The following is a 144,179-nucleotide window of genomic DNA, read 5'->3' as shown; positions in this document are numbered from 1 at the left end:
CTCTAATTTTTAGTATTTGATTTCTTCTGGTGCCCGTGGGTTTCTTTTGTTGCTCTCTTTCTATCTGTTCAAGTTGTAGGGATAATTCTTTGATTTTAGCCCTTTCTTCTTTTTGGATGTGTGCATTTATTGATATAAATTGGCCTCTGAGCACTGCTTTTCCTGTGTCCCAAAGGTTCTGATAGGAAGTGTTTTCATTCTCATTGGATTCTATGAATTTCTTTATCCCATCCTTAATGTCTTCTATAATCCAGTCTTTTTTGAGCAGGGTATTGTTCAGTTTCCAAGTGTTTGATTTCTTTCCCCTGCTTTTTTCTGTTATTAATTTCCACTTTTGTGGCCTTAGGGTCAGAGAAGATGCTTTGTAATATTTCAATGTTTTGGATTCTGCTAAGGCTTGCTTTATGACCTAATATGTGGTCTATTCTAAAGAATGTTCAATGTGCACTAGAAAAGAAAGTATACTTGGTTGCTGTTGAGTCGAGTGTTCTGTGTAAGTGTATGAGGTCACGTTGGTTATTGGGGCATTTAGATCCTCCATGTCTTTAGTGAGCTTCTTTCTGGATGTCCTGTCCTTCACTGAAAGTGGTGTGCTGAAGTCTCCTACTGTTATTGTGGAGCTGTCTATCTCACGTTTCAATGCTGTTGAAGTTTGTTTTATGTGTCTTGCAGCCCTGTCACTGGGTGCATAAATATCTAATATGGTTATATCTTCTTAGTGTATTGTCCCTTTAATCATTATATAGTGTCCTTCCTTATCCTTTATGATGGATTTAACTTTAAAGTCTATTTTGTCAGAAATTAATATTGCCACTCCTGCTCTTTTTTGATTGTTGTTTGCTTGATATATTTTTTTCCATCCTTTAAGTTTTAGTTTGTTTGTGTTTCTAAGTCTAAGGTGTGTCTCTTGTAGGTAGCACATAGACGGATCTCGTTTTTTAATCCATTCTGCCACTTTCTGTCTCTTTATTGGTGCATTTAGTCCATTTACATTCAGGGTAATTATGGATAGGTATGAATTTAGTGCTATCACTTTGATGTCTTTTTTTGTGTGTTGTTGACAGTTTCTTTTTCCCACTTGATTTTATGTGCTGAGTAGGTTTTCTTTTTATATTGTCCTTTCCTCATATTTGTTGTTGTTGATTTTGTTTCTGCTGAGTCTGTATTTTTCCCTTGTATTTTATTTTGATGAGTAGGATAGTTTGTCTCCTTTGTGATTACCTTATTATTTACCCCTATTTTTCTAAATTTAAAACTAACTTTTATTTCTTCTTATCACCGTTATCTTCCTCTCCATATGGAAGGTGTATGATTACATTTCTTAGTCCCTCTTTTTTTTTTTTCTTTATTATTTTAATGTTGTCTTCTTTTATGTAATAACATCACTGTTACCCTGTTTTGGCCTTTTTTTTTTAATAATCTTGCTTTGTTTTTTTGGATTTCCCTGTCTGGGTTGGCTTCTGGTTGCTCTGCCCAGTGTTCTAGTCTTGGGTTGATACCTGATATTATTGGTTTTCTAACCAAAGAACTCCTTTTAGTATTTCTTGTAGTTTTGATTTGGTTTTTACAAATTCGCTAAACTTGTGTTTATCTGGAAATGTCTTAATTTCACCTTCATATTTAAGAGACAGTTTTGCTGGATATATGATTCTTGGCAGGCAATTTTTTTCCTTCAGTTTTTTAAATATGTCATCCCATTGCCTTCTTGCCTACATGGTTTCTGCCGAGTAGTCTGAGCTTATTCTTATTGGCTCTCCTTTGTAGGTGACTTTTTGTTTATCCCTTGCTGCTATTATAATTCTCTATCTTTAGTTTTGGCAAGTTTGATTATAATATGTCTTGGTGACTTTCTTCTAAGATCTACCTTATGTGGAGTTTGATGAGCATCTTGGATAGATATCTTCTCATCTTTCACAGTATCAGGGAAGTTTTCTGCTAACAAATCTTCAACAATTTTCTCTGTATTTTCTGTTATCCCTCCCTGTTCTGGTACTCCAATCACTCGTAGGTTATTTCTCTTGATAGAGTCCCACATGATTCTTAAGGTCTCTTTATTTTTTAGATTCTTTTATCTGATTTTTCTTCAAATATATTAGTGCCAAGAGATTTATCTTCAAGTTCAGAAATTCTAGCTTCTACTTGCTCAATTCTGCTCCTCTGACTTTCTATTGAGTTGTCTAATTCTGTACTTTTATTGTTAATCTTCTGAATTGCTGATTGCAGTCTGTCTATGGATTTTTCCAACTTATTACACTTTTCACTATGTTCCTGAATAATCTTTCTAATTTCTTCAGTTGCTTTATCTGTGTGTTCCTTGGCTTGTTCTGTGTATTGCCTCATTTCCTTCCTGATGTCTTGAAGGGTTCTGTATATTGAACTTTTGTGTTCTGCATCTGTTAATTCCAGGAATGCACTTTCATCTAGAAGATCCCTGGATTCTTTGTTTTGAGAGCCTGTTGAGGTGATAATGGTCTGTTTCTTTATGTGACTTGATATTGACTGTTGTCTCCGAGCCATCTATAAATTATTGTATTACTTTATGCTTGCTTACTGTGTTGTAGCTGCTTGCTTTGTTTTGTTTTGGTATACCCCTATGGGTTGCTTGAGTGAGCTAGCTTGATTATTTTCACCTCTGGAGCTCTGGTGTCCTGTCCCCAGCTGGATGGAGCTGTTATCACATATATCAGTTTAGGAGTCCATTCAGTTTTCTTATATAAATTCAGCTCAGGTTTCCAGGTAGCTGATCATCAAATGTGTGGTACAGGCTCTCTCCTACAGTCTTAGAGGGGCAGAGGTGATTGGCATATATACCGGTACATGATTGCAGCAGCGGTCACCCTCTGAACAAGGCAGGTGGCTGAAAGCCGACCCCCAAGTATCTCTGAGGAAAATGCATCTCTGTTCCCTAGAGTGTGCTGGTGGGTGGGTTCTGCAGAGGGACCATGGGCACCCAAGGTTTTTGGTTGTAAGGGACTGGGAAGTACCAGTTATCTTTGGACCCCTGTCACAGGTGGCTGGGTGACTTGAGTGGACCTACCAGTCCTTAGGTCCCAGATGTGGGTAGGTGAGGACCTTGTTTAATAGGGAAAGCAATGTCAAACGTCAAACACCCATCTCTCCACTGCACAGCTGAAATGGTTGGAGTTTGCCAACAAGGGTCTATTCTCTTGAAATAGGCCCGCACAGGTCCATGCAGAAGGGAAAGGTGCTCAAGGTCCACAAATGGTTTATGCCTGGACAGGAGCCGCTTCTGCCCTGAGCTCCCCTGGTTAATGGAGCTAGCAAATTATCTTTTCCCTCCATTTGCAAATTTTTTCCTTCCCCAAGGCTGGGAGAATGGCTCTAGGTGCTCACCAGGGTCTAACGCAGGCCCAGGGATTCAGCCGCCTAAGCCAGCTTGGGGTGGGTGGGGCACGGTAAAATATACGCAAGTACTTAGCTTTTGCCCTGAGCGCTGTTCTCCTAAGGTTCTGGAGGTGTGAGGAGGCTGTGTGGCTGGCTGCTTCTCCCTGAGGAAACTGCAGCTGAACGCTAGTACCAGCCCGCCGCCACCGCCGCAGCCGCCACCGCTCCAGGAATGGTGCCTGAGGGCTTCCAGCGATTCAGGTCCAGTAACTCCTCTCCACTTCTGAACAGTCTCTTCCTTCCCCTGCCCCTCAGTTCGTTGTCTAAGCTTGCTTTTGATGCTCAGAGCTCCCAGCTTGTCACAAATATACTCGTTTCACTTGTTTTTTCAGGTCTTTGTTGTAAAGAGGGCTCGCTGGAAGCACCTGTCTATTCCTCCATCTTGGCTCCGCCTCCCATTTTTAGTTTTTTGAAGAACCAACACAATTTTCCACAACGGCTGTACCATTTTGCGTTCCAGCCAGCAATGGATAAGGGTTTCAGTTGCCTCACATCCTTGCCAACATTTGTTATTTTTTTGTTCTAGCCATCCTAGTGGGATTGAAATTATATCTCATTGTGATTTTGATGTGCATTTCTCTGATGGCAAATGACATTGAACATCTTTCTGTGTGTTTGTTGGCCATTTCAATATCCTCTCTGGTGAAGTGTCTGTTTATGTCCTATGCCCGTATTTTGATTGGGTTATTTGTCTATTTGTCATTATTGAAGTTTTATATGTATTTGTGGAGACCCTGGTGGTGTAGTAGTTAAGTGCTATGGTTGCTAACCAAGAGGTCTGCAGTTCGAATCCGCCAGGTGCTTCTTGGAAACTCTGTGGGGCAGTTCTACTCTGTCCTATAGGGTCGCTATGAGTCAGAATCGACTCAACGGCAATGGGTTTTTATATGTATTTTAGGTATCATACCATTATGGGTTATATTATTCCTGAAGATTTTTTCCCAGTCTATAAGTTAACCTTTTACTCTTTTGAAAAAGTCTTTTGATGAACATAAGTGTTTAATTTTTATGAGGTCCTAGTTATATATCTTGTTTTCTGGAGCTCATGCATTTGTTGTTGTGTTTGATAATCTACATGAAAAAAAATAAGTCTCATAGCTCTGTTCCTATATTTTATTCCAAGACATTTTTGGTTTTAAATTTAACATTTAAGTCCTTCCCTGATCCATTTTGAATAATTTTTCTGTATGGCATGAGGTGTAGATCTTGTTTCATTTTTCTTCATGCAGAAATCCAGTTTTGGCAGCATCATTTTTTAAAGACACTGTTCCTTTTCCATTGAATGGATTTAGCTCCCTTGTTGAAAATCAATTGACCAGGTATATTTGGATTTATTTCTGGGTTTTCAATTCTATTCCATTGGTCTATATGTCTATCATTAAACCAGCACCAGGCTATTTTGATTACTGTACCTATGTAATTTTTTTCTTTTTTTAAATTGTACTTTAGATGAAAGTTTACAGAACAAACTAGTTTCTCATTAAAAACTTAGTACGCATATTGTTTTATGAGGTTGGTTAACAACCCCACAACATGTCAACATTCTCCCTTCTTGACCTTGGGTTCCTTTTTATCAGCTTTCTTGTTCTCTCCTGTCTTCTAGTCCTTGCCCCTGGGCTGGTATGCTCTTTTAGTCTTTTTTTGTTTTATGGGCCTGTCTAATCTTCGGCTAAAGGCTGAACCTCAGGAGTGACTTCATTACTGAGCTAAAAGTGTGTCTGGGGGCCATACTCTTGGGGTTTCTCCATTCTCTGTCAGACCAGTAAGTCTGGTCTTTTTTTGTGACTTAGAATTTTGTTCTACTTTTTCCTCCAGTTCTGTCTGAAAACCTCTATTGTGATCCTGTCAGAGAAGTCAGTAGTGGTAGCCAGGCACCATCTACTTGTACTGGACTCAGTCTGGTGGAGACCGTGGTTGATGTAGTCTATTAGTCCTTTGGAAGAATCTTTCCCTTGTGTCTTTAGTTTTCTTCATTCTCCCTTGCTCCCAAAGGGTTGAGACCAGTGTTGTATCTTAGATAGCAGCTCACAGGCTTTTAAGACCCCAGGCACTATTCATCAGAATGGAATGTAGAACATTTTCTTTATAAACTATGTTACGTCAATTGAGCTACATGTTCCCTGAGACATGGTCCCCACAGCCGTCAGCCCAGCAATTCAGTCCCTCAGGGAGTTTGGTTGTGTCTATAAGCTACCATGACCTTGTCTTGTATTGTGTACTGTTTTACCCTTCACCAAAATTACCACTTGTCTATTGTCTATTTTGTGTTTTTCCATCTCCACCCATCCCCTCCCTCGTAAACATCCAAGACTGTTTCATTTTGTGTGTAAACCTTTTCGTGAGTTTGTGTAGTAGTGGTCTCATACAATATTTGTCTTTTTGTGATTGACTTATTTCACTCAGCATGATGCCCTCCAGGTTCATCCATGTTATGAGATGCTTCACAGATTCGTCATTGTTCTTTATTGTTGCATAATATGCCATTGTGTGTATGTACCACAGTTTGTTTATCCATTCATCTGTTTGTGGACATCTAGGTTGTTTTCATCTTTTTGCTATTGTGAACAATGCTGCAGTGAGCATGGGTGTACATATGTCTATTCATGTGACGACTCTTATTTCTCTGGGATATATTCCCTGGTGGTGTAGTGGCTAAGTTCTATGGCTGTTAACCAAGAGTTTGGCAGTTCAAATCCACCAGGCGCTCCTTGGAAACTCTATGGGGTAATTCTATTCTGTCCTGTAGGGGCACTATGAGTCAGGATTGACTCGACGGCAGTGGGTTTGGTTCAGTTTGGTTATATTCCTAGGAGGGAGACTGCTGGATCGTATGGTATTTCTATTTCTAGCTTTCTAGGGAAGTGCCGTATCGTTTTCCAAAAAGGTTGTACCATTTTGCATTCCCACCAGCAGTGCATAAAAGTTCCGATCTCCCTGCAGCCTCTCCAACATTTGTTATTTTCTGTTTTGTTGATTCGTGCCAGTAACGTCAGGGTGAGATGGTATCTCGTTGTGGTTTTGATTTGCATTTCCCTGATGACTAGAGATCATGAGCATTTCCTCATGTGTCTATTGGCGGCTTGAATGTGTTCTTTAGTGAAGTGGCTTTCATATTCTTTGCCCATCTTTTAACTGGATTATTTGTGTTTTTCTTGTAGAGGTGTTGGATTTTCTTATAGATTTTGGAGATTAGAACTTTATCTGATTTGTAATAGACAATTTTTCCCCCCAGTCCGTAGGTTCTCCTTTTACTGTTTTGGTGAATTCTTTTGACGAACATGTATTTAATTTTTAGAAGATCCCAGTTATCTACCTTACTTTCTGGAGTTTGTGTGTTGTTGGTTATGGTTTGTATCCTGTTAATGCCACGTATTAAGGCCTCTGGTGTTGATCCTATTTTTTCTTCTATGAACTTCATAGTTTTTGGTTTTATATTTAGTCTTTGATCCATTTTGAATTAGTTTTTTTTATATGATGTGAGATATGGGTCCTGTCTCATTTTTTTGCAGATGGACTTTCAGTTTTGCCAGCACCATTTTTTAAAAAGATTGTCTTTTCCCCCATTTGATGGACTTTGAGTCCTTGTCGAAGATCAGGTGACCGTAGGTGGATGGGTTTACATTTGGGTTCTCAATTCTGTTCCATTGGCCAATGCATCTGTCATTGTACCAGTACCATGCTGTTTTAACTACCGTAGCTCTATAGTACCTTCCGAGGTCAGGTAGTGTGAGCCCTCCTACTTTATTCTTTTTCTTTAATAGTGCTTTACTTATTCAGGGCTTCTCCCTTTCCATATAAATGATTAGTTTTCCTTATTAATGGTTAGTTTTTCCATCTCTTTAAAGAATGTTGTTGGTATTTCAATTGGGATTGCATTGCATTTGTAAGTTGCTTTGGATAGAATTGCATTTTTACAATGTTGGGTCTATCTTCCATGAGCATGGTATGTTTTTCCACTTATGTAGATCTCTTTTGGTTTCTTGCTGTAGTGTTTTGTAGTTTGTTTTGTTTAGGTCTTTTACATCCCTGGTTAGATTTATTCCTAAGTATTTTATTTTTTTAGGGGTTATTATAAATGGTATTGTTTTCGTGATTTCCTTTTCATTGCTCTCTTTACTGGTTAAAAAAACCGGTTATAGGAGTCCAGATGATTTTTGTATGTTTATCTTGTATCCTGCTGCTCTGCTGAATCTTTCTATTAGTTCCAGTAGTTTTCTCATGGAGTCTTTTGGGTTTTCTATGTATAGCATCATACAATCTGTAAATAGGGACAGTTTAACTTCTTCATTACCAATTGCATGCCCTTTATTTCTTTTTCTTGCCTTATTGCTCTAGCTAGGACTTCCAGCATACTGTTAAATAGGAGTAGTGATAAAGGACATCCTTGTCTTGTTCCTGTTCTCAAGAGGAATGTTTTCAGCCTCTCTCCATTAAGAATGATGTTGACCATTGTTTTTGCATAGATGCCCTTTCTTATGTTGAGAAATTTCCCTTCTATACCTATTTTATTGAGAGTTTTTAACAGGAATGGGTGTTGGACTTTGTCAAATGCCTTTTCTGCATCAATTGAGATGATCATGTGATTCTTTTGTCTCCCTTTATTTATGTAATAGATTACATTGATTGATTTTCTAACATTGAACCATCTTTGCATACCTGGTATGAATCCTACTTGGTTGTGGTGTTTTTTTTTTTTTTTTGATAGGATGCTGAATTCTATTAGCTACAATTTTGCTGAGAATTTTTGCATCTATATTCATGAGAGATATCGGTGTGTAATTTTCTTTTTTTGTGGTGTCTTTGCCTGGTTTTGGTATCAGTGTTCTGCTGGCTTCATAGAATGAATTCGGTTGTATTGCTTCCTCTTCTAGGTTCTGAAACAGTTTGAGTAGTACTGGTGTAAGCTTTCCTCTAAATGTTTGGTAGAACTCTCCAGTGAAGCATCTGGGCCAGGGCTTTTTTTTGTTGGGAGATTTTTTTTTTTTTTTTTAATTACCTTTTCAATCTTTTCTCTTATTATGGGTCTGTTCAGATTTTCAACATCATTTTGTGTTAGTTTCGGTAGGTAGTGTGTTTCTAGAAATTTGTCCATTTCCTTTAGGTTTTCAAATTTGTTGGAGTTTGGTTTTTCATAATACTCTGTTATGATCCTTTTTATTTCAGTTGGGTATGTTGTAATGTCCCCCATTTCATTTCTTATTTGGGTTATTTGCATCCTCTCCTGTTTTTCTTTTATCAGTTCGGCCAGTGGTTTTGTCTATTTTGTTGATCCATTCAAAGAACAAACTTTTGGTTTTGTTGATTCTTTCTACTGGTTTTCTAGTCTCCATTTCATTTCTTTCTGCTCTGATCTTTATTTTTTCCTTTCTTTTAGTGGCTGTGAGCTTTTTTTGCTGTTCTGTATTTGTTCAAGTTGTGTAGCTAATGTTTTGATTTTGTCCCTTTTTTCTTTTTTGATTTGTGCATCTAGTGCTATAAATTGACCTCTGAGGACTGCCTTTGCTGTGTTCCAAAGGTTTTGGTATGATGTGTTTTCATTACCATTTGATTCTAGGAATTTTTTGATTCTATCTCTGATTTCCTGTATTACTCAGTGGTTTTTTAGCATGATGTTATTCAGTTTCCATGTAATTGATCTTTTTCCCTTGTTCTTCCTGTAGCTGATTTCTACCTTGATGGTATTGTGGTCAGATAATGTACTTTATATTATCTCAAAGTTTTGGATTTTCTTGAGGGTTTCTCTGTGGTCTAAGATGTGGTCTATTCTAGAGAACATTCCATGTATGTTGGAAAAGAATGTTTACTTTGGCAGCTGTTGGGTGGAGTGTTTTATATATGTCTATGAGGTCCAGTTGGCTATTTTGCCTTACAGCTCTTCTGTATCTTTGTTGAGTTTCTTTCTAGATGTTCTGTCCTTTATTGAAAGTGGTGTGTTGAAGTCTCCTGCTATTACTGTGTAACCATCAATTTCTCTTTTCAGTGCTGTTAGAGCTTGTCTTATGTATTTTGGAGCCTTGTCATTGGATGCCTAGACGTTTATTATGGTTATGTCTTCATGATGGATTGCCCCTTTAATCATTATACAGTGTCCTTCTTTGTCTTTTTTGGTAGATTTTGTTTTAAAGTCTATTTTATCTGAAATTAGTATTGCCAATCCTCCTCTTTTTTGGTAGCTATTTGCTTGATATATTTTTTTCCATCCTTTGATTTTAATAAATTTACATCTTTGTTTCTAAGGTGTGTCTCTTGTAGACAGCATATTCATGGATCCGGTTTTTTTTTTTAATCCATTCTGTCACTCCATGTCTCTTTATGGGTGCGTTTAGGCCATTTACCTTCAGTGCAATTATTGACAGGTGTGAGTTTATTGCTGTCATTTTGTAATGCTTTTTTTTTTGTGGTACTGACGTGTTCTTTGTTCCTCTTACTCTCCTGTGCTAAATTCCTTTGGTTCGCGGATTTTTTTTCATTTCTTTTGTTTTTGTAGATTTTGTTTTTACTGAGACTTTATGTTTTTCTTCATTTTGATGAGTAGATTTGTGGTTACCTTGAAATTTACCCTTATCTTCCTAGGTTTGAACCAGACTGTTATTACTTGGTAATGCCTTGCCTTCCTCTCCATTAGAAAGTTCTAAACCTATAGCATTTATTACCTCTTTTATTGTTCTGATGTTGTTGTCATTTATAGATTAACCTCTCTGGTTGCCTGCTGTAATTCTTTTGGTTTTGGATAGTCCTTGATAGTTCATTTCCTATGTCAATATCTGGCTGCTGCAATCTTGCATCCTAGCTTCAGGCTGTGTTCTGATGTTGTGTTTGCTCAGACTGAAGGACTCCCTTTACTAATTCTTGTAAGTTTGGTTTTTACATATTCCCTTAATTTCTGTTTATCTGGAAATATTCTAATTTCACCATCATATTTGAATGAGAGTTTTGCAGGATATATTAGTCTTATTTGGCAATTTTTTTTCTTTCAAGGTTTTATATATGTCACCACATTGCCTTCTTGCCTGCATGGTTTCTGCTGAATAATCAGAGCTTAGTCTTATTGTTTCTTCTCTCTATGTGACTTTTTGTTTTTCTCAAGCTGCTCTCAGGATTCTTTCTTTGTCTTTGGTTTTAGTGAGTGTGATTATAATTTGCCTTGGTGATTTTTGGGGGGGGGGGGCTATCCTACATGGGGTTCATTGATCTTCTTGGATGGTCAGCTTTTCATCTTTCGTGATATTAGGCAAGTTTTCCGTCAGCAATTTTTCAATGATCCCCTCTGTGTTTTCCATTTTCTCCCCCTGTTCTGGAACTGTGATCACTCACAAATTTTGCTTTTGATTGTATCCCATATAATTCTCAGGGTTTCTTCATTTTCCTTCATTCTTTTTCTGAATTTTCCTCAAACAGAGTTGTATCCAAGTTTTGGTCTTCAACTTTGCTGATCCTCTCTTCCATTGTTTCAAATCTGCTCCTCAGTCCTTCTATGACACTGTCCATTTCTGAAATCTTGTTTATCTTTTGGATTTCTAGTTGTTGTTTTTGTGTGATTTCTAGTTGTGAATTTGTTTTGGTGTTTTGTTTGTGTATTATTTTCCTCAATTCTTCCATTTTCTCGTCTGTATTTTCCATGAATTTGTCTGCCTTTTCCATGAATTTGTCTATTTTTCCCTCACTTTTGTCTGCTTTTTGCTTCAACTCTTGGATAACTCTGAATATTAGAGATTTGAATTCCCTGTCAGGTAGGTCTAGTGCCTTTTCTTCTATTGTAAAATCATCTGGTATTTTATTTTGGACACCTACTAGAACCTTTCTGTCCTTTTTAATATGTTTTGATATTGTCTACTCTCTTTGGGACATTCAGTAGTTATTTTCTTCATTTATTGATTGTAGATTTGTTGTTTCATCCTGCTTTTCTGTTTTATTTGGTTATGTCAGAGCAGGCTGGCTGTACACTCTTTTTTTTTTGCTCATCTGTGGGCACAATAATTTTCACTTTGTCCAATGGGCAAGGCCTGTTACTCAGCTATGGTGCAGTAGGGCAGGTCCAGCTGAAGGGGAGGGGCTGAAATAGGTTGTTTGTGGCATGTACTAGGGCCAACAGGGTGGGCAAGGAATCAGTGGAGGGCAGGTTTCAGTAGGCTGTGCCTGTGCTGGTTGGTGGTGTGATTTTCAGTGCAAAGCGCAGAGAGGCAGGTAGGAGGGGAGACGTTGCAATGTGTGGAGCTAAGATGGGTATGGGAAAGAGGAGAGAGAAGAGAGAGAAACAAGAGCTAGAACCAAACAAATGAATTACTAAGGGAGCTTGCCATTGGAATGGGAAGATGAGAAAGTGAGCAATGGAGAAAAACAAAAGGGAGTAAAAGAAAAAGGGAAAAAGAAACATAAATAAACCAATTAAAAATGGAAAAAACAAACAAACAAACAGAGAAGCCTCTGGGGATCCTGCCAGTGTGGCTGAGAAGACCAGGGAAGTTGCTCCTAGGCCGCTCGGTACAGCCTGGCTAGAACAGGTAGAGATGTCACACAGAGCCAGGTATTCAGGAGACAGGAAACGAATGTAAGTATTGAGAGATGAGAAACAGAAATGAAGAAAGACCAGAAGGAAAAAGAAAAGAAATGCCCTCAGGGATGCCACTAGTGCAGCTGCACAGACCGGGGAAATTACTCGCAAGCCACACAGTGCAGCCCAGATACATGGGCTCCCAACCCTCAAAAAGAAGAAGAAAACAAACAAAGCAAAAAAAAAAAAAAAAGCCCTGGGGATCCCACCAGTGTGGTGATGGGCCAGGGAAGTTGTTCCCCAGTCGAGCAGTACTTCACAGCCTTTCAAGAAGCAAAGATGGCATACGGAATGAGGTGTTCAAGAGAACGAAGGAGGAGGTGGTGAGAGGCACGGAAGAAACCGAAAGAAGTGGGAAAAAGCAACATCAGCAACAAACAAAGAGTGCTCCAGAAGCTGGCCAGTATGGGTGGGTGAATCCAACTGGCAAGGGGCCAAAGCCAGTGCCTCTCAGCCAAGAGACTGTGGCTGGTGGGAATCAGAGGAGGCCGAGCAGCTGGGGGGCGAAATGGGGGGGGGTGGAAAAGCATATATCGCTGCTTACCAGGTGCTGTGTCTCCTGCTGGGAGCTCCTGTAAGCTGCTTTCCTGTACTTCCTGTCCACCAATCTTCAGTGCAGGCAGGGCAAATCCAAGAGGCATGGACCCTGTACTTCTCAGCCAGTCAAGTGACCACAGAAAGCTATGAAGTGGAGGAGGTTGAGCTGGGGATATAAAGATGGGAGGTGGGAGAGTGTATATCACTGGTTACCAGGTATTCTGTCTCCTGCTGGGCACTCCATGAAGCTGCTTTTCCATATTCCCTGTCTGCTGCCAGTCTCCTACAGGAGTCCAAGGTGGTGAATCCACGCTATGTTAGCTGATAGGGGACCGCTGCACTTATCTCTCCTCACTCGAATTTCTTATTCCATTCCATGCTTGGCTGTGTTCTTTATCTTTTCATTTGATGCTTAGGGTTCAAGGATTGATGTTTGTTTCTGTTTTACTTAGTTTTTGGGTCTTTGCTGTGGAGGGACAGCATGGTGCTTCCATGTTGGCCAGAAGTCTGTAATATGTTTTGAAGTTGGAAAGTGTAAGGCCTCCTACTTTGTTCTTCAAATTGCTTTGGCTATTCAGAATCTCTTCATATAAAACTGAAGATTAGGTTTTCCATTTCTGTAAATAATGCTATTGGAATTTTGGTTGGAATTGTGTTGTATCTCTAGATTGCTTTGGGTAGTACTGACATCTTGACTATATAAAGCACTTCAATCCATGTGCACAGAGCATCTTTCCATCTATTTATGTCTTCTTTAGTCTTTCAGCAGTGTTTTATAATTTTCATTGACTTAGTCTTTCACATTTGTGATTGTAAGGTTGTGTGTCAGTCTGGTTTGGCGATGGTTCTTAGTGGTTTTGCAATCATGATATGATTTGGGAGTCATATGATGATGTGATCACTTCCATGATGAGATTTGATATAATGTGATCACTTTCATGATGGTATCTGCTGTGAGTAGCCAATAAATTGAAAGAGAGTTTCCTTGAGGGTATGGCCTGCATTAAATATGAGTGGAATTTCTGGTAAGGCTCACGGGCTTTTGCTCACATTGGATCCTATAGCTGGCTCCTGTTTGTCTGACCTCTGGTTCTTGGGACTTGAGCTAGCAGCTTATCTACTGTCTAGCCTGCTGATCTTGGGATTTGTTGGTCTTCGCAGCCTTTGAGCTGGAGCCCTGCTGTCTGACTTGCCAATCTCGGGGTTCACCAACCCCTGAGGCTATGTGAACCAGAAGAAGCCTCCAGCCTGATCCATGTTCCAGCTTCTACAACTGTGTGAGCCATTTTCCTAATATAAATCTCTCTATATATTTATAAGCTTTACTGGTTTTGCTTCTCTAGAGAACCCAGCTTAAGACAACATCTTTGCGTAAATTTGTTCCTAGATAATTAACTTTCTTAGATGCTAAATGGAGTTGTTTTCTTAATCTCCTTTTCATTTTCTCATTGCTGGTGTATAGAAACCAAATTTATTTTTGTATATTGACCTAAAACTTTGCTAAATCCCTCTATTAGTTCTAAAAGCTTTTTGGTTGATTCTTTGGGATTTTCTGTATAAAGGATCATGTTATTTGCAAGTAGAGATAGTTTTACTTCTTCCTTTACAAATTGCATGCCTTTTATTTCTTTTTCTTGCCTTATTGCTTTGGCTTAGACTTCCAGGACAGTATTGAACAGGAGTGGTAAGAGCGAGCATTTTGTCTTGTTCATGTTTCAAGGGAAAACTCTCTGTCTTTCTCCATTAAGTATGATGTTGGCTGTTGATTTTTATAAATGTCCTTAATGATGGAAACTCCCTTTTATTCCTATTCTGTTGAAATTTTTTATCAAGAAAGGGTGCTGGATTTTATCAAATGCCTTTTCTTAGTCAATTGAAATGATCATGTTCTTTTCCTTTGTTCTATTAATGTAGTATATTATACTGATTTTCTAATGTCAAACCAACATTACATTCCAGGAATAAATTCCATTTGATCATAATGTATAATTCTTTTCATATACTGTTGGATTCTGTTTGCTAGTATTTTATAGAAAATTTTGGCATCTATGTTCATAAGGGATATTGGCCTGTAGTTTTCTTATGCTCTCTTTGCCTTTTATACCAGGATTTTTTTTTTTTAATATCAGCTTCACAGAAAGCCTTGGGGAGTTTCCTTCCTCTTCTACTTTTTGGAAGAGTTTGAACAGGATTAGTGTCAGTTCTTCTCTAAATGATTGGTAGAATTTCCCAGTGAAGCTATCTGATCCTAGACTTTTCTCTATTGCGAGGTTTTTTATTGTTGATTTAATATCTTATCTGTTGCAATTTTCTGCATCCTTTTAAGTCAGATTAGGTAGGTTATGTGCTTCTAGGAATTTGTCCATTTCATTGAAGTTACCAAGTTTGTTGGAGTACAGTTGTTCGTAGTATTTTGTTATACTCCTTTTTACTTTCATTGAGTCAATTGTAACGGCTCCACTTTTGTTTTTATTTTTGGTTATTTGCATCTTCTCTCTTTGTTTCTTTATCATCCTAGCTAATGGTTTGTCAGTGTTATTGATCTTTTCAAAGAACCAACTTCTGGGTTTGTTGATTCTCTCTATTGTTTTTCTATTCTCTATTTTATTTATTTCTGTTCTGATATTTATTATGTCTTTTGTTCTAGTAACTTTAGGTTTAATTTGCTCTTCTTTTTCTAGTTCCTCAAGTTGTAGTGTTTGACTATTTATTTAAGACCTTTCTTCTTTTTTAATGTAGGTGTTTATTGCTATAAATTTCTCTCTGAGGATTGTCTTCACTGCGCCCCATAGTTTTGTTATGATGTGTTTGCATTTTCATTTATCTCCAGGTATTTTTTTAATTTCACTTTTGATTTCTTCCTTGAAGAAGTTTAGTAGCGTGTTGTTTAGTTTTCATGCATTTGTGTTTTCTAGTTGTACTTCTGCTATTAATTTATAATATTATTCCTTTGTTGTTGGAGAAGATACTTGGTATAATTTCAATCTTTTAAAATTTGTTCAGACTTGTTTTGTGACCTAGCACATGGTTTATTCTGGAAAATGATCCATGTGCACAGGAGAAAAATGTATACTGTTCTGATGATGGTTGGAGTGTTCTATATATGTCCATTAGGCTTAATTGGTTTATGGTGCTTTTTAAGTCCTCTGTGTCCTTACTAGTCTTCTTTTTAATGTACTGTCCAGAATTGAAAGTGGCTCATTGAAGTTCCCAACTATTATTGTGGAGTTGTCCATTACTCCTTTCATAACAGTCAATATTTGTTTCCTATCTTTTAGAGCACTGGTGTTAGGTGCATGTATATTTATAGTTGTTATAGCTTCTTGATGAATTGACCCTTTTATTATATTACTATTATTTATCTCTTATAGTAGATTGTGATTTAAAGCCTATTTTATCTGATGTCACTATGCTATCCCTGCTCTTTTTTGATTACTAGTTGCATGGGATATTCTTTTTCACTCTTGTACTTTCAGCCTGTTTGTATCCTTGAGCCTAAGGTGTGTCTTCTGTAGACAGCATAAGGATAGATCATGTTTTTCATCCTTTCTGTCACCCTCTGCCATTTGAATGGAGAATTTAAACTATTTCCATTTACGATAATTACTGAAAATGAAATAACTACTTTATTCATTTTGCTAATTCTTTTTCCTGATTTTGTATCTTCTTTGCCCCACTATTCCCATACTTTTGTTATTTTTTTTTTGCATTTAGCTGCTTTTGTGTGTGTGTATGTGTGTGTTCAGCCTTTTTGATTTCTTCTTTATTCCCTTCTGGGTATATTTTCTTAGTGGTTACCACAAATATTATATTGAACAACTTAAAATTGCACCAATTTATTTTGGCTTGGTGCCAACATTTAATATATAAACATTATATAACATACATTGACATATTAAAACTATTCCTGTTTTGCTTCTCCCTCGCCCATTTCTGTTGTTGAGTCTCCAATTTGTTATACATCCTATATCTGTTGGGTTTCATTTGTATTTCTTATACATTTGATGTTATATTGCTTGTGGAACTTAACTACTAAGATTACTCCCTGGAAATATTGTATGCTTGGTCCCTACATTTGCTCATGCCATTACCTGTATTGGAGCTCTCTCCCTCTCTTAGGAAATGCTGGTGGTGTAGTGGTTAAGTGCTACAGCTGCTAACCAAAAGATGAGCAGTTCAAATCCAGCAGGTGCTCCTTGGAAACTCTATGGGACAGTCTACTCTGTCCTATAGTGTTGTTATGAGTCGGACTCGACTGGACAGCAAGGGGTAATGGGTATCCTTCTCTTTCCTATGTGCAGATTCAAGGATTTGTCTAGTTTTCTTTCCTTTCCATCTGAAAAACTCCCCTAAGTAATACTTGCAAATCAGGTCTGGTAGTAACAAATCCCCACAGCTTCTGTTTATTTGGGAGTGCCTTGATTCCTCTTTCATTTTTGAATGACAACTTCACTGGGTAAAGAATTCTTGGTTAACTATTGTTCTCCTTCAATAATTTATATATGTCACTCCATTGTCTTCTGGCCTTCAGAGTTTCTGAGGAGAAATTTGTGCTGATTTTTATGAAGGACGCTTGATATGCTATATTGTGCTTTTCCCTGGCTGCTTTCAGAACTTTCTTGTCTTTTGTTTTCAAGAATTTTATTACAGTGTGTCTTGGTGTAGACCTCTTTGTATTTATTTTACTTGGAGTTTGCCTAGCTTCCTGGATTTGCAGGCTCGGTTCCTTATTCAGGTCTCAGGAAATTCTCTATTTTTATCTACTGGAAAACCCTTTCTATATCTTTTTTCTATATTGTTGTTCTGGAGCTCCAAAAATCTTAATGTTGGATTTTTTAAATTGAGTCCCACGGTTCCATTTGGCTTTGTTTGCTTTTCTGTGATATTTTCTTCTATTTCTCTCGAGAGCTGATAAGTTCAGTAACCCTGTTTAGTTTGCTTATTCTGTCTTCAGTCTGTTCGAACCAATTGTTGAATCCTTCTCTTGCATTTTCTAATTCTGTTATTTTGCTCTTCAATTCCATATTTCTCTTTTTTCCCCAATGTTTCCAACCTCTTTATTGAGTTTCTTATTTTTTCCCTTGATCTCCATTAATTTGTTTTCTGTGTGTTCTTTGCTTTCTTTGAACGTATTTAATATTATTGCCTGGAGGTCCTCTATTTTTTCTTTAACCTGGTCTCCGTTGGACTAGTTTCCACTTCTTCGTGGTTCTCTTTTGATTGGGCCATCTTCTGTGATCTTGTATGTTTTACAATATTTTGTTGAACGTGGGGCGTTTGAGTATCTTAGTGTGATAATTTAGAATTCAAAATCTCTATTTCCAGGGATTTTTTCCCCCTTTATTTTCTCCTTTTTCTGCTAAGTTCCACTAGAGGGCACTCTGACCCTTTGGTTCTTCCAGCACCGGTTCAGTCCTGGGGATGTGTGTTCCTCTCTCCTCTTCTGTGGCAGGGCCTCAGGTATTTCCTTTGTTGATATAAGGTTCTACTCTGGTTCCACACAGCTTAGGCATTTTGGAAGATTTTAAGTCTCTACTGGCTTTCAGAATCAATCACCTGTGGTTTCCTCGTGGGCCTTCCCTATGGTGGTTGATGTCACTGAGGTATGAGCTTTCCTCTGGGGTCTGTGTGCTGGGGTGGGGCCTGTGCACTGGGGCGGGGTCTGTGGGCTGGGATGGGGTCTGTGTGCTGGAGTGGGGTCTGTACACTGGGGTGTGGATTTCCTGCAACACTGGAGCAGGATTTTCTTGTCCCTTTCTGTGAGGGTGAGCTATGGCTTTCTCTCTGTGGGTGACTGCCGGTGTGGGACTTGCCCACTGGCTGCAATGGGAGAGGAGGAAGGACTGGGGTGTGGCTTTCCTAAAGCAGCGGGTAGCGTTGTGTGTCTTTCCTCACAGGCAACACTTAGCAGGCTGTTACAGTGACTGGTTGTTGGGGGGCGGGGGAGGAGGGGCAGCTTGTTCCTGGTTGGCCGCTTGTGTGAAGTGTATTTCTCGCCCTGGCTGATGCATGGCTCCCACAGCTGTTCTGTGGACCCGGGTCCTAGTACACTCCTATCTCTGCTCACAGCGAGACACAGTAGCACTCACCCACACCATTGCCACTTCCCATAGCCTCCCCAGGAGCGCTTTCAGGCTTTCCTGCTCCCAGGTTATGAGTTCCCACAGTCCAGTCTGCACCGCTTTAATCTATGTTATGTTGACATGCCTCTGTCTCTCAGTTCTACCCTGACCAAGTATGTGCCTTACCCGCCTTATGGCTCCTCTCCAAGGCTATTTACCCAGTATCTCTGAGCTGGTCTATGCCTTCAGCGTAGCTACCATCCTGTGCTCTTTCTTCAGGGGTGCTGTCTGTTTCCGTCCCAGATTTTCCGTCCCAGAATGACCACAGTGAACCCAGCTGGCAGGAAAGGTGTAGATGACCAGCTAATCTCAGCCTCCCTGCCATCCTTGCTCTCTCTCTCTCCTGATTCAGCTCTCACCTCAGTTCTTTAACACTGTAGCTGCTGTCCAGAGTTCCAGCATCTCCGTCTGTATTTCTATGTGTCATTTACTGGCATGGTTGTAGGAGCACGTGAGGGTATCTTCTTTAAATTTTGTTTTATGTTGTTCTAAAATATATATAATAATTTTTGCCACTTTCACCTTTTTTAAGTGTACAATTCAGTGACGTTTACTTTCACCATGTTGTACAACCGTTACCACTTTCTATTCCAAAAGTTTTTCATCTCCCAAACAGAAACTCAGTATCCCTTAAGCAATAATTCCCCATTTTCACTTTTCCTCAGCCCCTAGTAACCACTAATGAACTTGATTTCTATGCATTTGCCTATTCTATGCATTTATTTGACTGTTTCACTCAGCATAATGTTTTAAAGGTTCATCCATGTCATAGCATATACCAGATGTTCATTTCTCTTTTTGAACTAATAATATTCTATTGTATGTGTATACCACATTTTGTTATCCATTCATCTGTGGATGGACACTTGGGTTATTGCCATCTTTTGGCTGTTGTGAATGATGCTTCAATGAACACTGGTATAGAACCATCTGTTGGAGTCGCTCTCGTCAAGTCTTTTGGGTATATACCTACCTATGCATAGGTAGGTCAGTTCAAAATATTTTCTAATTTTGTCAGACCCATAAGTTATTTAATTTCCAAATATTTGAAATTTCTCAAATTTCTTTTGTTGTTGTCAATTTCTATTTCACTGTGTTTGATTTCAATCCTTTTAAATTCACTGAGATTTGTTTTATGGCCTAGCATATGGTCGATCCTAGAGAAGGTCTGTGTATCCTTGAAATGTGTATTCTGCTATTGCTGTGTAGAGTGTTCTGTAAATGTCAGGTCAAGTTTGTAGATGTTTTTGTTCATGTTGCTTATGTCCTTACTGGCTTTCTCACTAGTTATTTTATCAGTTATTTAGAGTGGATATTGAAATCTCTGTCACTAATTGTTGAATCATTTCCTCTTTCAATTTTGTCAATTTTTGTTTCATATAATTAAATGCTTTGTTTTAGGTGCATATGTATTTACAATGTACATCTTCCAGAAGCATTGCCCATTTTGTCATTAGGAAATGTCCTTCTTTGTCTCCACTATTATTTCTTTTTTTTTTAATTAACTTTTATTGAGCTTCAAGTGAACGTTTACAAATCAAGTCAGACTGTCACATAAAAGTTTATATACACCTTACTCCATACTCCCACTTGCTCTCCCCCGAATGAGTCAGCCCTTCCAGTCTCTCCTTTCGTGACAATTTTGCCAGCTTCCATCCACTATTATTTCTTACAGTAAAGTCTAATTTGTCTAACTCTAATAAAGCCAGTCTATCTCCCTTATGGTTACTGTTTGTGTGATATGTGTTGTCCTATATTTTTTTAACCTTTAACTTTTTTGAATCTAAAGTATGTCGCTTGTACAGAGCATATAGTTGGATCTTCTAGAAGTTGTATAGTTTTTGATTTTACATTTGAAGCTACTATCCATTTGGAGTTAATTTTGTCTAAGGTGTAAGTTTAAGTTGTGGTTCATTTATTTTGGCCTGTGGATAGCCACTTATTTAGCACCATTTGTTGAAAAGACTATCCTTCCTCCAGAAAACTGCTTTTGCACCCATCAAAAATAAATTGGTCATACTTGTGTGGGTTTATTTCTGGGTTTTCTATGCCATTCCAATGATCTGTGTGTCTGTCCCTTTGCCAATACCACATAGTCTTGACTACTTGAAATCAGGTAGAGGGATTCTTCCCACTTCATTATTTTTTCAAAATTATTTTAGCTATGTATGAGTTCCTTTGCCTTTCCATGTAAATTTTAGAATAAGCTTGTGTATATCAACAAAAACTCTTGTTGGACTTTTAGTAGAAATTGTGTTGGACTTATATATCAGTTTGGGGAGAATTAACATCTTTGCTATGTTGAGTCCCCCAATCACCTATACAATATGTCTCCCCATTTATTTAGATTTCCTTTGATGTCTTTCATTTACATTTTGTAGTTTTTCAATATACAGTTCTGTACATTTTTTCTTATATTCAGACCTAAGTACTTTTTGTGTGTGTTGTTGTAAATGATATTGCAGTTTTTTAATATTAACTTTTATGTGTTCATTGCTTCTTTGTTTTTTACATAATATTTTATTATGTTTTTGGTGAAGGTTTACCCAGAAGTTTAGGTTCCCATTCAATAATTTCTACACAAATTGTTCAGTGACATTGGTTACATTCTTTATAATGCCTGAGTATTCTTGTTTCCCTTCTGGTTGTTATGTTTCCACTAATTTCATTTCCTTGCCCCCTTACATTCTCATCTTTTTTAAAAAAGTAATTGTTGACCATTTGGTCTCATATACCAAACCAAAAACCAAACCCAGTGCCATCGAGTCGATTCCGACTCATAGCGACCCCATAGGATAGAGTAGAACTGCCCCATAGAGTTTCCAAGGAGCGCCTGGTGGATTCGAACCGCCGACCCTTTGGTTAGCAGCCGTAGCACTTAACCACTATGCCACTAGGGTTGGAGCGCAGTACTTATGGGTGAAATGTTCATTGCTTTTTGTTGTTGTTACTTGTTGTAGAGTCTGTTCTGATTCATGGCGACCCCATATGTGCAGAGTAGAACTGCTCCATAGGGTTTTTGAGGCTGTGACCATTTGGAAACAGACCACTAGGCCTGTCCTCCAAGGTGCCTCTGGGTGAGTTCAAACCATCAACCTTTCAGCTAGTAGTTGAGCGCTTAACGATCTGCACCACCCAACAACTCCTAAATGCCTTATTCCACGGAGGTAAAGTTAAGTTACATAAAATGGTATTACACTAGATTGAAGTAATCAATTTTGAGAATTATCAGGACTAAACTAGGGTCTAGGACCAGCAAAGAGCCTTCCCTTTCACACCTAAAGAGTGTCGCTTAACCTGCTTGACTCGGAGAAGTATAGTAACTAGCGACACCACTGACACAGTGCTGAGGAGGAAAGTGGAGGAGAGGAGAGCTTGTTTGCAGCTGTAGATTACTTAAAGGTCTGAGGTGAAGACCCATTGAAGGGTATCTACTAAAGACCAAATGAGCTCGGCTATCTAGAGATAATGTGCTAAGGCGACTGGACAGTAATCACTGCTGACCCAGCACCTCTGTAAGGCCGGTCTTGGCCACCCCATAGAGGGAGACATGCCTTCACAGCATAGAGGCCATACTTTTTTTTCATCCGGTAGAGGGCAGTAATGACTACACTGCAACCCTGAGAAACTGCTATTGCCTTAGACTCCTTTCCTGATTCAAGGCACTGTCGAAAGCTAAACCTGCGTGGCTGTAAAGCTCAGTCAGACGCCCGGGCTTGGTTGCTAAGAGGGGGTAAACTTGCGAGAACTCAGAGCAATCCAGTTGACAGTCCACATTCGACATTATTATCGACTTAATTCCCTTACTCATGAAACTTCTGTTAACTTTTAACAAGTGATTGGGACTGTCTATATTTAGATTAGCCAGAAGCAAATCTCCTCGACACATGAGATGGAGAAGGTTTCTATCAGAGCTAGCTTTGACATTTCCTGACTTCAATGTGTTTTCCTGTCAGCCTTCTTAATGCTCAATTTATATCAATGCTATCAAATTTTAAATATATATTTAATAATTGGGAGGATAAGTGAGAAATGGAAGCTCTAAAAACTGAAATTCTTTAAAAACATGTATATATATACATATATATAAAACTGGGATCAGTGAAGAAACATTGTCCAGTAGAAGTTATGGTGAACATGGACTCAAAATATCTGGGTTTAAGACTGGGGTCTGTGTGCGAGAGAGACTTCAAGTACACCACTTGTCCTCAGTTTCCTCATCTATAATGTAGGACTCATTCAAAGGACTGTGAGGCTCACATGAGATAATGGATGTGCAAAAGTTTATAAATGGAAGTGTACGCAAATGTAAATTAGTATTGAAGTACGCTTTATATTTTCGAACTTAAATATTATAATATTTTCGTGGAAAAATGATAAATATTCATTGTAAAAAATTCAAACAATGATGAATATTACAGAGGGAAAAAATAAGTCCCTCAAAATTCCATAAGCAAGAAATAATCACCCTTTGTTTTTTTTGTATATGAAAGTGCTTTGATACTTCTCCGTATGCACATATTTATGTATGTATATAAACAATGCTGCAAAAAATACATTCTATTGTACATTCTATCCTTTAACTTTGTTTTTTTTTCACTCAGCATTGCAGTGATAACAGCTGACACATATCCATCTCTATGTGTCAGGCATTGTCTAAGCTATATATGAATCATTTTATTTAATCTCATAACAGCTAGATGAGATGTATACTTTTATTGTAAAGATGAGAAAATTGAGGTTCAGAGAGGCCAATTAACAGAATTTTCAATTTCTTGCCATTTTAAAGAATCTCACAACGAACATATTTGTTTCCGCTTTTGGAATCGACTCGCTGGCAACAGGTTTGGTTTTCTGTTTTTTTTTTAAAATAGCTCTACCCACTTTCATAATTATCTCTTTAGCACCCTGTTTGTTAAACAATAACAAAATCAAGTAGATACTTGTTTAAAAATGAATATTCTCACTCCTACAAACCTCTGAGGGGAGAGACCCAGGAATTGGCAGCTCTCCTAGGAAATAATGTATCCAACCATGTTTGAGAATTATAATTTTGGTGTTAATTCTTAGACTGGGATTGCTGGATTGATTTTGAGTTTGGGGCATAATGTCAAACCACCCTCCAGAATTCCATTCCAACTGACATTCCCACAAACGGCGTGTGACTAATTTAGGTTCTTTTGTATGGAACACTCTATGTTCCAAAATATTATTACGCTGTAAATCACTTCGTAGTTTGTCATCAAGACACTAACCTATCTGTAGGCTGCTTAGCCCGTGTGTGTGCACACATATTTGAAATCTTTAATTCAGAGTTGAGCACTTTTCTCGAGGCGTGTTAGTTGTTTTGAGGTTCTCAGGACTGTGTCTGCATTTTCTGTGCAGTGGCACTTTCTCTCTTCCTGATCTCCCTAGCACCCCCCTTTGTGCTCCACTGCCTTTCCCTTCTACAAGCCATTGCCTGCGGGGCTGTAAAATCTACTTTTCTAAGATTATATTGGGTAAACTAAGGTATAAACCCTGCGTAGTTAGTCCTTACAGTGAGAGAACAAATTGACCCTCCGTCCCGCAATCTGGCCTCCCCGTGTGATCACTTTAGCCGACTCCCAATTCCTGTCCAGTTGCCTAGTTCTTCGAGTAGTCTTGATCCTATCAGCCTCCACTCTGCCCATGTCAAAAACCAAAGCCTTCCCTCTTGGCTACAGGAACGTCATCCCTTTATTGGACCCCAGGTCTTACCCTGTAGCCTGGTTGAGCTATTCTAATTTTTGGCTTGTCATATAGCAAGATTGTCCTGATACTGAGATTCTTAAATCAAATACTTTTCTTTTTAAAAAATTCTTTTCCTCCTGCCTGGAAAACTAGGTTTCTTTTCATTCTTCTTCCTTGAAACAAAGAGCTATTTTCTCTCTTAAAAAAGACAGAAAGACTTCTCTTGACAATTCATCAGCAGTTAACCCTGACAATTAAGCTATAGACATTTAACAAGTTATACGCAGTCATCAGCCTAAGAGATCATGTTCTCTGGAACATTCAGTGGGAGGGTGAGTGAGTCACCTCAGCCCTTCATATAAAGTTTACATTATGCAGTTATGACAATAATTGTTTCTAATTATCTGCTTGTTTGTTTTTAACTTCAAATCTATGCACAGAGGACAAAGCCATATAAAATTAGACATGGATAGCTTGTCTGTACTTAGCATTGCCTCAAATTAATTTGAAAATATTTTCTTTTTCCAGTACCTTTATTCAAGTGAGAACTTACATTCTAACAATGGTTTCTGAAACAAATCATTTTATAGAACATTTCAGACCAGAAGATTTTTAGTCCATGGGTGAGCAGGTTAAAGTGAAAGGAAAAATATAGTAATAGGAGCGGAATGTTGGGCTAGAATCCCGAATCCTTGCCTCCACTTTTCTGAGCATTCATTTCTCCTTGGAGCTGTCACTATTCAGTCCATAAACCTAACGGCTTGAAATCCCAAATAGCCATCAAAGATACCATATAAGAGAGTGAGGAGATACAGAGAACTGTGTTATTGTGATTTTATAGAGCAGGGTTTTATGCAGCAGAGGCTCTGCTGGAAAGCTGTGTGTTCATGTGTATTTGGTCATTCAAACCATGTGTCAGATTTCCTTAAAGTGAAGGCACACCTGAACAGGAATGCCCATGGACTCCAGGAGAACGAGCATTCTTCCGTGATTTTTGGTACTGCTACTTTTATTTTTCAATATTTACTGAGCACCAATCTGGCTTAATGACAGCCTGACCTGGAGCTTACAAAAAAACCCAGTGCCATCGAGTCGATTCCAACTCATAGCGACCTGGAGCTTGAGAACATATAATTCAAATGAGTACAGACATCTCAGAGATGTGGGTAAGTCATCTTCAAACTCATTACATTTTGGGCTGAACTATGTGGTTCAGAACACCTCCCAAACTTTCGCTAATAAAATTCACGACCTCCTTCAGTAACTATGGACAGGATTCTAGTGTCAGAAGAGAAAACCTTTTGAACTATTCCACTCACTGTCTACCCTGAGAAAACAACCCATTGTTCTGCTTATAAAACCACTAATTTGACTAATATATTTTACTGACTTGGCAGAATCTTTTATTGAACTGATTGAAGCGACCAGATGTTTTGGCATCTTATGTGGACAATCTAAGAGACTCAATAATTGACTTAAGTAAATGTATCAGGATGTGGGCTGGCAATGGAACTGGGGATTCTGTGTTCTGTGATGACTTCAAAAACCATTTGAAAGGGCATCCTTCTTGTGTAATTGAAACACATAGAGATTGGCACCGACTATTCATTACATTGGTAATTTATAGCCTATTTAGATCTAAGCATGCCTGTAACATTTGAAAATAAGGAAGGGAAAGCCACAGCAAAAAAAAAAAAAAAAAAAAAACAGCATTAGAGATCTATAAAAGTTGTCCTTGAGGCTATCTGCTCAAAGCCTAGTAAAGTCTTTCTCCACATAAAAATCCCTGAATAAAAAAATTTAAACAAAATTCATTTGACTCACATTATCCAGAGAATGATACTTTTATATTTTCCTTAAATTTTTGAGTGTTTTATATGGGAAAGTTTGATAACAGAATTTTCCATATGAGTTTTTGAATCTCCATTTTGTTCGAGCATGTTTGCTGTGTTGTAATCTCTATTGATGGTAAAAATATTCATTATAAATATCTCACAGAGGTCAACTTTCTCTGAAAGACTATCACTGTAAAAAAATATTTCGAATTACGTTTTATTTCTGAGGAAACAGCCTGCATTTCTTCTCATGCATGAAAACCTGGTAGTGTGGGCTGAGCAGAGGAAAGAAAGCTACTAAAAGTGTGAAACCAGGCACTGGACAACTCACTCAGCTCTATTTTCTTTTCCCACTTGTAAGACTGAGGGCTTCTTTTGAATTTGTTTAATAAACAAGGTTTTCAAATTCCTCTCCTTTCCCTTTTTTATTTCCTTTTCCTGACCCTCTCTTCATCCCTCCAAAAAAAATTAATAATTTACAGAGTTTGGGCATAGACGGCACAGACACTCAGACACTCAGACACACACACACACACACACACACACACACACACCCTCTATACTTTATACCTAAGTAGGTAATTAGCACCTGTGTTCAAGAGTTTGTATAAGCTTCCTCTTTGTTAAAGGCCTGGAAAGGAGAGACTATTACATACTCTGACTGGCATATTGCATCCAGTGTTCTTGGTAAATATTGTTACGTGTTAGCATCATGACGATCATGCCAGCAAATTTCTTTAATCATCAAAAGCTCTCTGTGAGTTTTGCTTTTCTTCTTGCATTCAGAAGGTGGACTGGCTCCACAAGTCTTTCCCTTCCCTGTCTGACATAGGAGTCTGCTTGTCATTGATAACAGGTGATGCTAATGACCGGCCGGCAGCTTGTTCCCTTTGAAATCCTGCCTTACTGGGTTGCCGGCTTGTCTTCTCTTAGGGAAGACTGCACGGAACTTGGACTGCACTTAATAGAGGTCTGCTTGAGGCAAAGGACAGAATAAAAATGTTTTGTGAGGTGACTGGAATGAGATGTCACCCGTGGGTGCAGGATAATGGCAGGTTTTTTTTTTTTTTTTGCAAATAAAAAGAGAAAAAAACTATAAATGAACCTGTGAAGTACTGGTTAGGATGATTGATGCCTGCAGATGTGCTGAGTCTGTGGCTGTAGGTGCCAGATGTTAAGCAGCACTTAGGGACTCTTGGTGACCAGGGGCATTTCCTTCAGTTAATGATAGTCCCACATGCGTACTCCTGTTCCTCTCACTTTTTATTTCTGGGTTGATCTTGGGTTTTGAACATCATGCAAAAACCAACCCCAAATACATACGGAACAGCAGGGATGCTGCTGGTTTTGACAATACAGTTTTTAAAAATGATGGTTTTCGATAGTGAATTGCATATTTTATTGAACCTGAGAGTAAAGGTGGTCGGGAAGACTGGCATTCCATGAATGAGTGTCTTGTACTTAGTCTCCCACGGAACCCTCCAGCAAACCCTCGAGTTGAGTATCATTACCCACATGCTCTGGTTGAGGACCAGAGGTCGGGAGGATGAGTAAGTGACTGAGCTGGTAATAGAGCCCAGGTCTGCCTGACTCAGAATTCTTCCACAGACTCCAGACAGCAGGGCACTGCTACACCACAGGCTTAAAAGTGCTTCCTCTCTCTTGTTTCAGGTTTCTCATTAGTGAAAGGGTATCACGTGGGCAAAAAAAAAAAGTCAAAACCACTGATGCTCCAAACTTCCATGTCTATTTTCACATTATGACAAAGATAGGAGAGATTATCTTTTATTTCCCTGGCTTTATCAATTGGGAGAATTGAAGCACACGGATGACTGGTGGTAGGAAGTTGTTTGATGTCAGGTCAGCCCAATTAAAAAAAGGAAAATAATCAGCAAAACAAATGGGTTTAATCTGCATACTAAGCTTCTAAACTGTCTGGATGATCGACTCCATTTTTGCTGGTCATGTAAATGTTGGGTGTTCTGTAGATGCAGACATTGTCTTATTTTTTTCTCAGTTTAAACTTTTCCCCTAGAAAGATGTTTTGGGAAAGGATAGAAGGACTTATTCAGACCTTTCCAAGTCCATTTGTCAAGTGGATTGCATTTGTGCCCCCTCTTAAAGTGATGCTTTACAGTTTTTTTGTAAATTAATATCATCATTAAAAATAAGCCGGCCTCCTTATCCATCTCCCTTAGCTTCCTGTGATGCAGGACTGGCGTGCTGGGCTCCACACACTGCAGTTCTGGCAGGGCCCTGGGGCCCAGGGGGATATTAACTTACAAGGTTTTCCCTATTTTGCTTTCACATGTCTGAAACTATTTCAAAACTTACTGACTGAAATGTAAGTTATTAAATACACTTTACTAGAATGCAAGAAGGGCTTTTGTCCCCACTCCCCGCCCCCCACACACTTTGGAGAGAAGACGGTGGTTGGGAAAGTGTATTTATAAGTCTTACGTCCTGGCTGCTTCTTAATACCTATATCGACATGTAGCCCAAGATTATAAAAGGGTATTTAAACTGAAAATCAAGCTGAGTTCATCTAGGGTTAGATCCTAAATGCAATTTAACTGTCACTTTAGGATTTTTACAAACAATTTTGTTTAATTGATTTTCAGGAGTTCTAATTAAGTGGGAGCTGAAGTGGACAAGAAGGTTCTTTGGTTTCTAGTTTAGGTTTTAGTTTCTAGGTTAGAGCCTCTATCCCTTCTTCTGCAAGGTGCCCTTCTCCCCTACTCTCTGGCTGGGCTGTATCTCCAGGGAATCTGGAGCCCCCTGGAAGATGTGGATTTTTATCCCCTTCCCTGCCGTCCTAAGTGTGCCTCAGTGCAGATGGCTCAGTGCGGACAGGTCTGTCTTTCTATGTGTCTTTCTGCCCGGGTGCCTGGGGCAGACACTGCTTAGGTACAGTCACAGGCAGGGAAGTATCTGTGGGTCTCCGGCAGCTGGAAAAGGTTTGAGTCCCCTTGGCAGATGTTTGATGTTCCAGTCACTTCATTAATGCTGGAAACAAAACTCCTGATCATTCTTGACTGAAGCCCCACTTTGTGATTGACAGGTGGGGTGTGCTTCCTACCACAGAAGCCGTTTACAGTCTGACAGAGAGACAGAAATGAAAAAAAGGGAGATAAGAGGAAAAAGGGAATCAGGCTAGGTGTGATTTCTCCAAAAACATAAAAATAATAAGGAAGGAGATAGGGGGAGGCTCATTTAAAGAGGACAAACTCAGTACAACTATTTGAGGTCCCATTATGGGCTTAGATCTTTGACACACATTATGTAATGTAATTATCCCCACTTTTATGCCTTTATTTGTTGTTGTTGTTAGGTGCCATTGAGTCAGTTCCGACTCATAGCTACCCTATGAGCACAGAACGAAATGGCTTGATCCTGTGCCATGCTGACAATCGTTGCTATGTTTGAGCCCACTGTTGCAGCCACTGTCAATCCATCTCATCGAAGGTCGTCCTCTTTTTTGCTGACCCTTTGCTTTACCAGACATGATGTCTTTCTCCAGAGACTGGTCCCTCTTGAGACGAAGTCTTGCCATCCTTCCTTCTAAGGTGCATTCTGGCTGGACTTCTTCCTTTATTCATCACATGTTTTCTGCAAATCTACGTGCCTTGCTACTATTGGTGATACAAGGTGAATAATAACACATAGGGTTAGCCCACCAGGAGGCCATGGTCCAGTGGGCAAAATAAACATGCAAAAGACAAGAATACACTAAAGGAAAGACTAAGCTAGGGGCAGGAACCTCAACAGACTGCCTCCAGGAGTGGGGAAGGACTTCACTGAGTAGGTGACATTTGAGTTGGGTCTTGAACTAGTTTTTCAGGCAGAGAGACCAGAGGGTGTCGGGTGCGGAGGGCATTTCAATTAAAGGAAACAGCTTGTGTAAAGTTATGGGTTATGAAAGGTCAACTTTGTGAAGCAGGTTTTATGATTACCATTTTCAAATGAAAAAACAAAAACTGAGGCTCATCTTATGTTAAGAAGCTTTTCCAAATTTATAAGGGCGAAAAGCCCCAGACTCAGTCGCCAGGACTGCAATCTCTCTCTCAACTCCACGTGGGAACTTGTGCCCTCAGACCCCTCTTTTCTGTGATTTCTTGCCTTTGGAGTAGAAAAATAAAAGATGAAAAATCCGAGGCGCTAAATCGAAATGTTTTATTTTCTTTAGCGATTTAACACACTTCGGATTTCAAATTAGTAAAAGGTCTGGGGAGAGTCTGGGAGAATTCTGCGCCTGTTACTGAGCGGAAGAGGGCAGGAATCAGAGGGCTACGGGGGACTTGGCCCACAGAGGCGAGTCCGGTGGTGGGAGAGAGATGTCCTCACCGCCAAGCGGCGGCTGGAACTTCGGGTCCTTGGCGTTGTGAGCTGCCTGAGCTGCCAGTCGACTGCTGTTCCTGCCTCTAGCTTAGCCTTTCTTTTGCTGTATTCTAGTTCTTCGCATGTTTATTTCGTGCGGCAACGCCGCACCGCAGGGGCACAGGGACGCGTTCCAGACCCAGATTTGGACAGAGGGAAGAGAGTAAAAAGAGGAGAGAAAGAGAAAGAGTAAGAATGGAAGATGGAGACAGTAAGAGAAAGAGGGGTGAAGAGGGAAAAGAAAAGGGGTAAGTTCGACAGCGAGGAGGCCAGAAGTGCAGGGTACAATAGGGGAAAGCGAGAAACCGAAAGGAAAAAGGGAAGGAGTTGGTGGCGGTGGAAAAGACTGGGAAAAGCCAGATAAACGGAATAAGTCAAGAGGAGGAGAAAGAGGGTTGAGGAAAAGGGGCGCTGTGCAAAGGCAGGGCCCAGACGAACAACTCAGAATGCGCGGATTACAGGGAGCTCATTGAAGGGCCTGACAAAAATGTCCAAACGCGCAACACTCGGCCCTTGCCCGGCTCCTGGTGGCCCTGGTTTAATGGTAAGGGCGTGTGGCTCAGGTTCCAGGTCCGCAGCGCTTCAAGTCCGGCTCGCAGTCAGTTGGGGCTGCCCTTGGGGATGTTGCCTAATTGCGCGCTGTCGCTTCGGCCCCTCAGTTTCTTGGCGGCTCCCCATAGCTCTTCATTTTTCTGGGGGCAAATTCCCAGGATTGTTCTTCGGAGAGGACACCGCGTCCCTAGAACCCCTCGCCAGCTGCGGCTCGTTTTGCAGCAGTCCCCTTTCCCACCCGCACCAGGGTAAAGCCCTCGGTTGTGAGGCTTAGCGGCGGCAGACAGGGCTCAAACTGGGGAGCTGCTCTGGCCCGGCGCGCTGAGGCAGAGAGGCTGCGGGGACCTGCGCCAAGGCGAGGTGGGCGCCCCAGCCCCGAGCGGCCACCCAGCTAGGACACCTGGCCGCTTTGCTCGCTGGCCTGGGAGCTGCCTCTTCCTGAAGAAGGGAAATAAACGAAAACAATGATAAATGAAGCGGCGAGGATGGGAGCTAGGGCACAGAAACACTTCAGGAGTGAGGTTCCTAAAGGACGCAGTGTGGGTCAATGTCTAACGCTAGACTGTTATTTGGTCTGTTTAGATCTATTTTTTTTTTCTCTCTCTAACTATTAGCTCTCCAGGTGTACCCCTTTCCTATTAGTTTGACATTGGGCCCAGGCGCGCGCGTCGTCTTGCTCCGGGTGGCCGCCGGCGCGGGGCCGCAGCAGCTTGCGAGCCGCAAGGGAACGTAACTGGCCCTCACTCACCCCGGAGAGAAACTCGCGTCTATAACATAGGTTTTCCTACTGTGCGTTTTCCTTCTGGCCCCGCACACGCCTAATCCGGGCGGAGAAGGCACATGCGGGGACTCCGGGCGCAGCGGCGGGAGGCTTCCCGAGTGCTGGAGGCTGAAGTGGGGCACCCAGCCTCCAGTCACTCCTGCGCGTTCACCCGGACAATTCCTGCTGGGGGAAAAAAAAGTTTGTACCGAATCACTGGGACAGACACGGAGGAAAAGCGCCCAGAAGGACAAAAGCAAAAAACACGTGTGTTGCCGGCTCCCGAACCTCCGCCGCCAGGCGCGCGGCACCCGGGAAACGAAAGCTGCTTTGAACGCACTATCCGGCGCTCGGAGAAGCCACTTACGCTGGCTGACGGCCTCGAGCGCCCGCGCGGGACCCTGGAACAACGCTGCTCCGACACTTTCCCGTGAGGAAAAATGTTTTAAAAGAGCTAAAAAATAAAAAGAAGCTCAAGCTGTATTGTTTTTTTTTCTTACAGTTTATTATTGGGGTAACGGTCGGGGCAATGGTCACTTAAGTTTTGGGGGGTCTCTGCATGAGACAAATTTGCTTCTTCGGCGAAAATGCTCAACCTCGGAGCGGGCGGTGGCGTCGCGGCTCACGGCGTCTGCGGCGCGGGGTCCCGGAGAAACCGCCCACGCGGGGCGCGGGGTCCGAGTAAGTTGGGAGAAAGGCACGCTTGGGCTTCAGGAGGCGCCGGCTGGGCGGCCAGCAGCTTGGGGAGCCTTCGTGAGGCCTTGACTTCTTCCTAACCCAGGACCTGCCTGGCTTCAGGGGTCGAAGGCAGCGGAGCCGGGCCGACGCGGACAAGAAAAGGCGCGAAGGGTCGTGCCGAGAGCGCTGCTGGGGGGAGCGGCCCCGGGGACTCTCCGGCGGGCGGGGGCGGTGCGCGCTCCTCTCGGCCCGCGCGCACCCCCGCGCGCGCACACTCCGAACACACACCTGGAGCTGGTCCCAGGAGGGGGTGGGGAGGAGAGCCAAGGCGAGTGTCTTAAAATAGGGAGACAGTCAAAGACGCACTAGACGGAGAGAGGCGGGAGGAGGCGAGCGGCACCACGGGCCCGACGCGCGCAGGACCGGGTTACCGGCCGGCAGGCGAGCGGGCGGGCGGCGAGGACAGGGCGGGGGCGAACCCCGAGCGGCCGACCGGCCTGCCCTCCCCGCGCACTCCGCGCCCGGTCGCGCGGCCCCGCCAGGCCTTGCAGGAAGCGCGCGCTGATTGACAGCTGTGCTGGCCCAAAAAGGCTCGGCGAAGATGCTTATCTGCGGGTGGGTATAGACGGCGGAGGGCGCGCCCCGTACACGGTCCCCTCCGCGCGCCTCCCGAGCCCGCGCCGCTTCCCGCGGCCGCCCAGGATCGGCCGAACCCGGGCCGGTGCGCCAGCTTCCTGCGGGCCGCTCACCATGCACTGCCACGCGGAGCTGCGGCTGAGCTCGCCCGGCCAGCTCAAAGCAGCCAGGCGGCGCTACAAGACTTTTATGATCGATGAGATCCTCTCTAAGGAGACCTGCGACTACTTTGAGAAACTTTCCCTCTACTCGGTGTGCCCGTCGCTGGTCGTGCGACCCAAGCCCCTGCACTCCTGCACCGGTAAGACGGCCGCCGCGGGGTGAGTGGGAGGCGGGAGCTTTCCTGCCGGTGCCGGTCGCTTTACTGCCCTAGTCCTCCGATAGCTGGGCGAGAGGAACGGGCTTCGGGGATTCTTCCCCAGAGCCCCTGCAAGGGGGCGAGTCTCGCCGGCCGTCGGCACCGCGAAGCTGCCTGGCACCGGGGAAGGACCGGGGAAGTCACCGCACTTAGAAAGGAAGTGCACGCAGCACGTCCCTAGGCAGGAGCCGCTCGCGCGACGCCCGAGTGCCCTGCTCGGAGAGGAACATTTTCTCCTTTCCTTCACCGCTGTGGCTTTTCAGTCAGAAGGTTCAAGGCTTGAATTGGTTCAGCGCCTAAATCATTGTTTCAGGAAGTGGTATTGTTGGTTTCAACTTGAGATTGGTGGCCTGTTTCTCACCTTGTTTAACTTGCCCGAACAGCCTGCCATCTCCCTTGGGAACGTTACAAGTAAATCAGTGTCCGGAGGCTCTCAGCAAAATCCAGGATTCACTGAATTTGCCCGAAAATGATCCTACTTTGGGGAAGCAGTTTTAGGAGTATGCTGCCTTGTGGCCGCAAGCCCAGGAGGTCAACCTCCGTTTATTTGTTTTCAGCCATTAAAAACAGCAGTGCTGACCATAAAAAAAAAAAAAAAAGCATCCCTTAAATCTGCTTTCCTCTCTTCACAAGAGCTAAGACCAATGGGAAAAATAAAAAGAACTTTAATAAAAATATTGAAAAAGTGTAGAAAATAAACCCAAAGGTATTTAAGAAACTTTGAGCGTATCAAGAGAAACTCCACGTTTCTAAGTGCCTCGGCGTTACAAGGATTTAGCTTGTAGAAGCATTGGCATAGAGGATAAAAAGAAATCGAAGTTATTTTTATCAGGTAAAGTTATTTACTGTATTCCACTGAGGGTAAAAATGCAATACTATTCCAAACCAAAAGAGCCTTTGAGAATGTTTGTTGCGTGGGTGGCATGATATGAATTCTTAATTATGAAAAAATAAGGTGAAGAGCCAGCAGTGTTTTTAAAAGACATTTTTTGGAACATTCAGGCCAAATGCTGTGAGCACACTATGATTGGATTCCTATGTTTTCTGTTGGTTCCATTAATAGTCCCTATAGGGCAATTAGTAAGTAGGTAATAATTATATACAGTGAGGGTTTTTTTTTTTAAACAAGCTGTTCCTAAATGTATTTGGATAAGAAATGAATATTGTATTTAATTACATCTTTTCAAAATAAAATTTCCCCCTAAGTTTAAATTAGGCCTGATATCTTACAGCAAGACTTATAATATCGAATTAAAAAAAAAAAACAAGGAATATATAAAACCAGAAACAAAAAAAACATATGAAACAAGGTAGATATCCTTGATATTGATATTTTTACGTTTGTGTGTCTGTTATAAGGAGCCCTGGTGGTGCAGTGGTTAAGTGCTGAGCTGCTAACCGAAAGGTGGGCTGTTGGAACCCATCATCTGCTCTGTGAGAGAAAGATGTGGCAGTCTGCTTTGATAAAGATTACAGCCTTGGAAACCCTATGGGACAGTTCTGCTCTGTCCTGTATGGTCACTATGAGTTGGAGTCGACTCAAAGGCAACGGGTTGTCTGTGTCTGTTACATGTGGACACTTGAAAAATAGTCTGTGCTTATTGAATACGGGAGGTATGATGAGTCTTGTTTTGAGTACGAATATAGAATATGTTTATAATTCACTTAGTATATAACATGTTGGTCTTATTTTTAAGTCTGATAACAGTAACCCTCATTAGAATGAAAACAGCCATTTAGAAGTCAGTAACAATCTCTCATAAATGTTAGAAAGTTGGCAGTATTCAAAGCCAGTATTTCGTATAATTTGCTGCAATAGCTCAGATCCCTTTGGAAAAAAAGAGGGTCCCTTTCACTCCCAAATCTCAGTGCACTCTTGTAAGAGATTGCATTCGGTGAGATTCCTAGGACGAAACAGAAAACTTCTACTAAGCACCTAGGTGCAGCTTAGCCTTGGCAGAACTTTCAGCGACTTTGTGCCACGCATTGACTTGAAGGCAGCTTTTCCTGGCTTATAGCAGTCACAGAATTGGATCATAGACGAAAACATGCCAGAAAAAGAGTAATAAATAGCCTTAGAAAACAGTGATCCAGTCATCAGTTGAGGCTGAGTAAGTGCTGTGTTTTATTGGACCTTGTGTGGGAAGTAAATCCGAGGAAAATAAAGTGATTCATATGTAGTTTTGTGAATGTTTAAAATGAATCGCACATGGATCATGAGCTGTCGTTTTGCTCAGCCTTGTGCTTTCAGAAGCTCCTTGGCGGTTTGTGGAAGAGGTGGTTGTTGGCACTGGTTTTCTTGCCCTCCCATTCCAGTGCTTTGTTTTCTCTAGATTGCACTTTTGAAAATGTGCTGTGATTTTGCTCTAGTTGAGAGTTAAAATATAGAGACTGGGATTTGCCAGTGGAATTAAACCCATAAAAACTGGCTACAATAGTCCATACTTTCAGATCATAAGCCTTCAGTGGGTTTACAGTTACAGTTAAAGCCTTACATGTATTAGATCATGGGAATCCCATTAGTGACTTCTCAAGGGCTTTGCAAACACTACACTTTCAAAGCATTTTTGTTGTTTTTAAGAGTTAGGTTTAGAATAAAAAAATCTTAGATTGGATGACTTTGATCTTTTTAAAAATTCATTAAAAAAACAGCAATAAGTTGCTTGCAACTCTAATTTTATTTACTGGCTAGAGATCAATATTTTGGCGAAACACTTTTGGTGGAACCAGTGTACAGAAAGTTCAAATCCAGCAAAAGGCATAAATTGAAATTATGTTCCTGAACTTTCTCATCCTTTGGTTTGCTGATTTAAGATTTAAATAACTGTAACGGAAGTGAACTTTGTCAGGTAAAATAATGAAAACTAAGATTAAAAAGGGTTTCCTCAGAATGAAAAGAAGTTACCACTGTGCACAGTATGTACGTAAAGCTGGCACGGAAGAAAACTAAGCATTAACAGATCCTCAGCGTATCGAGTAGCCCATGTTGTTTAGATTTAGTAATCTAAATGTCAATTTATGATACGACTCTCCTCAGGCAGAAGAGTGTGCATTCAAGTCAACTGAAAAATGGAAACGTTTTTCATCAGGCAAATCTTGACAGTAATTTATTATTTAGTAGACACTCTAACCCTGATGGAATACTCACCTTAAAAAATTATTTTAACGGGCCCTTTCTTTTTATAAATGTGGTGTCTTTAGGCCTAGAAAGCTATTTGTAAGTTTCTGTAAGTTTTTCAGTAAATCTCCTAAATCACGTAATAGACCTTGAGAAAAGGAATCCTTTCCTTCTAAGCCAAACTAAAGGAAAAGTTATCATTAAATTCAATATAGAATTAAAAAAAAATCTAAGCTTGAGGAAAGCCATTTGGAAAAAGGTTTGTTCTTCAGACCATTGGTGAAGTGTGGAATATGTTTAAAATTAATTTAGTATTTAACATGCTGGTCTTTATTTTTAAATCTGATAACAGTTATCCTCGTTAGAATGGAAATAGATTTTGCCATTTGGAAGTCAGAAACTCTCTCTCATGGACATTAGAAAGTTAGTTATTGAAAGCCAAATATGAGGTGTAATTTATGAGATCATAAATATACTTAAGATGCATTGTTTGATTCTTTCTGGTTGTGATTAATGTTCTTGGTGGACAGTGGCTTGAAGAAACCTGGCTATGAGTTGGAATGGACTCGCCAGCTGTGGGTTTGGTTTTTTGGTTTTTCTCCGGCAGAGTGGTTCTGTTGAGTCTCAGTGACCTCCAGCAGTTCAGCCAGTCTTGTGGAGCAGATGTTGAGCTATAGAGCTGGAAGGGGTCACAGAGATTATAGAGCAATCTCCCCAAGTAGGGGATGTTTTTTTCACAAGGTGCCTGGGTCCCATCACTGCCTAAACAATAGTTTCAGCCCACTGTGTATGCGGCCGTCCTTCTTGTTAGGTGCTCAGAAATCAGGAAGACACTTCTGACTTAGTCACGTACCCACGACAAATGTCGGCAGTCACACCCAGGGGACAGCCAACTAGCCAATTAAATTCGCAGGGAAGAGAGGGCTTGGGGAAGGGTGTTTATCTTAGGAGGTGGCATTGAGAACCTTTTATCCTTTCATGGGCCCAAGAGAAGCAAGTTCTTAGGGGTGGTGGCCTTGGGTGCATTTTTATCACACAGATTGGGTGTCATCCCGGTAAAAAATGAAATGAGGTGCAGAAGGGTCTGACGACTTCTTTGGGAGTTGGGGGGCCGGCTACTGTCTCGTGGGGTTGGCTCCAGTGATTCCCCAAATTTCAATTCAGTCTTTCAGTTGGAGACCAAAACCTGTAGGATTTTGGGAACCAGAGATCTGGGCCCTGGAATGTTAATAGAGAAATGTAAACCGAGGTCTGGGGGGATGATCATTATCAACAAGCATTTGTGTTTCTGCCAGGGGCAAATAGGCTTTCATTAGGAACTACTGGTAACTGCTTCCCAGTTCCCCTTCTAAGGGTAAGTAAACCAAGGGATGTGGGACTCAGCCAATTCAGAATGTATTTTAATCTGAGCTCTTTCAGGATCCTCAGTTGATAAAACCTCATTATTCCCTAAATTTAATTACCCCTTTGATAAATAGACTTAGGAGTCAGTTTTAACTAGTGAATAGTTCATTAGCAGCTTTTTCTCTGGCCCTGATTCTTCTAATAGCAAATGGGAAAACGATTAGAAATTTAGCTCACAAATTGAAATGCCACTCCAAATGTCTGTCATCTTCACTCTCATGTAATTCAGCAATTGAATTAAGCAAATATTTATATTTACATATGTTTGGTGACAGCACAGTCACTGAGCCCATTATTTTTAAGTTTATTCTACATCTTGACTAACAACTGACGTGTTTTATTTGCAGTGCCACTGCCAAGCCCTTCTCTGTTGTTCGAGAGTGCATGATGGACGGTTTTGAATTGGGCTAGGGGAACATTTGTTGTCGTTAGCTGTCAACAAATTGATTTTTGATTCGTCATGACTCCATATGATAGAGTAGAACTGCCCCATAGGGTTTTCTAGGTTTTAATCTTTATGGGAGCAGATTGCCAGGTCTTTCTCCCTCAGAGTCCCTGGGTGGGTTTGGACCGCCTACCTTTTGGTTAGCAGCCAGGCACTTAACTGTTGTGCCACTAGGGCTCCTCAGAGCAACATTGCGATGATTTAATAGTCTTGGTTACCATGTGGAATTTTCTCTCTGGACTCCACCTAAAGGATGTTATCATCAGCAAAGCTGCCATATTAACCTAGTTAAATACATCTCATATGAAATTGAGGCTGAAATTCTACAGATAACGCTGGTGTTCTTGCTGGTGGTACGTCTGGATTGAAGACTGAATTTGTGATAAAAGTATGGACGGTATAAAAGTGTTAGTTTTAACATGCCTCAGGAATCTTAAGTGAAAAAGTTTTTAAGTGTAACATATCCCAGCAATCTATATGAAAAGCAGTAAAGATTGCAAAAGCTGTTTCAGTTGTAAAGGAAGATTCAAAGGAAAGAAAAGAAGAGAGCAGGGAAAAAGAGAAAGAATGGTTTTCTCTTTGAAACTCTAGAGGCCTCTGGGATTCAGCCTCACTATGTACCACAGTGTCTCAGCGTGGCTGAACAGGTGTAATTTTACAGAAGGTGCTTCGGAAATTCTTCGTCAGTCCATGGATAGTAAATGGCGAAGGTTGATTGCGCTTAGAACCATTGCAGGCCTGTAAAAGGAGAGACCCAGACCCTCAGGCCCTGCCCAGCAGTTACAGTTCTCTGTGGACTACTGATGAACGTTAAATTGGAAGCATTTTTAGGTCCTGTTTCCAATTGGTTTTGAGGCAGAGAGAAGAGGCACAGAGGTGTCAAGTAGCTAGTTCAGGTGGCCCGAGGCTCCGTCATTGGTGTTGAGTTTGTGAACTTTGTGGGTGCTGTGGAGCCCACCCTGGTGTCCTTGCCGTTCCTTCTGCTCTGGGGACGACCCCGGCTGCGTTGAGGTTAACGGCCATAAAGCTCTTTCAGTTCCTATGGCTAAGCCTGTTGATGAACTCTTACGTGACTACGGTGAGAGAGTTCCAAGAATTTGGATAATGTATAGAATCTGTTTGGGGAACAGTGTGGTGGAGTTGGTGTTTTTAGTGCAGCACTAGACGTGGCTTGTTTCCAAAGTTGGATCCCACACTGGCAGCTGGAGTAGCAGCCTTCCACCTAAAACCTGCTGCAGCCCACAGGTACGCACAGAACTGTCACGAACCACTCAGCTGCAGGTGACACACGTCTCTTGGAAGCAGCAAGACAGAGAAAAAGGATTGATTTTGGTTCACATAAAGCGTTTCCACGTGTGGGCAGGCCTCCAGTCCTGCCTCAGTTTTAGCTGCTTATGAGATTGGAGTGTTGCAGGAAACACGTTAGAGTTTATTCTTAACGTGGTTCAGGTCAGGACCTTTTACAGTTGTGGTGGTATCTATCACGTGCTGTTCTGTATTAACAAAATGAATACTTGGCTTCCAGGAAGGAATTTTTTTTTTTTTTTTAATTAATCAGAAAACCTTTGCAAACCCTCAGGACTTAATTTATTTTTATTGCGGCTTAATAACAGTTAGAAAAAGAAACGTCTTGTTAAAATGCTCTAAATAAAAACACAGTTAATTTCCCATTACAGTGTCTAATTACTCATCATCACCAGGGCGTTTTTATATGGCAATTTAACTTCTTGAAAGTGGAAACTTGGCACACAGTTGAGGAAGAAAGCTGTGCACTTAGATAGGTATCAGAAGATGGTCTAATTATATTTGGGCTAGAATTGAGTCTTACGTATGATGGCTCTGCAGAAGGTAGGAGAGAAGGCCTTTCTCTGGAGTCACTAAGGCAAGTCTCTGGTTTCTTTAGTGCCAATTGAAATTGGATATGAAGGAAGGTAATTCTGAACATCAGATGGTGTACCAGTACATCTGAAAGGGACTCTGCCAATCACCAACTGAAGCTGATGTCAGGACTACTTGATAGGTCTGGAGGACGGCTATATATGTGTTCTGACTCCACTGGCAGCGTTCGTAAGAATGAACCAGACTTCCTCCAAGGAAAGGTCAAGATGTGAAAGAATGGAAGCCAATCTGGGCGTATGTCAGCACCAAGTTAAATATCTTGAGAGTCCGAGCAGGAAGCGTAAGTGATTCTTCTTTTTTATTGCGTCCTTAGTTGCTGCATCACAGGATATATAAACATCTCAGACAAAGCAACGAGAAAAAAGCAAGTAGAAAAGTGATCCAAGGCTGTCTTTACACAGGCACCTCGTAGCAATGGAAATCCGAACGGCCAGTAAACATGAAAAGATGCATACAAATGCAATGAGATACATTCATACCCATCAGGTAGGCAGAAATGAAAGAATCTGACAGTATCAGTGGATAACATGGGTATGGAGCAGCAGACATGCTCAGACACTGACGGTGGGTATATTATTTGCTACAATTACTTTGGAGATCAGTTTGGCAATACCTGGAAAAGCTGCAGGTACACACATACCTTACAACTCAGTCTTTCGAGCTCTGTGTATATGCCTTGAGAAATCATGGTATGTGTGCCAAAGGACTCATGTCTGAGGATGCTGATTTCTATATTGTTTATGGTAGTGAAACAATGAAAGCAATCTAACTACCCTTCATTAGGAAAAAGGATAAAGTAATAGGAGGGATCAGTCCCTGGAGAAGGACATCATGCTTGGGAAAGTAGAGGGTCAACGAAGAGGAGGAAGACCCTCCATGAGATGGATTGACACAGTGGCTGCAGCAATGGGCTCAAACATAGCAGTGATTGTGAGGATGGCGCAGGACTGGGCAGTGTTACGTTCTGTTGTACATAGGGCCGCTGTGGGTTGGAACCGACTCGACAGCACCTAGAAACAACAACATATTCATGTAATGAAATCCTACGCAGTGATGAAAATGAAAGGACTAGATCTACTTGCATTAATATGGATACATATTAGGGACACAATGCTGAGAAAAAAATTTATGGATTGATGCGTACAGTCTGATACCATTCATATAATGGTCGAAAACATGCCAACTAATACTGTGTATTATTTATGGATTCATCAACATGTAAACATTTTTAAAATGCATGGAAATGATAAATACCAAATACAGGATAGTGGTTACCTCTGGGGGTGGGAGAGGCATGGGATTGGGGAAGGTCACTCACAGGATTTTATTTTCCTGTGTAATAATGTATTTTTTAAAGAAAAATAAGGTTTAAAGCAAATATGGCTCAATGTTAAGACATAACAAAGCTTAGACATGGGTACACAGATGTTCATTATATTATCTCCTGTACTTTTCTGTATGCCTGAAGTTTTTCATAACATAAATATTGAAAAATGTCGGTGCAAGAGATACCACATGTCTATGGAACTCCTAATCTTGTGGATCTTTTGTTGGCTTTCTTAATAGCTTTTCTTTCCTGACACAGAGGCTTTTAAATATAGAGCTTGTACACATTCTCATGGTGGAGCCATGAGAACACTTTATAATTAGACACGTGTACAGCTCACACTGACGTCCTCCATGGGTTCTGAAGGTGGCGCTTCACTCTCACTTACCTCTCCTAGCTGGTTGGTTATCTTTGTCACCAAGATAGCTACTCTTCCCCCAGTAATCCTTGGGCATATGACTAAAAATCCTATGCTGGGCACTAGGGCTATAAGGCATTAGTGATGAAGTGTTTTTCTTTCTTTTTTTAAAATCTACATTGTCATGCAATCAAGAGTTGTTAGCTTTCTCCCCTCCCACCCCTTCTTAATAATGTTTAAAATCACAATAAACTGCCTTTGATTGCATCTTGCTTTTTTAAAGTATTTGCTGCTATGGCAATATACTACCCTTATCTTTTGACCAGTGCTCTGTGGGTATTGACAATTTAATGTAAAACAGTTGTTTAGGGACAGCTGTGATTGAATTCCAAAAAATTGAAAAGTGTTAAAATTTCACTTCATAGTAGGGATGAGTAATGTTGATATTGGCATATAAGATGGCTGAGTTATTTTTATATTCTGTAACCATGATTTGATTTTAAACCTTTGTTTAATGTGTAGTATCAAGGATTGTTAGGAAGAAATGAGAACGTTACAGTGGTCATCTCACAGAGAGAGATGTCTGTTACCTGTAATACACGCTGGTCTTGTTGTTTGGAGAGGTTAAGAACATAGAGCGCATTATTCCTCAGTGACCGCTGTGGCAGCAGGTGCTTTATTCAGCCTGTCTTAACAGCCAAGACCGCTTTCTTTTCCCTGCAAAATGGTTGCAACCTAGAAATACAGCTTTAAAACATTTTGGCAAAAATGTGCCACTCTGGGGACTCTGTCCCACTGTGTTTCTTCAGAAGGAAGGTACTCCTTAGATGGAGTAAACATCTTAAACAATCAAGAGTTTGGAAAAGCAGTTCCTCTCCCTAGATCCTCATATCTGCTTAAATAAGTACATAAGAAAAGAAACAACTAAAAGCAGTCTAGAGCCCTCACATACTCTGTTAGGCTGGGTTCTCTAGAGAAGCAATATCAGGGAAGTGTATATGCATATATCTCTGTAGATAGATAAATGTAGACAGATATAGATAGATAGATGGAGAGAGATTTATGTCAAGGAAATGGCTCACAGTTGTAGAGGCTGGAAAGTCTCAAGTCCGTGGGTCAGGTTGGAGGCTTTTCCCGACTCATATAGCCGCAGGGCTGATGAACCCAAGATTGGCAGGTCAGACGGCTGGCCTCTGACTCACCGGCTACAGAGGCTGATGAATCCCAAGATTGGCAAGTAAGCTGCTAGCTCAAGTCCCAAGAACCAGAGGTTGGATGCAAGATCCAGAGCCAGCAAAAGCCAGCAAGCTATGCCAAAAGACCCACATATGTTGGGTTCAGGCCACACCACCAAGGGAACTCCGGTTCAACTTACTGGCTGGTCATAAAAGATCTTGTTATGGAGGTGATTACATTATATCGCACCTCATTATGGAGGCGAGTACATCATTACATAGCAGCCAAACTACATCATAATGCTGAGAATCATTGCCCAGCCAAGTTGACACACAACCTTAACCATCATAGTCCACCCCTTGTCAACTTGGCACCTGTACACATCTCCCTAAACCGTACACAGCCTCTAAATAAAGATAATTGTAACGTCATACTTGTGCCTAACATGATACAATGAACATGCATACAAGCAAAAATGCACTAAACCTGCTTACGTCTTATATTTTATAAGTGAAGAAAACAAAAGTATTTGTTGTGCACATACAAGGAAGAACTCTCATAACAATTACAATCCTCGTTTCTGCAATGGGTCACGTCGTTGTAGCTGGTATTCAGAACTACCTTCTTCTACCACCCATTCCTTATTCCCTTTGCCCTCAGCAAGAACCTCAGCTGGTCATGGTCCTTTGCCTGGTGGGGTGACCCAAACCTTCATTCCTGAAGGGTCTGGGCCATTAGTAGTCATGTCAGAGTTGGATTGCTGTAGTTTTCCATTGACTTTGATCACAGGGGATGGTAGTACTAAGAGACGTCCTAAGGGATCTCCTGTATTCCAGACATACTCTCCTTTACCTCCGTTATGTAATATAAGTCCGATTTCCTCTTGGTAGTCAGGGTCAATCACAGCAGCCAAATACAGTAATTCCCTTCTTTGCCTGTGGATCCAGAGGTGTGAGGAGTCTTGGTGGCTCGGTTGCATTCTTAAATTACAGTTCAGTGGAATCATTGTTGTGACTCATGGTGGGAGCATTCCTCCCTTTGGAACAAAGACCTTTAGATCTGCAGAGCATAGGGTACTGGAGACAGGAAACAAAAATTTTGTGAGTGGGTCACTGGGGTAATAGTGAGTTGTGCCACTCCATTTCTGCCCCTTGATTCCAGGACCCATGAATCCTGGCTATGGGAAAAACAGCACCAAAGTGTAGATACTAGTTTAGAGCACATACAATCTCCTGGAGAACATTGCCCCAACCGTGCAAGGTTATTTCCACCTAACTGGTGTGGTAATTATGTTTTTACAAGACCATTCCATTGTTCTGTCCAGCCATCTGCTTCAGGATGATGGGGAACATGGTAAGAACAATGAATTTCATAAGCATGATCCCATTGCTGCACGTCATTTCCTGTGAAGTGAGTCCCTCGATCTGAGGTGGTGCTGTGTGGGATACCATGACGGTGGATAAGGCATTCTGTAAGTCCAGGGGCTATAGTTTTGGCAGAAGCATTGCATGTAGGGAAGGCAAATCCATATCCACAGTAAGTGTCTATCCTAGTTAGAACAAAACACAGCCCTTTCTGTGATAAAAGTGGTCCAGTGTAATCAACCTGCCACCAGGTTGCTGGTTGATCACCTCAAGGAATGGTGCCATGTCAGGGACTCAGTGTTAGTCTTTGCTGCTGGCAGATTGGGCACTCAGCAGTGGCTGTAGCCAAGTCAGCCTTGGTGAGTGGAAGTCCGTTTGTTGAGCTCATGCATAACCTCCATCCGTGCCACCATGGCCACTTTGTTCGTGGGCCCATCGAGCAATGACAGGAGTAGCTGAGGAGAGAGGATGACTGATTTCCACAGAGTGCATCTTCCTGTCCATTAGATGGTTATAATCTTTCCCTGTCAAATACACCCTTTAGTGCGCATTCACATGAGACACAAATATCTTCTTCTTTGGCCCATTCAGAGAGGTCTATCCACATACTTCTTCCCCATACCTCTTTGGCACCAAATTTCCAATCATGTTCCTTCCAAGTCCCCGAACAAACAGCCAAACCATTGACCACAGTCTGTGAATCACCATACAGTCACACGTCTGGTGATTTCTCCTCCCAAGCAAAGTGAACAGCCAGGTATACTGCTTGAAGTTCTGCCCATTGAGAGGATTTCCCTTTACCACTGTGATTTCAAGAGGTCCCAGCAAGGGACTGTAGTGCTGCCACTGTCCACCGTTGAGTTGTGCCTGCGTATTGCACAGAACCAAATGTAAACTAGGCATGAGTTTCTCTTCCTCAATCAACTGATCATAAGGAACTCCCCATGACATAGATGCAGACTGGAAGAAGACAGATAATGTGACAGGGTGGAGACCATGGGCATTTGGGCTGCTTCTTCATGTAAGTTACTTGTGCTTTCAGATCTGGCTCAGGCCCAATCTTGTATATACCACTTCCATTTAACGACAGAGTGTTGCTGTGATTCTGTGGGTCAGACAACATCCGGTTCATGATGGGCAGCTCAGGCACATGGTGAATTGGTAGCCCATGGTTAAGCATTCAGTCTCTACTAAGGCCCAGTAACAAGCCAAAAGCTGTTTCCCAAAAGGAGAGTAGTTCTCTGCAGAGGGTGACTGGGCTTTGCTCCCAAATCCTAAGAGTCTTCACTGTAATTCACCAATAGGGGCCTGCCAAAGACTCCAAACAGCATCTCTATCTGTCACTGACACTTCAAGCACTATCGGATCAGCTGGATCATATGGCCCAATGGCAGACCTACTTGCGTGGCAGCTGAACCCATTGCAGAGCCTTCTCTTCTGGGCCCCACTCAAAACTAGCAGCTTTTCGAGTCACTTGATAAATTGGCTGGAGTACCAGATGAGGGATATGTTGCCTCCAAAATCCAACACCATGCGCTGTGTCTCCTTTTTAGTTGTGGGAGCAGCCAGACGCAATAACTTATCCTTCACATAAAAGGAATATCCCAACATGTTCCACACCACTGGACCCCCAGAAATTTTACTGAGATGGAAGGCACCTGAATTTCTGTCGGGTTAATTTCCCGCCTTCTAACATGCAAGTGGAGCCCTTGTGGTACAGCAGTTAACTGTCTACTAACTAAAAGGTCAGCGGTTTGAATCTACCAGCTGTTTCTTGGAAACCCTGTGGGAGCAGTTCTGCTCTGTACAGTAGGGTCACTGTGGGTGTGTTGATTTAGCGTGCAAATGTTTTACCAGTAAGTCCAGAGTCATTGATAGTTCTTCCATACTAAGTCCAATCAGCATAATGTCATCAGTGTAATGGACCAGTGTGATATCTTGTGGAAGGGAAAAGCGATCAAGATCCCTGTGGACTAAATTATAACATAGGGCTGGAGAGTTGATTTAACTCTTGAGGTAGAGCACTAGAGGTGTATCGTGGGCCTTGGCAGCTGAAGGCAAACCACTTCTGGTGGTCCTTTGAAACTGGTTTGGAGAAAAAGGCATTAGCCAGATCGATAGCTGTATATCAGGTACCAGGAGATGTATTAATTTGCTCAAGCAATGAAACCACATCTGGAATAGCAGTTGCAATTGGAGTCACCGCCTGGTTAAGTTTTCGATAATTCAGTGTCATTCTCAAAGATCCATCTGTTTTTTGCACAGGCCAGATAAGCGAGTTGAATGGGAATGTGGTGGGAATCACCACCTCTGCATCCTTCAAGTACTTGATGGTGGCAGTAATCTCGGCAATCCCTCCAGGAATGCAGTATTGCTTTTGGTTTACTACTTTCTTAGGTAGGAGCGGTTCTGATGGCTTCCACTTGGCTTTTCTTGCCCTAATAGCCCTTACTCCACTTGTCAGGAATCCAGTGTGGGGCTCTGCCAGTTGCTGAGTATATCTGTCCCAATTACACATTCTGGAACTGGGGAAATCACTACAGGATGTGTTCGGGGACCCACTGGACCTACTGTGAGACAGACACGAGCTAAGACTCCATTAATAACCTGACCTCCATATGTCCCCACTCTGACTGTAAGTCACAGTGATGTCTTGGGTCTCCTAGAATTATTGTCAGTTCAGAGCCAGTTTCTGGTAATCCCTGAAAAGTCTTGATTATTTCCTTTTCCCCAGTGAACACTCACTCTTGTAAAAGGCTGTAGATCCCTTTGGGGAAGGCTGGGAGAAAGATCAACAATATAAGTTTTTGGCAGTGTATTGGAGTCCTCCCTCAAGGGGACCCAGCTCTCCCTTCATTCAAGGGTTTGTGGGTCTGTAAACTTACTGAAGTCTGGGAGTGACTGAGGGGCTGTGACTTTCTATTCTGGTGATTCCTGTTAGACTGCCATTCACTTGATCTAGAATTATTCTGCTTGTACAGATCAAGTAAATATTCAGTAGATTTCCCATCTATTTCACTCCTAATGCCACCATAACTAAGTAGCAATGCCGTAAGTCCATGTGAGTCAGATTATTCTGATTACTGCTTTGACTGTGCCATCCATTTTGGTAACCATGCCAACCTTGTCTTTGTTGATTGAGTGCCACCACTTGATCCCTACTACTATGGGGTCCAATCAACCCCATTGTGGTTAGGTGTCTTAATTCAGTTAGGACAATTCACACTGTCACATCAGACTTACATAAAATAGCAATCACAGCAGTCTTCAAAGATGCTGGGGCTCCCTTCACAAATTTGTTCCCCACCCTTGTGTTAAAAGGTGTGCCCTCTAGGCACTCCATGTGTGAGTCTGTGAGTCTAACCTGATAAATCCACTCTAATATGCCAATTTCCCTAAGCCTTTGGATTCCTTCTTCTACAGTATACCAAGGTAGTTCAGCTTGATTTAGTGTAGGCTACCGTGTAATCCATGCTTCAGTGAACCAACCAAATAAACTATTAGATTGTTTCCTAATCTCTCGAGCTGAAACATTGAAAAATCTGTGCTTAGTGGGCCCGTATCAATGAACTCAGGCTGATCCAACTTTATGTTCCTTGCACCGTTATCCCACATACTTAATAGCCATTCCCACACATATTTCCCCGGTTTCTGTTCGTACGTTTTAGAAAACTAAAGCAGTTCTTTTGGAATGTAGCATACCTCCTCCTGGGTCATGCTTTGTACTTCACCTTTTGGGGCTTGTTGGAAGTTAAGTCTAGTTACAGATCTAGAAGCAGAAATGGCTGGTGGGGATGTGTCCTGAGAACACTCAGCAATGTCTTGTAAGGCATGTGCCTCGGCGATACCCCAGGCAATGATTCAGCCACCCCCCCAGAGGATGACTCACACAAAGGCTCTTCAGAAACAGCTGTGTTAATCTCATGAGATGTGAGTAAAGGGGCTAGTGGTTTTACTGCAGAGAGTGGCTGGTTCTGTTGGCAGGAGTGATTCAACAAAATTTAGGGGCTCGGTGTCTCCTGAGATTCCTGATTATCTGCCCATATGTCCCCACCCTAAGTTTCAGGATCCCATTTCTTCCCAATCAATGCCTTCACTTTAACTTCAGACACATTTGAAGTTGGGAATTCAGTTGGCAGTGTAATTCAGCCACTCTTAACGATAAAACTCCAGATTTGGTTTTCAACAATATCAGCTCTGTTACTACAAGAAATAAATCTTTCTTTCAAGGCACAAGTGACAACTTTGAGGTCATTTATGTGGTGCTTGAGCTGTGACTCTGAAGTCCTGAGCTCATCTCTTTTTTTTACCACTTTGTCTAGCAAAAGTGGGACAAACCAACCAGCCTCCTTATACTTCTTATTCTGACAAAATTGTAGAAATGTATCAAACATGTGAGCACCTAGAGCCTCGCATCTTACTAATGCCTGATGTATTGGTGGTGATATTTTGCGTATTTCTATTGCCACCTCACAGCAAGGATTAGCAGTGCCCTCTTTACTACTGGAAGCAGTCATCAACATCTTCAAGACCAACCAAACTTGAGAACCAATTTAGAAAACTCATCCTTACAATTTTGTTTCTCTAGAACCACTCTCAGTACCAAATGTCTCAGGCTGGGTTCTCTAGAGAAACCAGTGAAGTATATATATAATGGAGAAAGCGAGAGAGAAAGAGAGATCTCTATCAAGGAAATAGCTCGTGCTGTTGTAGAGGCTGATTAAGTCCCAAGTCTGTGATTCAGGTTGAAGGCTTCTCCTGACTTACGTAACTGCAGGGCTGATAAACCCAAATACAACAGGTTGGATAGCAGGGTGCTGGCTCACAAGCTGTGAGGCTGACGAATCCCAAGATTGGCAGGTAAGCTGCTACTCAGGCCCCAAGAACAGGAGGTGAGATGCAGGATTCAGAGTGAGCAAAATCCAGTGAGCTATGACAAAAAATCTACATATGTTGGATATAGGCCACACCCCCAAGGAAACACCCTTTCAGTTGATTGACTGCTTATAGCAGATCTCATCGTGGAGGTGATTACATTATATCAGACCTCATTATGGAGATGATTACATCATTACATAGCTGCCAAAGTGCATCATAACTGCCAAACCACTGAGAATCATGGCCCAGCCAAGTTGACACACAACCTTAACCATCACACCCACCAGATGGTATATGGCCAGTGTTACCATACTTTCCTGGGTGCTTGGCTGTGCAGCTACAGTCAGCAGGAACTCATGACTACGTCTATAGGACTGTGCCAAATTGGATGTGACTGGATAGATGGTGGACTCGCAGATTTGTTGCTGGTGAATAGACTTCATGGGTTGCAGGAGCCAGCCCTTCTGTGTTTTATGTTATCTACAGAGTTATCACATGATGGGGTAAATCAGATGGACTGAAAGTTTCACTTGTGCCTTGCTCTGTCAACCTCTTGGATCCTGTTTATAAAATGGCGGTGAACGGAGGAAACATCATCAAGAAGGATGTTGTGGCTCTGTTTGGAGCTACTTGGGAAAAGACAAGTGAGGATTTAGTGTATTTAGGAAAACTTGTAGCAGATTTCAACAAGAGGGAGAGAGAAAAAGATATTCTGATAAGGCTCCAATCTAAGCCCTTTTAAAAGGATTAAAAACTTTATTGAAATACTTGGTAATCACCACAGAGGAGATTTTTTTGGAGGGTGTCATTAATTTTGTTATCCTTGCATGTCATGGTAACTCATTCTTGCTTTTAGCACATTAGACAGTTGTGTGTCTTGGAAGCGTGCTTTCAATTCTCAGCTTAGAGCACAGCATAAAGGATGTCCTGTTAGAGTGCTACGCTTTTGTTTTTCTAACCTTTGGCAGTAGAACAACTAGCTGTGTAAACAGATTGTATTTCATTTTTTAGGCAGTTACAAAATAGAAATCATAATAAATGGTGAGACTGTGTCAGATACTGCACTAGATGCTTGTGTACATAAACAGATGTAAAGTAGATAGAGACCCTATGTGAAATAGTTGTTATTACCACTGTTTTTTTTTTGGGTGAGAAAAATGACACCCAGGGAGGTTAGATAATGGCAATAAGGTCACAGTAAGTGGCAGAGTTCAGTGGAACTCAAGTCTGTTTCCTTAAATATGAAGTTCCTTGCTTATAGAATTACATGAAATTATATAAATTAGAACTCAAGTCGGTCCCTTTGCATATAGGCTCCATACTGTATATAAACCAGTTAATGTGCCAGCTTTGTAGGAATTAATGTGAACCTGTTAACATCACACATACTTATCAGCATCTGATGTGTGCTAGCCACAGGTGTCTTTCATTCCCTGTGGTGATTTGGCTTCTGATGGATTCCAGAAGGATTCCAAGAGGCAGTGTGGCTTTTGGAGGAAGTGAGGTGTAGTGGGAAAGTGTAGACCTGGGTTCCAGCTGTAGCTCTGCTGCAGCCTGCTGTGTGACAGATACCCCGTGTGACGTCAGTGTCCATCTGTGTAACATCCGCTGAGGCCCCGTTGGCACTGTGCTTCCATGAGCTGTAGTTCTCTCAATGAAGGTTTTCTAGGGGAGTCAAGGGTGGACTTCCTATGCTTTTATGTAGTCATTCATTCATTTTTTTTGTTATGAACTGGAGAGAAAATGCTTAACTACTAAATGCCAACCAAACACTTCGAGAGTTAATACTTGGAATATTTTTCATGAGATACTCATTACTACGTCCAGTGGAAAAAAAGGCCATTCGTGTAGCGTCACTTAACCGAAAAATGAGAATCAACTAGTTGGGCTGGGGTGGGCTCTAGGAGTCTTTTTTAAAAAAGCTTTCTCTGTAATCAGTCACAAAAGGACAAATACTGTACGACCTTACATGAAATAAGCAGATATATAGAAACTGAAGCTTGACAGTGGTTGGGGGGAAGGAGGAGGAAGCTCTGAGTTTTTGCTTGGGGGGTACTGAGTTTACTTTCATGGTGGTGGAGTAATCACAGAAAAGACAGGGATAAGGGTTGTGCAATGTGAGGAGTGTAATCAATGCCGTTGATGGTGGGTGTTTAAACTGTTAAAATGGCAAATGTTTTGCCGCGTGTATTTGCATCACAATGAGAATAAATAAAGCTTTTCCCTGTGATTATAATGAAAAGTCAAGTTGGGAGACCACTAGTGTAGACAGCAAGTTGAAGATGTAATTTGCACCCCATGATTCAAATATATGAATTCATTTAGTGGCATGATCCTGGTCTATGGATATGGAGTTAGAGGGCCCTGGGTTTGTCTGTATTTTATTGTCTGTGTGACCTTGTGTAGTCACTTAACCTCTCTGACTCTCAATTTCTTGATCTGTAAGACGAAGTTAATAACTAATAGGGTTAGCCATGAAGGTTAAATGAAATAATATATATAAAGCTCTTAGCATAAGTCCTGGCATGAAAGTTCTCAGTAATTGATAGCTTCTGAAAATAATTATCTTCTTATAATAATCTCATCTTGGTTGACTGAAACACAAGCCCTTTAGTGAAAGATCACTAGAATTAGTGAATTAAACTCAAGAAAAATGAATTACCCTTTAAAAACCCACTTTGCTCTAGGACATTCTGCTGGGATATGCAAGGACTAGCTGCCTTTTAAGGCTTCTTTCAACCTAGGTGGTCTGTGAGTTGTTTGAGTTCAAGTCTTCATGAATAGGTATGTTTCAGTTCCCCCACCTTTCTGTTCTGCAATGTGAATTCAGAATTTGTAAATTCTCATGTGAGCAGCACACACAGGTCACACAATATCACAAAATGTGTTATTTATTTATTTTTTTACATTTTAGGAAATGTTTCATCATGCAGCTCTGAGTATCTCAAAAACTCAAAAATGGTTTTTAAAAAGTGGCAGGAAGTCTGATTTCTTCTTTGAGGAGTGGAGTTAGGGATAACCTTTACTTTAGAAGAGATTAAGAGTTTTCTTAGTCTCTTATTTCAGAGCACCGAGAGAGAGAGATAATTCCATTGAGATGTTCTTTTCTAAGTAGGTGGTGTGGGAAAAGGTAGGAATTTGAGGGCTGATCATTTTCCTAGTGTATTATTGGATCTGTGATTTGGAGGGAGTTCCAAGCTGAGCTATTTATAGTTTTTAAATTTCTGGCAGTGCGAGTTTAGGACTTCACTGAAGTGGTAATGGTGGATGACCATTTGTGTACAAAGGGCTGCACCAACAAGGGATCTGCGTGGGATTTTCTTGGAATTGTGTTTCTCAGCTAGTCACTGGTATCTTATGAAATCATATCTCTGTTAGTTAAATACTTTAACAGGTGAATTCCGACTATGATGTGAGAAAAATTCTCTTGATGAAAGGTTCTCACCTTCTGTACTATGAAGGGCGCCCCAGTGAATAGGGTGGTGCCTCTGTCCAACCATTTATAATGATGATTCTGACAGCACTCTTCAGTGACGCCATCCAGGTGCAGTGGTGCTTGGGGACTGGCAAAGCAAATGGAATAAGACATGGGGCTGTGTCTTTGTGGCCTTCGTGGAGTCGTGTTAATTACTGTGGAGTAAAAGGACTGATGGGTCGGTCACCTAAGGTCCTGAGAAGCATGGAGACTGAATTTTTGGATTGTTGCAATAAGGACTCAGTTGGAGATATGGATCTTTGGCCACTTGTTGTGTATGTTATGTTAAACCTATGGATTCAGAAAAACAAAGCATGTGTGTTTGTGTTTCAGTCTGAAGGGAATAGGGTGGAGGTGGGGGTTGGACAGTGAATGTTGGCAGGTGGGGAATGAAGAGTCAGGGATAAAAAAACAAGTCACTCTCCTGAAGCATGGATCTTTAGATGCTTGCTCAGCATTTGCCCTCTAGTAGAAAAACAAATTTAAAAACGAGAATGGAATATTTCATTTTGAAAATTGCCCTGGGAGTATATGCTCATTATCAGGGGCGTTCCTCATAACTGACAGCAGCCAATGACTTTTGGTTGTGCAATGGCCTGTTCAGCCACACATGTAGCCCAATTATCATATATATTAATGATGCATTAAAGCATTGCATCATCCTCTGCCACAAAAGATCATTATTATTGTATTACCATACAGTAATGGCATTCATGCAGTACCACACAGAATACTGGTCTGCTTGATGCAGGGAGGTCGTGTGGAGAAGGTGCCAGAAAAGCTGTCTACTCGGTGCCCCCACTGACTCATTCTGTGACCTCTTGATACCTCAGTTTCTGCTATTGATACAAGAGTCCTGCCTCCCCAGTGTTTTCGGGAGGAGGGACTGATTAAGGAATATTAATTTAACTTTTAAAAGTACGGAGAACATGGAAAGACGTAATGTGAGGGCAAGTATGCAGTCTCAGAGAACTTCAGCATATCACTGTGGGCTTGTAGACAACAGCTAGACCAGGGGTCTGCACATTACAGCCCAAGGCCCACCTCTGGCTTAAAGCCTATTTTTCTACTTCCCGTAGCTAAGAATGGTTTTTACATTTTTAAATGGTTGGAAAGCAATCAAAAGGAGAAGAATATTTTGTGACACATGAAATTACATGAGATTCAGATATTTGTGTTCGTGAGTAAAGTTTTATTGGCACACAGTCATGCCTGTTCATTACCATACTGTCTGTGGTTGCTTTCATGCTGCCACAGCAGAACTGAGTGGTTGTGACAGAAATCATATAGCCCACAGATCCTAAAATACTTACTATCCGGCCACTTAGAGGAAAAGTTTGCCGGCCCTGGAACTAGACTCTTGGAAGCAAGGCTTCTCACTTGTGAAATAGGCTATTACTGACCTACAGCCAGTAATGTCACCGTAGCCAAAAAAAAAAAAAAAAAAAAAAAACGCCTCCTTTGCGCCATCACAAACCAGGTTCTGTTGTCGTCCTGTGACATAGGTGAAAGCCCCGCAAGTGGGTATTTAATGGGGATTTCGTAAGGACCCTCTTAAATTGAAATCACTTTTGGCTGAGGATAAATTTTCAAACCTTTCTAGAAATAACACATTTTAATAAACTCAGTAATGACAGTTTGAGGTTTGATTTTTAAAATTGCTTTTCTCCACCCTGTTGATGGTGTTGAGCCTAGAGAGATTTTCTTTAGTTCCCACAGGCTGGTTTCTGGCATCGACAATATTCCCATTGTTTTACAACTCAGCTGCCGCCAGTGGTGTTCAAAGACAAGCACAGGGCTGGAAGGATCCTGCTGTAGTGTCAACAAACAGTGGCACTGGTCTCTCTTCAATAGCAGCCCACAAACTGGCTTGGAGCTTTGCTGCCTAAGAAAACGGCAGCTTTGAAAGAAACCTTAATGAGGTCATGCGGATTGACTGGGTTCGTGGGCAGTGAGTTCGTGCATTTAGGGTTGGGTGTGAGGCTTTAATGTTCCTGGAATCTGCCCTGACCCTCCCCATCACACTCCTGTGCTGCCACAGCCACCCCTCTCGGTTGCCCCCATCCTGAAATAGCCGGGGTTCAGCATGGAAGAAATTCACTCCCCTAATCCCTCATGAGCTGGTGAACTCTGTTTGCCAAGGGTGGGTTTTGTCTTTCTTCTTAAGGAGAATCTCTGAAAGCTTACAAAGCAGAGAGAAAACTCTGTTTTGAGAATGTAATAGGAAAGCAACAGGACTTGGAATCGGCTTACAGAGATTCATTTTCCACCTCTGCTACTTACTTTGTGACTTTGGGCAAAGACAGTGGGCTTTTCATGGCCTCTCTTTCCTCGGCTGTAAAGTAGGTATGATAACATCTATGGTCCAGGCTTGCTGTGGGGGTTGACTGAGCGAAAGTATCTTGAATCTTATGTATAGACAAAATACATAAAGATTTCACCTCTGAAATATGTATGTGTGTGTATATATATGTAGGTATAAATACACGTATCTATGTATATGGAGTCTTTGAGTGGTTCAAATGGTTAAGTGTTTGGCTACTAACTGAAAGATTAGTGGTTAACAACCACCCATAGGTGCCTTGGAAGAAAGGCCTGGTGATCTACTTCCAAAAGATCACAGCCATTGAAAACCCTTTGGAGCAGAGTTCTAGTCTGACACACGTGGATTTGCCATGAACTAGAATCAACTCAGTGGCAACTGGTTTGGTTTATATGCCAGAGATGTGCCAGGTGCTGAGGGTAAAAAGATGAATAGAGCAAAAGCCTTGCCTGAGGAGTGCAAAAGTTTACGCCACTCGGGCCTCTTTTTGGTATATACCAAAAAACCAAAAACCAAACCCACTGCCGTTGAGTTGATTCCGACTCATAACGAGCTTAGGACAGAGTAGAACTGCCCCATGGAGTTTCTAAGGAGCGCCTGGCAGATTCAAACTGCTGACCTTTTGGTTAGCAGCTGTAGCACTTAACCACTATGCCACCAGGGTTTCCTTTAGTGGGTGCTAAAAACAGTGTGGCTTTGAACCATACTAAACTGTTGAAAATTGTCTGCCTGGTGTTTGTTTACGGTGTGTTTCTTACTGCAGCCCTTAGATTTTTCTCCTGCCTTATCTCTCCCTGCTTTCTCCATACTCGTGGACTCTCCTTTCTGGGCGTCCCCTGATTCCACTTGAAGCTTCCAGAATGTGGCTGCTCTCTGTCCACACACTTTTTTTCTTGTTTTATATTCATAATATTCAGCCTGTGACACTAAGCTAATAGACTGTATTATCTGCAGTGGTCTGCTCTAGTTGAGAATTCTTTAAATTTAAGGCTTTATGTATTTATAGTAAAGTGTCCCCTGGTTTTTTTTTCCCCCTTAGTTCTCTAAGCTCATATTGACTGTACTTAATTGTGAGTTAATCCACAAGGCTAAAGTGTAACCTATTTGAGTGGGGGGTAGTGGCTAAGTGGCAGCTGTTAAACAGTGCATAGCAACTCCTCGCAACAGCTTAAACATGAAAAAGAAATGTGAGTAACAGAATATGCTGGAATTTGATGAGGACACTCAGAGCCACAGGACGTGAGATTTGAACTTGGAATTGTAGACAGTGGCTGTGTCTCCTAAGACCCGGGCCCCTGAACCTTTAGCCCCACGATGTCCCAGAAGAAGATGGTGGAATTACCAGCGTGTTTCCGTGCAGGTTCCAGAGCTTTACACCCTGTTGTTGACACACAGCGTTCCTTTTTTCTTAAGTTAGATGTTCATAAAATACAGACGTAGCTTTTACCGTCTTAGTGTTCTGTAAAGTGGGTAAGAAAAATGGCGAAACCGTTAAAAACTTTAAGAGATTAGAAGTGCTAAGAGACTGAAAGAACTAAGTCGCCTAATGTGCATATCTGATATAAAACATCTTTTCATGAAAGAACCTGGCCTGTACCAGCACTTATAGGAAAATATCCTAAAAATCTTGATGGTTTTTAATGCTGAGTTGACCCCCAACTCATGGTGGTCCTGTGCACAGCAGAACAAACGCTGCCCTGTACTGCATCGTCACCATGATGCGTGGTGGATTGGACTCTTGTGATCCATAGGGTTTTTACTGGTTGATTTTCAGAAGTAGATCACCAAGCCTTTCTTCCTAGTGCATCTTAGTCTGGAAGCTCCCCTGAAACCTGTTCAAAAGGATGGCAACACACAAGCCTCCACTGACGGATGGGTGGTGGCATCATTCAGAAGAACATTGATCGGTTCAGAAATAAAATTATGAATAAGCCCACTTGCCCGCTCCCCTTTTTTTATTGCGATTTAAGTGAAAGTTTACAGAGTAAATTAGTTTCTCATTCAAAACTTTCTACACGAATTGTTTCTTGGTGTTGGCTGCAATCTCGCAATGTGTCAGCACTCTCCTCCTTTCCCTTTCCACCCTGGGTTCACCGTGTCCATTCGTTCAGTTTTTCTGTCCCTTCCCACCTTGTCTTTGTTCCTGGACAAGTGTTGCCCATTTGATTTCATATACGTGATTGATCTAAGAAGCACATTCCTCACGTGTGCTATTTATTATGTCTTAGAGGCCTGCGTGATCTTTGGTTAAAAGGTGAACTTTGGGAATGGCTTCAAGTCACTTGCCCCTTTTTGAGCACAGGAAATTGTATAGGTGGATGTGATTCTTTGGATTTTATATAAAATCAGATTCTAAAGAGAGTTTATCAAAATGTACATCATTTACATTAAAAACACTGGCGAATTAAATTTAATCCCCAAATGATGGAGTGATCCACACTAAATCTTCTGATTAAAACAAAGAAATGCCCTTATTATTGTTTTACCTAGAGTTAATTTATTAAAATCAACAATTATTGAACACTTATCCTCCAGGAGCTGTGCTAGAACTGTTGTTGTTATTGTTGTCAGGTGCCGTCGAGTTGGTTCCAACTCATAGCGACCCTATGCACAACAGAACGAAACACTGCCCTGTCCCGAGCCATCCTTAACAATCGTTGTTAAATGCTTGAGCTCATTGTTGCAGCCACTGTGTCAGTCACCTCGTTGAGGGTCTTCCCCTTTTCTGCTGACCCTGTACTCTGCCAAGCATGATGTCCTTCTCCAGGGACTGGTCCCTCCTGACAACATGTCCAAAGTATGTAAGACGCAGTCTTGCCATCCTTGCCTCTAAGGAGCATTCTGGCTGTAGTTCTTCTAAGACAAATTTGTTCGTTGTTTTGGCAGTCCGTGGTATATTCAATATTCTTCGCCAGCACCACAACTCAAAGTTGTCAGTTCTTCTTCAGTCTTCGTTATTCATTGTCCACCTTTCACATGCATATGAAGCAGTTGAAAATACCATGGCTTGGGTCAGCGCACCTCAGTTTTCAGGGTGACATCTTTGCTCTTCAATGCCTTAAAGAGGTCCTTTGCAGTAGATTTACCCAGTGTAACACGTCTTTTGATTTCTTGACTGCTGCTTCCATGGCTGTTGCTTGTGGATCCAAGTAAAAGGAAATCCTTAACAACTTCAATCTTTTCTCCGTTTATCATAATATTGCTCATTGGTCCAGTTGTGAGGATTTTTGCTTTCTTTATGTAAAATTTTTTTTTTTTTTTATATTGAGGTGCAATCCATACTGAAGGCTGTGGTCTTTGATCTTCATTAGTAAGTGCTTCAAGTCCTCTTCACTTTCACCAAGCAAGGTCGCGTCATCTGCATAACGCAGATTGTCTTCCTCCAAACCTGATGCCCCGTTCTTCTTCATATAGTCCAGCTTCTTGTATTATTTGTTCAGCATACAGATTAAATAGGTATGGTGAAAGAATACAACCCTTATGCATACCTTTCCTGACTTTAAACCAATCAGTATCCCCTTGTTCTGTCCGAACAACTGCCTCTTGATCTATGTAAAGGTTCCTCATGAGTACAATTAAATGTTCTGGAATTCCCATTCTTCGCAATGTTATCCATAGTTTGTTATGATCCACACAGTCAAATGCCTTTGCACAGTCAATAAAACACAGGTAAACATCCTTCTGATGTTCTCTGCTTTCAGCCAGGATCCATCTGACATCAGTAATGATATCCCTGGTTCCACGTCCTCTTCTGAAACCAGCCTGAATTTCTGGCAGTTCCCTGTCTATATAATGCTGCAGCCATTTTTGAGTGATCTTCTGCAGAATTTTGCTTGCGTGTGGTATTAATGATATTGTTTTATAATTTCCACATTTGGTTGGATCACCTTTCTTGGGAATAGGCATAAATATGGATCTTTTCCAGTCAGTTGGCCAAGAAACTGTCTTCCATATTTCTTGGCATAGACGAGCGAGCACCTCCAGCGCTGCATTTGTTTGTTGAAACATCTCAACTGATATTCCATCAATTCCTGGAGCCTTGTTTTTCGCCAATGCCTTCAGAGCAGCTTGGACTTCTTCCTTCAATACCATCGGTTCCTGATCATATGCCACCTCTTGAAATGGTTGAACATTGACTAATTCTTTTTGGTATAATGACTCTGTGTATTCCTTCCATCTTCTTTTGATGCTTCCTGCGTCATTTAATATTTTCCCCATGGAATCCTTCACTATTGCAACTCGAGGCTTGATTTTTTTCTTCAGTTCTTTCAGCTTGAGAAACGCCGAGCACGTTCTTCCCTTTTGGTTTTCCATCTCCAGTTCTTTGCATGTGTCACTATAATACTTTGTCTTCTCGAGAGGCCCTTTGAAATCTTCTGTTCAGTTCTTTTACTTCATCAATTCTTCCTTTTGCTTTAGCTGCTCAACGCTCAAGAGTAAGTTTCAGAGTCTCCTCTGACATCCATCTTGGTCTTTTCTTTCTTTCCTGTCTTTTCAATGACCTCTTGCTTTCTTCATGTATGATGTCCTTGATGTCATTCAACAACTCGCCTGGTCTTCGGTCACTAGTGTTCAATGCGTCAAATTTATTCTTCAGATGGTCTCTAAATTCAGGTGGGATATACTCAAGGTCATATTTTGGCTCTCATGGACTTGCTCTGATTTTCTGCAGTTTCAACCTGAACTTGCATATGAGCAATTGGTGATCTGTTCCATAGTTGGCCCCTGGCCTTGTTCTGACCGATGATATTGAGCTTTTCCATTGTCTCTTTCCACAGATGTGGTCAATTTGATTTCTGTGTGTTCCGTCTGGCGAGGTCCACGTGTATAGTCACCACTTATGTTGGTGAAAGAAGGTATTTGCAATGAAGAAGTCGTTGGTTTTGCAAAATTCTGCCATTCCATCTCCGGCATTTTTTCTGTCACCAAGGCCATATTTTCCAACTACTGATCCTTCTTCTTTGTTTCCAACTTTCACATTCCAATCGCCAGTAATTATCAATGCATCTTGATTGCGTGTTTGATCAATTTCCGACTGCAGCAGCTGATAAAAATCTTCTATTTCTTTATCTTTGGCTCTAGTGGTTGGTGAGTAAATTTGAATAATAGTCATATTAACTGGTCTTCCTTCTAGGCCTGTGGATATTATCCTATCACTGACAGCGTTGTACTTCAAGATAGATCTTGAAATGTTCTTTTTGACGATGAATGCAACATCATTCCTCTTCAAGTTGTCATTCCCAGCGTAGTAGACTATGTGATTGTCCTATTCAAAATGGCCAATACCAGTCCATTTCAGCTCACTAATGCCTAGGATATTGATGTTTATGCGTTCCATTTCATTTTTGATGATTTCCAATTTTCCTAGATTCATACTTCATACATTCCAGGTTCCAACTATTAATGGATGTTTGCAGCTGTTTCTTCTCATTTTGAGTTATGCCACATCAGCAAATGAAGGTCCTGAAAGCTTTACTCCATCCACATCATTAAGGTCGACTCTACTAGAACTAGAGATAAGAAAAATCAGCCATCAAAAGCTCGGTGGAGCCCATTTCTCCTCAGAGACACATGAGGTCACTGTGAGTTGAAGGTGACTCAACAGCAAGTGGGTGGTTATTTGTTCGTAACATATAGTGCCTTACCTGTTAGGCTCTACTGGAGTTAACTAGACAACATTTTAGATGGGTAACGGTTCTCTTGGGAAGAGTTTGAGGTTGACCAGAGTGGCAAAGTGGGGTGACAGATGGTTCCGTAGAGCTAAGAGAACACGTTTGACCTTAAGCCAACTGCCACTTCTCTAGACTCTGGAACCCCACGCCTTTAGAGCTGAAGGGTGCTTATGGCTGCTCACCTAGGTAGCCTCTTCACTCGGGGGAGGAAAAAATAGAGGTGTAGGTCATCTCGGGAAATATTCATTGAGTGTCCGCTGTTTGCCAGGTTGAGGGAACAGCTGCGAAGATAAATTATCACCTTAAAGAGCTTGTTGTTGTGTGCCGTTAAGTTGATTCTGACTCATAGTGACCTTGTAGGACAGGGTGGAACTGCCCCATAGTGTTTCCTAGGCTGGGATCTTTGTAGGAGCAGATCGCCAGGTCTTTTCTCCCAGGGAGCAGCTGGTGGGCTCAAACTGCTGACTTTTCATTAGCAGCCAAACACTTAACTGTTGTGCCAGCAGCGTACCCTGGAATAGTAAAAGGTGCGGACTGTGGAGGGCTGTGAAAGGGGTGCATTGAGGTGCTGTGGGAACACCAAGGAGAGGACCTGATCAGCTCTGGAGAAGACGGCAAGAAGAGGCCAGCAAAGATGTCCTGGATGAGGAAATGTGAGATGAATCTTAAAGGATGAGTAACAGTTGGTCAGAGGAATGAGTCTCTTGGGGGTGAGGCTGGATCTTCTGGGAAGAGGAAGAAATATGACCAAAGACACAGTGGCTTGGAACATCCTGGTATGTGTCTGGGAGCTTCAGGTAGGTCAGTACTTACAGAATGGAAAGCGTAAAGAGGAACTGCTGAGAGGTGAGGACGGACAGGAGGCAGGTCCGTGGCATGGAGGTTTTATTCTGTAGACTCTGGAGAGTCATGGAGAAGCTTTAGACAAAGGTGTAACAGAATCAGATTTGGGCTTGGGAAGAATCACCTTTGACGGGGACGAGACCGGAGGCAGGAGAGTCAGTTGGGAGGCTCCTGCGGTCATCTGGGCCAGGGATAAAGAGGCCTCAACTAGGGCTGTGGTAAGAGCCCAGGGTCAGAGCCTCGGAGAATCCAGCATTTAACGGACAGGAGAGATTAGGAGCCTAAGCAAAACCCCAGTCAGACAGGTAGAAGAAAAATCAAAAAAGAGTGACAAGAACAAGAGAATTTCGAAAAGGAATGCGTGATCAAGGTGCTACATGCAGCTGAGGCATCCAATTAGATAAAGACTGAAAAGTGTCCAGAGCAGTGCTACTCATGGTGAGGTCCATGGACCAGCAATTTCAGCAACATCTGGGAGCTTCTTAGAAATGCAAGTTTATGATCCACACCTCAGGACTATTGAATCTGAATCTTTGAGGGTGGGGCCCAGCCCAGGTGTTTTAACAGTCTCCAGGTGGTTTGAGAGGCAGAGTCTGAATGTAAAAATAGTTCTTGAAGACCTTTGTGCATTATTTGCATGGGAATGATTGGGACAGAGTCAACACTGCAGCGAATTTAGGAGTTAGTAGGAAATGAGAAAGTAGAGATGGTACAACCTTGCAGGAAACTTGGCTAAGATAGGAAAGAGAAATACAGTAGTTATTAAGTAAAAAAAAAAACAAAACACTTTTGACCTCAGCAGAGACTTTTAGCACCTGATTTTTAGCTTAGAGGAAGGTAGAGAGATTGAAGTTTATGATACGGAAGATGGCTAAGGCAGGATGCTGGGTGCTGGAGGAGACTGAGGGCTTGGAAGAAAAGACAGTGATTTGATTTTGTTAAATTAATTTCTAAAATGTTTCAGGCTTCAGTAATTTGCTCATGTAGTTTTGAGGTTAGAAAGAGGTTGTATTGATTATAAACTGATATATAAGAAATGTAGAGACAAGAAAGCAACTATTTCCTGTAGTTTATGTGTAGTGGTGAATGGAGAGTTGGTCCATTTGACCAAAGCTATTCAGGGTTCCTTGCAGGTAAAGGCTCATGGTGGTGTGGAATCAACATGTAACAGAAATAAAAGCCAATATCTAGCACACAGGGTTGACAATTTATTGTTTTCTTTTTTAAATGAGAAAAACAGCTATGTAGAAGACAGATATCTTTACATAGGTGTGTATCAATGAATGGAGTGAATGCTGCCCAAGAGTTGTGACACTGGACTTCCACTTCTGTCTGGCACTGGTTTTCAAGGTTTCTTTGGAAGGTGTCATTGTGAATTAACAATAGCTTTGGAGGCACAGACCTGATTTGAATTCTTAGTCTGTCACCTCTTGTGTGAATGTGGGCAAATCACTTAGACGCTGAACGTGGATGTTCTCATCTCTGAAATAGGCATGATCGTACCCACGCTGTAGCGATTACGTGAGAACATGCGTATGTAAGCTGTCAGTTGCGCCATGCTAATATAGACGTGATAAGTACTCAACAGCTGTTTGAACGAAGGAATGAGTGAGTGAATGTAAAAATCAGTGCATGACTGGGCAGGCCATTGAATATCTGAATGGCACAATTCCCTGTCCTTAAAAAAAAAAAAGGCTTATAATAGTGGCCTCTCATTTATAGCATTTAGTCAAGAGAAAAATGAGCTATTTATGAAAACACTTACGCAATGTAATATTTCCTAAGTTAAAGGAATCATTTCACTATGTTTTAAGCACGGAGGAGACGTCAGTGGTCAGAGGTTTAATTGGTTGGTTAACCCTTTTTGTCTCAGGTTTCTACTAGATCCTCTAAAGGAGAAATCAATCAATCAATTGATCAGTCCTCAACTATTAATTCAATACTTAATGTATGTAAGATGCTAGTCTTGACTCTGAGAGAGAACCAAAACAAATACAAACAATAACAACAACAAAACCACGAGATAGATTCTTGTCCTTAAGGAGCTTACAGTCTACGAAAAGATAAGATCTTCCAGGAAGGAGGTGATTCCGGCTAGGTGAGGAGTCCAGACACTACACAGTAAAGAACTTGTTCAGAAGGGTTGGCAGCATTTGCTGTCTTTTATTTGTGCAACTATACAATGTTCGGAGAAATCGGCATAGTAAAATGGGGGGAGGGGGATACTAGAACGTCACTGGTGTCCTTGGAGTAAGGTGTTGCCCTTACACAGTTCTTGAGTTGAGATGGCCTCCCCCGCATCTCTGCTGCTTTACAGAGCTCCAAGCTCAAGGTGGTTTTTCTGCCTCTTTAGGCTTCTTAGTCAGGAGTTAGCTGTTTGGAACAGTAGTCACTATCAATCATTTACTTAGAAATTGTTCCTTCCTTTACACTACTCCTTGCCTATAAAGTGGATGGCAGAAGAAATAGACGTGAATACAGCAGGGTAGTGTTGCAAGCTTATTTATTTATCATGGGAGTTGATTGATCCCGTATTATCTTCTTGGAGGGTACCATATTTGAACTCTGTGTGAAATCCAGATCTATCTCTGTATGCTCTTCCCTGTTCACCCACGAGGCTGCTGCTGGTTTCTCAGCCTTCAGTATATGCACTTGGGCTACCACTTCCAACATTCCCTACTGTCTTCCCTACAGCACTCACTCAGCAGCCATTTTCCAGACCAGCAATAATTGTGCATAAGGCATATCCCTGCTACCACACATGCTAGTCTATTTTGTGTTTACCACATAGCTAATTGGTATTTCCTGCTGCAGATTTGGTGTGTAATTGCATATGCCTGGATGAGTCCGTGGATGGTGCAAATGGTTTGCTCTTGGCTGCTAACCTAAAAGTTGACGGTTCGAACCCACCCAGTGGCACTGCAGGAGTAAGGCCTGGCGATCTGCTTCCATAAAAATTACAGCTGAGAAAGCCCTATGGAGCAATTCAACTCTGACACATATGGGGTCTCCATGAATTGGAATTGACTTGATGGCAACGGGTTTGGTTTTTTTAGTCTTGTTTTAGACATGAAGGCAGTAACTTAGCCCTCGCCCTGTCCTTCCTGAGATCATCTTTGGAGGCTTCCGCTGCAGGTAGATTTTGGTCCACATGGGAAGTTTCCTGAAGGCGCAGCTTGGTCAATAGGGGTAAGGACAGCACCATCGCAAGGGCTAGGGTGCCGAGCCGGAAACCCACATTATTTGCTCAAAGCTTCTGTCTTAGCTAGTACAGCTGTAACATATACATACTACAAGTGAGTGGCTTTAAAAAGAAATTATTTGCTTACAATTTAAGAGGCTAGAAGTCTGAATTCAGGGCACCAGCTCTAGGGGAAGGTGTTCTCTGTTGGCTTTGGGGAAAAAAAATTCTTGTCTCAGCTTCTCTAGCCCTGTCGTTCCTTAGTTCCTTGCTGGTCTTCGTACACTGTCTCTCTCTCCACAGTTTGTGCTTTCTTGTCTCTGTGTTTATGCTGCTCTCTTTACATTGCTCAGAAATGGTTAGGTTAAGGACACGCCCTACACCCGACAGGGCCTTGTTAACATTACAAAGAAAACTCTATTCCCAAATGGGGTCACATCCGCAGAAATAGGGGGTTCAGATTTCACACATACTTAGTGGTGGTGGTGGGGACACAATTCAAACCGTAACAGCTTCCATGAGAGATCCTCTAGTATCTATTTCACCCTGTGAAATTTCCAGAAAGGAGAACAGTCGAGACCCATGACCACACGTGCCGTCACACAGCCATTTTTGTTATAGTTCTGGTTACTATTGCCACATCCTGATGTAAACCCCCTCAGCCTGGAGAGGGGAGTTAGGGAGGCCACAGGCTGATGTGGTGCACAATGCCCCCATTCACAGGTTACAAGGACATGGTTGTCTTATGTGCCAACCCAAATGGTGCTGGAATAAATGTCACTCTGCAGTCTTGCTCCAGGTGATTAGAACCAGTGAGGAGGGTGACACATAGCAGAGACAGAGAAAGAAAGCACAGTGGACGTGCATTTTTCCTCTTGGCCTAAGAGAGAACAGGTGTTTGCCATCTGTCTACTTCCCAAGTCCACCTATATGTTGCTGGATAACCTTTAGTTTGTCAGTTGATCTTTCTGGGCTTTCTTTCCCTTGGTTCATAAAACAACATTATGCTACCGGCTCTGTGAGAGTAATGTTGTCTAAAGAGAAAAAAAAAAAAACAACAGAAAAAAAACCAAACCCATTGCTGTCGAGCGGATTCGGTCTCAGAGATCCCATAGGACAGAGTCAAGCTGCCCCATGGGGTTTCCAGGGAGCGGCTGGTGGATTCAAACTACCAACCTTTGGTTAGCAGCCGAGCTCTTAAGTACTGCACCAGTAGACCTGGTGGGAAATGCTTCTATCTTTTGAGAGCCTGGCTGTTACTTGGGGGTTTGGTTAGCTGTTACTTGATGTTTCATGCCCAGGAAAATGCAGAGTCTGTCCATTTGGTGTGAGCAGTGAAAGGAGGGTTCCAACAGGTGCCATTGTAAGCTTTCTGGTAGAGGAGCCATTCAGAGGGCATCCGTCTTGTTTTGATCTTTGTTCAGATGGGAGGCTTTAGTGGAGTCCTCTCTCAGGCTGGCCTGGGGACTCTTTGATCTCACTTTGCCTAATAGGCAGAACTCTCTTCTCTGTTTCCTCTAAGGACAAAAATAAACAGAGAAGCTGAGTTTGCGAACAGCTGCATAAACAATGCAATTTGGATGTATGCAAAAAATATGTGGGTTATATATATGTTCATACATATATCCTCTTGATCCTGCCTTTTGCATCCTTTGTGACTATCATTTGATATGAGAGAAATTTCCATCAGATGCAGTGAAATCCAGTCCCTTAATGCTCCCAGGGGTTTAAGACCTCGGAGCATTTGGGCAAAAGCATTTCTTTTGCCTGGACATGGACCAATTCAGAGACAGTCCATCCACAGTATAATAAAATAGCCCTTACTTGATATGCAGCAAGTAATTTATTCATGGAGTCCCTAGGTAGCACAAATAGTTATGGACTTGACTACTAACCGAAAGGTTGGTGATTTGAACTCACCCAGAGGCACCTTGGAAGAAAGGCCTGGTGATCTGCTTTTCAAAGATCACAGCCTTGAAAACCCTATGGAGCACAATTCTACTCTGATACACATGGGGCCTCCAAGAGTCAGAATAGACCCAACAGCAGCTGGATTTTGGTTTTGAGTGGGCTACTCACACTCCGGAGGGTAGGTAACTTGAGTTAATTTTCTGGCCGTTACATTTGGATGATAGAATCTGCAAGTTGGAAACCAATCTCATCTTCTTTCCTTTGCCCGTCTCTCCCAACATCCATCACCTGTTTAGTGGGATCACCATTTGTCTGCTCACATAGGCTTGAAGCTCTGGGATATCCTTCATTCATTTCCTTTACTTCCCACCTCTTACCAGTCTCCATAAACTGTATTCTTCTTCTCATTGCCTTTTTGTCCATCTTCTCATTGACACTGTTCGACGTGCGGGCCATTATTACCAGGAATGGTGTAACTAGGAATTGACGGAATACCAATTGAGATGGCATTTGTCGAGCTGAAAGAACTGAAGAAAAAATTCGAGCCTCAAGTTGCAGTATTGAAGGATTCTGTGGACAAAATATTGAGCAATGCAAGAAGCATTAAGGGAAGGAATACACAGAGTCGCTGTACCAAAAAGAATTGGTCAGTGTTGAACCATTTCAGGAGGTAGCATATGATCAGGAACTGGTGCTGTGAAGGAAGAAGTCCCAGTTGCACCGAAGACAACACTGGTGAAAAACAAGGCTCCAGGAATTGACGGAATACCAGTTGAGATGTTCCCAAAAATGGATGCAACACTGGAAACATTCATCCATGCCAAGAAGTTTGGAAGACACCTACCTGGCCATCTGACTGGAAGGGATCCAAATCTGTGTCCATTCTGAAGAAAGGTGATCCAACAGAATGCAGAAATCAGCAGACAATACCATTAACATCACACGCAAGTAAAGTTTTGATAAAGATCATTCAAAAACAGCTGCAGCAGTACATCGACAGGGAACTGCCAGAAATTCAAGTCAGATCCAGAAGAGGACTTGGAACGAGGGATCTAACTACTGATGTCAGGTGGATCTTGGCTGAGAACAGAGAACACCAGGAAGATATTTACCTGTGTTTTAATGACTGTGCTAAGACGTTTGACTGTGTGGCTCATAACAAATTACTGAGAACATTGAGAAGAATGGGAATTCCAGAACAATTAATTGTGCACATGAAGAACCTGTACATAAACGAAGAGGCATTCGTTTGAACAGAACAAGGGGATACTGTGTGATTTAAAATCAGGAAACATGTGCGTTGTATCCTTTCACCATACTTAATCTTTATGCTGAGCAAATAATCCGGGAAGCTGGAGTATATGAAGAACATGGTATCAGGATTGGAGGAAGACTCATTAACAACCTGAGCTATGCAGATGACACAATCTTGCTTGCTGAAAATGAAGAGGACTTAAAGCATTTACTGATTAAGAGCAAGACCACAGCCTTCATCATGGATTACACCTCAACGTAAAGAAAACAGAAATCCTCAGAGCTGGACCAATAAGCCACATCATGATAAGTGGAGAAAAAATTAGAGTTGTCAAGGATTTCATTTTACTTGGATCCACAGTCAACGCCCACGGATACAGCAGTCAAGAAATCAAACGACCCATTGCATTGGGCAAATCTGCTGCAAAAGACCTCTTTAACATGTTAAAAAGCAAAGATGTCACCTTGAAGACTAAGGTGAGCCAGACCCAAGCCATGGTATTTTCAGTTGTCTCATATGCATGTGAAAGCTGGACAATGAATAAGGAAGATGGAAGAAGAATTGGTGCCTTTGAATTATGGTGTTGGTGAAGAATATTGAATATACCATGGACTGCCAGAAGAACAAACAAACCTGTCTTGGAAGAAGTACAACCAGAATGCTTCTTAGAAGTGAGGGTGGTGAGACTTCATCTCACATTCTTTAGCCATGTTATCAGGAGGTATCAGTCCCTGGAGAAAGATATCATGCTTGGTAAAGTAGAGGGTCAGCAAAAAAGAGGAGGACCCTCAATGATATGGATTGACACAGTGGCTGCAATGATGGGCTCAGACATAGCAATGATCGTGAGGATGGCTTAGGATTGGGTAGTGTTTTGTTCTGTTGTACATGAGGTCGCTATGAGTCAGAACCTACACGATGGCACCTGACAACAACAAAACAGTGTAACAGTTTCCTAATCGACAATGTAATTTTATACTTAAAAATAGATTGTTTTTATAATACATAGGATAGACTGGAAAGCTCAAACATGTCTGTTAGGCTGTCAGGGATACATTGAAGAAACCATGACTTTCAAGAGACAATGGAGGTTAAAAGGTTTAGAAACTCTGTTTGACCTGCTAATGCTGCTCTCTAGTTATTCTCCATGGCTTTTCCTCCCAAACCGCTCCTGCGTGTTTCTGTGTTCCTGCCTCTATCGTGGTGTTCCCTTTGTCTAGGATGCCGGCATTCGTTCATTGCACCGATCAAAATCCTTTTGTTCAGAGTCTGGCCCATTTGCCCTCTCCTTCTCTGAGCATACCAGGCGGAAATTTGTGCTTTCTCTGCTGAATTTCCAGAAGACTTATATTTATTATTTCATAGTTAATTTACTACCTTGTTTTATAGATAACTCTGTCTACTACTTTTCTGTCTCTTGGCTGGCTTATGAATTCCCGGACCCAAGGATATTTGTCTTAAACATGGTTATTACCTAAAGAGCCTACTGCCTTGCACATGGTAACTCTTAAATAAATACTTGAAAAAATAAATGGACTATGGGAAACCACGATAACCACATTTTCAGCTAATACCCCTTGTGCTGTTATTTTAAACAAATATTTATTGAGCTCTTCATTCATAAGAAGTATATAAATCTTATTTAATCACCACAGTAATTCTATGGCATAGTTAGTACTTCTGTCCTCATTTAAGAAAACAGGGCTCAAGGAGATTCCAGAATTCCTCCAAGGCTCCCCAACTTGTGAGTGGCAGAATCTGAACTCCATTCAGGTCTGATTCCAAAGCCGAGGGTATTATTTCTAGGTGGTATTGTCCCTGAGGTGGCCTATCCTGCAAGGAGCTTTCAGGCTAGTGGGGAGACATGTAAACAACGATTGCTGTGGAGGTACACTTGGAGAGGTACTGTGGGAATACAGAGTGGTGGGCTGTGGCCAGGGCCCTTCACAAGGATCAGTGAAATGTCTGAGACCTGACCGCCTGCAGAGGGTGGAGACACAGTTTCCTCTGTGCTGGGCTCACCAGCCTCAACGAGGATGGAGTCTGTAACTGTTTCCTTTTAAGATCGGTTCAAGTGATCCTGTAGATCCTGACAAACCGTGATGTTCGCCCCCCGGTGTATGGATTATTATGTCTGTAAAATGCATGATGATGAGAGAGTGAGAGGCAGAGGCGCCATCGGAGAGATTAAAGGAGCAGGTATCTACAGGAATTAAAAAAAAAAAAATCCTGCCGTATGTGGGTAAAACAATGCAGCTGTGAGTTTTGTTGTTTTTAAGTCTCCAAGCCTCGGAGAAAAAACAAGTAAGCACTGAGTAGGCATCTAACGAGAAAAACTGACAAAAAGGATATTCTAGGGTTTGCTGGGCACTCTGCTCTGCTCTCTCTTCCTCTCAAGTGTAGAATCTCTGAGTCCTAGGGCTTGCTGGCTGGGACCTGAGAGGTCACTTGGCTTGACCTCCCCGCTCCCACAGGCCTTAGGGCCTTCTCCACAGAATCCCCGAGGGTGGTCGTCAGCTTCTGCCCGAACACATCAGTGGGGCAGGAAGGCGTTCGCTTAGACCCCCCCGCTCAGTGTCCTCATCTGACACTTTGGAGCCAGGTATTCTAAATCTGGTTCTCCAGGTGAAGGCCATTTAGATATTTGAGGATGGCTTCTTATACCCCTGCTAAGTCATATTAGGCCTAAACCCCTACATTTAACTCATTTGATAAGACTAAATTGAGCACCTATTTTGTGCATGTACTATTTGCTAGAAAAACAAATATGAATAAGACACAGCTTTTTACCTTCTAGGAGTCGCAGGTGGTGCAAATGGTTAACACACTTTGCTGCTAACCAAAAGGTTGGAGGTTTGAATCCACCCAGAGGCACCTTGGAAGAAAGCCCTGGAGATCTACTTCTGAAAAATCAGCTGATGAAAACCTTATGGAGTACAGTTCCATCGTGACACACGTGAGGTTGCCATGAGTCGGAATCGACTCAGTGGCAATGTTTTTTTCCCCCTCTAGGAGCCCTGGTGGCACAGTGGTTAAGAGCATGGCTGCTAACCAAAAGGTCAGCAGTTTGAATCCACCAGCTGCTCCTTGGAAACCCTGTGGGGCAGTTCTACACTGTCCTCTAGAGTTGCTATGACTCAGAATTGACTTGATGGTAGTAGGTTTGGTTTTTTTTTTTTCCTAGGGGTGTTGGGTGGTGCAAATGTTTAAGTGCTGGGCTACTAACCAAAAGGTTGGTGGTTCAAACCCACCTAAAGGTGTCTCGGAAGTAAGGCCTGGTGATCTGCTTCTAAAAGGTCACAGCCTTGAAAACCCAGTGGAGCGGTTCTACTCTGCACACATGGGGTTGCCATGAGTCACAATTGACTCTGCGGCCCCTAACAGCAAGAAGAAGGAGTGCATAGCCTGGCAGGTCAGCAGTTCCTGAGATGACATTTTTTTAAGCTTCTCCCCATTCTCAGAAGCTGCTTCCGGAGAGTCAAGTCTCTTTTGAAGTATGGCATCAACAACTGGACACAACACTCAGTGCAATTAATGAAGCCTTACCTTGGGTTGGCTCTTTTTGCACTGTGGTCAATCCAGATCCCACTTTTAACCTCACCGCACAAACACTGAATATCTACTAAGTGTCCACCCTACTGGGTTCTGTTTGTAAGACAGAGTTCTGGACTAAGGTACAGTTTCTGGATTCAAGCTCAGTCTAGTAGGAAAGACAGATAAATTTGCAGAAATTACAAATATAGTGCGGTAGACGTGGTAGTAGAAATGCATGCAAGATGGTGTACAGTCGTAGAGGAGCGGCACTCAGCCTGACGTGGAATGGCAGGGAGGAACGAGGGTCAGAGAAGGATTGCTGGAGAATCCGTTACCTGACTTGAGGCTTGGAGCACAAATGAAGGTGAACCAGGTGCAGAAGGAGAAGGCCGTTCCAGGCAGGCAGAACAGTGTTTATGAGGAGATGCATGCGGGGCGTGGGAGCCTTGAGAGGACTGGAAGTCATTACAGGACATAGGACAATAGGTTCAGTAAGGGATGGGGAGGTTGCAGAGGTGGCCAGAGCTTTTCCGGCCATGCTGAAGAGACCGCCTTGATCCTGAAAGCCTCTGAAGAATACGTTGTGTCTTTTGAGTTTAGTCCCTTCCAAGCTTTGAAAGCCCTCATTATGTCATCCAACATGTTATTTTTGGTGACATGAGATTTGATCAGAATACCTTTTCTGTTTTTAGGCAAATTTTAGATAAAAAATATTGAAAAAGGAATCATAAACCAAGGACGAGGCCCCTGAAGTGCCCTGTAAGAGAGCCATTAATCAGCACACTGAGATGTGTGGAAGGCCCAAGAGCAGTGTGACAGTTTTCAGGGCCCACAGGACCCAGAGTGGCCTGGCCCTGCCTGTTTCTAAGCTCATGCTGTGCTTCGTCCAGTGCTCCTTGCCCTTCTTGGGACCTGCTGAGCTTTTCCCCGTTTCTGGTCCTTTGTCTACGCTGCTCCTCTGTCTGGAACACTCTCCTATGGCTGACTCTTTGTCATCATTCCTTTCATTAAAAAATATTTTTAATTTTTCTATATTTAAGGACACCCTTTTAATTCAGCATGGAAGTCACTCCTGAGGTTTTCCCTTCAGCCGAAGACTAGACAGGCCCATAAACAAGGAATAATGCACGTAGCTCAACTATGTACGCAAGACTAAATGGGGGCACCAGCCCAGGGGCAAGGACGAGAAGGCAGGAGGGGACAGGAAAGCTGGATGAATGGAAATGGGGAACCCAGGGTCAAGAAGGGGAGAGTGTTGACCCATCACAGGGTTGGCAGCCAATGTCACAAAACAATACATGTACTAATTAATGAGAAACTAATTTGCTCTGTAAACCTTCATCTAAAGCGCACACACACACACATACACACATACACACGCAAAGAAATTTTTTTTTTAAAGGGAAAGATGGTTCTTCTTAACCTTCGGATTCCTTCCAAAATGTCTCCTCTTGGGAGATTCTACCCCAGCTCCCCACCTACCACCCCTCACCCAGACGTTTTCCGTCACTGCCCTATTTCTTTCTTTCTTAGTACCTATCACAAATTGTGCGCCTGTGTCTGTTTATTGACTTGTTTGTCTTTGGTCTCTCTCTTCAAGACGGTAAGCTACCTGAGAGGAGAGACCACGCCTATTTTGTCTGTTATGGGTTCTCAGGAGGTATTTTGGACTGTTGTTTATCGAATGAGGTTTGTGTCCACACTCAGCAATGTGGTGAACCCGATCCTGAGAGGTAGGTACCTACCCTGGTCAGGGGATGGCGGTGTCCTTTGTTGTCTTTAAACTCATCGTAGGGGGGTCAGATTCACCGTCCTGGGTCTGGAGTGACCGAGACAGGTGCCATGAGGTGTCAGCTGTAGTAACACAATAGCTTGTGGAGAAAACGGGAGGTTTTGAGCAGTCTCTCCCCCTTTAATAAACTTTCTAAAATTGAGGTATAGCAGAGTGACTTCTTTACCTCTCTAAGGACAGCAAACTCTAGAATTTAAGACTACCCGTAAGGGAGAGACCTTCATCTCGTGCTAAAGGATGTGAGCATTGCTTTGTCGGTTCTGTTCTATCTGCTCATCTAGGCTTGCTGCTGAGAAGTGTAGGGACTGAGCACCTCAGCTGACAGATGGTCGTCTGGCTCAAGCGCAGTGTGTTTAATTGTCTGTTCTGGAATCCACACACACACACACACACACACTCCGGGGGCCTGATAGTTGAGATGACTAAACCATGAACCTGTTTTACTTTTTCTGAAAACAGCAACATGTTTTAGTTGCTGCAAAGATGGGTGGATATATTTGATGTGGTAATTGCTGGCCGTTCACCACTTTGTAGGATTGATTACGTTGGAAGAGCTAATAAAGTTTAGTTACCGATGATCTCATTATTTTATTATCTTATTGTGTTATCAAAAGTGCATGTGGCCTGGTCTTTCTCCCCCTCTTGGGAAACATTTAATCTGTCCTCAATGTCCTTAAATTTTAGAACAATCATGTGCTTTGTTAAGTCTTTTTTCTTTCATCATTCAGGGCGTTTGGTAGATCCTTTTAATCCATCTGCAGTTTAGAAATATTTTGTTACACTCTGTTTTATGATTTCCTCCATTCCTTTTCGTTGTTTTTTTCTTTTTGGAACTCCCGTTAATTGTCTATTACACATTGTGGGTTGATCCACTAATTTTCTTGTCTTTTTCTTCACATCACCTGTGTTTGTATCCTGACTCTACTGTGTCTTTAGAACCTTAGGGAAGTATTTAACTTATTCTGGGCCTTAATATTCTCAACTATAAATTGGAGATACTGATAGTACCTTGCTGTGAGGATCAAATGAAATAAGAAATGCGAAGTGTTTAGAATAGTACCTGACGCTGTTGTAATATATATATTACTATATACTATATATTTGTATTTTTGCTGTAATATTTTTAGTACTGATATTCTATATCCTGTGCTTTTGATCTACTTTTTGTGTTTTTCCTTAACTTTACCTTCCAACTGTTTTCTTCTATCATATTTTTATTTTCTAAAATTTATTTCTTATTCTTGGATTGTTCCTTTTAATAGTGCCCTATTTTATGAATGTTGTTAGCTGCCATTGAGTCGGTCCCTGATACGTGGTGACCTCATAGACAATGGGATCGGACTGTTGTGATCTGTAGGGTTTTCACTGGCTGATTTTTCAGAAGCAGATTGCCAGGCTTTTCTTCCTATGCTGCCTTAGTCTACAAGCTCTGCTAAAACCTATCCAGCATCATAGCAACATGCAAACTTCCACTGATAGATGGGTAGTGGCTGTGCTTGAGGTGCACTGGTTGGGAACTGAACCTGGGTTTCTGGCATGGAAGGCAAAAATTCAAACACCAAACCACCACTGCCATTATGAATAAAATTTTTTTTTTCCTTATCTCCTCTCTGATAGTTTCATTTAAAAGTTTTCTTCTACTCCCTGAATTGTCTCTGATTACTCCAATTGCCCTTGTTTTTCAGTTTAGTTTCTTTCTTTCATGTTAGAGGTTTTCCTCAGATGTTTAGTGACTTGGGCTGTCTCTTCATGTACAAGAATGAAGCTCTAAAGAGCTGATGGGGAGGGTGTGGAAGTGGAGGGTGCCTGTGTGACTGTGCACATCTGTTGCCTAGCAGGGTGTTCAGGCAGGGGGACTCATAAATGTCAGTGTTGGTAGGCCTTTTGTTGTCTCTGGGGAAGAATCCTCCAGTTTTTCTACTCTCAGGTGGGGTGGATGTATGTGTCTGGCTTCTGGGATTGAGAGAGCTGAGCTGGGAGCTGCACTGTGCTTAGACTTCCCAGTAATACCTTGCTGTGTCTTGGCCTCTCTCGTCGAGAGTGTCTTTAAAACCTGGACCATTGAAGTAGTATCCACTTCAGAGTGTGTGTGTGCGGTGACATGGTAGGCAAGCCTGAATGGTAACAAGATTCTTTCCAGTAAAATAGCTCTTGAAATAGGTCTGTAGTACAGACTGGACAATCTTTTTGATGCTGCTCTGATGATTTTCCATGGTGAGCTAAGAGTCTAAAGAAGAGCAAAGAGTGGCTATATGTATGGACATGAAAAATTTATGTTCAGAAATTGCACTTTCAGTCTCTGGAGACCTGGGCTTAGATGGAAAATCTGTAACTGAATTGTGGGCTAATGGAAACCCTGGTGGCGTAGTGGTTAAATGCTACGGCTGCTAACCAAAGAGCTGGCAGTTTGAATCCACCAAGCACTCCTTGGAAACTCTATGGGGCAGTTCTCCTCTGTCCTAAAGTGTCGCTATGAGTCGGGATCGACTTGACGGCACTGGGTTTGGTTTTGGTTTTTGGGCTAGGTGGGAGATTCCTGGGTAGTGAAGTGGCTTGCACTGGGCTGCTAACCCAAAGTGGTGCCACAGAAGAAAGACCTGACAATCTGCTTCCATCATGATTACAGCCAAGAAAACCCTGTGGAGCAGTTCTACTAACAGATGGGGTCTTTGTGAGTCAGAGCCAGCCCTGTGGCAATGGGGAGCTAGATGGGATCAAGGAAAGAATAGTGAGAATTGAGATAGGGCCGATCTAAGGGGAAGTTCAGAGGAAATGGATTTATTAACCCAGAGATAGGAAGACTGGGAGGCTTCATCAGTCTACAAGCATGCTAGTCAGTAAATCAACAAGAACTTATTGCCTCAAAATTCATGCTTGGTAATGAGTACTTCTCAACTTTTGCTGCGCAGTAGAGTTACCAGGCCCCACGATAGACAAATTACATCAGAATCTCTGGGGCTGAAGGCCTGGCAATGAATATATTTTTAAAAGCTCTCCTGGTCTGGGGTTGAGATTCAGGTACAGAGTCTCTATGGAAGATAATCAGATGTAAAATAGAATCTCTGCTTTTAAGGTGCTTGGTTGGAGCTTGAAATTTAATGCTCCAAGTTTAAATAATAATATAAGGTGTTCGTAAGTGCCAAGAAATACAAACAGAATTGTCTTGGAAGTAAGGATGGTGAGACTTCAGCTTACTTATTTTGGACATGTCATCAGGAAAGACAAATCGCTAGAAAAGGACATCATGTTTGGTAAGGTAGAGGGTCAATGAAAAGGAAGGAACCCTCAATGAGATGGATTGACACAATAGCCGCAAGAATGGACCCATATGTACCAAAAATCATGAAGATGGTGTGAGACTGAACAATGTTTCATTCTTTTATACATAAGGTCTCCATGAGTCGGAGCCAACGGGATGGCAACTAACAATAGGAACAAGTGCCAGAGAAGTAGTTTATAATATATATGTAGAGGCACTTGATACTTGTTATTGTTAGGTGCTGTCAAGTTGGTTCCTACTCATACCACGACCCTATGTACAACAGAAGGAAACACTGCCCAGTCATGTGCCATCCTCACCATAGTTGCAGTGTTTGAACCACTGTGGGCATCCACTGTGCCTGTCCATCTTCTTGAGAATCTTCCTCTTTTTCACTGACTCAGTACTTTACCAAGTGTCATGGATTGAATTGTGTCCCCCCAAAGATATGTGTCAACTTGGTTAGGCCATGATTCCAAGTATTATGTGGTTGTCCTCCATTTTGTGATTGTAAATTTATGTTAAGATGATTAGGGTGGAGTTGTAACACCACCCTTACTCAGGTCACATCCCTGATCCAGTGTAAAAGGAGTTTCCCTGGAGTGTGCCCTGCACCACCTTTTATCTCTCAAGAGAAAAGGATAGGGAAGCAAGCAGAGAGTTGAGGACCTCATACCACCCAGGAAGCAGTGACAGGAGCAGAGTCTGTCCTTTGGACACAAGGTCCCTGCGCATGAGAAGCTCCTTGACCAGGGGAAGATTGAGGACAAGGACCTTCCTCCAGAGCCTGCAAAGAGAGAAAGCCTTCTCCTGGAGCCGACGCCCTGAATTTGGACTTGTAACCTACTAGACTGAGAAAATAAATTTCTCTTTGTTAAAGCCATCCACTTGTGGTATTTCTGTTATGGCAACACTAGATGACTAAGACACCAAGCATGCTTTCCTCGTCAAGGGACTGGTCCCCTCTTACAACGCATCCAAAGCACATGAGACAAAGTCTCACAATCCTTGCTTTTAATGAGCATTCTGGCTGTACTTCTTCCAAGACAGATTTGTCCGTTCTTCTAGCAGTCCATGATATATTCAGTATTCTTCACCAACACCATAATCCAGAGGCATTAATTTTTCTTCCATCTTCCTTATTCATTGTCCAGCTTTCACATGCATATGTATATATGAGGCAATTGAAAATACCATGGCTTCAGTTGGATGCACCTTAGTCTTCAAAGTGACATCTTTGCTTCTTAACACTTTACAGATGTCTTTTGCAGCGGATTTGTCCAGTGTAACACGTCATTTGATTTCTTGACTGCTGATATGGACATTGGTTGTGGGTCCAAGTAAAATGAAATTCTTGACAACTTCAGTCTTTTCTCCCGTTATCATGATGTGGCTTATTGGTCCAGTTGTGAGGATTTTTGTCTCCTTTACGTTGAGGTGTAATCCATACTGAAGGCTGTAATCTTTGACTTACATCGCTAAGTGCTTCAAGTCCTCTTCACTTTCAGCAAGCAAGGTTGTCTCATGTGCATACCACAGGTTGCTAATGAGTGTTCCTCCCATCCTGTTGCCACATTCTTCTTCATAGAGTCCAGCTTCTCTGTTTATTTGCTCAGCATACAGATTGAATAAGTATGGTGAAAAGATTCAACCCTGACACACACCTTTCCTGATTTTAAATCATGCGGTTTCCCCTTGTTCTTTTGAACAACTGCCTCTTGGTCTATTATATACAGATAGATTCCTCATGAGTGTGGTTAAGTGTTCTAGAATTCCCATTCTTCTCAATGTTACCTGTAATTTGTTATGATCCACACAGTTGAATGCCTTCGCATAATTAATAAAACGCAGGTAAACATCTTCCTGGTATTCTCTGCTTTTAGCCAAAATCCATCGGATATGAGCAGTGATATCCCTTGTTCCATGTGCTCTTCTGAACCTGGCTTGAATTTCTGGCAGTTCCCTGTTGGTGATACACTGCTACAGCTGTTTTTGAATTATCTTTATCAAAACTTTACTTGTGTGTGATATTAATGATGTTGTTTGCTAATTTCTGCATTCTAGTGGATCACCTTTCTTTGGAATGGGCACAAATATGGATCTCTTCCAGTTAGTTGGCCAGGTGGCTGTCTTCCAAATTTCTTGGCACAGATAAGTGAATGCTTCCAGCTTTGTGTACATTTGTTGAAACATCTTGGTATTCTTTCAATTCCTGGAGCCTTGTTTTTCGCCAGTGCCTTCAGTGCAGCTTGGACTTCTTCAATACCATTAGTTCTTGATCATATGTATCTTAGTTATTTAGTGCTACTATAATGGAAATACCACAATTGGGTGGCTTTAGCAAACAGAAATTTATTCTTTCACCACCATGCCACCAGGGTTTCCATTAGGAAGCTAGAAGTCTGAATTCAGGGCTCCAGGGGAAGGCTTTCTCTCTGTCAGCCCTTGGGGAAGGTCCTTGTCATCAATCTTTCCCTGGTCTAGGAGCTTCTCAGCACAGGGACTCCAGGTCTAAAGGACGTGTCCTGCTCCTGGTACTTCTTTATTGTTGACAGGAGGTCCCTCTCCTCTGCTCGACTCTGTTTTGTATCTCAAAAGAGATTGGTTCAAGATAAAACCTAATCCTATAGACTGAATCTTGGCTCATTAACGTAACTGTTTCTAATCCTGTCTCATTAACATCATAACCAAAACCAAACCAAACCTGTTGCTGCTGAGTCGATTCAGACTCATAGCAACCCTGTAGGACAGAGTACAACTGCCCCATAGTGTTTCCAAGGAGCAACTGGTGAATTCGAACTGCTGACCTTTTGGTTAGCAGCCAAGCTCTTGACCGCTGTACCACTAGGGCGTCTTTCCTTTCATGAACATCATAGAAGTTAGAATACACAACACGCAGGATAATCACATCAGATCACAAATGGTGGACAACCACACAATACTGGGAATAATGGCCTAGTCAAGTTGACAGATGTTTTTGGGGGACACAATTCAATCTATAACAATATGCTACCTCCTGAAATGCTTGAATGTTGACCAAGCATTTTTGGTACAGTGATGCTATGTATTCCTTCCCTTGATGCTTCTTGAGCCGTTCAGTGCTTTGCCCATAGAATCCTTCAATATTGTAACTCAAGGCCTGAATTTTTTTCAGTTCTTTCAGCTAGAGAGACGCTTCCAATCTGAGGGGCTCATTTTCCAGCACTATATCAGAAAATGTCCCACTGCTATTCATAAGGTTTTCACTGGCCATTTTTTTTTTTTTTTAGAAGTAGATTGCCAGGTCCTTCTTTCTAGTCTGTCTTAGTCTGGAAGCTCCACTGAAACCTGTCCACCATGGTGACCCTGCTGGTATTTGAAATACCAGTGGCATAGCTTCTAGCATCAGAGCAACACGCAAGCCACCACAGTACGACAAACTGTCAGATGCGTAGTGGTTGAAATAGTTAGAGACTATTAATTGAGCACCAATTATGTGCCCAGCTGTGAAGTAAGTTCTAAAGGGGATATAGAAGAGAATAACACGTAGTCATGTTCTCGAGAAACTTCTATTTTAGCTGGAGGAAAATGAAATTAAGTAGCTCGAAAAACATAGAGCTATTGACTCCTAAATTATGTTAGGTAATTTAAGTGCAGTGGGAACTTGAAAAAATATCCTTAGGTATGTTTGGAAAAAGTTTCTAGTTGCAGGAGGAATTTAAATTTTGCTTTACAGGGTTGCTAGGAATTAATTTAACAATTTAAAAAGTGAACAACGAGTACCCACTACTTCCCAGGCACCAAGCATTGTAATGGATTATTTCATTTAATCTCACAGCACCCTTATGAGCTACGCATTATTATTTTCTCTCTTTTGCAGGTGGAAAAACCAAGGCTTATGGAGGTTAAAGAAATTTGTTAAAGGTCACACAGTTATCAAGTGGTTTGGTTACACCCAGATCTAGGGCTGTTTGGCTCTTGAGCTGGCCTTGCAACTACCATCTGTAGGAGCAGTGTGGACAGAGGTGGAGAGGCCCAGGTGGGCACAGGGTATGCCTTTTACATTGAGAAAGTAGCAGGTTAGATTGAACAGGTATTTTATTGGAAAGGTGAGCTGGAGCCCTTAAAGTTTGTCAGGGGTTTTGAGTGCCATTCCGTAGAATTTGACTTTATTTTCTGGACACTGGAGAATCCCTTAAGGTTTTAGAGCCAGAGAATGAAATGTTGAACAGTACTTTTCAGGAAGATCATAAGGCCTGAAGATCAGTTAAACGACGTGGTCAGCATACGAAGGATGCAGGGCCTGAACGAGGTCAACAATGGTGGAACAGGAAAGGGTGGGAAAGGTGTAAGGCACGCTGTAGCAGAACAAATGTTCTTATGTCCAGAGATGGCAGGGCGTGTGGCAGTGGACACTCTCTCACTGATGACTTACATTTGATATTAGTTTCAACTTCCTTACGTTACAGGAAGGCGGAAGGTCTGGGAGTTGAGAATGCATGTTCTTCAGAGACTTTAAGGAAAAAGACAAATGGCTGCTTTTCTGAAATTGTTTAAGTTTCTCTCTACATCTGTTCTAGGCTTGTAAGGATTCCATGACCTCTGATTAAATTCATTTCTGGATATAATTTAATTTAGGCCCTGAGAGTAAGCTGTTTTACATGGCTTGTCTAGCACCGATAAAGGACTTACATAAGTACAATCTTTTCTTCTAAGGTAGGACTCTAGGAATATTTCTCAGCATGCCACTAAACCTTATTTCTCATTCTTTCTTTAGTGTTAATTACAGCTACTAAATTGGAGGCAGAGATTTCTTTAACAATTCGAGATCTTTCTTGACTGAATGAGATCTTCTCCAAGTCTTGAATGAGAAACTTCTAAAGATTTTTTTCCCTAGGCTTCCATAATACTGTATTTATGCCTGATCCAGGTCTTCAGATTATATGTTAACACTACATGGGAATGACCAATAGGGAGAAGCAGTGAACGAGTCAGAATTCTCTTGATAGTTCTTTTGTGGTTGTAGCCATGCGTTCACTTATGGAAGACCCTGTGCTTTGATTTAAAAAAAAAAAAAAAAAAATTTTTTTTTTTAATGTGAAAATTCTGAGCTAGGTGTGAGAAATTCAAATACATTATTACTAACACTTTTTAGGCCAAAAAGTAGAGTTACCAACGGAGATATCAACAGAATTCCAATGTGAAAATTCTGAGCTAGGTGTGAGAAATTCAAATACATTATTACTAACACTTTTTAGGCCAAAAAGTAGAGTTACCAACGGAGATATCAACAGAACCCCCAAACAGTGAGATTAAAAAAAAAAAAACCCAAAACCCGTTGCCATTGAGTCGATTCCAACTCATAACAACCCTAAAGGGCAGAGTAGAACTGCCCCCACGGAGTTCCCAAGGAGTACCTGGTGAGTTTGAACTGCCAACCTTTTGGTTAGCAGCCATAGCTCTTAACCACTACGCCACCAGCGTTTCCAATAGTGAGATAGCAATTAATAAATGGGCTCATTGTTCTTTTTAGCTCTAGTTATTAAACTTATTAAGTCATGATACCAAAGAAAAAACCAAACCCGTTGCGACTGAGTGGATTCCGACTCATAGTGACCCTGTAGGACAGAGTAGAACTGCTCCATAAAGTTTCCAAGGAGCGGCTGGTGGATTCAGACTGCCAACCTTTTGGTTAGCAGCTGAACTCTTAATCACCTAACCATCAGGGCTCCAAGTCATGATAAGTAGTACATTATTGCTCATTTATGTCTTTATTTAGTACTTTTATTTTCATTCAATCTTAAGTATTTTAATTAAAAAAATTAGATGGTTTTCCCTCTGCCCATTATAAACTGCGTGAGCAAGGGTGGTTTAGGCCTTTTGTCACCCTCTGGGCTCACTCCCTATGATAAACCCTATGATTAGGCTATTAATAAATGTTTTGATAGTGTTAATGATGACAATGGTGAGTTTTAAGTGTTGCTAGTATTGTCTAATAAGACAGACTCTTTGGTGTTTTCAGTGACTTCATTGTGTGCAGCCTGGCTGGCCAGTGGTTCTCCTCATGGTCCTTTCCCCCTTTTAAACAGAGAAGTGTCAGGAAAAGCCCTTTCTCTTTCAGCAAAGCCCACAAGATGTCATGGGAAGTACTCTTACAGAACTATTCCAGGCAGCAAGCTTTCCTTCCTACACTGTCTAGTGATTCTGGATGAGTAATGGTGGCTGCTTTGTGAGCCCATTTGTTTTAACTTGTATATTAAATCCAGCTCCCAGTAGTCTCAACATCTCTTCCTTCTCTGCAAGGAAGGCCCAGCCATTGCAGACCATTTGCCAGACCACAGAGCATTGGGTTCTGGAACCTGTTGGCTCCTTCTTATGAGTAAATTAGATTCTCAACGTGTTGTAAGCTAAGGAGTGGATGAATCCTTCATTGTACAGGATACGTTTAGACCAGACATTTATCAAGACTTGGTTTAATAAACTCCTTTCTACCCCCAGCCTCCCTTTCTAGCCCTCCTCCTGGGGAAAAGATGCTGACATAGTATTTTAAGTTTTAGCTGAAGCCACAGATAACACGAGATGTTTTTGAAATAAATTTGTGACTTGAGTTCCAGTAATTTCCCTGTGTTTCTTGAGGCTGCTTGAGTCAGACATGACCTGAGTTTGTAGCTTCCTTCTTAGGTTCCTCTGAGTCCATAACCAGAAAGACTTAAAATTTCAGAGATGTGGATTTTATTAGAAATCACCCCGCTGCCCCCTTCTGTCTTTGTCTTTTATAGGATTGGATTAAGTGGGCTGGCTGTTCCCATGTGGGCACTTGGCATGCAGTGCCTTTGCATTTGGTCTGCAGGTGGTGCAGGGCCAGGTTCTGGTATGTAGGATGGGGCTGCGTGTCCTTTCTAAGTCTTCACACTCTGACTACGAAGTTCTGCCACTCTGCTCACGGTGTTTGGGAATCATGCTCGTGTCCGGGTCCTGGGTTGTTTACCTAGCCTTAAAAGCCAGGTGATGCTTAGTGATTGTTGTGAACAAAGCAGGGTGCAGTTAGGGACAGAGGTGGGAACTTTGAATCAGAAAGACAGGCAAACATGAGCGTGTTGAGAAGTAGGAGGGACAGTGCTTGGGCGTGGAAAAGTGAGGCAGGAAGGCCTCTTTGTATATGAACTTTCTGAGAAATTACCCAGGAGAAACGAGTTGGCTCACTGTTTCCCATCAGTTATCTTGGCTAGGATGGCCAAAGAATTTTGAACCTGAGGATTGTCAAGATAATTAACCAACAAAAACCAGCTTGTTGCCATCGAGTCGATTCTGACTTACAGCGACCCTTTAGGATAGAGTAGAACTGCCCCATAGAGTTTCCCAGGAGCGCCTGGGGGATTCAAACTGCCGACCTTTTGGTTAGCGTCATAGCTCTTAACCACTATGCCACGAGGGCTCTCGTTGAGGTAATTGGTACTTAATAATAAGAACTGGTGGAGTCCACCAGCCATATCTAGAGCAGATGTGCTTAGGCTGATTGTTGCCCCCTTGAACTCTGACAGCCAGAGCTGTAATTAGTGAGTGAGTGAGTTAACGAGTTGTCAACACAAGTTGGTGTTTAGTTGCTACCTTAGAAAGGTGACAAACTTGAACCTGGCTCTAATAACCTCATCATAGGCCCGAAAATCTCAAACCCGTGAAGAGCAACTGGGGTTCTTCCTTTCCTCTGTGAATGGATGGTTTCTGCTGAGATTCTGGCACAGTACAATTTGGCTGCTGCTTGAGACTATTTTGGGAAGCTTTCGGAGTGTCTTTATTTTTACTTAAAGAGTCATTGCAGCACTCCTGCCTTCTGCCAAGCTTGGCTGAGTTGAGGGATAATACCCTGAACACAGCCAGATCAGACAGGGACCCTGCTCTGCCCCAGCTCACTCTCTGCTCTGCCTCCCGGGACAGGGCACACTTCCCCAGGACTGCCTCTGACCTCACGCTCTGAGATGTTTGAGGAGCGAGGGAAGGCAGCATCCGGCCTGGAAGAACCTGAGTGGGCTGATGGATGGACAGGCTGAGGACTGGGGCCACTGGAAGAGAACCCTGGCCCCGTCAGAGGCACCTCTGCCTGCAGTGCCAGCTGCACATGTGAGCCCTGCTGTTTTGGGTCCTAAATGTTCATTTTGTCAAAAATCCTCTTCTCTCTGCTGAGTGTGACTAGCAGGGTGACTGCACGTTTTGGGGATGTGGGCTGGCTGCATAATCTTATTGCGTCTCTGCTGACAGTTACTCTTGTTCTCTAATGCTGCTGGCAAGATGGTGGGTGCTGTGGGAGCAATTGTGCCAGTCTGTTGCTGGTCCACACGTCTGTCAGATGGTAATAATAACCTACATTTGTGTTGCCCTTCACAGTTTACAGTAATGCCTGTAAAGTGCAATATGTCAAAAGCGTTCTCTTAATTTACCATTTTCTCACAATTTCAAAAACTTGTTCTGATATCCATCTTGTTAAGTAGGCAGAAATGTTGTTAGCTTCTGTCGAGTCAGTGCCTGACTTGTGGTGACACCATACACAGCAGAACAACATGCTTCCCAGTCCTGCAGCATCCCCATGATTGGTTGCAGATCTTACCGTTCTGATCCTTAGGGTTTTCACTGGCTTATTTTTGGATGTAGATTGCCAGACCTTTCTTCCTAGCCTGTCTTAGTCTGGAGGCTCCACCGACACCTGTTTGGCATCACTGCAACAAGCAAGCCTCCACTAGCTGATGGGTGGTGGCTGTGCATGAGGTCCATTGGCCAAAAATCAAACCCGGTCACCTGCATGGAAGGCAAGAATCAGATATCAGGTAAGTAAGTAGTTTAACACAGTACCAGTGTTGTGGACCATCAGGTTTAATGTAATACAAAGTTCACCCTTACTTTCCTCCACTCTTCCTAAATTTGTGTCGGTTCTATGTAGGACAGAGCCCCCGTGGTGCAGTGGTTAAATATTTGGCTGCTAACCAAAAGGTCAGCAGTCTGAATCCACCAGCCGCTTCTTGGAAACCCTATGGGGCAGTTCTGCTCTGTCCTATAGGGTTGCTATGAGTCAGAATTGACTTGACAACAGGGTTGGGTTGGTTGTATGTAGGACAAGTGTTAAGGTGGAAGTCTGTGAGATTGGCTGGTAATATGTCAAATTATTAGCTTTTAATCTCTGACACTTATGCTCTCTAAAATAAAGACCAAGCGAAGGAGGAAAATAGTTTAAGTGCCTGAGGCCAGACAGGACTCAGCATTTTTGCTAGCTCTTGCCTAGAAAGGCAATAAAGTGAACAGAACATTTGTCCTTACCTCTGAGGTCTGAACTCCGGTCCTAGTTCAGACATGTGCGACTTTGTGCAATGTCCTCTGTCTCATCAATTAAAGGCTGGGTTAGAACAAATAATCTCTGTGTTCCGGTATCCATTGTGTAGCTAGCTGTAAATCACATAGTCTCAGCTTTCATTGTGCATGATGAGAATTATGCAAATACAGCCTTTTGCCTTTAGTAGTTAAAGTTTGTATAACCTGTGGGGATATCAGATAAGTAAGCAGTTTATTGCCCATTGGCACAGTGGTTAAGTGTTAGGGCTGCTAACCAAAGGTTGGCAGTTCAAATCCACCAGCCGCTCCTTGGAAACCTTATGGGGGCAGTTCTACCCTGTGCGTGGGGTCGCTGTGAGCCAGAATCAACTTGATGGCGGCAGGTTTGGTTTTTTATTCCTTGTTAACAAAAAAGATTTAATAGAGCTAGAGAAGTTTATATGCATGTACAAAGACTCATGTTCTTAGCACACCTGTTTAATTTTGCTAATATTCAGTCGATATTCTGGGCAAAGCATGGGAAGTACACTGTGGGAAATAAAACTGTAAGGCAGAGACGTCACAGTCTAGGTGAGAAATGTAAGAAAGACATGCTGGATCTGAGGGTGATATTACAGATAGTCCCAGACTTGACTTAAGATGTATTTGAGTTACTATGAACTGCACTTATGACTGTTGTTTTTTGGTACATCTTATTGTTAGTAATATGTACTCTACACAGTATTGCAGTGCGTAACTTGCTGATGTCATCATTCTCAGATGTTCAAAGATTGGATTTATAAAGATTCTGGTAATAAAAAGCAGTAATAATGCAAACTGAAAAAAAAAAAAGAGGTATTCGACTTACATCAGAAGCTACTTACAAGGGGGTTGTCAAAACAGAACCCCATTGTAAGTTAGGAACTACATGTACTCATAAAATCATTGCATCTTGATACCAAAAAGGGGCCTTAAGAATCATGCAGGAAGAGAAAAATCAGAGGAAGAGAGCTGTCATTGTGGACTGAAGACTGAGCAAGCTTGATGGAGGAGTTGACAGTAAAGTTAGATCTTAAGCAGTATACAGGATTTGCTCAGTGCAGAAGAAAAAGGGGAAGGCCTTCTTGCTATAAGGAGCTACCGTTGTTGGTTCTGATTGGCCAGTCGGGTACCATGGTCCACACGGTTGATGTTCATTGTGTTGCAAAATCTTATTTCAGTTATCCCCATTGTTATCTCTTAATACTGTAGTCCATTCAAGAGTGAGACTCAAACATGAGTAAATATCGATGTCTGCTATGTAATGTCCCCACTACTAGCTGGGGATACACTAACTGTCATTTGATCATAGTGGCTTGAGTAAAAGAGAAAAGGAGAGGAACTCTTTCATTCTATGAAACAAAAACATTCCACCAAAAGCAGATCTTCTCTTTCCTCCTCTCTTTGGGTGGGTGGATTCCTCCAAAGTTTTAATTCAAACCTTGTATTGAAAGTTTGAGAGTGCTCCAATTTATTGACTTGTCATGATGTTCCAACGGAGAATACTTACCACACAGCAAAACCAATTTCAATATCAGAAGTTCTTCTTTAAGTATTCTTCAGTAAGGTCAAATGCCTTTTCCTCTACTCTTGTTATTTTATTATTATTATTTTTTGATAGCATTTGGTGAATTTATATACTTTCACCCTGGAATAGGAGCCCTGGTGGCACACTGGTTAAGTGCTGTGGTTGCTAAGCAAAAGGTTCTTGGAAAACCCTATCGGGCAGTTCTGCTCTGTCCCAAAGGGTTGCCATGAGTTGGACTCAGTGGCAATGGGTTTTTTGGACCCTGACATATCTTAAACTTTCACTTGTTCTTTTTCAATGTGCTTCTTTTTGTCTCCAAGGGGAGGCTCGGATAACCTCCTCCTTCAAATCTTAGTTTAAATGACACCCTTTGAGGGAATCCTGACTGCCTGTACTTAGTTAAATCCTCTTTCTGAATGCTCTTTATAGCCCCCTGAACTACTTTTTTAACAGTCTGTCATCTAGGCTAGACCATAAACTCCATGAGGGCAAGGACCAGGTGTGTCTTGTGCACTGTTTTATTCCAGGTCTTGGCAGGGTGTCTAAACAAGTATTCCATAATTTGTTGAGTTTAATTTTTATTCTATTTTGTCTTCACTTTGTTTCTAATTCTTCGCAACAAAAGCTAAGCCACAGGGAATATATTTAAACCAGGATTAGAATGTGTAGGGAGAAGAATGGAATTAGACTGAATTTTTTAAAATTACACTTGGCATCCTGTGTTCTGAATTTGGCAGGGTGTATCTTTTTTTTATCTCCTTCTGAGTAATAAGGAGCTTGCCTGTGGGCCCGTGGGACCATTTGCAGAAAGGGAACCTCCCATGGCTTTTTCTGGAAACTGTCCAGTGCTCTGATGTCGTGCACACTTTCCCAGCCCGCCTGGTGGAAATTACTGTACCGTGAATATAAGTCGGGGAGTATCAGAGAAGGGGAAAGTTTCAAAACTATGTCAAAAGATTTGCTAGTGAGGAAACCCTGGTGGCATAGTGGTTGAGAGCTACGTCTGCTAACTAAACAAGGTCGGCAGCTCGAATCCACCAGGGGCTTCTTGGAAACTCTATGGGGCAGTTCTGCTCTGTCCTATAGTGTTGCTGTGTGGAATTGATTCAACGGCAACGGGAAGCTTTTTGAAAGTTTTTCATTCTTGAAATTCTCTTTTGCCATTTTCCTTGACCCTGTTCTTTCTTACTTGTCCTACTGCTTTTTAGACTACAACTTCTGTTTCCTTTACTGGTTCTACTTCCTTTTCTAGCCCCTTTGATGAAGATGGACCCGAAGGTCCGGTTCTTCGCCCTCTCTTCTTAAGTCTTTCTTCTTTGGAGATGAATTCCACTTGCAACCTTTAACTCTGTCTCTTACACAGCTCAGAGTCCTTCTGGGAAGCACCAGGGTGTGGCTTTTCCCACCTCTGCATATTGTCACTTGGGTGTCTGATTGTTACCACAAACTGAAGAAGTCCCTCTAAGACTCGTCTCTCCTCTCACCCCCATACCTCAGACTTCCTATTTCTGTCAGCAGTGCCCCAATTCCAGCAGTTACCACTCGAGTCTCTTACTGTTCCTTATGTATCTGCTTCTCTTCCCCCATCAGATCCTGTGGGCTCTTCCTTGATAATCCTCTGGAGTCCGTTACCTCACTTTTCCCTCATAATCCAGCTTCTCCTCAGTTTACTACTCACTGCATCACTGGGCTCTTTACTCTGTAGAACACACCAGTCTCTCCCGAATCTCAGTCCCTATGCCACTCAGCACCTACCACATGCCTCTTTGTATTCTTATTTACCTTTTTTTAAAAATTTTGTTCACGAAAAATTTTAATTTTTCTACACCAATTCAACTGTTTCTACATGTGCAATTCAGTGACATTGATTACATTCTGTGAGTTCTGCAATCATTCTCACCCTCCTTTTCTGAGTTGCTCCTCTCCCATTAACATAAATTCACTGCCCTGTAAGTTTCTTACCTCATCTTTCGAGTTGCTCTTGTCAGTTTGACCCCATGTAGATAGTTCTTAAAAGGGCACAACCCTCAAGGCAGACATATTTTACTAGTTAAGCTAAATCATTGTTTGGTTTTAAGAAGACTTTAGGGGATATTTTTGGTTTAAGGTTTAAAGATTATGTCAGGGCAGTAGTTTCAGGGACTCATCCAGCCCCCTTGGCTCCAGAAAGTCTGGAGACCATGAAAATTTAAAATTCTGTTCTGCATTTCCTCCCTTGTGGTCAGGATTCGTCTATGGAACCTTTGATTAAAATGTTCAGTAATGGTAGCCAGACACCATCCGTTTCTTCTCATCTTATGGCAAAGGAGGCAATTGTTCATGGAGGCAGTTAGCCACACATTCCATATCCTCCTCCTATTCCTGACACTGCTTCTTCCTCTGTTATTCCAGGCGAATAGAAACCAAGTGTTGTACCTTGGATAGCTGCTTGTAATGTTTTAAGACCCTAGGCACCCCATCAAGCTAGGAGGTAGAACAGAAGCACTAAACATGTTATTAGGCCAATTAACTGGGATGCCTTATAAAACCAGGACTCTAAACCTCCAAACCAAGAAACCAAATCCCATGAGGTTTTTTGTTGTACGTAAGCATCCTCAGCAGCTACTTTTTTTTTTGTCCTTGTTGTAAACACATCTCTCACACAACTTTTGCCGATTCAACTTTTTACAGGTGTATAACTTATTGACAGCAATTACAATAGTTGGCTGTGCAACCCTACCCTTAATCAACAAGATATTCCTCCCTTCCCCGCCCCCCGCCCCTGGTAACCACTAATAAACTTTGTTCCCTATAAAAAAAAATACATTTGCTTTTTCTTGTCTTTTTATATAAGTGAGGTCATACAGTATTTGTCCTTTTATGATTGATTTATTTCACTCAGCATAATATCTTCCAGCTCCATCCATTTTGTAGCATGTGTCAAGACTTCGTTTCTCTTACTGGCTGAGCAGTATTCCATTGTATGTATGTACCACATTTCATTTATCCATTTGTCTGTTGATGGGCATTTAGGTTGTTTTCCACCTTTTAGCTGTTATCAATAGGGCTGCAATGAACATTGGTTTTTGAGTCTCTACTTTCAAGTCTTTTGGGTGTACACCTAGAAGTGGAATTGCTGGGTCATATGGTAGTTCTGTTTCTAGTTTACTGAGCAACCACCACACTGTTTTCCACACCAGCAATGGGTATGGGTTCCAATTTCCCCACATCCTCGCCAATATTCATTATTTTTTTTTATCTTAGCCATTCTGTTTTTGTTGTGTTGGGTCGCTGAGTCAATTGCAACTTATAGCAACCCCATAGAACAGAGTAGAACTGCCCCATAGGATTTCCAAGGCTGTAATCTATGGAATCAGACTGCCACATCTTTCTCCCGTGGAAAGGCAGGTGGAGTCGAACTGCTGACCTTTCAGTTAACAGCTGAGCACTTAACCACTGCACCACCAGAGCACATCCTAGTGGGAGTGAAATGGCATCTCATTGTGGTTTTGATTTGCATCTCTGATGGCTAATGATGCTGAGTATCTTTTCACGTGTTTGGTGGCCATTTGAATGTCCTCTTTGGTGAAATGCCTGTTCAAGTCCTTTGCTCATTTTATGATTGGATTATTTGCCTTTTGTTAATTTGTCAAAGTTTTGTATATGTTTTGGTTATTAGATTCTCGTCAGATACATGATTTCCAAAGACATTCTTCCAGTCAGGAGCTTGTCTTTTCACTGTTTTTGGTAAAGTCTTTTCATGAACAAAAGTTCTAAATTTTTATGAGGCCCCACTTATTTATTTTGTTCTTGGCTGTTTATGCTTTTGTTATTATATTAGGTAATCCATTGTGTTAAAAGCTAGGCCTTGACAGCATTGCCCTTGCTTTTTCTTCTAAGATTTTATGGTTTTAGTTTGCATGTTGTTTTCATGTATGGTTTGAGGCATGGATCCTGTTTCATCTGATTTGCTTTTTATTTTAATGTCTCATTTCCCCAATTAGATAATTAGATTCCTAAAGGGAGAGATCAGAAATGGTTTCTCTTCCTGTCTTTAGCAGTTGTTAGCACAGGGCTGAGTAGCATTCAGTAAGAGTTCACCGATGATCGTGAGTGAACAAGGATGCCTTCTAGTAAGATTTGTGTGGACTCAGTCCCTGTGAATGCTTGAAATTATGAAGTACAATATATTGGGAAAGGGGAGGGTTTGGTTAGATGAGCACATGAAAGCACTGTTGTAGCTTCTTAGTGAATAGAGACATCTGTAAAGTACGAAAAATCTGTTTTGTTTTTTTTTTTTTTTTAGGGTCTGCTAAATTGGGTGTTTGAAAAAAATAGTGCCCTTTTTTATATATAGTTCTTTATTGCTGAAAAATATTTTTCTGTGCTTCTTATCTAATGTTACCCTCCAGTCAGTTGTTTGGAAAAGTATTATTATTGCCATTTTGTGGAAGAGAAAACAGAAGCTTGGAAGTATTAGATGACTTGGCCAAGGTCATAGAAACAAAAGGTGTCAGAACCAACCCTTAAGCCCTAGTCATCTAGTTCCAGGTAAAATAAGTTAACTAAGGCACCAGAAAGATACACATGGATTTTGTCTCAAAGAAGTTTCCAACATAGGGAGGAAGATAGATGGGTAAAACAAATGAACTTTTAATGCAAGGTTTGAATTAAATAAGGGCAAGTAGTGAAGTAGTGAAGGCTAGAGGGTGGATGATGAGCACACTAGGGTGGCATGAAATTTTAGACAGGATGGCGTGGTCCATAAACCTATATGCAGGGGCGGTTCAATTGACCTTACTTAGCTCCCAGCCCAGCCCAGCGTTTTTGTGGGTGTCTACAATTTTCATGACATTGCAGGTTGAATGTGGTAAGATTGAGCTTGTCTCTTTGCAAAATAAAGAATTTGACAGGTGGGGCCAAGATGGCGGAGTAGTCATACGATTCCGGTGGTCCCTCTTACAACAAAGACCTGAAAAAACAAGTGAAACGATTATATTTATGACAAGCTAGGAGCCCTGAACATCAAAGGCAAAGTTAGAAAATGGACTGAGTGGCAGGGGGAGGAAGAGACAGTTCAGAAGCAGGGAGGAGTTGCCAGACCTGAATTACTGGGAACCCTCAGGCACCATTCCCGGGAATGACTGTGGTGGGGCTGGTGGTAGCATTCCAGACCCAGTTTCCCCAGAGAGAGACAGCAAGCTGCACAACATACTCACACCTCTGGAACCAGAGAAGAACGGCACTCCTGGCAAAAGCTAAGTACTTGTGAATATTTTACCGTGCCCCCAGCCCCTAAGCCGGCTTCAGTGGCTGTCAATTTCCCTGGGCCTGCGATAGGTCCTGTGGAGCATTCTGAGCCATTCTCCTGGCCCTGGAGAAGGAATAAATTCACAATTGGGGAAGAGATAATCTGCCAGCTCCACCAAGCTGCATAGCTCCAGACAGAAGCGACTTCTGTCCAGGCATAAAAGATCCGTGGACTTTGAATACCTTTCCTGCCTGCATGGACCTATGTGGGCTTATTGCAGGAGAATACGCCATCATTGGCAGACTGCAACAGTTTCAGCTGTGCGGTAGAGAGGTGGGTGTTTGATGTTTGACACCGCTTTGCCTACTAAACAGGGTCCTTACCTACCCACATCAAGGGCCTAAGGACTGGTGGCTCCATCCATGTAACCTAGCCACCGCTGATAGGGGTCCAAGGATAAGTGGTACCTCCCAGTCCTTACAACCAAAAGCACTGGGTGCCCGTGATCTGTCTGCAGAACCCACCCACCTGTGCGCTCTAGGGAACAGGGACGTGCTTTCCTCACAGACACTTGGGGGATGGTTGTCATTCCCCTGCCTTGTTCAGAGCGTGACCCCCTGCTGCAACCAGATACCAGTACCTACACCAATCACCCCTGCCCCCCTAAGACTGTAGGACAGAGCCTGTATCATGCACTTGATGACCAACTACCTGGACACATGGCTGAATCCATAAAAGAAAAGTGAATAGACTCCTTGGCTCATATGCCGGGTAACAGCTCTAGCCATCTGGTAGGATACAGTAAGCAAACATAAAATAAACTAATACAATAACTTATGAATGGCTTGGAGACAACAGTCAGTATCAAGTTACATACAGAAGCAGACCATATCGCATCAACAAGCTCTCAAAACAGGGAATCAAGGGATTTTTTGGATGAAGGTGGCTTCCTGGAATTACCAGATGCAGAATACAAAGGATGACTATACAGAACTCTTCAAGATATCAGGAACAAGATTAGGAAGGAGATCAGGCAATATGCAGAACAAGACAAGGAACATACCGATAAAGCAGCTGAAGAAATTGAAAAGGTTATTCAAGAACATAATGAAAAATTTAATTGGGTGCAAGAATCCATAGAGAGACAGCAATCAGAAATCTGGAAGACTAACAATAAAATTACACAATTAGATAACTCAATAGAAAGTCAGAGGAGCAGAGCTGAGGAAGTGAAAGGCAGAATTAGTGAGACTGAAGATAAAACACATGGCACCAATATATTTGAAGAAAAATCAAGTAAAAGAATTAAAAAAAAATGAAGAAACCCTAAGAATCAAGTGGGACTCTATCAAGAGAAATAACCTATGAGTGATTGGAGTACCAGAACAGGGAGGGATAACAGCAAGTAGGGAGAGAATTGTTGAAGATTTGTTGGCAAAAAACTTCCCTGATATTGTGAAAGATGAGAAGATATCTATCCAAGATGCTCATCAAACCCCACACAAGGTAGATCCCAAAAGAAAGTCAGCAAGACATAATCAAACTTGCCAAAACCAAAGACAGAGAATTTTAAGAGTGGCTAGGGATAAATGAAAACTCACCTACAAAGGAGAGTCAATAAGAATAAGCTCGGAGTACTCGGCAGAAACCATGCAGGGAAAAAGGCAATGGGATGACTTATATAAAGCATTGAAGAAAAAAAATTGCCAGCCAAGAATCATATATCCAGCAAAACTGTCTCTCAAATATAAAGGCAAAATTAGGACATTTCCAGATAAACAGAAATTTAGGGAATTTGTGAAAACCAAACCAAAACTACAAGAAATACTAAAAGGAGTTCTTTGGTTAGAAAATCAATAATATTAGATATCAGCCCAAGACTAGAACACAGGATAGAGCAACCAGAAGGCAACCCAGATAGGGAAATCGCAAAAATAAATCCAGATAAAAAAACACTCAAAACAGGGAAACAGGGATGTCTTATGTAAAAGAAGACAACATTAAAACAATAAAGAGGGACTAAGAAATGTGTAGTCATAGATCTTTCATATGGTGAGGAAGTCAAGGCCATATAAAGAAATCAAAGAGTGGTTTAAACTTAGAAAAATAGGGGTAAATATTAAGGTAACCACAAAGGAGACTAACAATCCTACTCATCAAAATAAAATACAAGAAAAAAATAAAGACTCAGGAAAAATAAAATCAACAACAACAAATAAGAGGAAAAGAAATTTTATAAACATAAGCTACTCAGCACAGAAAATTAAGTGGGAAAAAGAAACCGTCAACAACACACAAAAAAAGACATCAAGATGATGGCACTAAATTCATACCTATCCATAATTAGGCCAAATGTGAATGGACTAAATGCACCAATAAAGGGACAGAGAATGGCAGAATGGATTAAAAAAACACAATCCATCTATATGCTGCCTACAAGAGACACACCTTAGACTTAGAGACACAAACAAACTAAAACGCAAAGGATGGAAAAAATATATCAAGTAAACAACAATCAAAAAAGAGCAGGAGTGGCAATATTAATTTCTGACAAAATAGACTTTAAAGTTAAATCCACCACAGAGGATAAGGAAGGACACTATATGATGACTCTAGAGACAATATACCAAAGAGATGGAACCATATTAAATATTTATCTACCCAGTGACAGGGCTGCAAGATACATAACACAAACTTTTAAAAGCACTGAAAAGTGAGATACACAGCTCCACGATTAAAGCAGGAGACTTCAACACACCACTTTAGTTGAAGGACAGGACATCCAGAAAGAAGCTCAATAAAGACACAGAAGATCTAAATGCCACCATCAACCGACTTGACCTCATAGATATATACAGAACACTCCATCCAACAGCCTCCAAGTATACTTTCTTTTCTAACACACAGGGAACATTCTTTAGAATAGACCACATATCAGGTCATAAAGCAAGCCTTAGCAGAATCCAAAACATTGGAATATTACAAAGCACCTTCTCTAACCATAAGTCCATAAAAGTAGAAATCAATAATAGAAAAAGCAAGGAAAAGAAATCAAACACTTGAAAACCGAACAATACCCTGCTCAAAAACAAGTTGATTATAGGACATTAAGGGTGGAATAAAGAAATCCATAGAATCCAATGAGAATGAAACACTTCCTATCAGAACCTTTGAGACACAGCGAAAGCAGTGCTCAGAGGTCAATTTATATTAAAAAAAAAATGCATACATACAAAAAGAAAAAAGGGCCAAAACCAACAAATTATCCCTATAATTTGAACAAATAGAGAACAACAGAAGAAAACTTCAGGCACCAGAAGAAAGCAAATAATAAAAGTTAGAGCAGAATTAAATGAGATAGAGAACAGAAAAACAATTGAAAGAGTTAAGACCTGAAGCTGGTTCTTTGAAAAAATTAATAAAATTGATAAACCATTGCCCAAACTGACAAAACAAAAACAGGAGAAGAAGCCGATAACCCTAATAAGAAATGACATGGGCGATATCACAACAGACTCAACTGAAATTAAAAGAATCATATCAGATTACTATGAAAATCTGTATGCTAACAAATTTGAAAACCTAGAAGAAATGGGTGAATTTCTAGAAACATGCTACCTACCTAAACTAATACAAAGAGAGCTAGAACAACTAATTATACCCATAACAAAAGAAGAGATTGAAAAGGTAATTAAAAAACTCCCAGCAAAAAAAAGCCCTGGCCCAGACGGTTTCACTGCAGAATTCTACCAAATTTAACACCACTACTACTAAAAGTATTTCAGAGCATAGGAAAGAATGTAATACTAGCAGACTCATTCTATGAAGCCAGCATATCCCTGATACCAAAACCAGGTAAAGCGCCACAAAAAAAGAAAATTACAGACCTATATCCCTCATGAACTTAGATGCAAAAATCCTCAACAAAATTCTAGCCAATAGAATTTAACAACATATGAAAAAAATAATTCACCATGACCAAGTTGGATTCGTACCAGGTATGCAGGGATGGTTTAGCATTAGAAAAACAATCAATGTAATCCATCGTATAAATAAAACAAAAGACAAGAATCACATGATCTTATAAATTGACGGAGAGAAGGCATATGACAAAGTTCAACATCCATTCATGAGAAAAAATGTTAGCAAAATAGGAATAGAAGAAAAATTCCTCAACATCATAAAGGGCATTTATACAAAGCCAACAGCCAACATCATCCTAAATGGAGAGAGTCTGAAAGCATTCCCCTTGGGATTGAGAACCAGACAAGGATGCTCTTTATCACCACTCTTACTCAATGTTGTGCTGGAGGTCCTAGCCAGAGCAATTAGGCTAGATAAAGAAATAAAGGGCATCCAGATTGGTAAGGAAGAAGTAAAAGTATCTCTGTTTGCAGATGACATGATCTTATACACAGAAAACCCTAAGGAATCCTCAAGAAAACTACTGAAACTGATAAATGAGTTCAGCAGGGTATCAGGATAAAAGATAAACATACAAAAATCAGTTGGATTCCTCTACACCAACAAAAGCAACATCGAAGAGGAAATCACCAAATCAATACCATTCACAGTAGCCCCCAAGAAGGTAAAATACTTAGGAATAAATCTTACCAGAGACGTAAAAGACCTATACAAAGAAAACTACAAGACACTACTGCAAGAAACCAAAAGAGACCTACGTTAAGTGGAGAAACATACCTTGCTCATGGATAGGAAGACTTAATGTTGTGAAAATGTCTGTTCTACCAAAAGTGATCTGTAGATACAATGCAATTCCCATCCAAATTCCAACATTTTTTAATGAGATGGAGAAACAAATCACCAACTTCACCTGGAAGGGAAAGAGACCCCAGATAAGTAAAGCATTACTGAAAAAGAAGAACAAAATGGGAGGCTTTGCTCTACCAGATTTTAGAACCTTTTATACTGCCACAGTAGTCAAAACAGCCTGTACTGGTACAACAACAGATACATAGACCAATGGTACAGAATTGAGAATCTGGACATAAATCCATCCACGTATGAGCAGCTGATATTTGACAAAGGCCCAAAGTCAGTTAAGTGGGGAAAAGACAATCTTTTTAGCAAATCATGCTGACATAACTGGTTATCCATCTGCAAAAAAATGAAACAAGACCCATACCTCACACCATGCACAAAAACTAACTCAAAATGGATCGAAGACCTAAATATAAAATCTAAAACTATAAAGATCATAGCAACAACGATAGGAGCCCTAATACATGGCATAAACAGTATACAAAACATTACCAACAATGCAGAAGAGAAACTAGATAACTGGGATCTCCTAACAATCAAACACCTATGCTTACCCAAAGACTTCACCAAAAGAGTAAAAAGATTACCTACAGACTGGGAAAAAGTTTTTAGCTATGACATTTCTTAATCAGCGTCTGATCTCTACAATCTACATGATACTGCAAAAACTCAACAATAAGAAGACAAATAACCGAATTTAAAAATGGGCAAAGGATATGAACAGGCACTTTGCCAAAGAAGACATTCAGGCGGCTAATGGATACATGAGGAAATACAATCATCAGCCATTAGAGAAACACAAGTCAAAACTACAATGAGATTCCATCTTACTCCAGCAAGGCTGGCATTAATCCAAACAACACAAAGTAATAAATGTTGGAGAGGTTGTGGAGAGACTGGAACACTTATACACTGCTGGTGGGAATGTAAAATTGTACAACCGCTTTAGAAATCAATTTGGCACTTCCTTAAAAAGCTAGAAATACAACTACCATAGGATCCAGCAATCCCACTCCTTGGGAAATATCCTAGAGAAATAAGAGCCTTTACATGAACAGATATATGCACACCTATGTTCGTTGCAGCACTGTTTACAATAGCAAAGAAATGGAAGCAACCAACGTGCCCATCAACAGATGGATGGATAAATAAATTATGGTATATTCACACAATGTTATACTACATATTGATAAAGAACAATGATGAATCCATGAAACATTTCATCATGTGGAGGGATCTGGAAGGCATTATGCTGAGTGAAATTAGTCAGTTGCAAAAGGACAAATATTGCATAAGAGCACTATTATAAAAACTCGAGAAATAATTTGAACAGAGAAGAAACTATTCTTTGATGGTTGCGAGAGTGGGGAGGGAGGGAGAGGCGTATTCCCTAATTAGATAGTAGCTAAGAACTATTTCAGGTGAAGTGAAAGACAACACACAATACAGGAGAGGTCAGCACAACTGGACTAAACCAAAAGCAAAGAAGTTTCCTGAATAAACTGAACACTTCGAAGGCCAGCGTAGCAGAGCTGGGGGTTTGGGGACCATGGTTTCAGGGGACATCTAGATCAATTGACATAATAAAATCTATTAAGAAAATATTCTATCCCACTTTGGAGTGTGGTGTCTGGGGTGTTAAATGCTAGCAAGCGGCCATCTAGATGTGTCAGTTGGTCTCAACCCACCTGGCTCAAAGGAGAATGAAGAACACCAAAGACACAAGGTTATTATAAGCCCAAGAGACAGAAAGGGCCACATAAACCAGAGACTACATCAGCCTGAGACCAGAAGAATTAAATGGTGCCTGGCTACAACCTATAACTTTTCTGACAGGGAACGCAACAGAGAACCCCTGAAGGAGCAGGAGAGCAGTGGGATACAGACCTCAAATTGTTATAAAAAGACCAGACTTAATGGTCTGACTGAGACTAGAAGGACCCCGGAGGTCATGGTCCCAGACCTTCTGTTAGCCCAAGACAGGAACCCTTCCCAAAGCCAACTCTTCAGACAGGGATTAGACTGGACTATGGGATAGACAATGATACTGGCAAAGAATGAGCTTCTTGGATCAAGTAGAGACATGAGACTATGTTGGCATCTCCTGTCTGAAGGGAGATGAGAAGGCAGGGGGTCAGAAGCTGAATGGACAGGATAATAGAGGGTGGAGAGAAGGAGTGTGCTGTCTCATTAGGGGGAGAGCAATTAGGAGTACATAGCAAGGTGTATATAAGGTTTTGTATGAGAGAGTGACTTGATTTGTCAACTTTCACTTAAAGCTCAATAAAAATTAAAAAAAACAAAAATCTGAAAAGATGGCAGCATGTAGTCAGCCTACTGGGGTTGCCATGATACTGTATGCTTGTTTTCCGAACTTACTTCCTTTTTCCAAATCCCCAAGTAGTTTCTCCCCACTGTATCCCTTTACCCTTTATTTTTATATACCTTTGTGAGCCTTCTTCAGTTTTTATTTAACTAGATGGGTATTCCAGAGTCTACACCATGGCAGCCTTGGGTGGATTTTGCATTAACTTTGGTCATATGTTTCTGATTCATTTACACGTAACCCATGAGAATGTTCTTTTTTTAATGAGGTAGTTAATGACTAAGACATTTTGTCAGTCCTTGAATTGGCCTCTTGAAACATTTTTCCTTTTACTTAGTCACATAAAGCCATAACCTGTAAAGAAACATCTATTCCATTAATCCTTGCTAGGCTAGCAGCTTAGTGTATCACAGAGTCAAAGGACACGAAGAGCCTTTTTGTATTTTTGTTCCTCCCTGGGTCCCCTCTTTCCCAAGCATACAGATTATCATGGAAACACATAGTCATTGAACTTTAATGCCCAGTTACCCTCAGCATTTCCCAGCTAACTTTCAGCATAAGGCAGGGCAAATGAATTTTAATCACCCTCTGTCAGTTTTTAGAAATTCCCTTCCACTCTGCCTTGTGTCCCACCAGTTCCATTGTCCCTTTCCTGTGACTAACCTCTAGAGAAGGAGTGTGCATCAGGGCTCTCGGACTGGGCTGTGAAATCTTTGATACAGGTCTGCAAAACCCAAGGCATTATTTCTCAGTCTTGTCCTTGGGCGGTGCAAACGGTTAAGTGCGGGCCCACTAATTGAAAGGTTAGTGGTTTGAACTCAGCCAGAGGTACCTTGGAAGAAAGGCCTGGCAATCTGCTTCCGAAAGGTCACGGCCTTCAAAACTCTATGGAATGAACTTCTACTCAGACACACATGGGGTTGCTGTGGATCGGAAATCGATGCAATGGCAACTAGCTTGGGTTTTTTGTGTGTGCGTGTGTGTGTATGTGGTTTTATGAGGATGTCTGGCCAGATAAGCCCTTCCTCTGGTCCCCCTTAGCTCTCCTGTTGTCAGCCCCAGGCCAGCCTGTGATGACCATTTGATAAAGGGAAACTAGCAGAGTCTGATGTTGCTGAGTCTTGGCTTTGCATATGAATGCACAATGATAAGTAGATACACAGGCATAGCTCACAAGTAGGACTGTTTTCCTGTCAAGAAAATCAATCCACTTTAATTTTGATCAGTGTACAGAGCATTCAGCCACTAAAATGAAGGGAGGAAAGGAAAAGGCACTAACAGCAATCAGGTGTCCACTGGGCACTTCAAATATATTTGTGCATTTAATCCTCACAGTCTTGGCAGGGGAACTGTTATTTATAGAGGAAGAAATTGAAACTAAGAAAATTCGGGTGACCTGCCCAAGATCCCTCCCTAAGTCAGTGGGGAAGCCCTCTTCTTTTCTTTACCCAGGACTACCAGTCAATTTGTAGAAATAGGAGCCTCTGGAAATAATTGGTACGTGTATGAATTCATTATTTTTGCCAAGGAAACTCAGCTGTGGAGACCAGTGGTTTCATCGCGTCTGTCTTCTGGGTTGTCTGAATGCGTCTGTACCCATGGCTGTGTGTGGGTGGCTTGTGTCCTTCTGCAGCTTCCCGCAGATATGTAGGTCACACATTCCTGAAACATCAATCCATCAGGCAGGCGGCTTAGAGACTCTTATCCACTCAGACCTTTGACCCTTACTTGTGTCAACCAGAAATGTGGGTGTGGAGAGTCAGTTCGGGGGTTGGCCTGTGGGAGGAGCTGAGGAGAGCCAACAGGAGGTATGTAGAAGCAGAAACTATTCTTTGGAGACTGCTCTGAGGTTCCAGTACAGCCATAGTTGGAGGCGATCGGCTCTTGCCTCCAACCTGGACTGTGCGTGTTCACCTGTGTGGACTCACAGACGGTTTCAGAATCACCAAGACTGCAGATGTCCTTAGGCTGAAATGGTCCACATCTCCCCAGACTTCCTGTGGTGTGTGGTGGCATCTGCCTGCCCACTCATGGACTCAGGATTTCTGGCCCAAAAATGGAGCCTCGGAAATTCCAGATACCTGACAGGAAAGAGTTGTAGGTATATGGTACACACAGTTATGAGCTATCCATCCTACAAGGAAACGGTTCAGGGGATGGGTGGAATGTGTTTGTGTAAACAGTGTCCTTGGTTTATCACAATCATCGCTCCCTCACAGTAGTGATAATGTGCTTGAATGTCACAAGTGTATGTAAATGGTCTCAGGTCTCAGGACAGCTGTCATCAGTCCACATCTTCACGTAGCAATGATCCTCTGGACAAGACAGAGACTTACCTAGTGTTATATACATTACCTGCCTTCTTAATAACCACAGATATAATTATCAAAAGAATGGAGTTCCCTGCCCCCGATTAATCTATAAGGTTAGTGTAATTCTAATCAAATTTCTAGTAGGATTTGCTCTTTTAGAGCCTAACAAGTTGATTCTGAAGTGCAACTGGAGAAACAAATTAATGACAATAGCCAAGAAAATTTTGAAAAAGAGTAAAGAGAGAGGGGACTTGTTCTACTAACTAACAAAACTCTAAAAGCTACAGTGATTATGGTGGAGTGGTACCGGAACAGGATCGTACGCTAGTCCTGTAGAAGAGAGTCCAGAAACAGACACATATATATGTAATATAACCCAGCTATTTCCAGGGCCCCAGGTGGCCCAGTGCATGTATAGCATTACATTCAGAGACAGCAGAAATCCGACTGCAGAAGCCATGGATGCTAAGGTCTAAAACCCAGGCATCCCACGGAAGCTTTCTTTTTCTCAGACCTGACATTCAACAAGTTCTTCCAGCTCAAACTGTAAAATATACCCTGAATCTGACTACTTCTCACAGCCTTAGCTGTGTGTATAGTTTATATATGTGTGTAAATAGATAGACGTAGTATTCTGTACTATGGATGCACCATAGTTGATGTAACCACTTTCTTATTGGTAGATACGTAGGTTATTTCCATTTTTGCACTGTTGTAAATAAGGCTTCAGTGAATATGCTTATACCTCAGTCTTTGTGCACATGGGCAAATAGATCTCCAATTATGGAATTGTTGCCTGGCCATTCATTTGATAGCTACTGTTCAGTTTGTTATTCTAAAAGATTATACTGTTTTACACTCCTGCCAACAGTATGTGGCTGCCTGTTTCCCCATGCCTTTCCCAATACTAGATATTACCACATTTTCAAAATATTTTTCAGTATTAGGCCAAAAAAAAAAAAAAAGAGTTTAACTGTTTTAAAAAAGAGGCAACAAACCCTGGTGGTTCAAATCCTTCCCTACAGGCAGGTAACTAGCCACTTTGTAGATTGATAAGCTCCTGCATTTCTAGATTATTAGGTAACCTGCTCAATAAAGGAAGATAGTCCCTCTGGTTAGAAATGACAGAATTAACGGAGCAAAGTGACGGGCATGAGAAACAACTTTTCTCTGAGTAAGAAGCTTTCAGATATTTTTCCAAGAAGTGTCATTTCATGACATGTTCTGGGCAATCCAAAACCACAGACTCAGGTATCCTAATTTTCTTGCGATAAAATATCTTTCCCAGGTGATTTTTATTTTTTTTTAATTATTCAGAAGAATTCACAACACAAGACCTGAAGTGCTAGAGTTGGCTGCAGGGTAACGGAAATAGTAGCACTTGGTGATTTATTGTTCCATAACAGCATGTGGCTCTGGGCCTCGCTGCAAGTATACTCACAGAACAAGAGACACTGTCTGTTAAATGACTGTGACTGGGGTCCAAAACAGGTGCACGGAATTAGTAAGAAGAGAAAGGCTGGACCAGAGAGGAGGTAGGACGCTGCTAGTCCTTGGGTGTTTCTGGGACGTTAGCTGGTTTTAGCCCAGACCTGAGTATTGGTTGGTACAGATGCTTGCCTCCTCTATGTAGTGGGCTCTCAGGGATGGGCTGAGTCCCAGAGGGCAGCGCTGAGTCTCCTTGGTTTTCAACCGATTTCAAAGGAGGATCTTGGAATGAAAGGTACTTTTGTGGCCTCAGTATATGAGAGTTTGAGCAGTTCTTCGAGATATCCACTCTTAATATAAAGAGACAAGTATTACGTAAGTAATGATCATGACATTTTACACTGATGCCATCAAGTAACGAAAGGAAAGAGCTTTTTCACTTGAACTTTAAAGACGCAGCAGAATGTTGGACAGAAAAGTACCCTTGCCTTGAAATTCCTAAGGCAGGAATGGCTCATAACTGGCACATATGCTACCACTACTCCCCACCCCTTGCCTGCCATGGCAGACATTGTTAATCAACCTCAGCATCATTCCTCAGCCAAGCTCAGGCCCAGCCTGAGCGTCCTCCTCCACATGGTGCTGTAGGTACCCAGTAATAGAAGATCTGAGTTCGCACATGAAATAAACTGTTTGCCCCCTCTCCTATATTACGCATCCATGTGGCTCATGATACAATAAAAGCACCGGACCCTGAGTCTGCTCTTTGCTGGTTATGCCATCTTGGGCAGGTCCCTTACCCTTTCTGGGCCTATTTCCTCGTCTCTGAAATAAGGGAGTTGAATTAAGTCATCTTTAAGCATCCTCCCAGCTCTGAAAAAAAAATTTTTTGATTTAAGGTATGGTGACGTCCTAGGAGGAACTCATGGGTACAAGCGTATATTTTTATAGAGACCATAGACGGTCCTGGAAACCCTTGTGGTATAGTGGCTGAGAGCTACGGCTGCTAACCAAAAGGTTGGTGGTTCATAACCACCAGGCACTCTTTGGAAACCCTATAAAAAAAAAGTTCTATTCTGTCCTTTAAGAACTCTATGAGTCAGAATTGACTTGAGGGCAACGGGTTTGGGTTTTTTTTTTTAGGTAGTTCTCGGAAGTTTTCATATTAAAAATCTGTTTCTAGCTTTTTCTTTTTTATTATTGTTTTTATTTATTGTGTTTTAAGTGAAAGTTTGGAAACCCTGATGATGTAGTGGTTAAGAGCTATGGCTGCTAACCAAAAGGTTACCAGTTCGAATCCACCAGGCACTCCATGGAAACCTTATGGGGCAGTTCTACTTTGTCCTATAGGGTTGCTATGAGTCGGAATCAACTTGATGGCAATGCCAAGTGAAAGTTTACAAATCAAGTCAGTCTCTCATACACAAACATACACACCTTGCTATGTAACCCTAGCTGCTCTCCCCCTAATGTGACAGCACACTCCTCCTCTTCACCCTGTATTCCCTGTGTCCATTCAGTCAGCTCCTGTATCCCTCTGCCTTCTCATCTCACCCCCAAACAGGAGCTGCCCACTTAGTTTCATGTGTCTACTTGAGCCAAGAAACTCACTCCTTATTAGTATCATTTTCTGTCTTGTAGTCCAGTCCATTCCCTGTCTGAAGAGTTGGATTCGGGAATGGTTCCATTCCTTGGGCTAACAGAGGGTCTGGGGGCCATGACCTCTGGGGTCCTCCCAGTCTCAGTCAGACCATTAAGTCTGGTCTTTTTATGAGAATTTGAGGTTTGTATCCCATTGTTCTGCTCCATTAGGGATTCTCTGTTGTGCTCCCTGTCAGGGTAATCATCAGTGATAGTTGGGCACCGTCTAGTTCTTCCGGTCTCAGGCTGATGTGTAGTCTCTGGTTTATGTAGCCCTCTCTTGTCTCTTGGGCTTATATTTACCTTGTATCTTTGGTGTTCCTCATTCTCCTTTCCTCCAAGTGGGTTGAGATCAATTGATGCATCTTAGATGGCTGCTTGCTAGCATTTAAGACCCCAGACACCACTCACCAAAGTGGGAGGCAGAATGTTTTCTTAGTACATTTTGTTATGCCAATTGACGTAGGTGACCCCTGAAACCATGGTCCTCAGACCCCTGTCCCTGCTACTCTAGTCTTCGAAGTGTTTGGTTGTATTCAGGAAACTGCTTTTGGTTTAGTCCAGTTGTGCTGACCTCCCCTGTATTGTGTGTTTCTTTCTCTTCACTTAAAATAGCTCTTGTCTACTATATAATTAGTGATACCCCTCTCCCTCCCCACCCTGTAACCATTAAAGAATATTTTCTTCTGTGTTTAAACTTTTTCTTGAGTTCATAATAATGGTCTCATACAATATTTGTTCTTTTGTGACTAATTTCAGTCAACACAATGCCTTCCGGATTCCTCCATGTTATGAGATGTTTCATGGATTCTTCATTCTTTATCATTGTGTAGTATTCCATTGTGGGGATATACCATAATTTGTTTATCCATTCATCTGTTGATGGACACCTTGGTTGTTTCTATCTTTTTGCTATTGAAAACAGTGCTGCAGTGAACATAGGTATGCATGTATTTGTTGGTGTAAAGGCTCTTATTTCTCTAGGATATATTCCAAGGAGTGGGATTGCTGGATCCTATGGTAGTTCTATTTCTGGCTTTATAAGGAAGTGCCAAATCAATTTCCAAAGTGGTTGTACCATTTTACATTCCCACCAGCAGTGTATGTTTTCCAGTCTCTCCACAACCTCTCCAACATTTATTATTTTGTGTTTTTTGGATTAATGCCAGCCTTGTTGGAGTGAGATGGAATCTCATTGTAGTTTTGACTTGCATTTTTCTAATGGCTAATAATCATGAGCGGTTCCTCATGGATCTGTTAGCTGCCTCAATGCCTTCTTTGGTGAGGTGCCTGTTCATATCCTCTGCCCATTTTTAAATTGGGTTATTTGTTCTTTTGTTGTTGAGTTTTTGCAGTATCATATAGATTTTAGAGATGAGACGCTGATCAGATTTGTCACAGCAAAAACTCTTTCCCCAGTCTGTAGGTAATCTTTTTACTCTTTTGGTGAAGTCTTTGTATGAGCATAGATGTTTGATTTTTAGGAGCTCCCGGTTATCTAGTTTCTCTTCTGGTGTTTGTGCATTGTTAGTAATGTTTCGTATAGTGTTTATGCCATGTATTAGAGCTCCTAGCATTGTCGCTATTTTTTCTTCCATGATCTTTATCGTTTCAGATTTTATATTTAGGTCTTTGATCCATTTTGAGTTCATTTTTGTGCATGTTGTGAGGTGTGGGTCTTGTTTCATTTTTTTGCAGAAGGGTATCCAGTTATGACTGTCTTCCCCATTTAACGGATTCGGGCCTTTGTCAAATATCAGCTTCTAGCTTTTCCTGAGAACTTCTTTTTATCTGCTGAGTTCCTTTGACCCATATCCTTGAAAGTAGAATTTAGGAGTTCAGAAGGGGGAGAAAGGAGAAAGATTCACCTAAAACCAGAGGAGTTGCATGAGCCTCTTCTTGGCCATGTGAGGCTTGTATGTTCTCACACACCAGGTGAGCAAATCTGTGTGTTTCCTGCCCACCCAGCTGAGTTAGAGTCTTCAGTTGCTTCTTCTTCCCCTTCTCTGTCAGTGCCCAGCAGACATGAGTCAGCAGGTGGTCCTCTGAGAGCCCCTCATCTCCTCCCACCCCTGCCCCCGCACTGACCTTGCCTTCCTATTTATCTTTCAGGTTCCCCATCCCTTCGGGCTTATCCCCTTCTCTCAGTCATCACCCGGCAGCCCACAGTCATCTCCCACCTGGTCCCTGCCACCCCAGGAATCGCCCAAGTGTTGTCCCACCACCCGGCCACCGAGGCCGCTCCTGTGGAAGCCCCAGGTGGCGAGGCTCTGGCCAGCAGTGAGTCAGAGACTGAGCAGCCGACACCCCGGCAGAAGAAGCCCCGCCGCAGCCGCACCATCTTCACTGAGCTGCAGCTCATGGGTTTGGAGAAGAAATTCCAGAAGCAGAAGTACTTGTCCACCCCAGACAGGTGAGAACATGGGGAAGGGAGGGGGGTCCCCAGTTAGGCCCATGAGAAGGGGAGACTCCCTTCACTCTCAGTGTGGGATATTGGCTGAAGAGCACTGTTTCAGAGTCAGGATACTATGGCAGTATTCCTTGGCTCAAGTAGCCTCAGCCCAGCCCCACAATAATACATCACACATAGCCTCCAAGAGTCCCACCTGTTGCTGAATCTGTACCCTACCTATCTCCGTGTTGTAGCCTAACAGGCAAGGTAAAGTTGAAGAAGTGGTTGCCCAGGGTCTCATCTGGGTAACAGGTTTGGTTTTTAAAGCCACTCACTCTTAGCATCAGATACAGTGTGACTAGGTCTGGAATTGGGATCCATGATCTCCTTAATCTTCTCCCCACCCTTCCAGCTCCCAACTGTGCCAAGACTCACTGGGCTGACTCTTGCTTGGAAAGGGCTGAATTGGTCTCAGTTGAGGAGGTGTCAGATGTCTTAATGAATTTGGTGGCTCTCAAGTCAGAACCACTTGGCTGAGACTGAGAAGGACCTGAAATGAGAGTTCCTTCGTAAAACCCTTTTGAGACTCAGATCAGGGAGGCTTTGACCTTTGTGTTTCTCTGAGGCTTTAATACCAAACCAAAAACACCAAACCCATTACCATGGAGTCAATTCCAACTTATAGCGAGTAGAGTAGAACTGACCCCTAAGGTTTCCAAGGAGTGGCTGGTGGATTCGAACTGCTGACCTTTTGGTTAGCAGCCAATCTCTTAACCACTTTAATTTACCATCTTAACTGCAAAATATGAATGAGTGTGTTTTGTTCATTCACACTCCAGAGGATGACTGAGGTAATGTGTGATCCTGCTTACTGAGGGGATTTTCTATTCCTTGTTTCTCTTTCTTCTTTATGCACTTTTGTCAATGAGTAGGCAGAAAAAAAAGTCAGAAATGAAACTCAGATATATCCCTTCAGCTATTTAGTATCTGTTCTGATACAAACTCAGTGAGAGACAAGTCTGAAATTTACCAACTCAAAGGAATTTGTCTACTGATTCGGTTAATCAAGCACGCACCAAGCCGTGTCTTCTTTGAGGCAGGCACTGTGTGAGGAATATGGGTATAGAGAGAAAGTCCTGCTCTAAAGGAGATCACAGGGGAGGAAGTCACTACCAGTAACTACAGTGTGAGGGCTGAGGTGGTTCACTGGTAGATTTCTTGCCTTCCAGGCAGGAGACCCAGTTTCAATTCCTGGCCAGTGTACCTCATGCTCAGGCCTCACCTGTCTGTCAGTGCATGTTGCTCAGATGCTGAACAGGTTTCAGCAGAGCTTCTAGACAAAGACAGACTAGGAAGAAAGGCCAGGTGATCCACAAATTAAAGCCCTGTGGATCACAGCAGTCTAATCCCATCGTGCATGCGGTGGTCATGAGTCAGGCCGACTTGATGGCAGCCAACAGCAACATACAGCAAGCTAGGTGCTGAAGATGGTATGGTCCCGAGGGCCGTGGGGCCACAGAGATACAGCTAAATGTACCAGAAGGGCTAGGGAAGGCTTCTCAGAGAAGGGGTCATTTGAGCAGACTGTTGATCCCTAGAGGGAAAGAGCACTCCACACAGAGGTAATGCCACCCACAGAGGCACAGAGCATATCTCACCGGGCATGTCCAGGTGCTGCACGTGGTCGAGACAGCTCCAGCTTAAGGTGGGAGCGGAAAGGTGAGGGAGATGAGGCTGAAAAGCTGGGAAGGGTCAGTTTGGTAAGGACGCTGTGTGCTGGGCTAAGGAATATGGCCCTTGTCGTTTATGCAGTCAGCAGCCATGAAGGGCTAGAAGTGGCATGACCGCGTTTACATTTTAGAGTGGTCACGTTGGTGGCCATGATTGACTAGAGAGGGGAGAGTTAGAATAGGGAAACGAAGTTGGAGAGTGCCTGAGAATAGCTATTGAGGACCTGAATCAAGGTGGTGACAGCGGGGACAGAGAAGAAAGAAGAGATTAGAAAGCCATGTTGAAGATGGAGTGGGCAGAATCGATGTCGTTGTGAGGAAGTGAGAAGAGAATTGAGAATTCCGTGGTCCCTGAGTCAGACAACAGGTAGATTACAGTAGCATTCGCTGAAGTCAGAGTGCAGAGGACAGAGTGGGTTTGGTAGGGGAAGAGTAAGTCTGTTCTGGACAAGTTGCATTTGGGGTGCCCCCAGGCAGACAGAAGAGGCAGGCCTGTGAACAGGGGGTTAACTCAGTGGGATTCCCTTGTTTTTAAATAGCTATTTTTTTATGCCCTCCTGCCCCCCAGTATGTAATTGAGAGCCTAATGTACTTTTCCTTAGCAGGTGGCATGAGCATCATAGTTTATGAACTGTGTGGTGCTATGTCCAGAGGGCTTCAGCATGTGTGGGTGAAATGTCAGGCTTAATTTTGAAAAGTCAGAGAAATTTTTTATAGAAATGTTAGTTTCCAAAAAGCCTCCTGGGGCTTCCTGGTACCTGCCCAGGCATCGCTCAGGTGACCTGCACAGCACTGATTCACTTGCCTGGGGAGGAGGACACCATCTAGCTGGCACCGAAGCTGCTGCCTTAATCCACCCTCTCACATGTTCCTCACCTCTGTACGTGACCAGGGCCATGAGCACTCCCTCCTCCCTCCACCTGTTCCCTCCTCCTCATTGTTTGTTTCTTCCGTTTCCTAGGTGACCCCGTTTGATCGAATATGCAGGGAAGTGAGAATTTGTAACGGTGGCAGGTAATGAGAGAAGGCTGATGACAGTGAAGTGTGTTTCTATAGCCAGAGTGAGTCAAGGATGCATTTTTCCCAAGTGAGCTCACACGGTTTGCTAAGGCCTCTGCAGAGTTGTGCACTGAGCCTTCCATTGATTAATGCACCTGCTGACCTCAGGTGACCGGGCTAGGCAGGCACAACGCTAGCTAGCAGGAGACCATCTCCAGGGAGACCTGGGAGCCCAGACGTCTGGGGATTGGCCTCCTGGGTTCCTGGTCTTTCAGTGAGTTTCTGCAGTGCTCTGTTCATGGAAGAGCTAAGTGTTATTGGCACCGGGAATTTATTAGCTTCAGTGTGTTATTGACTTTCAGTTAAACTGTCATCTTTCAGCAGCTGTCCTACGTGAATGCAGATTTAAGGCAGGTTCAGCATGCCTTGAAGGGAGACTCTGTTTTTATGGTTGGAGATTTGAATTGTGTGCTTTGGTCAGAGCAGGAGGGCTGGACAGCTGCACTGGGAGTACCAGGGGTTTGCATCTGGAACTTTAGGTGCTTGTACCCACTGGTCTTCCTTATGGTTAGATGCTCCTCTTTACTCCTGCAGCTGCAGACTCCCACCTGAGACTCCTTATAACTCAGGCTCGTGGCTGTGCAGGCCTGTGTGAGATAATGGGCCTGAGATCCACAAATCACAGTCCTCAGATCACTGGGAACCTTCAAAACGTGTTGTCCACTGCCCAAGCTGTATCAGGCAAGGGTGGTCACCCCAAGTTCTGCATTAGAGGTCCACACTGCTTCAGTGACCAGGGCTGGAGCCACTCATGGAGGTGGTCCTTCCAGCTGGTGCTAAGGTAGTCCTGGGGTTTGTATCAACACTGGGCATCAGTCGAGTGGGAGGCTGGCTGCACACTTCCCTTTCTCATTCCACAGGCTCCTCTCACCTTGTTTGCTGCTCCCTGTGGTGCAGCATACCTGCATTGTTTCCACCAAAGGCTAAGCAAGAGCTTTCCTTTGAGAAATCCAGTTTGTACAAAAATGTTGTAGGTGGGGTGTCTTAGTCATCTAGTGCTTCTGTAACAGAAATACTACTAGTGAATGACTTTAACCAAGAGAAATTTATTCTGTCACATTCTAGTAGGCTACAGGTCCAAATTCAGGGTGCCAGCTCCAGGGGAAGGCTTTCTCTCTCCGTCGGCTCTGGAGGAAGGACCTTATCACCAATTTTCCCCTGGTTGAGGAGCTTCTCAGTGCTGCTGCTTTCTTGGTGGTATAAGGTCCCCATGTCTGTCTGTTTGCTTCTCTCTTGTATATCTCAAAAGAGATTGGCTTAAGACACTGTCTAATCTTGTAGATCTCATCAATATAACTGCTGCTTATTCATCTGCTTAAACGTCGTAGTGATAGGATTTATAACACGTAGGGAAATCACATCGGATGACAAAATGGTAGACAGTCATACAATACTGGGAATCATAACCTAGTCAAGGTGACATATTTTGGGGGGACACAATTCAATCCATGACATGGGGCAAGTCCCTGTGCAGGAGGTAGCGTAGAATCAGACATGGGGGATTTGAATCCCAGCTCTGCCCTTACTCTTCACAGTGGCTAAAGCACTTGGCTGCTAATTGAAAGGTCAGCAGTTCAAATCCACCAACTGCTCTGAGGGAGAAAGAGGTGGCAGGCTGCTTCCATGAAGATTTATGGACTTCGAAACCCTATGGGGCAGTTCTACTCTGTCCTGTAGGGTCACTATGAGTTGGAATTGACTTGACAGCACTGGGTTTGGTTTTTTGGTTCCACCCTTGCTAGGTTTGTCTTCCAGGGGTCAGCAGACTTTATCTGTAAAGGGCCCATAGATAGTAAATACTTGAGGCTTTATAGACCGTATGTTCTGTCACAACTCAGTTCTGCCTTTGAAGTGCAAAAGCAGCAGTAGACAAATACGTAGACAGATGGGCGTGTCTGTGTTTCAATAAAGCTTTATTTAAAAAGCAGACAGTAGGCAGGCTTAGGCCCATGGGTCATAGTTTGCTGAGATCCCTCGTCTGTAAAATGGGAATCATTATACCCACCTCACAGTGTTGTGAAAGAATAAACAAGACAGCACATATCAGGGGCTCAGCATAGAGCCTGGTATGCACGTGGTGCTCATGAAATAGATGTTTTAACTTGGCAGTAGCTCCACCTGCGCTTCTCAGGACTTTCTGGACTGACGTTAAGGTCTTTTCAGAGAGATGCAGAACCATGACTGGCAGCAGAATGAAAAGCAGGGGGTGGGCTACAGGTTAATGTTCCTTTTGGAGTCTGGCGTTATAGCAGTTTAGGGCAGCCACAGTGAATTGATCAGTCAATCAATAAGTATTTTTGAGGCCTTTGCTCTGGATTTCACAATGTGATAGCTCGTTAGTGGGTATAAAAGAAGTGGAAGACATCCTCTGACAGGCTAGTTAGGGAGGCAGGAACAACATGTGAAGCTGTTAGGAAACAGAACGCCAGCCTGTCTGGGTGGCTGCTGGCCCCTGGGAGGAGGGAGCAAGGGAGCCAGTTGTGGGTGAGCCGCGGGGACCTGGGAGGCTGACCTGTGGGAGGGCGAACTTGAACTGGATCTGGAGGGATTTCAATAAGGGAATATGGCTTTGCCTTTTATTTCCAGTCTGGACTTTGGGTTAGAGTCCTCATTTTGCACCGGGTCAGAGTGAAAACTATGTCAGGAACAGACTTTGTAACGAAGGTGCAGAAGCCCGTTCAGATCCAGTTTGGATAGTGTTCCCAGGATGAGGATCGCCCCAGATGCCCTGGGTCATAGGCATCTGTTTCTTACTGTCCCAGGGTTTCATCCACAGAACCCTGGGGAGAGAAAGGCCCTTTCAGGAAGAGTTGGTTTCTTGGAGGAAGTCCTCACTCTGGTAACGAGTGCCTGGAGCTAGCCACTAGACCCTGTCTCTAACTGCCCTTTCTCTCCCTTCCTCATCCTCATCACCCTCACCATTGGAGGATCCTTTGTATCTCTTGCCTTCCAGGTTGGACTTGGCCCAGTCTCTTGGACTCACTCAACTGCAGGTGAAGACGTGGTATCAGAATCGCAGGATGAAATGGAAGAAAATGGTAAGAAAGAGAAGAGTGAATCTAACCCCTGCCCAGCATGGTGAGGCAAATTCTTACCACAGGGGCTGGCAGGAAGACAGGAAAGACCAGTGGGTGGCTTGTGCTCCAGAGACGGGAAGGCCTTTGAGATGCTGGCTGGGAGTGAGGCTGTTTGAACTGTAAGATAAGCCATCTCCTGACCTGGATTTCGTAACCAAAAGGATAATGTTTTCACAGTTTCCTTAAAATTACAAGACAAAACCCACAAGCTTCCCAGTTGCTTATTTTAACCCCACCTGCAAACTTTTTCAAAGAACTTCCTCCCCCTCCCACCAATAGCTAAGAATAGTCTCAAGTGCTCTGTTTGTAATGACATACGGGGCGCATCTGTTTTTTTAGCTGTGTGTCTGCTAATGCAGTGATTCTCTAATTTAGTATGGGCATCAGAACAACAGGAATAGTAACCTGATATGGTAATCGATAGTAGGTCCCATCCCGGGATTCTGATTCCCGAAGTCTGTGACAGGCCTGGGATTATGCATGCTAACAAGCACCCAGGTTCTTTTTGATGTATAATGACTATGGTTTCCGTAATATGGCTCTGGTGCCTAGCTAATGAATATTTCCATCTTTGGTATTTCCATCTACTTGTTAGAATAAACATCTCTACATTTTAGGGACTCAGAACCACATAGAAGTTTATCTTTTTTTTTTTTTTTAAATCAAAAGAGACCAAACCCGTTGCTGTGGAGTCAATTCCGACTCATAGCAACTCTATAAGACAAAGTAGAACTGCCCACCTTTTGGTTAGCAGCTGAATGCTTGACCACTGGCACCATCAGGACTTTTTTTTTTTAAAGCACTTTTAAATCCAAGGTAGTTGATTGTTTCATTTCTCAGTTTTGTAAACCGCAAGGGACAAGGTCAAAGCCCAGAGAAAAGATGAAGGTGAGTAAGGGTGAGGAAACCTGCTGTGTTCTTCAGAGACCAGGGGCTCAGACGGAGCCTTTTGACAACCTCACTGAACCTTACTGGTCCTTCTCTCATACGGACCAGGTGTTCCATACCTGCCTGGAGGACACTCTGATTTGCTAAACGATCTGCCATGAGCCACATTTCCTGGTGTTTCAAGGACTGAAATACTGTTCTTTTTAGTGTAATGCAATAACAGAGCCCCTTCTCTCCCCACTTTTTAGGGAAAAAAAGATAATGAATAGACATTTTCTCAGTTTTGTGTTTATGTCCAATAATTAAAAAAAAAAACCTTTTGGTTCTTGCTCTATTCTTTGCTATTGTCTGCTAGCAATAAGGAGAGAAAAAAATAAATGAAAGAAATTACAAATGAATACTAATGGAAAGTACTAGGAAAAAGTCAATTAGCAGCATTTAATATATATCCCAGGGAAGAGTCCTGGGAAAATCTCACTTCCTCTGGCAGGACCTGACCCTGAGATGGAAGGATTTTCCAGTGGAGGCAGACTGGGCTCCTGATGTGCTCAGGGAGGGAGGCAGGGATGCCAGTGGCCTGTACAAGCACATGCTATTGCGTGAATCAACACATACATATTGAAGTGTCTCTTTTGAACCAAGCTCTGTCCTCGGTACTACAGGAAGTAAAGACAAAATATCATCCCTGCTTTCTTGGAGTTGATGATCTGTTTGGGGAAATGGCACAGGAAGCAGCTAGGGAGCACATTATAATTATGTGCTGGGTGGTTGATTATAGACCTAAAAAAAAAAAAAAAATTAGACCTACACACCCATAAAAGTTCAGAGGAGAGCTGATGGGAAGGTTGCAAGGAGAAGGTGAAGTGGAAGGATGGGTGGGCTTCAGTGAAGTACGCAGTCATTCCAGGAGAAGGTGAAGTGGAAGGAAGGGTGGGATTCAGTGCAGTACACAGCCATTCCAGAAACTCTAGAAACTTAAGACACACATGAAACTTACAGTGGGAACCTTTGAGGGGACTGAGCTCCAGAAGAGCCAGGTTTGGGACTTAAAAGTACTGGCTGTGTTCCCAGGCTTGCCTGGCTGATTTTCGGGAAGTTCTCTCACTGCTTCCTGTGCAGGTTCCACAGCCCACCTCCTTCCTCGTCAGTCATCATCATCATCAAAATCAATGTCTCTGGAGTGGCAGAGGCATTGTTGAAATTGCTTGTCGGCAGTCTTTTCGTAAGTCAGGTGATTAAGGCACTGACAGCCCACCGCTCCGGCCAGAGCCATCCAGTGTGGTAGGACACTGTGTGTGCCTTTGCCTCTGTCTCTGACGTCACTTGTTTTTCACCAGCCACTGTGCTGCCGGCAGTGCTGTGGGCCAGGTTTTAATGGTTATCCCCACTGTATAAGACAAAATGAAGGTAACTCAGCAGATTTACCTCAGAGCAAATCCAACAGGCCAGCCAAACTCGGGACCCTGTAGGAAACCAGAGTACCAAGCTCATTTTAGCAATAATTTATTGAGTACTTACTTTCACCAAGCAATGGTAATGCAAAGATAAGAGGTGAACACATCCATTCAAAAAAAAGGTACTCAGTCAAAAGTGGGAGACAGAGCTGTACTCTGGTAGTATCCAGTGTGATTTGGGCACAGCTGAAGGATTTACAGGACACAGAATCGGTATAGAGAAAGGGGGGTGGGGTTTGTGGATCAATAGAAATGTGCCAAGTGAAGTGGGAGGGTGTTCCAGGCAGAAGTCCCTGGGGGATTGGAAGTCCTTTAACATGGCAGAAGCTAACATGTGAAGGATGTGTTCAGCTGTGGGTCTGAGTTCTGACTCCCTCAGAACAGGGAGGCATTGTTAGGATTCTGATTGCTTCATATGTTTTCCTGCTGAAACTCTTTCAAGGCTCTATCTCTTCAGGTACTCTGGAGGAAAAGAAAGAGATAATTGTGTAATAAAGATGTCTCAAGGCTAGTAACCTAATTGGAACTGGAAAAAGATTAGCACTTGATTCTCAGTTATTCAGATGGCTGCCAGGAACATTACTGCCAGAACCAAGATAGCATCTCTTGACTAGTTTTTACCAGTCAGCATTTATAACCTATAGCGGGTTGGGTAAATTTAACCTTGCACATTAGATAGGGCATTCACCCTCTATTCCATTTTTCTTGGCTTTGCTTCCAGTAGGACCCACACTGTGTTGCAGCTGGCCAAGGTTACTCCATTACTCAGTGGTCTTCAGCTCTAGAATAAACTTCTGTTCTGTGAGAGGATCCAAATGGACATAAACCATCTTTCTCTTCCAGTCACACAACTGGGTGGGCCTCACACCATGCTATAATTATCATTCACACCAAAAATCTCCAAATAGCCAACAGGTCCATGAAATTGCTACCAGTTGCTAGCTGCAGCCTTGAGCAGGTTGCTTAACCTCTGTGTGCTTGTTTCCTCATCAGTAAAATGCAAAATATTTATCTTATAGTGTTGTGGTATTAACTGAGATTATCTCTGTGAAGCACTTTAGAACACTGCCTGCCACATAGCATGCAGACAAGAAATGTTCACTGCTGTTACTATTATTCTTCTTCATCTGTCTACAAAGTCCGTGTCTCCAAATAATCCAGATTTTTGGAGGCCAGGATAGAGCCGAAAGTGAATTCCGCAAGTCCCTGGAGCTCTGAGCTTTTCAGTGGCTGTTTCTTGTCTGAAAAATGAGGGCATGGAAGTTCCTCCCTGTGCTGACATTCACATTGCCCTCCCCAGTCGCCTACCCCCAACCCCTGCCTCTGGGGCAGACTCATCTAAGCCCCTCGAAAAGGGAGCAAAAGGCCTTGTCTTTACGTTTTTAGGAACAGACCATTGAACATCTTATTTCACAGCTCTGGGAGGGCTGTCAGCAGGAGGGGTAACAAGTCAATGGCATATTAGGTGCCTTTCTGAGAAGCAGAGATAGGCGTGTGGCCATGGGTCGTGTGGCCTCTCTGGACAAGGGAACTACACTAAATTGGCTCTAGGAATAATTGGGGCAGTGGGGTGGGGTCCTGGCCGAAGGGCCACAGGGTGCATGAGACTGCGTGCCCATGAGTGGGGTGGGGTGAGGTAATTGCATGTTTCAGATGTGCTGGAAGGCAGAGGGCCAGAGATCAAGTGCAGAGTGCAGCCAGGAGGGTAGTTATCTCCTAATTATTGCTCGTGCTGGAATGTTTTATTCCACTCAGAAAATGGTTTGTTTGTTTTGGTTTTTGGTGTTGTAGGCAGGCAGCCAGGTGGGGCCATCCAGGCTGTGTGGGTGGTGTTTTCTAATTGTTGGGGCTGGGTGTACGTTTGCTATTAGGTGGCTTCTTCAGACCTGCCCGTGTAGGACTTGATTGCTGCATGGGGTGACTTCATTTGTATAATCTCTTTCATTCTGAGTGGAGCTGCTTTCAACATGCAAATTCCGTCTTGGCACATTTGGGTGCTTTTGAAAGCCTGTGTACAGACTGAAATCAAAATCAAGTACTGACTTATGTGACAAGGAACAGGGACATCTTCTCCCCAGAAGTGGATTCTGTCAGTAACAGTAACAGTGTCTGCACCTGTTAAAGGGCCTCCTCACGTCTGTGTGTTTGCTATTTGCTGTTTGGGTGATGTCTTAGTTATCTAGAGCTGCTGTAACAGAAATACCACAGTGGACGGCTTTAACAAAGAGAAATTTATTTCCTCACGGTAAAGGAGGCTAAAAGTTCAAATTCAGGGTGCCAGCTCTAGGAGAAGGCTTTTTCTCTCCATCAGCTCTGGAGGAAGGTCTTTGTCCTCAATCTTCCCCTGATTGAGTAGCTTCTCCGTGCAGGGACCCTGGGTCCAAAGGACATGCTCTGCCCCTGGCACTGCTTTCTTGGTGGTATGAGGTCCCCCTGTCTCTCTGCTCTTCCCTTTTTTTATATCTCAAGAGATTGCCTCAAGACACAATCCAATCTTGTAGATTGAGTCCTGCCACACTAACAACTGGCGTCCACCCTCCCTCATTAACATCACAGAGGTAGGATTTACAACACATAGGACAATCACATCAGATGACAAAATGGTGGACAATCACACAATACCAGGAATCACGGCCCAGCCAAACTGGTACACATATTTTTGGGGGGACATAATTCCAATCCATGACAGGCGAGAAGTACAGTGGCTAAGCAGGTTTCCAGCTAAAATGAGGCATTAGTTGAGGCAAGAACTTATGATTTTCCTCACACCATACACAAAAATAACTAAAAATGGATCATAGACCTAAAACTGTAAAGCTCTTAGAAGAAAATATAAGTGAATCTTCATGACCTTGGCTTAGGCAAAACCTTTTTAGATATGACACCGAAATCACAAGTGACAAAAAAAAAATAGATAAATTGGACTCCATCAAAATTAAAAACTTGTGTGCTGCAAAGGACAACATCAAGAAAGTGAAAATATAACCCATAAAATAGGAATAAATATTTTCACATCTTATACAACTCAGTAGAAAGATAACACAGTTAAAAAATGGACAAAGGATCTGAATAGACATTTTTCCAAAGAAAAGAAACGGATGACCAATAAACACATGAAAAGATGCTAAATATCATGACTGTGCATCAGAGAAATGCAAATAAAAACCATAATGAGATACTACTTCACATCCACTAGGGTGACTAAAATAAAAAAGATAATAACAAGTGTTGGTGAGGATGTGGAGAATTGGAACCTTCCTACCATTGACACTGCTGGTTGGAATGTAAAATGGTACAACTGCTTTGGAAAAGTCTGGAAGTTCTTCACAAGGTTAAACATGGAGTTATCATATGATGCAGCAATTCCACTCCTAGGTATACACCTAAGAGAAAAAATATATTTACACAAAAACTTGGACATGGGGGCGGGGCTGAGATGGGGGAACAGTCAGACACTTCTGGTGAACCCTCTTACAACAAAGACCCAAAAAACAAGTGAAAAGATTACATTTATGACAAGCTAGAAGCCCTGAACATCAAAGGCAAAGTTAGAAAATGGACTGAGTGGCAGCGGGAGGGAGAGACCGTTCAGAAGCAGAGAGGAATTGGACCTGAATCTCCAGGAACCCTCAGGCACCATTCCCGGAAGCAGCTGCAGCAGGCTGGTGATAGCATTCAACTGCAGTTTCCTTAGGGAGGAACATCCAGCTGCACAGCCTACTCACACCTCTGGTACCAGAGAAGAACGGCACTCTCAGCAAAAGCTCCTGTCCAGGCATAAACGGTTGGTGGACTTTGAATACCTTTCCCCCACTGCGTGGACCTGTGTGGGCCTATTTCAGGAGAATAGGCACTTGTTGGCAGACTGCAACTGTTTCAGCTGTGCAGTGGAGAGGTGGGTGTTTGACGTTTGACACCGCTTTGCCTATTTTAAACAGAGTCCTCACCTACCCATATCAGGGGCCTAAAGACTGGTGGCTCCATTCAGGTCACCCGGCCACCCGTGACTTGGATCCAAGGATAACTGGTATCTCCCAGTCCTTACAACCAAAAGCACTGTGTGCCCAAAGTCCATCTGCAGAACCCACCCACCTGTGTGCTCTAGGGAACAGGGATGTGCTTTCCTCTCAGATACTCGGGGGATGGTTGTCATCCCCTGCCTTGTTCAGAGCATGACCCCCTGCTGCAACCAGATACCGGTACCTACACCGATCACCCCTGTCCCCCTAAGACTGCAGGACAGAGTCTATACCACACACTTGATGACCAACTACCTGGACACCTGAGCTAAATCCATACAAGAAAAGTGAATGGACTCCTAGGCTTCTATACCTGATAACAGCTCTAGCCATCTGGTGACAGGATGTTAGAGCTTCAAAAGTAAAAATAATCAAGGTAGCTCACTCAAGCAACCTATTTGGGCATATCAAAACAAAACAAAGCAAGAAGCTAGGATACAGTAAGCAAACATAAAATAAACTAATACAATAACTTATAGATGGCTTGGAGACAACAGTCAATCTCAAGTTACATAAAGAAGCAGACCATGATTGCTTCAACAAGCTCTCAAAACAGGGAATCAAAGGATCCTCTGGAGAAGGTGCCTTTCTGGAATTATGGGATGCAGAATACAAAAGATGAATATACAGAACTCTTCAAGACATCAAGAACAAGATTAGGAAGGAGATCAGGCAATACACAGAACAAGCCAAGGAACACATAGATAAAGTATTTGAAGAAATTAAAAAGGTTATTCAAGAACATAATGGAAAATTTAATAAGCTGCAAGAATCTCTAGAGAGACAGCAATCATACATTCAGAAGATTAACAATAAAATTACAGAATTAGACAACTGAATAGAAAGCCAGAGGAGCAGAATTGAGGAATTGGAAGGCAGAATTAATGCGATTGAAGGTAAAGCACTTGCCACAATATACTTGAAGAAAAATCAGATAAAATAATTTCAAAAAATGAAGAAACCCTAAAAACCATGTGGGACTCTATCAAGAGAAATAACCTGTGTGTGATTGGAGTACCAGAACAGGAAAGGATAACAGGAAATACAGAGAGAATTGTTGAAGATTTGTTGGCAGAAAACTTTCCTGATATCGTGAAAGGTGAGAAGATATCTATCCAAGATGCTCATTGAACTCCACATAAGGTAGATCTTAAAAGAAATTTACCAAGACATATTATAATCAAACTTGCCAAAACCAAAGATAAAGAGAAAATTTTAAAAGCAGCTAGGGATAAACGAAGAGTCACCTACAAAGGACTGTCAATACGAATAAGCTCAGACTACTCAGCAGAAACCATGCAGGCAAGAAGGCAGTGGGATGACTTAAATAAACCATTGAAGGAAAAAAAATGCCAGCCAAGAATCATTTATCGAGCAAAACTGTCTCTCAAATAAGCAGGCGAAATTAGGACATTTCCAGATAAAGGGAATTTTAGGGAATTCTTAAAAACCAAACCAAAACTACAAGAAATACTAAAGGGAATTCTTTGGTTAGAAAATCAATAATATCAGATATCAACCCAAGACCAGAACACTGGACAGAGCAATCAGATGTCAACCCAGATAGGGAAATCACAAAAATAAATCAACATTAAAATAACGCTCAAAACAGGGAAACAGTGATGTCTTTATGTAAAAGAAGACAACATTAAAACAATAAAGAGGGACTAAGAAATGTAGTCATAGGTCTGTCATATGGAGAGGAGATCAAGGCGATATAAAGAAATAAAAATTAGGTTTAAACTTAGAAAAATAGGGGTAAATATTAAGGTAACCACAAAGGAGACTAACAATCCTACTCATCAAAATAAAATAAAAGAAAAAATAGAGACTTCAGCAGAAACAAAATCAACTACAACGAATAAGAGGAAAAGACAATATATAAACATAAGCTACTCAGCACAAAAAATTAAGTGGGACAGAGAAACTGTCAACAACACACAAAAAAAGACATCAAAATGACAGCACTAAACTCATACCTATTCATAATTACACTGAATGGAAATGGACTAAATGCACCAATACAGAGACAGAGACTGGCAGAGTGGATAATAAAAACATCATCCGGCTATATGCTGCCTTGAAGAGACACACCTTAGTCTCAGAGACACAAACAAACTAAAACTCAAAGGATAGAAAATATATATATATCAAGCAAAGAACATTTCAAAAAGAGCAGGAGTAGCAATATTAATTTCTGACAAAATAGACTTTAAAGTTAAATCCACCACAAAAGATAGGAAGGACACTATATAATGATTCAAGGGACCATGTACCAGGAAGATATTACCATATTAAATATTTATGTACCCAGTGACAGGGCTGCAAGATACATAAAACAAACTCTGACAGCATTGAAAAGTGAGATAGACAGCTCCACAATTATAGTAATAAACTTCAACATACCACTTACGGTAAAGGACAGAACATCCAAAAAGAAGCTCAGTAAAGACACGGAAGATCTAAGTTCCACAATCAACCAACTTGACCTCATAGACATATACAGAACACTCCACCCAATAGCAGCCAAGTATACTTTCTTTTCTAGCGCACGTGGAACATTCTCTAGAATAGACCACATACTAGGTCATAAAGCAAGCCTTAGAAGAATCGAAAACATCGAAATATTAGAAAGCATCTTCTCTGACCATAAGGTCATTAAAGTAGAAATCAATAACAGAAAAAGCAAGGTGAAGAAATCAAACACTTGGAAACTGAACAGTACCCTGCTCAAAAAAGACTGGGTTATAGAAGACATTAAGGATGGAATAAAGAAATTCATAGAAACCAATGAGAATGAAAACACTTTCTATCAGAACCCCTGCGATACAGCGAAAGCAGTGCTCAGAGGTCAATTTATATCAAAAAAATGCACACATACGAAAAGAAGAAAGGGCCAAAATTAAAGAAGTATCCTTACAACTTGAACAAATAGAGAGCAACAAAAGAAACTCTCGGGTACCAGAAGAAAGCAAATAATAAAAGGTAGAGCAGAATTAAATGAAATAGAGAACAGAAAAACAATTGGAAGAATTAACAAGACCAAAAGCTGGTCCTTTGAAAAAATAACAAAATTGACACATCACTGGCCAAAATGACAAAAGAAAAACAGGAGAGGAAGTAAATAACCCTAATAAGAAACGAGATGGGCGATGTCACAACAGACCCAACTGAAATTAAAAGAGTCATATCAGATTACTACGGAAAATTGTACTCTAACAAATTTGAAAACCGAGAAGAAATGGATGAATTTCTAGAAACACACTACCCACCTAAACTAACACAAAGTGAGGTAGAACAAATAAATAAACCCATAACAAAAGAAGGGATTGAAAAGATAATTTAAAAACTCCCAACAACAAAAAAAAAGCCCTGGCTCAGATGACTTCACTGCAGAGTTCTACCAAACTTTCAGAGAAGAGTTAACACCACTACTACTAAAGGTATTTCATTGCATAGAAAAGAATGGAATACTCCCAAACTCATTCTATGAAGCCAGCATATCTCTGATACCAAAACCAGGTAAAGACACCACAAAAAAAGAAAATTACAGACCTATATCCCTCACGAACTTAGATGCAACAATCCTCAACAAAATTCTAGCCAATAGAATTCAACAACATATGAAAAAAATAATTCACCATGACCAAGTGGGATTCATACCAGCTATGCTGGGATGGTTCAACAATAGAAAAACAATCAATGTAACCCATCATATAAATAAAACAAAAGAAAAGAACCACTTGATCTTATCAATTGATGCATAAGAAGGCATTTGACAAAACTCAACACCCATTCATGATAAAAACTCTCAGCAAAATAGAAATAGAAGGAAAATTCCTCAGCATAGTAAAGGGCATTTATTTAAAGCCAACAGTCAACATCATCCTAAATGGAGCAAGTCTAAAAGCATTTGCCTTGAGAATGGGACCCAGACAAGGATGCCCTTTATCACCACTCTTATTCAACATTGTTCTGGAGGTCCTAGCCACAGCAATTAGGCTAGATAAAGAAATAAAGGGCATCCAGATTGGCAAGGAAGAAGTAAAAGTATCTCTATTTGCCGATGACATGATCTTATACACAGAAAACCCTAAAAAATCCTCAAGAAAACTACTGAAACTAATAGAAGAGTTCAGCAAAGTATCAGGATACAAGATAAACATACAAAAATCAGTTGGATTCCTCTACATCAACAAAAAAAATATCGAGGAGGAAATCACCAAATCAATACCATTTACAGTAGCCCCCAAGAAGATAAAATACTTAGAAATAAATCTTACCAGAGACATAAAAGACCTATACAAAGAAAACCACAAGACAGTACTGCAAGAAACCAAAAGAGACCTACATAAGTGGAAGACCATATGTTGCTCATGGATAGGAAGACGTAACATTGTAAAAATGTGTATTTAACCAAAAGCCATCTATAGATAACAATGCAATTCCAATACAATTTCCAATGACATTTTTTGATGAGATGAAGAAACAAATCACCAACTTCATATGGAAGGGAAAGAGACCCTGGATAAGTAAAGCATTACTGAAAAAGAAAAACAAAGTGGAAGGTCTCACTCTACTTGATTTTAGAACCCATTATACTGCCACAGTAGTCAAAACAGCCTGGTACTGGTACAACAACAGATACATAGACCAATGGAACAGAATTGAGAATCCAGATATAAATCCATCCACATATGAGCATCTGATATTGACAAAGGCCCAAAGTCAGTTAAATGGGGAAAAGACAGCCTCTTTAGCAAATGGTGTTGGCATAACCTGATATCCATCTGCAAAAAATAAATAAATAAAAGAAGACCCATACCTCACACCATGCACAAAAACTAACAAAATGGATTTAAGACCTAGATATAAAATCTAAAACTATAAAGATCATGGAAGAAGAAATAGGGACAATGCTAGGAGCCCTAATACATGGCATAAACACTATACAAAACATTATCAACAATGCAGAAGAGAAACTAGATAACTGGGAGCTCCTAAAAATCAAACACCTATGTTCATCTAAAGACTTCCCCAAAAGAATAAAAAAATTACCTACAGACTGGGAAAAAGTTTTTATCTATGACGTTTCCGATCAGCATCTGATCTCTAAAATCTACTGCAAAAACTCAACTACAAAAAGACAAATAACCCAATTAAAAAGTGGGCAAAGGATATGAACAGACACTTCGTTAAAGAAGGCACTCAGGTAGCTAACAGATACATGAAGAAATGCTCTCGATCATTAGCCATTACCCAAAACCCATTGCCGTCGTTAGGAAAATGAAAATCAAAATTACAATGAGATACCATCTCACTCCAACAAGGCTGGCATTAATCCAAAAAACACAAAATAATAAATGTTTGAGAGGTTGTGGAGAGACTGAAACACTTATACACTGCTGGTGGGAATGTAAAATGGTACAGCCACTTTGGAAATCGATTTGGCGCTTCCTTAAAAAGCTTGAAATGGAACTACCATATGATCCAGCAATCCAACTCCTTGAAATATAAGAGAAATAAGAGCCTTTACATGAACAGATATATGCACATGCATGTTCACTGCAGCACTGTTTACAATAGCAAAAACATGGAAGCAACCAAGGTGCCTATCAACGGATGAATGGATAAATAAATTATGGTATATTCACACAATGGAATACTACACATCATTAAAGAACAGTGAGGAATCCGTGAAACATTTCATAACATAGAGGAACCTGGAAGGCATTATGCTTGGTGAACTTAGTCAGTTGCAAAAGGACAAATATTGTATGAGACCACTATTATAAGAACTCAAGAAATAGTTTAAACAGAGAAGAAAATATTCTTTGATGGTTATAAGAGCAGGGAGGAAAGGAGGGAGGGGGGTTTTCACTAATTAGATAGTAGGTAAGAACTATTTTAGGTAAAGGGAAAGACAACACACAATACAGGAGAGGTCAGCACAACTGGACTAAACCAGAAGCAAAGAAGTTTCGTGAATAAACTGAATGCTTGGAAGACCAGCGTAGCAGGGATGGGGGTTTGGGGACCTGGTTTCAGGGGACATCTAGGTCAATTGGCATAATAAAATTTACTAAGACAACATTCTGCATCCCACTTTGGAGAGTAGCATCTGGGGTCTTAAAACACTAGCAAGTGGCCATCTAAGATGCATCAATTTGTCTCAACCCACCTGGAGCAAAGCAGAATGAAGAACACCAAAGACACAAGGTAATTATGAGCCCAAGAGACAGAAAGGGCCACATAAACCAGAGACTGCATCAGCCTGAGACCAGAACTAGATGCTGCACAGCTACAACCAATGACTGTCCTGACAGGGAACACAACAGAGAACCCCTGAGGGAGCAGGAGAGCAGTGGGATGCAGACCCCAAATTCTTATAAAAAGACCAGACTTAATGGTCCAATTGAGACTAGAAGGACCCCAGAGGCCATGGTCCCCAGACCTTCTCTTAGCCCAAGACAGGAACCATTCACAAAGCCAACTCTTTAGACAGGGATTGGACTGGTCTATGGGATAGGAAATGATAGTGGTGAGGAGTGAGCTCCTTCGATGAAGTAGACACATGAGACTATGTGAGCAGCCCCTGTCTGAATAAGAGATGAGAGGGCAGAGAAGGGCAGAAGCTGGCTGAATGGACTCGAAAATAGAGAGTGGAAAGAAGGAGTGTGCAGTCTCAGAGGGAGAGCAGCTAGGAGTATATAGCAAGGTGTATGTAAGTTTTGTATGAGAGACTGACTTGGTTTGTAAACTCTCTGTTAAAGCACAAAAAAATTAAAAAAAAAAAACACACTTGGACATGAATGATCAGCAGTATTATCCACAATAGCTAAATCTAGAAACAACCTAAATGTAAACTGATGATGAATGAACAAAATGTGGTATTTCCATATAATGGAATATTACTTGGCTTTAAAAAAGAATGAAGTACTGATACATGCTGTACAACATGAATAAGCCCTGAAAACATGAGAAATGAGAGTAAAAAAGTCTCAAAAGACCACGTTCTACAGTAAAACCTTTGAAATCTGGCTAATGCAGAGGGTTTATAAGATCAAGCTCTGTGCTCGGAGTTTATAGTCTCGGTGGGGAGAAAATGGCGTACTTCTGCAAAATAGTAAACAAAAATGACAGCAGCTACCTCTTACTGAGTGCTGTCTCTGTGTCAGGAACTGGTCTGGTATTTTTAGATACGTTGTCTCTCTTGGTCACCCTAAAAACATCCTGAGATAAGATGTTATCTCTTGTTTTACAGATCAGGAAACTGAGGGTCAGAGCCTTTAAAGGACTTCCCCAAAGACAAGGCTCATCGATGGAAGAGATGGAATTTAATCTAGTTTTTATGCCTTCAATGCTAGAACTCTTTCTACTATATGCTCTGTTAGTTTGAACAATACAGAACGATATGTTTTATAACCTCCTTTTTTGACTACATAAATCCTTATACATTGCTGAAAATTTAGAAAGTACAGACAAAACATAAAGACAAAAATTAAAAACTATCTGTGATCTTGACATCGTAAACAAGGTGCTATATGGTCTTATGCTGTTTTACAATTTGTTTTCCAAAAAAAAAAAAATACTGATAATATTCCTCATGTTGTTAAATATTCTCCTATATAATAATTGTGATAGTTATATTCTCTGTATTGTATATACCACAATTACCTATCCATTTTGTGACTGGTCCTTTAGGTTGTTTTTCCTCCAATTTTTGCTATGATAGCCAATATGGTGATGAAAGTTTTACATATTAGTCTTCATCTAAGTCTTCAGGATGTCCTAGGACTAAATTTTTAGAAGTGGAATTTCTGTGTCAAAAGGGTATGCACGTTTTAAGGCTTTTGATTTGAGTTCTCAGATTCTTTTGAAGAGACTCTACCAACGACACTTCTACATTAGAGTCTGAGTTTCCATCTCCCTACTTGCTACGAAGAGTGTTGTCTTTTTCTTTTAACTTGGTCACCTTGATAGTTGTCACATCAATATTCTAATTTTAATTTCTTTGCTTATTGCTGAAGTCGAATTTTAACGTTTATGATCATTTTAATAAATGCCCAAAATCTCTGATATTGACCAAAAGTGCATTGAGCATTTAGACAGTGAAGAGGTCTTTGTAGGCTGGCAGTGATGAATCCGATAATACTTTTTCCAAACCCTTTGACTTCACTATAGGGCAGTTCTACTCTGTCTTACGGGATCACTGTGAGTCAGAGTCAACTCGCTGGCAGCAGGTTTGATTATGACTTCACTGATGGGAAGAAATTGTTTGTGTGGTGTGTGAGGTTTTATTGGGGAGCTGGACAGTGGAGGGAGGTGGTTTCCCAGATTTATTAACTGTTTTTCTCCCACACAGGTTCTTAAAGGTGGACAGGAAGCGCCCACCAAACCCAAAGGTCGTCCCAAGAAGAACTCCATCCCCACATCAGAAGAGATTGAAGCTGAAGAGAAGATGAACAGCCAGGCCCAGAGCCAGCAACACCCGGAACCCTCTCAGGGGTCTGAGGGACCCCATGACCCAGAGGAACCAAAGGCATGCGATGTCCCCTTACAGGTGACAGAGCCCAGCGGCCAGCCCCAGGAGTTGCCAATAACTTCTTTGGAACCCCCACCATCAAGCTAAAAATAAAACTCTTTTGAGGGGACAGGGGAGATTGGGAAGAAGGGAAAAAAAAAGAGAAGGCAAGGAAAATAGGGAGAGAAAAACTTCCAAAAGACAAAGCCTGGTCAACTTGGGGAGAAGAGACCCATCGTCTCCCTCCCTCCCACCGTTCTCACTGGTGTTTTCATGGCAAGCATTTGGTGGAGACTTGCTTGTCTTAGGCTTTTCTTGTACAGAGAGGCTGCTTTAGCCACGGGATGCCCTTGATTAAGGGAGACAGCTCTTGGAACTGCCTGTCCCAGACAGGGGAGCCAGCTGCGGGGCTGGGTGCACATACCTGGCCCACAGGGAGACTGTGCTAGCTTGTTCCTCTGCCAGCTCTGGGCAGCAGAGAGATGTGGAGGGACGTGAGCAGCAGGCCCAGGATCCTTGCTGACTCAGCACTTAATTTCTGTAGTTTTACAAGAGAATTTAATGTTTTGGTTGTTTTTTTGCAGGGGGGCGGGGGTTGGTGAGGGTGGGCAAAACAAGAGTTGGGGGAAGAGGGTCCTGAGTTATCGGAGTTGTTTCTGAATGAAGTTTGTGTTTGTTTAAAGACACGTGTGCCTTTGTAGCCATTACAAGATGGTCAGGTGACCCAAGATCAGATAAGCCTTGTTTTTCTTGCTTCACTAAATTGCCATCCTTGAAGTTGCAATGCAATATGTTAAGATAACTTTTATTTTTTAATTAAAAATAAATCTTTTAAAAGGTTTGGATGTTTTGTTTCTTCTGGGGAGCATATCTAGCCCTTCCTGAGTGTGTCTTGTGGAGAGGGAGACCCGGAGAGTTAGCCAGAGAGCCTAAAAGATGGGGCCAGGCTGTTGGCTTCCAAACTGCTCTGCAGAGCCATGGAAGCGGCTCCGAGACACCGGGCATGAAGAAAGATGGAGTAGCTGGGCGTTGCCCACCTCCTTCCCACCCATCTCCCTCAGAGCAGCTTCACTGTCAGCTGCAGTATATATTGGACACCTAATTTTAAGAAGTGTTTTACTTTTTTGAAGACGTAATACAATTATATTCAAAAGTCAAAACTACTTAAAAAGAAGTCTTTCTTCCATCTCTAACTCTGCCACCCTACTTTGCTCCACCCCATGCGTAACCATTTTTATTTCTTTTTTTCCTTCCAGTATTTTTCTTCTTTTTCTTCAAAATTTAAAATGATAGAAACACAGTGCTTTGCATTTTATCATACCCCTTCACTTTACTGTTACCACAGAAACATTTTCCACTGTCATTAATATTTTTGGCAGTGGTTTTAAGGGTCTATTAGAGTCTGTCGTATGAAGATGTACTGTGATACATTTACGTTTCTCCCCTGCTGTGTCAGATAAAGGACCACTGGGTGCTACAGATGGCTTGCGCTTGACTGTTAGCCTAAAGGAGCTCTGGTGGCACAGTGGTTAAGCATTTGGCTGCCAACGGAAAGGTCAGCAGTTCAAATCCACCAGCTGCTCCTTGGAAACCATGTGGGGCAGTTCTGCTCTGTCCTGTAGGGTTCCTGTGAGCCAGAATCAACTTGTTGGCAGTGGGTTTCAGGTTTTTTACTAACCTAAAGGTTGGCAGCTTGAATCCACCCAGCACCACCATGGAAGAAAAGCCTACAGATCTGCTTCTGCAAAGATTACAGTCAAGAAAAACCTGTAGAGGTGTTCTACTCTGTAACACGTGGGGCTGTCATGTATCAGAATCAGCTGGGTGGCAACAGGTTAACGGGTTATTATTTAAGAGCCAGCTGTTTCCAATTCTTCACTATGTGAAAAATGCTAGGATAAATATCCTTGTATGCAAATACAGAACCAAATAATTGATTTTTATTTCCTCAGGATAGATTCTAAGAATGGAATATTCTGGTCAATAGAAATTAACATTCTTAGGGCTCTCTACCAAAAACCCAAAACCAAAGCCAGTGCCGTCAAGTCAATTCTGACTCATTGCAACCCTATAGGACAGAGTAGAACTGCCCTGTAGAGTTTCCAAGGAGCGTCTGGTGGATTTGAACCACTGACCCTTTGGTTAGCAGCTATAGCACTTAACCACTACGCCACCAGGGTTTCCTAGGGCTTTCTAGTATTTCTTTATTAAGCAGTCATTTGGATGATGGGCTCTGCAACTTTTAACAAAAGAAGAGGATTTGAGAACTCCTAGCTAGATGTACCCTGGTGGTGCAAACGGTTTGCACTCAGTTGCCAACCTAAACGTTGGCAATTCGAACATACCCAGCAGTGCCACAGAACATAGACCTGGCAATCTGCTTCCGTAAAGAATACAGCTCAGACAACCTTATGGAGCAGTTCTACTCTGAAACATGGGGGCGCCTAGAGTCAGAATTGACTCGACAGCACGTAACAACAGCAAGGCTAGATGTCCTCTGTGATTACAAATGAAAAAATAAAGCCCCACTTTTAAGAAGACCAGGAAAAGGGTAGACTGTGGACTCAAAAGGAGGACTCTGGCTCCAGTTTTGTCTGACACAGACTGACCCGTAAGTGTGACCCCACGGGGTGCATCTTTACAGCAGATTCCTGGCATGCTCCCTTCTGAGGTCCTGCAGGGCTGACTGCCCCTTTTATGGGTCGTCATTATTAATTGCACTCTAACTCTTTGCCCAGTTGTGGGCTTGGAGAGCACAAACTGACATAAGTAGTGGTCTTGTACAGGAGGTAAAAACCTGTTACTAGTTCTGCAGAACAAATTGTGTAATTCATTCCCAAGGCGAACAGGAATGATCTGCTCACTGTCAATAATCCGGCTGCCTGTTTCCCCCGTTCACGTGAACAATCAGAACGTGACTGTGGTTTTGCCTGGGCTGAGGTGGTGCCTTCATATCCTTTCTGCTGGGATCAGCAGAGAGAAAGCCGCCTTTCTCTTACCCCTTGTGACTAGACAAAGGAGTTAAGGATTTGGCCTCAGAGAACCAGTTCGTGCAGCCCACACCTCGTCGTATGTGCGAGGGTGCTTGCTCTCTGTCTGCAGACAGCCGTCTCCCTCACCTCTGGCCCGCCACAGGGCACCGCTTTACGATCTGCCTACCAGGTGGTGTCACAGCGATCTAGAGAGCAGACACGGTGACCACAGTGAACAGGTGGGGTTGTGCCAGTTTTAATCTCGCCCTTAAGGGGCTGCTCTGTTCTGTTTACCACCCACCTCCCCAAAGGCCCTTTATCTGGATGGTATTTTCCTATGGTGGTTTTCCGTGTCTTGCCTAAGCTCTCCCATTGTGCTTTCCTGAGGTGTCTCATGATGACTGTCACCCTACACATACATCTGAGGTGACCCACATGTGTTCCTGTATGACTGGTTCTAGGCCATTTCTGACTTCCAGCCCTTAGCCCTTGGCCTTCATCTTTGGTATTGTTTCTTGTCCCTGGGATTGAAGGTATACAAAAACTCCCTAAAGAGCTTAAGACCTTGGTTTGTCTGTCTTTGCGTGTTGGAAGCCCACTGACAAGCCCTGGGCCTGTCCTCGGCAGAAGCCCTGTGAGACCAAGGCTGGCCAAGGGCCAGGCCTTTGAATGTGAGCTGTGTTGTGCCTGGTGACTCTCCTAGTCCTGTTCCCAAGTCCTGTGATTGGCATTCAGAAGCTAACTTCACAAGTTTTATACAAAGTGTGGTGAATAGGTGGTGACTGTGAGCAGGGGGTTGACCCCTGTCACCCGTGATCACCTCACTTCCTGAGCTTCCTCCTCAGGGTCTTCTCAGCTTTCACTCTCCCCAGACATCTGCCACTGCAGGCCTTGCTAAACAAATTCTCTCCCTCCTGTCATCCAGGATGGTGGCCTCCAAGGACTCAGGCTCTTATTTTAGGGTCCAGTCACCGCTGGTTTTCCTCCCACAGAAAGGGAGAGAACAGAGGCAAATCCTCTGGAATCTCCATGCAGAAGATCAGCTGCAGAGACCATAGTCCTCGTCTCCTTATGAGTGCCTCCACTCTTTCAGGACCCAAGAGCACTTCCACAAGTCCTTACCTGATGCTGCTCCTCGGGTTGTGAAACAGGCAAAGCCCATTAATCAGAGGCTAAGTGTCATTCCCTGGGTCACAGCAGGCCAGGAACCACGCTGGGAACTGAGTCAGGGTCCAGATTGCCTGCAGATTGCTATCATCATTGGCGTCCCTCCCACCTCCCATGGGCACAGAGCCTTAGCCTTTCAGGTGGGGTGGGGGGAAAGTGGGAGGGTGTGTGTGGGGCTGATGCAGGGATTTGGAGGCAGGCTTCCTGGGTAGCAGGAGGCAAGGCCACCAGGACTGGTCCAGGCAGGCTGGCAGGCCCCTCAGATGCCTCTCCCCCTCAGGGGTGCTCCCAGTTTATGTCGTGTGTATTAGAAAGCAGAGGGCTCCTGGAACAGGTCCTAGACTCCCAGCAAATGTCCAAATCCAGTTGTCAACAACGAGTTAGCGTGCTGGGTCACTGTGCCCTCTGCTTTGCTTATACACAGCCTGCAAAAGTTTGCTCAAGGCTGGAACCTAGCTTGAATCAAACAACTACCAAACAGGTCTGATGCTCTGAGCCATTAGCCCTCAAACTGGTCTGAACAGATCCATCAGACAGAAGCCTTAAAACCAAACCCATTTCTGTCAAGTCGATTCTGACTCATAGCGACCCTGTAGGACAGAGTAGAACTGCCCCATACATAGCGTTTTCAAGACTGTAAATCTTTACAGAAGCAGATTGCCACATCTTTCTCCCATGGAGCGGCTGGTGGGTTCGAACCTCTGACCTTTAGAATAGCAGCCCAGCACTTTAACCACTGTGTCACGAGGGTTCCTTATTTAAAAACAAAAAACAAAAAACCACTAGCAGCATTAAATAGGGTCAGTCTTAAGTTCTCCCTGGGGCCTGATCCATTCTTGAACTGTCTTCAAGAGGAGGCCTGGGGACCTCGTGCCTCTTTCTTCCCTCCAAGGTGCTCCAGAGCTCACCTGCCCTTCTCAAGACCTTTCAGCTTCATTCCACCCAGCCTTGCCCACACCCCTGGGCTGGGCCTGGCTGGAAACAGGTGGCAGGACATGGAGCTCGTTCCTCAGCAGGCCTAGTGCCTCCTCAGCCTGTCCAGGATTGTCCAGTCAGCAGAAAACCAGGTGGGACTTCACACTCACGTGGCCTCTTTGGTCTGCATTGGGCCTCAAGAGGCTTTCTCCCCAGCATCTCTCTTGCTTGAGTCAGTTGCTGACAATTTTCTGGCTGAATCCTGTTGTTACTGTTGGGCGCCGTCAAGTTGATTCTGACTCATAGTGACTTCATGTGACAGAATAGAGCTGCCTCGTAGGGTTTTCTTGGCTGTAATCTTTATGGGAACAGATCACCAGGTCTTTCTCTCACAGAGCCACTGGGTGCGTTTGAACCGTCAAACCTTTGGTTAGCAGCCGAGCACTTAAGTGCTGTGCCACCAGGGTTCCTTACCTGAATCTTATCTCCCATCATATTTGAAAGGAATCATTGAGGTGTTGGGGTTAAAGCTGAAAGGTGCTTTGACAAAAACTTATCTCTCAGGGTTTCTGTGCACACCACACCTGTGCCCCACAAAGCCCCTGGGTGGCTCCCTGCTCCTTGTCCCTGTAAACATCCTTCCCCCGCCCCCACCCCCACCCCCTTCAAGTCCCTCCTTCAAACCACCCCCTGCAGTGTCTTGGTTGCTCTTGCTGAATGCCTCATCTCTCCCAGGCACACCAGCCTTCTTCTCTTTTGAACTTTTCACTCTCACCCTGAGGGTTTTGCCGAGCTGCTCCATGCCCTTGAGACAATATCCCTTTATCCTGCTTGCCTGAACTCTCCTTCCTTACCCTTGCTTAGCATAATAACCTGAAGGTGCCTCTTCCCGCAGGTATAATTAGCCTCCCTCTTCTCCAGTGGAACATGTTAATCTCTCTTCCCTCTTCTTAATGCACCTTTTGTAGCCACCATTGTGGTCCTGACACAGTTCCAAAGAGGACAGGGATTACTTTTGTTTCCTCTTAGAAGGTAAATTCCTTGAGGCTGTTTTTCAGTTTCTCGTTCCTCTGTATGAGCTGAGGTCTTAAAAAAAAACTTGAAGGCCTGTAAATAGCAGATTAGAGGATCTGGATTCTCCTGGTCTCCTGGGATACCTTTCCTGCGAGTCTGCAGGTTTGGGGTCTCAGCGGGATAGTGGGCACAGCTCACTGTCACCAAGCCTCAAGGCCCCACATCATAAAGCAACACTCCTGGCCTTTGACCATCATGGAGAAGCATTCCTGGGTTGCAGGACTTGGGGTTGCTGGCACTTTTCAGAAACAAGGGAAGCAGAGCAAACTATCTGTCATCTGCTGAAACATTCGTGTCACCCAGGGAAACCATGCTGGCTGTGTTCATTCAGGGGAAGCCACAAGAGGACACGAGGCGACTGGGGAGCGCATATGTGAAGCCCGTCGTGCCTGAGGGTCAGCTTGCTGTACATTTTGCTAATTCCTTTTGGGACAAGGTATTGGCAAGGCTCTGAATAAGATAAACCAGCAAGAAGATTTCCCCTTGAGTAGATCACAGGCAGTGTGGCGGCAGCAGCCTGGGAGGGACACAATGCCTACTTAACCAAAAAAAACTGTTGCTGTCAAGTCGATTTGACTTCTGGTGGCCATATGTGTTTCAGAGCAGAACTGCTCCATGGGGTTTTCAGTGGCTGTAATCTTACAGAAGTGGATCGGCAGGCCGTTCTGCGGCACTGCTGGGTAGATTAGAACTGCCAACTTTTCGGTTAGTAGTCCAGCAAAAACCATTGGCACCACCCAGAGCCGTTAATGCAGTTAGCCTTTGTATAAAACAGAAAATTAAAAAACTATCGACCAAAATTCTCTTTGGTAGTTGGTGGTGGGTTCATGCGGCTGGTTTAACCTGTGGTGCTGGAGGTGCTGAAGGGCGAGGAACTCACCCTAGGGTGTTGTAGAATGGGCAATGGTGGGAGGTTCTAAAACTCAGGAATGGGCAGTAGCCAGAGGGAGAACCTGGGAAAGATGGCAGTGACCTGAGAGGAGGTCCCAGGGGCAGTAATGGTTGGAAGCCCGTGCAGTCCTGTGCCCTTAGAAAGCAGAGGGCTTGGGGTTGGCTACCATCACGAGCAGGTTAGCCGCAATTCAAGTCAACACGTATTTCCTCAAGGTCAACTGTACCCAGCACCATGCTAGTGCTATGGGGGGGGGGGTGGGAGCAGGGGGAGTGAAATGAATAGCCCCCAGATAAACCAAAATCTGGTTGGAGAAACAGTAAATGTGAGTTTCTGGGAGCAGGGATTGTAGCTAGGTTTGGTGGTGGTTACACTTGCCTGTAAGGTGGCATTCTCTCTGGGCAAGGGAGGTTACTCATGGAGGATACAGCCCTAAGTGTGTCCTCACCAGGCTGGGCGACTAAGAGAGGGTTGATGTCTGAGGGAGGCCCCTGTGTACCTGGAAAGTTGATTAATGCTGGAATAACAGGTATTTGCTAAATTTACCTTAATGTGCCTCTAATCCCAAATTGTCACCCAAATCCTGGGTGGAGGGTGGTTTGGGGTAGGCAGGAAGGTCCCCACAATTCCTTTTGTAATCTGGGTGTGGATGCTGAAGGGAAGGCGCTCAGCACCAGCTGCTTTGCCTCCTTGAGTTCTCCCCTCGCCTCACCAGGGGCAGTGGATGGAGTGGCTGCCCCTGCTTCCTTCCCTGCCCACTACTGGGGCCATCCAGCTGTGCTCTGGCTGCTCTGTGTCCTAACCCTTCAGGCTCCTACCTGCAGGTCTGCAGGGGCCAGGAGGGGACCAGGTGAGGGTGAATCACTGTGACAGATGCCCTTCCTACCTGCAAGCTATCCCCCCTTTCTTTCCCACTCCCTCTTCCCTTCTGTTTATTTTTGTTGCAGATTAAACACACTGTTAAGTGCCCATTTAGCTCTGCAAACTGTCATCACACCCATTTTATGAATAAGGTCATTCATTGACAAAATCTTTTAAACATTTTTTAAGAAGAAGGTGGGGAGCTGAGAAGAGGAGGGAATAGTGCCCCAGGTCAGCAAGGAGGCCAAGAAAAACCGAAACCCAAGAGCTGCCTCTTCTGCAGCTGAAGAATGTGACAAGGTGCTCAGAGGGGCCTTTGATTCACCCTGTTCGTCAAAACACATGTCACCCCTCCTGTGGGATTCCGGGGTCTAGAGTTCAGTTCTTTGTCTCGGCTGCCTGAGAGCAGGGCATCTAGGCAGGCTGGGGGCGGGGGGCAGTGCACCTGCTCATAATGGCTGCCAGGGACCTGCAGGCGTGTCAGGCCCATCCCTGGCCCCTTTGTGGTCCTCATGCAGCTTCCTTGATCTGAACCCTCCCAGCTCTGCCTGTGTTTCTCTCCTTCAGGTGTGCTTCTCTCCTTCAGGTATGCTTCTTCCAAGCACCTGGCTCCCAAAACACAAATGGCTTTGCCTAAAGTCTCAAAATCCTGGTTCAGTGTCTTTTTAAGCACTCTAATTATGTGCCTAAGCACTCACTGCTAACCGAAAGATTGAAGGCTCAAATCCACCCGGAGGCACCCCCGGAGAAAGGCCTGGCAATCTACTTCCCATAAAAATCAACCACTGGAAACCCTTTGAAGCACTGTTATACTTTGACACACATGGGGTTACCATGAGTCAGAATCAACTCAGTGACAACTTGTTTGTTTGGTAGAGACTATGTAGGGTGGGAGGTGTCCCTGGTTGGCACAAATCGTTGGCAGTTCAAACGCACCCAGAGATGCCTCAGCAGTAAAGCCTGGTGATCTGCTTCTAAAAGGTCACAGCCTTGAAAACTCCTGTGGAGCACACAGTTCTACTCTACACGCATGGGGTTGCCGTGAGTTGAAACTGACTCCACAGCAGCAGGGCTTTCTGTATGCCAGGTACCATCCTGAGGACTTTACATCGTCTCAGCAGCCCCGTGAGGTCGATTCTGACATTCTGCCTCTCAGAGGGGAGGAACCTAAGACTGAAAACAGTTAACTGGCACAATCGCACAATTGGTGCGTGGGGGCCCACTCAGACCTGTGCTCGGTTGTAAGAGGCCGAGTCGACTGAGCCTGATCTCAGGGCCAAGTATCGAGCAGGCAGGCCCCACTCCCCTCAGCTGCCCCTGCAGCGCACCTTCCTCCTGCTCACGCAGCGGTGCGACTGGGGTGTCCCTCTGGCACGCCCTCACAGTTTGCGGTGCATACAATAGACCTCAGTGGCCCCTCTAGTGTGTACGCTCCAGCCCAGCCTCCTACTCACCAGAACTGGGAACAAGTCCAGGATCTCCTCCCACTGCCTCTGCTGTATCTGCAGAGACTGGGAATATGGGGAAGTGGGGGGTGTTGGCATGTGTGGTCATCATCTAGTGACCTTGAAAAGGGGTGCTAGTGTCTGGAGAAAGCTAGGAGGGAGGGGTCACGTCTGAAGTCCAGTCTCAGGACAGCGTACCCCCGTGGAGGGGGTAAGCGTTGTAGGGGCACTTTGTCTTCCATGCTGGCGTGGGAGGGGCAGGAGAGGTGCCGGTGGACTCTGCCTGCAGGGCTCAGTCCTCTGTTTAGCTGTGGATGCAGATACTGCTCTTTCTCAGCCATTTTTGGGTGACTGAACAAACCACCACTGAGGCCTAAGTCAGGCGGGTGCATTGGCTCACCCAGAATCACCAGCTCCTTTCTTCAGAGGCCCCCTAGCTCATCTTCCTCTTCTTTCTGTCTCTTAGCCACTTATTTTTATTTACTATTGTCTACATTTAGTGTTCAATACAAATGTATTCCTTAATACAAAAAAGTTACTACGAATCAAAGCATAATTACAGATGGTGTACAATCAAAGCAGATGTTTGGCAGTTAAGCCAGCAGCAAGGAGCGATCACTCACTGTACAATGCCCTGAGCGCTGCCGGACCTGGTTCTTTTTGTATTGCTTTCTAAGGATAGCAAACATTTGCTTCTGCGGTTGAGACGACTCTGCCCATACGGACGCTGAACCTCAGAGTGTGCTCGCAGGAATCAAAGACTTCACTGAGTATGTATTTCTAAAAAAAGTTTTCTGCACATAGAGATTCCTGTAAGATCCCTACTTGCCAGAATGCAGCCAGCTTTAGACTCAGTATCAGATTCTACTTAAAATATCAGCTAATACAGAGTACTCCAAAGGCAACTAGGTTTATGCACAAAGAAGAAAAAAAAAAGTATTTACAGAAATAAAGTAAGAGAGTTTTTGTAAGCTCAATTCAGGTGAGTTTCTAATGTTCAATTTGCCTTATTTTTGGCTTCTTCATATATGTTTCCTAATTCATTTTAAGATTTATAAATATGTGCTCAATGTGGACCTTGAAAAATTTTACATATTGTTTAACATATGCAAATTGTTACTTGTTAGACTAGCTGAAAAGTTGGCAGCTTGAATTCACCTAGAGGCAGTTCCGAAGACAATCCTGGTGATCTGCTTCCAAAAGATCACGGCCTTGAAAACCCTGTGGAGCAGTTTTACTCTGTACACACGGGGTCTCCATGAGTCGGAATGGACTCGACTGCAACTAACGACAACAACAAAACAATCTGACACTCTTTTGGTAGATGGAAGAGTGTAAAGGGAAATGCCTAGCTTTTGACCTTTGAAACAAATAAGGAAGATTTCATAATTATGCTTGGATTTTGGGTAGTTTTCAACCCATCATGCCTCTGACACATGTCAATTATATCAAGTCAAATGCAAAACCCTGGAGAAAACAATTTAGCTCCCAAGAGAACAGCCAGGGTTTAACAATGAAAAAATTTATCTGGAGCACATCAGCATTAAATTGGTGCTGCTGAAGCAATGTGCATAGGAATTACGGTAGAACCTGGAGATTCCTTCCATTGAAAATATAAATACGAATATAGAAGCTTTTCATATTATCCGGAAACTTTATAGCTGTGTGGAGTTAATGGGAGCCCTGGTGGCACTGTGGCTAGGCATTAGACTGCTAACCAAAAGGTTGGCAGTTCGAACCCACCAGCCGGTCCTTGAAAACCTTACGCGTTGGTTCTACTCTGTCCCATAGGGTCACTATGAGTCAGAATCGACTCAACAGCACCGAGTTTGTTTTTTTATAGAGTTAATGAGCCAAAGTGAAAACTGAGTCTCCATTCTACATCCTTTTATTCTAGATCAAGGTGTAATCTCTTTATTTCTAGAGTAGAATTTTATGAAAAAAAAAAAAAATGAAACCCGTTGCTGTTGAGTCAATTCTGGCTCATAGTGACCCTATAAGACAGAGTAGAAGTGCCCTACAGGGTTTCCAAGGAACGGCTGGTGGATTCGAACTGCTGGCCTTTTGGTTAGCAACTGAGCTCTTAACCACTGCACCACCAGGGCCCCAGTAGAGCTTTAGGTGTCCCTATTTCCTAGATTGAAAGAGAATTGAAGCATTTGAATTGTGTGTGTGGCATTGGCAAAGAATGTTTTCTGGACTTCCAGAAAAAAAGAACAAATCAGTCTTGGAGGAAGTACAGCCAGGATGCTTCTTAGAAGTAAGGATGACACGACTTTGACTTGCTTACTTTGGTCATGTCATCAGCAGGGACCAGTTGCTAGAAAAGGACCTCCTTTTTGGTAGAGGGTCAGTGAAAACAAGAGAAACCCTCCATGAGATGGATTGACACAGTGGCTGGCTGCAAAAATGGGCTCAGACATATCAAAGGTAAGAGAAGATGGTGCAGGACCGAGCTATGTTTCGTTCTGCTATGCACAAGGTCACCATGAGGCAGAGTGGACGGTACAGCAACTCACAACGCTCACAGTGTATTCCCTAAGCCATATTTAGTAAGTTTGCTTCTATGAGAAATTCCATTTGCCAGTTTTAGGATTATAATCCACCATCCAGTTAGATCTCTCACGTTTTCCTCAAACCAGTTGCATTTGGAATCTTCAATACTTTCTGAATTGTATTTGTATCAGTACAGTTAAGGGATGGGATTTGGTAAAGACAGTTTGATTCTTGTTTTTTTTTATTGCCATTCTAGACTTGAGGAAGCAGCCATCTTAACTGGGTTTTGGCAGACGGGGTGGTGACATGCAGCTGTTTTTTAGTCCAAGACAAAGGCTTAGCCTGAGCTGATATGTCCCCTAAATCTCTTTTTACCTATAGATTCTGCCTCTATCTCTTCCCCCTCCTTGCAATTTATTTGTAGATTGGCTATATTGTTTCCATGAAAGTTAAGGTCAATGAGATCAGTATGAACTCCTGATGTATTTTATCTTAAAAAAAAAAAAAGTGTTGCTTAGCTCTGCCTTCTGAAAACTCCTAGAAGCAGTGTTAACCTAGTAGCAATGAAAACTCCTAGCACCTAGATTATGGTCTCTAAATTCTGTTTCCCACTAGATGAAACCAGGGCTCCTTGGAGGAAAGGCTTATTCTCGGTCTGGGCAGGGATTGTATAAGATTAGCCTGGAATGTCTTGTCATATCAGAAAGCAGTGAAGCTATTACATACCGCTGGATCATGTAAAAGGACATAGGGGGTATGGGAACTAACTTCAAGAAACTTGCATTGACCAGAAGTGGGAGAATGTGTAGGTAAGAATAATAATTGCAATGGGTTGAAGCACAGCAAATACATATAAATCTGCATGTTTAAAATTTAAAAAATAATTCATCACTATTGGAAGATTGCTAGAAAACCACTCATCGTGAAAACTAATAAATAAGGGAAAAGCACCACACATTTTTCATGTATGAATTGATAAGGGAAAGTTTATATCTTCTGTCTCTTTATAGAAGATGATCAATGAAGAAGGAATGATCGATTAAAAATGTCAACATTTGGAACTTCACTGAATTAATGATCTGGGCCATGTTCACCAATGTCTAACAATAGCATCACAAAAAAAGAAATGAGACATTATATACCTCCTAATAAAACTACACACCACCAACTTTGAAGGTTTCTTGCAGAAAGAAAGAAAGAAAACCTAAACCTGACATGCCTCTAGATCAAAATATCAATTTCTAGGAAACAAAGGAACAGGGATCATGTTAAGTGATATTCCAGGTTTACAATCTTCAAAATTGAAACAATCCTGCCCATAACCCATCTCTATGGACATTCTTAACTTCACCCCTCAACTCACCTTCCATGTGGTAGCCTACTTCAACAGTCACAACCTGAACCTTGCTAACATCCAAAACTTATTGACCTTGGAAAGTACAAGTTGAAGCATTTTACTCCATGACCACAAATTTTAATTCTTCCCTTTCTTAATTCAGTGATTCCCCCTCCAACTATTCTCAGATGCCATCAGAACTTTCATTCCGTTGATTTATTTTTTCACAGAATATTAGCTTTGTCCCTTCTTCATTTAAGTCCTAGTCACTCTTAGATTTCCTGGTCCATTCATACCCTGAACGTCCTTCCTATTTATTGCTTTGTCATACTGCTTAGCAAAATCCCCAATCCTGTGTGAACCGAACAATCTACTTCCCTGGAGTCTGCACAAGGGCGTCTGACTGCTGCTAGAGGAAGCCACATGGAAGGGCAGAAGTATTGCTATCAATTCATATTGTACAACCTCAACACTTCCTGGAAATTTCTTTCTTTCTGTAGATACACCACACTCCCTCTGCATTGACTATTTCAAACCTTCTCCACCTCACCCTCAGCGGATGATCTGACTCCAACTTTCCATAAAAATAGAAGCTATTAGATGGGACTCCCTGAACTTCCTACAACAAACCTACAAACATCTATCTGTCTCCCTCCCCTTTTTTTCCTCCCCAGTTATTGAAGAAGTGTCCCTACCCCTATGCAAAACTTCCTTGACCTGTGTTTTGAATGCAACCACCTTGCTCCTGCCTCTTGGCACCTTACCGTATAGATGATTCCTTCTCACTCCTGACCCTTCAACCTCTGCATGTATCTCATGAATATTATTTAAACGGCTTTATTGGGTTATAATTGACATACGTAACATGCACATTTAAAGTACAATTTGACAAGTTTTGACATATGTATATGCTTGTAACAGTGTTACTATAATTAAGTTAGTGAGCATATACATCACCCCAAAAGGTTTCCTCGTGTTCCTTTGTAACTTCCCTTCAGCCCCGTCCTCTCACTCAAGGCACCCACTAATATGCCTTCTGTCACTAGAGATAAGATTGTATTGTCTAAAATTTTATATAAATGGGATTTTTTTTTTAACCCATCTTCACAAAGATTTTCACCTAAGTTCTTCTGGAAGTTATAGTTTTAGATAAATTGGGCTTCATCAAAATTAAAAGTTTCGGCTTTTTAAAAGACACTGTTCAAAAGGCACAGACTGGGAAAAACATTTGCAAAGCATATATCTAATAAAGGACTTGTATGCACAATACATAAAGAACTCTCAAATATCAGTAATAAGAAAGTGACTCAGTTTAAAAAATGGGCTTGGAACAACTGGATGTCCACATGCAAAATATGAAGTTGGGTACCTACCTCACACCACACACAGAAGTTAACTCAAAATGGATTATAGATCTAATATAAAAGCTAAAACTCTAAAACCCCTAGGCATAAATCTTTATGATTTTGAATTAGGCAATAATTTCTTAGATATGACCTTAAAACACAAGTAACAAAAGACATGAATAGGACTTCATCAAAATTAAAAACTCTTGTGCTACAAAGGAAACCATAATGAAAGTGAGAAGATGGCCCACAAAATTAGAGAAAACATTTTCAAATCATATATCTAAAATATATAAAGAACACTTTCAACTCAGTAATAAAAAGGCAAACAATGCAATTTAATAATGGAAAAAGGATTTAATAGACATTTCTCCAAAGAATATATACTAATGGTCAATAAGCCCATGAGAAGATGTTAAACATCATTATGCATCAGGGAAATGTAAATCAAAACCATAATGAGATACAACTTCACACCCACTAAACCTTTTGCCGTCGAGTCAATTCTAACTCATAGCGACCCTGTAGGACAGAGTAGAACCCCCCCTTAAGGTTTCCAAGGAGTGGCTGGTGGATTCAAACTGCCAACCTTTTTAGTTAGCCGCCGAGCTCTTAACCACTGTGCCACCAGGGCTCCCCATACCTACTGGAATGGCTAAGATCAAAATGGCAGGTGATGACAAGTGTTGGTAAGGATGCAGAGAATTGGAACCTCATACCCTCAACACTGCTAGTTGGAATGTAAAATGGTGCAGCCACTTTGGAAAACAGTCTGGAAGTTTTGATTGGGATTACATTGAATCTAAATTAGTTTGGGTACAATTGCCTAGAGATTACCAGTATTCAGAGTTTTTCAGACCAAGTGATTTCCTGCAGCAAAAGCTAACCAGAATTAGTTATTTCCACTGCACAGAAGGTGGGTCATATACCAGACTTACATGGAGAAGAGAGGTGTTAATATGTTTTGTTGCCAGCAGTAACCTAGTGGAGTACACCAGTAGCCAGGTAGTGACATCCTGGGAGTTGTCCTGGAGCCATGTGATGGGTCTGAGTCCTATATTCCAGCTATTGCTCTGGGTTCTGAAATGGTGTCCTGGAGCATCAGGCCATGTTCAGTCAGGCACTTACGTCAGAGGCTCAAAACTTTGCTCTTCCCTTTTCCACAGAGCACAGATGGTTTTTCTCTTCAGGACAAAGTGTATCCCTACCCTTTGCTCAATCTTCTTTTACTCA

General features: G+C 42.3%; 1 protein-coding gene across 1 annotated transcript; it reads left to right on the top strand.

Moving 5' to 3' along the window:
* The first annotated feature begins 33,279 nt into the window (after positions 1 to 33,279).
* On the top strand, positions 33,280 to 128,897 carry BARX2 (BARX homeobox 2). Its single transcript, XM_003417472.4, has 4 exons — positions 33,280 to 33,466; positions 107,412 to 107,712; positions 113,434 to 113,518; positions 128,284 to 128,897. Exons 1-4 carry the CDS (start codon positions 33,280 to 33,282, stop codon positions 128,548 to 128,550), a joined length of 840 nt encoding a protein of 279 aa, XP_003417520.1. The 3' UTR covers positions 128,551 to 128,897.
* The last annotated feature ends 15,282 nt before the right edge of the window (positions 128,898 to 144,179 follow it).

The sequence above is a fragment of the Loxodonta africana genome, chromosome 15 (assembly GCF_030014295.1).
Source record: "Loxodonta africana isolate mLoxAfr1 chromosome 15, mLoxAfr1.hap2, whole genome shotgun sequence".
Lineage (NCBI taxonomy): Eukaryota > Metazoa > Chordata > Mammalia > Proboscidea > Elephantidae > Loxodonta > Loxodonta africana.
The sequence above is the reverse complement of the archived record's forward strand: the minus strand, read 5'-3'. Positions and strand labels throughout refer to the sequence as shown.

Excerpts from the sequence above, each read along its gene's own strand:
- BARX2 (XM_003417472.4), top strand. The coding sequence starts at position 33,280 with ATGCACTGCCACGCGGAGCTGCGGCTGAGCTCGCCCGGCCAGCTCAAA. Across the intron at positions 107,713-113,433 it reads TACTTGTCCACCCCAGACAG|GTTGGACTTGGCCCAGTCTC; the intron begins GTGAGAACATGG and ends CTTGCCTTCCAG. Across the intron at positions 113,519-128,283 it reads GGATGAAATGGAAGAAAATG|GTTCTTAAAGGTGGACAGGA; the intron begins GTAAGAAAGAGA and ends TCTCCCACACAG.